The sequence below is a fragment of the Phaseolus vulgaris genome, chromosome 4 (genome assembly GCF_000499845.2).
Source record: "Phaseolus vulgaris cultivar G19833 chromosome 4, P. vulgaris v2.0, whole genome shotgun sequence".
Taxonomy (NCBI): Eukaryota; Viridiplantae; Streptophyta; class Magnoliopsida; order Fabales; family Fabaceae; genus Phaseolus; species Phaseolus vulgaris.
The window spans coordinates 9,785,045-9,929,223 of NC_023756.2; the positions used below are offsets into that span (position 1 = coordinate 9,785,045).

Here is a 144,179-nt window from a genome sequence, read left to right on the forward strand (position 1 = left end):
GCACTATGCAACAGTTAGTACTTATAAGGTTTACAGGTTTTAGCACTTGGGAATGCTTCTGTGGGTAATGCTTGCTCTGATAAAAAAAACTCTACGGAAGAAGCCCCTGCTCCACACTAATTCAGCAACAAAAAATGACAGATTAACCGTCTACCATTACAGTCCCTCTTACTAGCTCCAAAACCTTGTACCATCTCCACTTTTCATTACTGTTAAGACCATTCTCCAACAACCTTATGCTTATTTCCTAACACCCTGCTAACCCCTCCTCACAATCTGCTTCCAACTACACTACACACTACTACAACTTTACATCTAGAATTTAAATGTTAGCGATAAATTGCTGCCCCTATCTTCTACAACTTCAGCTAACATGAAGCCTACTTCCCAGATATTCTCAGCTCTATTTCTGCAGCAACTCCCTTGACAGAAACCACAACAAAATAGCCAGACCATTTCCAAGTACTCCGTGAGAGGATACATTCACTGTCAAGAATTAGCACACTCAAACCACTGCTAGAAGGCACTGGTTAGGGTTCAAAAGCCAGTCAAAGAAAGCATAGGAGTAACCAGCTACCTTGTGTTTTAACCACAACCATGACTGTAGTTGAGCATTCTGAAAAATCTCATCATCATCAGGGACCCCTTCCTTAAAAACTACCAAGTTCCTTTGATCCAGATACAACTAACAATTGCCACCCACAAGCCAAACCACACCTAGTTTTGTTTATTAGAGAGGTGAATTAAGTAGAAGTTCATCAGGTGATTCTGAATACCCTTGTTTTGGGCCCCAAAACACCAATTCAACGGTAGCATCTTGACTAGACACGTTGTGCGAATACACAATCAAGGAAGAGATGTTGAGAAGTTTCTTCAAATAGATCACATAACGGACACATAGTCGAATTCACAATCACTCCCCTTCTTATGAGATTAACTCTAGTTGGAACTCTGTCCAGAAGGATTCTCCAAGCGGTGGTAAGGATTCTCCAGAAGGATTAATCTCATTTTTTAAGTTTTTAAATTTTTTTAAGTTATTTTAAGTTTTTATTTATGAAACATGGTAACTGGAAGGATGTAATTGTTTCGAGGATGAAATACCAAAATGGGAAATTTAAAAGTGTGTTTTAAATACAATCGTTTATTTTTATTCACAGTCCTTCTGCCATCCTTTGTTCTGTTTCACTTTTTCTGTTTGGTTTTCCTTTTCTTCACTGCTTTCGTGATCAACAAAATCATGGCAAATTTAAAGGACACAGTCGCACCAAAAACCAAGGACAGGTTCAACACCATGAACTTTAGCAATGATATAAGTTTCATCATATTTTTAATGGTAACAATATTCTTTTGCAAATTGAGATGAACAAATAAGACTTTATATTTTTTATTTTAATAGGAAATGCTTTGTTAATTATTTATAAAGTAATTTTATTTTTCGTGTATTCAATTGTAAACGATGTGATGTAATGTAATAAGGAATTGTCAAGTAATAAGGAATTGTTAATTATCAGTGTGTGTCAATGAATACAAGAAAAAAAATAAACATTTGTTGATATGACAATTGAAGGCGTTGAAATAATAAGGAAGAAATTTCAGATCTTTGAGTTCCATTCCATAAGATTCATGACGACTCAATTTGAGATTCCAAGAATTATGATAAAATTTAAGTTGCTAGTTATTTTGATTTTACAAACATCTTTTTTTGTTTATTTTGTAGATTCGATCTCCAATTTTCATGATTATGAGGTGCATTTATTTAGATCTAGAATTTAAATCGTGTATATATTTATATCTTGATTCCAATATTTTTCGTACAAATTAAGTGATTGTTCATTTTTTCAAATTTACAGAAATTGTAAATTGTGATTGTGTTTTTGTAAAATTTGATAGATATATATTTAGGTATACAATTAATTATGTTCATGTCAATTTGATGATGGTTGAATCTGAAATTCTTTTATACTGTGAAAATTTTACCGTATGGATGGAAATCTTAAATTTGTATCTTTATGATTGAAATTTTATTTTTAATATTTGGATAATTTTGAATTGAATTGATTTATTTCTATATGAAGAATGACCTTGCTTATTTCCAATATTGAATATTTTTTTGTATAATATTATTTTATCTTAGTTATTATATCAAACCAGTTTTTTTATAAAAATAATTATAAAATACCATCATGATATCTCTCTTATCCTTTCATATTATTGTAGGGAGTAAACATATTGCTATATCACTTACTTGACTCAATAACAATTATTTTATGTATTCACAACATCAAATCAATTATTTTTTTAACATTTGTAGTTATTAAAATGGCTAAGTCAAACACTTAATATTTCTATCATTAAAAATAAAGAAAAGAATAAACAAGTAAACTTAAATACACATGTATATAAGGTTGTGGAAATAAAAATGAAATAAAAGAATAAATAAAGAATAACTGTATGATATTTTAGTCAAGATAATATAATTTGTGGAAGAGGTCGATACAGGAAAGAGATAGGCTATTTCTTCCTGAACTCCCTATTTTTCAAGAACATGTACTCCTATCAATGCCTTATTCTTATGAATCTTTTTTTGAATTCAACTCTATTGTTTTAAGATAAAGATATATTGACCATCCATTTTTTATATAACCAGATTACAATTTTAAATATTATTATTTTAATATTTTTTTATATTATTTAATTATAATTTTTTTTATTATATATATTTATATTTAAATTCATCACATAAATAGTTATATACATGTGAAGTTACAGGAAAAGAAGCGGTTCTCACACTATTTGGGAATCTTCTTGACTAAACACGTTATGAATAACAACTTATAAAGCTCAAACACTCCTTTTAAATAGCGTGTCAGTGTCAGATAGTCGTATCAGGTATCGACACTCGTATGACACTTGTAGGATACGTATTTGTGAAGTGTCCCATTCAAAAAGTATTTGTTGGATTTCTGACAATTCTAGTACGGTTGTAATACAATCTTAAAAAGAAAAATATATTAATTTTCTAAAAACTCAAACTTATTGTATAAATTTTTATTATAATTATAAAAGTAAAAAACAAATAATTTTGAATCTGTCATGAAAAACATCTTTCTTCTCTAAAAAAATAATCTAAAACATATTTGTGCACATAAATCTTTATTGTCAATTTATATAATTCATAATTATATAATATATAGATTTGTGTCCTTGTGTCCTACATTTTAGAGATTATACGTATTTTCGTATCCGTGTCCGTGTCGTATCAGTATTCGTTTAAGTGTTTGTGCTACATAGATTACAATAAACAAAATGGAAAAAAACCACCATTCCATACCTAACCTAAGCAACTTCAAACCACAACCACGAACTTCATCACCTCTTGTTAGAATTATCCTCTTCAAATCTTGAGCCAGCAACTTCAAGGGGAGAATGTTTCAAATAATATTCGAGGAGCACAATTTCAAATCTTATGAGACTACAGGTAGAAATTTGGTGGTGTAAGAAGCAAATGGCAAAAGATAGGGAAAAAACCTTGTGTAAAAAAAAAAAAAGACGTCGCCTGTATGAAAGTAAGGAGAAATCTTAAAACTTAACATTATGACAACATTTTTATGCCTGCTGATAGACAGTGAAGCAAGAATAATTTCTATTCGGAATTTAAATGTAAATTTGAGCATTATATTGAATAAAATAAATAAATAATATATAATGAAAATGTTTATAAATTTATTGTATTAAGATTTTAAATAGAAGGTGGTTTCATGTTTTAATGATGACTTATTAATATTAAATCTTTTTCATATTATCCTCTACAAATTTCTTGATGCCATGGAAAATTTTGTAATTCTCGTTTGAAAACATTTATATTAGAACTACAAAGCACCATGATTAGAGTTAAAATGATAGTGGATGATCTTAAATGTGTACCTTAGGGAGTTAAATATGTTTTCGTTATTGTTAAATTGATTTGTTTTAATCCAAATTTTAATCTCTTAAATTATTGTAATAAAAAAATTATTAAAATGTGTTATTATCAGTTTTATTTTTATATAAAAAAATTGATAATAATTTATTTTAATATTTTTTATTATAAATATTAAAAAATTTAAAATTTGAACTACCATAATTAAGTTATAATATATGAAAAAAAAACATATTGAATTCTGATATCAACCATCTATTTTTGTTTGTCATTTCCTTTCTTCATGATATAATATTTCTACCTTTTTTTCTTACTTAATTCTTCTCTTTTCGTCTTCATTCCTCTCTTTTTTATCATATATTTATATCTTATAAAAAAAATGGTCATATTATAAGCGTAACAAAAAGAAGGTATTCACATATTTCAATTTTTTTTTATCATGTTCGAAAATATACTTTTAGCGATAAATAGTGAAATTTCTTTTCAAAACAAGTCAAAGACCTTTAACTTCTTTATTTTAAAAATTAAAAAATTAAAATGAAAAAATATTTAAGCAATAGTGTTGGTGTATAAAATATCAAATATGAAACATGATGGAATTGAGATGTAAATTGTCTCTTAAAATCATGTTTAATTTAATTAATTTAAAAATGTAACAGTGGTATGTGTTGGTGTATATTTCCTAGTAAAAAATGTACATTAACGACGGTTAAAAAAAAATATTTAAAGAAGATTTTTAAACCGTCGTCATTACAGATGTTGTTATAAAGTAAGCATTTTTAACGACGATTGATCAATCGTCGTTATAAATATGTTTATAACGACGATTCATTTAACCAACGTTATAAGTGGATTCTAAATAAAAAAAATTAAAAAACTTTTAAATGGGAACCGTCGTTGTATGTGGGTTTTAAAAAAAAAAATTAGTAAACCTCAAACCTGCATAAAATATTCAATTCCAAAAAATTAAAACATTTGAAATCATTCACAAAGATAAAATAATATACATACAACAAATTAATACAATATATCTTTTATTAGTAATTGCTTGCACAAAGTACTACATTGTATAAGCTTATCCATTAACCCTTCTTATACAATATAATAATGAAAAACTTCTTTGGACTTTTAGATTGAGATTAAACTTTTTTTTTTTGATCAGCAAAGAATTAAATAAATTAAAATGGGATACTTTAGGGGTATCCCAACCCATTTACAGATAATGTATATAGATACATAGGATGGTATCTAACTATGTGACACATCTTCCCTACCTAACAAAAAATACCATCCACGGAACATGAATCTACTAATACCAGAAAGAAAAACAAGGATCATATTCTTAATTATTGAAGCATGTACTTCTTTTAGAGCAAAGACCCCACCACCAGCACTATCAGCCTTGTAGATCAACATCCTTGATTTGGCCTTTTAAAATTATCTAACACAACTTGTATGATAAAAGCCAACGTTGTCTTGATCTTGCAGTAGGCTGTTCCTGTAATAATTTAGCCAAAAACCAGAGAAACCAAAAAAGCAAATACAAGCAACCTACAGCTGCTTGATTCAGATTTTTCGTCACATGACCCATTAGTGGCCTTATGCCTTTAGCTCCAACTACTACACGTCCATCTAAAAGACATGTTGCTTCATGCCATGACCCATCTGTTCTTACAGTACCTCCAACGTCCTCCATTACCTTCATTGACATCCTGCACTCATTCTTTTATTAGCTCCTGCACATACCTTCCATTTGCACCCAATGCTTGTCCTTCTTCTAGAACCTACACAAAAGAAACTACAACCTTTCCCTGCCATCAGTAAATCAAATAAAGGACCTTACAAAAGATATCTTTACAACTAAACCCAAATCCATGTACTTGTTACGTTTCTCTACCTTCTTTTCACCTTTCTTCCCCCTTTCTTACTTTTGGCCCCCTCACCTATTCTCTTCCTTTCCTTAGTGATTACTATTTAGACATAGGCTAGGATTCAATACCCAATCTGAGAAGGCGTAGATAAAGGATTTCGTCCTATATTTCAGACAAAACCAGGCTTTGAGTTGTGCCATCTGAAAAATTTCTTCCGCATCAACTTTCCCTTGATTGAAAATAACTCTATTCCTGTGATCCCAAATACTCCACACAACTGCTGCCCAAACACCTTTCCAAACCATATTTTGTTTAGAGTTCATATGTACCAGATGAAAACTCTCAAAATGATACTTCAAATTGCAATGTTGCGCACCCAATACGCCAAACCACCTAAGGCAATAATTCCAAACCTGGTAAGCTATTTTACACTCCATAAACAGATGTTGGTTTGATTCTTCCTTATCAAGACATAAAACACAAATGTTATCATTAACTACAACCCCTCTCCTTGACAAATTTACTTTAGTCGGTAATCTTCCCAAAAGGGCCCTCCATGCCGTGATCAGTACTTCTGGCACCGCCTTGGCCAACCACAATAATTTAAAGACATCTTTATCATTACTTGTGTCATAATTCGACAAGCATTCATAAGCAGTTTTGACTGAAAAATCCTCTCCATTCCAAACCTTTTGGTCTTGTATCTCCCTGTTCAGACTTGTGTTTACCAGACTCCTTATTAACTGTTCTTCTTGTTGGTCCTCCCAAACAAACCTATTACGTCTCCAATTGAGCCTCCATCGCCATTCCGCACCTTCCCATATCCCTACCTCTCCCACCTTACGCCCCTTATCTAAGGATATTGAATATAGCCTAGGGAACGCAGTCTTGAGATTACTTCTTTCAGCCCAAACATCCTCCCAAAATCTGACTTTGTCCCCTGCTCCGATTCTCCATGTGATTGCTTTTTGAAACCATCCCTCTTCCTGACCCTCTCCACACACTTTTACGAGATCTCTCCACCACCAAGATTGGTATTTGCTTTGAACTTGTGTTTGTCCTAAATCGGGTCCATACTTTGACAAAATAATCTCTTTCCATTTCCCTCTTTCTTCACTTTCAATACGCCACTTCCACTTGGCTAGGAGCGCTATATTGAATTTACGAACCTCTTTAAAGCCTAAGCCTCCCTCCTCCTTTGGTTTGCATAGATTATCCCAACTAACCCACGGTATTGCTCTTTTGTCCTTACCCCACCCCCATAGGAATCTCCTTTGGATGTTGGTTATACTTTTGTAGACCGATTCTGGAGCTTTATAGAAGGACAGATAGAAAAGCGGTATTGATGTGAACACCGATTTTATCAAACATATTCTTCCTGCCATAGATAAGTGTCTTCCTTTCCATACATTTAGTTTACTTCTAATTTTTTCCACAACATGCTCCCAGAATTGACACTTCCTTGGATTGCCACCGACATACAACCCCAAATATTTAAAAGGTACCTTCATTAGTTCGCAATTCAGAATCTTTGCATAACATTCACTTGCTGTTCTCTCTACATTAAAGGCCGCAAGTTTTGACTTATGGAAGTTGATCTTCAATCCAGATGCGAGTTCAAAACACCTCAGGATAGCTTTAATTGTTACCACACTGGAATAACTATCCTCACACATAAAGAGAGTGTCATCTGCAAATTGCAACAGACAGGTCTCTACTTCGAGCCTGCCAACTTTCACACCTTTAAGCAGATTACTCTTTATTGCTTCTCTAACAAGCCCCGCAAGGCCCTCAGCTACTACAATGAAGAGAAATGGGGCTAGAGGGTCTCCCTGCCTTAGCCCTCTCGTTGGTTTAAATTCTTTTGTAGGACTTCCATTTACTAAAACAGATACTGATGCTGACTCCAAACAACCTCTAATCCAAACAATCCACTTATGATGGAATCCTAGCCTTTGTAACATATCATATAAGAACTCCCATCTGACCGAGTCATATGCCTTTTCATAATCTACCTTCAAGCACAATCCTCTTTTCTTATTCCTCATAATGTCTTCAACAATCTCATTGGCCATAAGAACACTATCAAGCATTCCTCTGCCCTTTAGGAACGCTGACTGACACTCATCTATAATCGAAGGCAGAACTTTCTTAATTCTGTTTGACAGAACCTTTGAGATTATCTTATAACATGACCCAACTAAAGATATAGGTCTGTACTGATCAAGCTTCATTGGGTCACGCACTTTTGGTATTAGAGCAATGAACGAAGCATTACACCCTTTTGGAATGGTTCCAGATTCGTGAAACTGGCTAACCGCTGCATAAATATCTTCTTTAAGAGTTTCCCAGTTTTTCTGTATGAAACTTAAATTAAACCCATCTGGCCCAGGGCTTTTCGAACCATCACACTGTCTTACTGCTTCCCTGATTTCTTCCTCCGAGAAGACAGAAATTAGACTTAGTTTATCCTCCTGGGATATGGTTTTAAACTCAACTGCTCCTAATCTTACCCCAAAATCCTTTGTGGCTGTGAATCTCTCTTCAAAAAGGTTTTTGGCCTGATCTCTAACCACCTCAGGCTCCTCACACCATTGGCCCCCAACTTCAACCCCTTTTACTTCATTCCTGATTCTTCTCCACTTAATAGAAGAATGGTAAAACTTTGAGTTTGAGTCACCATGCTTCAACCAATTTGACCTCGCCTTTTGGCGCAACAACGAATCTGTCTTATTTTCTATTTCCTTCAACTGACTCATAAGTTCCATACTCTTCATTTTTGTGCTCTCATCCTGCTCACTGTTATTGTCTTGGTTATCAAGAACCTCAATTTGCTTCAGGATATTGTTTTTAGCAACCTCTAAATTCCCAAACACCTCTCGATTCTAGACTTTTAGATCCTCCTTCAAAATTTTTAGTTTATCTTTGAAGTTTGTTATTCCATCTCGTCTCACGACGTAAGAGTTCCATTTATCTTTCACCAGTTCCTTAAAGTTGCTCTCCATGAGCCACGCATCAATAGACCTAAAGGGTTGTGGTCCCCAATCCTTTAACATCGATTTCACTATTACAGCACAGTGGTCCGAAACCTCCCTAGGTTGAATATATTGTTTACACATTGGCCATTTCTGAATCCACTCTTCTGATACCAGCACTCTATCTAATCTGCTCTTAGCTGACCCATTAGCTTTAAACCAAGTATATTTCATGCCAACAATTGGTATATCTAACAAGAGATTTCCTTCTATGAACTCATTAAAAAGACGGATTTCACTTGTTTGACTACCCCTTGTACTCTTTCCTTTCCTTTCGTTGGTCCTCCTAACAACATTAAAGTCACCTATGAAGCACCATGGGCATTTTTGATGTGTTGTTTTTATACTAGATAATTCACCCCACAAAGTTTTCTTATCTTGAAGATTACAGGCAGAATATACGTTAACCACCACGATATCCGTATCAGTTTGCATATGCTTCCCAAAAAACACAATAAAACCTTTCCCTATTAAATGACTTTGATAAAGGAATACCTCTTTATGCCACATGGTTAGAAGGCTCCCTGCCCCGTTTTCACCCTCATTATGTAGCCAACCCACATTGCTATCTCCCCACATAGAGAAGCATTGTGCATCTGACATTGTCTTTGTTTTTGTTTCTTGAATACAAATGAATCCCGCAGTTTCCTTCGAAATTAATTTCCTCATGTACCTCAACTTAGTGCCCCCTCTTAGCCCTCTTATATTCAAACTTAACATTATCATACAGAACCATTTTTATTACCCTCCTCATTCCTCTCCATTATCGCTACATCCCTCTCTTCCATTCTTTCTACTTCTTTAATTACCTCATCCTCGTCCCTAAAACACGTTGTTCCGATATGTTTACCCAATTCCCACAAATCAAACGATTCAGCATTGTCTATTACCTTCCAGAACCGGTTATTACAACCAATAATATCACCATCTGAAATTGATAGATTTGCAGATTTGAGTGCTAACCTGGCATTGCAGCAATTCCTTACTCGAAGCGAATTCGTTCTCGACTCTGACTCCCTCCGTGGGTGCTGCGCACTTGACTCCCCCTTTGTACAGACCCGTCTTCGCTGCTGCCTATGTGGTGGGGTGAAGAAATGGTCTCCCACCAATGCTCCTCCTTCGTCGGTTTTTCCCGTGATGGAGATGGTTCTCCCACTTCCTTGATCCTCATGCCCCGATTGATGACCATCAGCATTCCTTTCAGAAACAAACCCATTGGCATGCCTGATCGGATTGGGCATCACGTATTGGGCATCACGTATTGGGCTTCTCCACATTTTACTCCAACCCCCTTCATGTTGGCTTCTCCTAGCGTATTGGGCCCCTTCTCCTCTGGGCCCAACCCTTCTTCACTTTGATGGACAGTTTTACTACTTTCTTGAGCCCCATCCTTATTGGCCCAAAGTTGCACCCGTTTTACAGCCTCTAGTGCCTCAGCTAGGTTTGCTAGCACGTCTTGGGTTACATTAGCGCCTGACAGAGCATAACTAGCCGTTGCATTTGCTGACTGCAATCTCTGCGCTCCCCTTACCAAATCCGTGACAGGTCCTGACATCTCAGACTCAGAAAAAGGGACTTTGATTGGCCCTTGTTGGAACCGCGTGCCACTGCCATCTTCCACCGGTGACACATGTGGTTGTCGTCCGCCACTACCTGAACCTGTGCCTTCTTCTCCAATACCTTCCTCATGCACTTGAAACTCTTCACGAAAAACATTATCCTCTGAAACCACCGTTTCCTCCACAAACGATTCCAAAGAGGATACACATTCAGATGTTGTGTAAAAATTACTCCTCCATCTTCGTGAACCTCCATGCACTCTTGGATCCTCCTCTTGAATATTAATGCTATAAATCTCACCATTAATACACATACCCTTAGACAAGCTTGCTTTGCAACTCCTAGGCACGCGTACTTGAAGTCTTGCATATTCTATTACCTCCCAGCTCTCTGTAGCTTTATCAACTGAGATCAGCGAAGCTATTTCGCCAACTACTTTTGAGAAACAATCTTTATTCCATAGCGAGAATGGGAGGCCGTAACATCTTACCCAGGCAATTCTGTGATCTGCTAAATATAATTCTGACCATGGATCCAAAACATCAAAAACACTCTCAAACCATTCCTTGTTGAGCTGAATCAGATCTTCCAAATATTCTCCTTCAGTTGAGGTTAGGAGAACCAGGTTATCCCCCATATACCTCACTTTTATTGAGGTCATCCCTCCCTTAATAAATTCCTCACATACTTGGTTATAATCCATATCAATTGCCATTTGACCAATGATACTTTTCTCCATCCAGGGTAAAATAGTTTTTTGGGTTTCAATAACAGGGCCTTTCCATTGCGCTTGTGACGAACCTTTAACTGCTTCAGCATATGTTTGTAACCCTTTATTCCTCTTTTCCTTTCATACCTTCTTATACTTCTTCTCCCTGGAACCATTACCTTGCTGTTTTTCTTCCTCCTTCCTAGGACCAAAGTCTGTTCTTCGATACCTCGGAATATTAACGTTTAGCTTCATTTTCCCTAAGTAAATCTGATCCAGTTCTTTCTCCAGCCGGCTCACGTTTGCGACATCAAAGAACCTCACAAAACCAAATCTTCTTCCCCACCTATTCAACCTTCGAGAGATAAACACTTCCTTTACCCTTGCCCACCTTTGGAAAATCTTGATCATGTCATATTCACCATAGTCATAAGGGAAGTTGGAGAAGAAGAAGGTTGTGTGGTTATTAGATGGCCGTTGTGGATAGCGGGCTCTACCCTGATAGCCATTTGCCATTCGAAAAAGAAGAGAGAGAAGAGAGCTTTTGAGACACTTGTATGATAAAGGAGATTAAACTTTAATATATTTGATATTTAAGCTCACGTAAAAGTTCTTCATTCAACCTTAGACACCTGAATACTGTTAGCCATAACTTTTAGAATCTCACAATTTGCTATGATTTGGCATGCCAACAATTTGAATGATGTCATGAATAAGACATATCTTTGAAATCATGCTACACATGCACGAAACAATGTGATTTTGCATCATCAATAAAAAAGCAACTCAATGATTCAATTTCCCCCCTTCTTGCTTTTATTTAACTAATCATCATCATCTATAATGCCCAAATATGATACAAGCAAATATATACAAAAACCTTAGCACTCAACTGTGGACAGAGCAAACTTTTAAAAAGAACCTTCCTGAAATAAATCTAATTAAAGGAATGCCTATAATATAATATCCCTAAGTTTGTCCCTTACATATCCTGTACCAAGGATTGAGCCAAGGAAGTCAACATGTGAGCAAGGTTCGAACTAGAAGTTCCCTTTAATGCTGAAAAAAGTAATTTTATGTAAATATTAGCAAACACTTCTGGAAACATCAATAATGGATCTAGAGAGTTTGGTAATGAAATTAGAAGATTTAACCTCAATGTTGAAATAATATGACATGCAATTGTCCAAGGGCATCTATTTTTGACCGAGAATCAACATCAAACTTCTTTGTTATCACCCATTTAACAAGAGGTCTTCCTTACCTAGTTGGAATGATACATATCCAACCTCACCTTCTATTTTTCCCACTGCCACCACAACACACAGGATCATGCTCTAACAAATTCAAGATAAAAATTTGGAAATCAGAAAAATTACACTAATGCCACTAAAACAAAGAACAATCGATACGTAGTAACTAACTACTTAATAAGTTAGTTAGTTAGTTAGACAAATAATTTGGAAATCTCCAACTTCTTCAACAAACCAATGAGCAAACTTGGAGGATTGGAAGGCATGTGGACTCCATGTCACATCAGCTTTAGGATCAGGTCGCTATAAGAGCAAAAGCATAATTAATCAAACTCATAATAAAATTGTAGTGTAGAAGCAGAAAATAAAACAATTGTCCAAACAACTATATTTTGAGTCAAGCAAGTATTTCTCTTTCACAAATATTCACCAGTTGTGGTATATCTATTTTTATAACCCCAAGGACACGAGAGATAGTTGAATGAAAATGATAAGTCCAGTTAACGTGTTATTGACATTGCTAGAAAGAAATTCAGTAAGTTCCACAACAATTATCTCGATAATACTAGTAGAATTCTCCTTTATTTCCAGAATTTATACTAAATACATGGTTACCTCCAGTACCAGTAGGTGCAGGTTGTCCAGCCTATGCAAGTATCAGGCTAAGAAAAAAAATGTATTAAAAAAGAGTCAAGAATAATAGCACATTAAAGCACACTTCATTTATAAGTGAGAAAGTAACATATCAAGCAAAAGAACTATAGGCCACGTTTTATAAATAACATGTATGATTGTAAGTATTAGCTAAGTAAAAATCTAGGAAGAAATTAAACTTCTCATGTTAAACTGAGTTCTCAAGTTCTAGGCTTTCAGTCTTTAAGGAGAGAATTATGTGTGCAAGTAAGAAATAATGCAGCAAAATCCTACAATATCCTCATTCATATCGATACAACATCCAATAGGAAAAAAGAGGCAGGACCCTAAACAATGAAGGTAGAGAGTGTCATTATGTACCTTTCTGGATATACAAATTTTGAATGTTGACATTGGAGTTTGATACTTGGACATTAAAATTTTCAGCAGAATGTTGTTTTTGTTGGAGATGGATGAAGCTCATCTCAACCTTGCATTGGTGTGTTTGATGTAGTCTTTAGCTAGGTTGCTTTGGAGTTGCTATGTGTCTTAGATGATTCTGTTTTTTAGGCTTGTGTGTAGTCAAGGTTGCCTTTTGCTGCATGACCCATCCTAGATGCCAAATCAAGGTAGTAAGATCAAGCACATGATGTGGTTAAATGGTTTTAGAAAAGCTTTTTAAAGTTTTCTTAAAAGGTTTGATTCAGTACAAAAATAAATCTGTTTTATTGAGAAACAATCGGTTTATTTCTGCTCTGTCAAAAGGCTTTTCGAAATTCAGTTAGGGCACCAAAAGTAAAGCTTAGTCTGTTATTTCAGTTAAGCTGAGCTGGCAGTTTTGTTAACACTTAACCTGTTGTTTTTAGAATCAATCTGTTGTTTTTTAAACTGCTCTGAAACTGTTTTTTGAAAAGTGGTTAGAAACTATTTTCTATAAAATAAAATGCCCTTCTCACGTGAAGGAAGGCTGAACAATCACAGTTTTGACAGAGATACAACATTTCTTGTGTGAAAAAGAGAATTGAAAAGGTTTTGCAAAGGTTCTTCAAAAGAGAAATACATGTGAGCTTGTTATTAAAGAACCTTGTGCTGGTTGAAGGTGATGGTGTTGAACCAAGTGGTGTTCAATGTTTTGAAGAATCCAAATCTTTTGAAGGATGTTGAAGCCTCTGCTTTGCTTGTTGTTGCTGTTGTTGTGCTGGTTTAAGCTTTGTTCTGGGGTAGTTTAATGTTGTAATCCACCCTTAGATTGAATCTCAAGCAATTAGCATCTCAATCTTTATCAAAGTAAAATGTTTTTCAAACTAAGTTGAAACAACCGATTGTTTTGTCGAAACAACCGATTGTTTACACTTAGGTGTTTTGAGAAAGTTTGAAAACTGTTTTTGAATGGTTAAAACTGTTAAGTAACAAAACAATCGATTGATTCGAGGAAACAACCGATTGTTTGTTTTGTAACCATAACAGAAAAACTGTTTTCTTTGACTGAGCTTTAAATGCTTTAACTGAATACGCTCCAGTTATTAAATGCTTTGACCAATCTATTTTAAATGCAATTAAGAGTTTGTTAAGATTTGATAACAAACTATATCTTTGTATAATTTCAGAAAAACTGTTTTTTTAAGAAATAATAATCTTGAGACAAAGTTTTTCACTAAGAGTTTTTCAAAGAGTTCTGAGATTGCTTAAGTTTTTAGAGATTGATCAAGGTGCTGGAATAGGATTCTACTTGTATTGATTTAAGATATTCATCAGTAACAAGTGTAATCTTTGTAAACTGCTGAACAATTCGTTTGTGTGTTTTTCTGAGATTCGCTGTGTGTTCTTGAGATGTTCAAGATCAGAAATCTTAGTGTTGGCCAATGAGAGTGTGTTTCTTGAGGTTTTCAAGGTCATTCTCTTGGTTGTGGTGTAAGTGATCAAGTGGTGATTGCTTAGTGGATATCCTCAGAGATTCTGAGAAGACTGGATGTAGCTCTAGTTTGGAGTGAACCAGTATAAACAACTGTGTACAATCTCTCTATCTCTAACTCTTTAATTTCAGTTTGTTTGTTATTTGCTGGTATAAACAACCGATTGTTTCGAAGAAACAACCGATTGTTTTTTCTAGTACTACAGTTTTTGCTTGCTGTTTTGGCTAACTGAATTGCTGAATCAATTGGTTTCTGAAATAAATTCATTCTAGCTTTGAAAAGTTTGCGAAAACCCCTTTAAACAATTCACCCCCTCCTCTAGTTTAAAGCCATCTTTTCTAACAGATGGTACTGTCTTGGAGCAAATAGAACAACTGATTTATGTTCTTGCAACACAATTTCAGGTGTAATCTTTCCCTTATTCATTCTTGTAATAGGTATAAGTGTTAGTAACTCTAGATAGGGTTTCTTGGAGTGCAAGGTATGCTGGAATAGTGTTTTTCAGCCTTGGTTGTTGAAGTTCTTGAAGGGTTCAAGAACTGCTGTGTGTGCTGTAATTGATTGTATCTGTTTTAGTGGATTCCACCTTGGAGTAAGGTGAACTGGACGTAGCTCTTGATGAGTGACCCAGTATAAAAATTCTCTTGTGTTTCTCTTCTCATCCCTGCACTTAATTCTGAGTTTTCACATAATCTGTCAAGAAAGGAATCAGTTCTTTTGAAATCTAAATCTGTTAATTCTGAACCTGATTAAATCTGCCATTCTAGCTTGTTAATCAATCTTCTAAACACAAATCAAGTTGTTGTGTGAATCTGTAATATGGCAAAAGGGTGAACTGTTTTCTTTGACTGAACTGTGACATTTGTCCTTTACTCTAGATGCCTTATGTTAAGTAAAATTGATTAATTCTGTGCTACAAACTGCAACTTTATAAACTGTGAAAGTTCATCAATTTGTCTCTGTTATTTCTGCTGGTTGATCTAAACCTCGTTGATCATGTTCTGGTTGTGCTAAAGTCATTTGTAAAAACAATCTGTTTCATTTAAAATCAATTTGTTCTTTTCACCTTTGTTACACTGTAAATCAGTTTCTTTTGCGAAAATTTGATAAGCTCAATTCACCCCTCCTCTTTTGAACTTAGACAATGTTTAACTCTGACAGTTTTAAACAGAATATCCCAATCTAGTATCTTGTATCATCTCTTACAATTTTATTAGGGCAATCAAATTACAGATCAGTACCATGCTCTCTTCCTTGATTGGATGTTGCTGTATAAAAATCTTGAAATCTCTAAAAGTATTTTGTATTTTAACTAATAATTAGACATGAAACCAACATTCAAACTAGATAACATCAAATCAAAATTGGTTGCAATGACAAAATCTAAGTTTTGGTATCTTGAATAAAGCCATCATTCAGTTCAAGCTATTTAAGTTTATTAGACAAATGTCACTCTTCAGACAGCCAAGACATTTTATAACCACAGTCCAACCATCACTTTGAAATAATAAAGTCCTTTAGTGATTTCTAACAATTTTATGTCAATACAACAGTTATGGTTAATTAAAAATACAAAATTTCATCTATGATTCCCATCTCAAAATATAACATAATAAAGGACTTAGTTCTCAAACAAGAAATACCAACTTTATTTCATAACATTAACAACATCAAAAACAACAGATTCCCTACATAGAGAAAACATTTTAAAAAAAGATATCAAAATTAAAAAATACAAATAAAATCAAGTTGAATGCCCAATTCAAGAAATTAATCTTTTCGCTAAACATTTGAAATAAAAGCTTCTAAGAATAGCTGGACTACAAAAGATTACAAGTAAAATATGAATAAAAATGTTAACTAGTTACCTCTATAGAATGACTGCTAAGGGATGTTTTGGTTGCAAAATTTCGTTCCAATTTTGTACTTGCAAAACCAGGGGATACAAGAGGTCTAGTTGCTGAAGGAGTCTGTGAAAGGGAAGAAGATTTCTCATCATTGCTTAAAGATGCTAGAGTTACATGAGGCTCCACAGACTCATTGCTCCTACTAACTAGCCTTTTTTCATCATCTTCAACAAGTGAACTTATGTCAAAATCATCGTTATTCTTGTCTGGGTTCAACTTATGCTTATCTTGGAAAGCTTTATGTTGTTCCTTTCTCATCCATTCAAAAGAAGTTGGAAAAAAAGTAGTCATCCATTTAATAAATAATTCACTTGAACTTAACAATGATCCTAATAAATATTTCACTAAACATAACCTCGAAATACATAAATAATAAGAAAAAATACTGAAAACCATAGTATCTTCTAGAAAATAATAGTTTACCTCTTATTTTTCTTTCCTCTTCAGCCCTGTCCTCACTTATGTACTCCAAAGTGGTGGGGTGCGCTCGCGATGGGGTTAGTTGCGGTGTCGCAACATCGTCGATCTGCTGGCTCGCAGTGTCGTCGTTCTGCTGGCTCGCGGAGAAGAAGCTGGTGCGGCAGCGTGGTGGATGGCGGCGAGATCTGTCGCGACGGTGAATGAAGAGGGCGGCGCAAACTCGGTGACTGTGGGTGAGGAGGCGCGACTGTGGGTGAGGGGAATAGTGAGAGGGAAACTGCAGCGGGGGTGAGTGAAAAAAGAAAATCAAAGTGTGGAATGTGCGTGAGGAAAGATAGGGCGCGAGAACTTACAACCACACTAACATATAAGGACGGTTCCAAGGAGAACCGTCTTTGTAAGTTGACGCGCCTCACATATAAGGACGGTTCTAGGCAGAACCGTCTTTGTAAATACTCACGGGATACATATAAAGACGGTTCTAGAACCGTCGTGGTAAATGTCAAAAAAATGAAAAAAATAACAAAAATGTCACCGTCTCCTTTATAACGATTGTTCTTTACGAACCGTCTTTATAAGCAGTCATCAATTACGTATTTTGCACTAGTGATTTTACTTGCATTAAAAAATTTCCACTTTGAATTTTAAAAAAAAAACAATAGTTAGTCTTGGCAAAATTATCAGTTGTGAAACATATAATTATGATTAAACCTTTTAAAATAAAAAAATTCATGAAAAATTAATTTTATTGACAGTAAAATAAAGTATAAAGAATGATATATGAAATATTTTTTTAAAATATATAAATATTGGTTTAATTAATCTTAATTTTTAAACTCCAATTTGTTTCATATTTTTTTAAAAACTATATAAATAAAATTTGACTTATATTTAGGGTACTTATTGCAATTGATATTACCGACAAAAAGGTAGTTTACACAAGGAAGAGGGCATCGTAGCCTTTTCTATAATGAGGGATTATAAGTAGGTAACACCACAAAAACAGGTAATATGAAAATATAGAAGGACTTATGATTATTATTTAATGCATCTACTACTCTACTATTTGACCATTAAACCATGTTATGTGTTAGATATATCATATATAAAAATGGAGAATTCACTTCCATTTCTTAAACATTTATGTCTCCATTCAAATATATCATATAAAATAACTATCACAAAACTTTATGATTAGTTGCAAGTGGATGTTCAAATAAAACTTAGTCTATCAATAATATATAATGCTTTTACATTATACAAAAGTAAAATTTTGACATTAAAAAAAAGTCATTAAATTAACCAAATTTAAAAATAAAAAATTATCAATTATTATATTGACTAGTTAGATATTATTTTAGAAAAAAAAATTATTATTATCCAAAGTGATTTCTATTATTAATAAAAAATTATAAAATAATTTTTAAATTGGTATATAAAGATTTTAATTATTAATATTTTAAATTTTTTATTAGTCTTTAAGAGATTAATAGAGACTAGTTTAAAATATAAAATAATTAATAGTTAAAACTTTAGTAATTAATTTATAAACTACTTTATAAATTTTTATTAATAATAAAAAGTACTTAGATACCAATAATTTTTTAATTTATAAAATAATATATAATTTAGTGAATATACTAATTAGTTATTTTAATCTTCAAAACTAATTTTTATTTAATAAATTTTTTATAGTCAATGTTATCACTAAATTATGAGAAAAACTCATATTCGATTATTAACTGTTGTGAGTGAACATTTTTTTTAAATTTTACATAATTACATATTACAAATAAGATAACTATCTAATACAGTGAAATGTGAAAACTTTCTGGAAACCAAAAGTAATGTAAACAGTAAATATATAACAAGAGTTTCGATTTTATTTATTTATTATTATTATATCTGTCTAAGTATAATCTGAGTAGTATTAAACATTTGTGTTTTAATATTTGTACAAACATAAAGACATTTTACATTTTTGAGTCAATGGAAAGATAGCATAAATGATTATTATGGCATTGATTACTCTCCAACTCTTTTACATTTTAAAGTCGTTATAAAAATTATTTACATGAATTTAAGTAAAGAACAGAAGAAAAAAATTATTTGACAATCCACTCATATATGCTACTTTTTCTCTTACATTATAATTGAGGTTGAAGGAGGAGATATTGTAGCCAAAGAAACCATACTCGTATGCCTTGGAATTCAATGGAGGCATTAAGGTGAAGCTGAAACACTCTTTTACAGATTTCTTGTAACAACTACTTCAAAATGGCTCTAAAAGAATTGTAGAAATATTTGAAAACAAAAAAAAAAACAGATTAAAAATAAAGTGACAATTTTATAATAAAAGTACAAGCTATGTATAGATTTCAAACTGCTAGAAATGTGGGAGAAACCGTATTAATTATATATCTAACCATCTCTAGCTGCACTTAATGAATCCAACCTTTTGCATTTATGTTTTTGACGAATGCCACGGTTTTCAGAAGAACATAGAACCTTCAATTAAAGGCCACTAAAGTAGCCTCCTAAACTAGTAAGATCTTTCAAATCCTGTGAAAATGTTCATTATATAATCACTCTGAATCCTTTCAACTCCTCCATCCACATATCAAGATTAGCTAGTTCTCAATTTAGTTATACACCAACCTCACATTCAAAGGTTCATTTTCAATATGACAGCCTTGTCAAGTTTTGCTTCTTTGGCCATTCTTAGTTGTGTTATAGTAATTGGAAGCATTGTGTGTGGTGCTGAAGCAAGGGCAAGGGCATTCTTTGTGTTTGGAGATTCACTTGTTGATAGTGGAAACAACAATTACTTGGCTACCACTGCACGTGCTGATGCCCCTCCTTATGGCATTGATTACTCTCCAACTCATAGACCAACTGGTCGTTTCTCCAATGGCTACAACATTCCTGATCTTATCAGTTCAGTTTACATATCTCTCTCTTCTCACATTCATCTTTTTAAGTTTCAGTTTTATATATCTAAGTATGTGGTGTGTGTTGATCAGGTCAGAAAATCGGTGCTGAGTCTACATTGCCATACTTGAGTCCAGAATTAAGAGGAAATAAGCTTCTAGTTGGTGCCAATTTCGCTTCAGCTGGAATTGGAATCCTTAATGACACTGGACTTCAGTTTGTGAGTTCATTTCCTCCCGGTTAATTGCTTCCTATGCATTTCTAAATTGATGTTTAAGTTTAAAAAAGGTGATGGCATGAAACATTTTTCAGGTGAATGTAATCAGAATGTATAGACAGCTAGAGTATTTTAAAGAATACCAAAACCGAGTGAGTGCTATAATTGGAAGTTCACAAACAAAGAGCTTGGTGAATCAAGCACTTGTTCTCATCACTGTAGGAGGCAATGATTTTGTGAACAACTATTTCTTGGTCCCCAATTCAGCAAGGTCACGCCAATACCCACTGCCTCAATATGTGAACTATCTCATCTCTGAGTACCAAAAACTTTTGCAGGTAACAACAACCTATTCAATGAACAAAAGGGTTATGTTATCACATAATGTCTTTTCATCACTGCATATAGTTAGTGATAAATATATATTGCAGAAACTGTATGATTTGGGAGCTCGGAGAGTTCTAGTGACAGGCACGGGACCCTTGGGTTGTGTTCCTTCAGAATTGGCTCAACGTGGCACAAATGGACAATGTGCTGCTGAATTACAACGAGCTGCAGCATTGTTCAACCCACAACTGGAACAAATGTTACTTCAACTCAACAGGAAACTTGGGAAGGACGTTTTCATTGCTGCAAACACAGGAAAAACGCACAACGATTTCGTTTCTAACCCCCAACAATTTGGTAATACATCACTCACCTCAACTATTTCTCTAATTACTTGGCATGATTTGTTTAAAAAGTGAAGCAATAGAGTAAGATTTGTGGTGTTCATTTGTGTAGGATTTGTTACGGCAAAAGTAGCTTGCTGTGGACAAGGACCCTACAATGGTCTTGGATTGTGCACACCACTGTCGAACCTGTGCCCTAACAGAGGGCAGTATGCATTTTGGGATGCATTCCATCCATCAGAAAAGGCCAACAGACTTATTGTGGAGGAAATCATGTCAGGTTCTAAAGCCTACATGAACCCTATGAACCTTAGCACCATCCTCGCTTTGGATGCTATCACCACATGAAGATACACAGCAAATCCTAACACTTGTATTGGCCTTCCATGCTAGTTCATGACATCTCTCTTTCTATATTTATAGTATTGTAATTGTTATTCCTCTAAATAAGTGAGGAACAAAATTTAAGGAAGCAAAAACTTCTATTTCCCAAAGTAATAATGGAGGATATAATGCAAAGCCATATCTTACCCAGATTCTTTTCTTCTTTCACTGAGTCACAAACGGTTAGATGCAAATAGTAATGTGCCCTTAATACTTAAATTCTGTTAGGACAAGTATCTCGAAGAAAGGAGTTCTTGTAAAAACAAAGAAAACATCAAATATAAAGTTAATCAAGATTAACCGGTTGGAATATGTAAGTGATTGTAGAAATAATTCGCAGGGCATAGCGCACGTTATCTATTGTTCGTTTCAAATCAAGATAGGAAAAAAAAACTATAAAACTCAACATATAGTTTGATTCACTGTTAATCCTAAATGGGATTTTTTTAGATCAATATTATAACATTATAATTCTAATTAAGTTGGCACTATAATATGTACTTATTTATTTTTTTCCAGAGGGAGGAGTTGTAAAAATGAAAAGGTCTATTTATGAAGTTCTAGATTCTTTGGACATGAACTTTAGTAGTAATGTGTCTCAATACGAAATAGAGATTCACATGTATGTAGAAGATTTCCAATGCTCAATTATCAATAAAGATTCATCATTGTATTTTTTATTTTAAATTTCAAATTTTCTTTCCTAAGATAGGATTAATTTTTGGTCATTATATCTAGGTTTTAGAATTTAAATTAGGAAATTAGCTATACATAGTTTTTTTTTAAAAAAAAAAAAAAACTTTTGATACATTGAAGAATTAAGATTTTATGTAACACATCGAAAGTTCTTTGAAAGAAAAAAAGTTTTTTTTTTAATTTGAGTTTTATTTTGGATCATTCGATCAAATGACTTTTCATCAATTTTTATGGTAGAGCTTCTTCTAGTCAATTTTTTTTATCAATTCATAAGTTCTTCTTTTCCATTCTTTTCTTTGTTTCCTTTGATGTTTAGATGTTTTTGTTCTTTCTCCTTCTTATTTTGATTATATTCTTGTTTTAAGTGCTTGTTCCGCTTGTCTTATTGTTCAAAATTCATGTTCATATATTCTCTTCTTAGAAGTAACTTTTCACACTTGAATAATCTAATAAATTAAACTCTACTGGAAAACTTCTAAGAGTTATTGTTCTATCCTCTTTATTGTGTTCTTATTATTGTGTTAATGTTCTTGTTTCATTCATAGATACAAGTTTTTAAAGTTATATAATCCTTATGGATTGAATTAATGTGATGATTTTTTTTTGTTTGACCTTTAATTCATATAAAGTAAAATTAAATTCAAGTTTCTTCTACTAATCAAGACAAAATAAATAAATAAACATTCATCCTTTTGTAACTATTTTGTGTCCCTTTAAAAAGGTGTGTTGGGTGACTCATTTGAGTATACAAAAGTGTAAATCCCTTTGAGTTTTTCTTTGTTTTTTTGCTTCTAATTGGTGTAATACTCTTATCTGTTGATCACATTCTTTTATTTTTTGGGCTTATTTGTTGGGTCTCTGATCCCATTAATCAGTTCCACTAAAATTTGACGAGCAATTTCTCCCTGCACCATATCATTTTTTATATGCACCCAACATAACTTTTCAAACCCAACTTTGCCCTTGTCTCATTTGTTTTGAAAAAAGATGTAGAGGAGCTTGGTGTTTGTTTAGCTGTAGAGGAGCTAGTGTTGGTGCATTTGTTGCTGTGGTGGTGGAGGGAAGGTTTCAGTTTGCGGTGCACATTGTTCTGAGGTAAGAAACCAGATTGCACGTTCGTTTTCGTCACTTTTTAGCTGAGATGTTCCCGAATGACGATATCTGGAAGTCTGAATATATGCTTACGAATGCATGAATCCGAGAGGCAATGTCATGACCTCCGGATATAAAAATCTGGAAGGTAATTTTTATTTCCAATTTAAGGCTCCAAATGCACATGTTCGAAAGTGAGGTATGAGTTCTAGATATCCATATTCGAAAGTGGTTTTTGAGTTCCAGATATTCATATCTGGAAGTGTTTTTTGAGTCTGGATTACCATATCCAAAATGTTTTGATGAAGCTCTTATGGATATTAATATCCGGAAGGTAACTAATATGTGTTTTTTTTAGCATTGACAATGGATACAGTGGAATCATACATGAGAATTTTAAGGGAGATTGATGTGTGGGATGGATTAGATAATGTTGATCTGGAGTAGTCAATAACTTATAACGCGTTAGATAATGAACATAGGGCACATGAGTGTAGTGAGGCATTTACTACAAATGAGGTAAGGTAAATGTTAAACGTGCGAATGGTGTAGGGAATGCATTACTATAGTGGAAACCTAGCTTTTATTTAATTAAGGATACAATAGATATTTCACATAGTTCATTAAGGGCACACAAAACATTTCATATAGTGTTGTTGGGTGTAGGTCAAAAATGGTATGGTGCAGGGAGAATTTGCCAATTTGATGTTGCAAATAGCTTTCAACATCAATTACTAAACCAATATTGAACGATCATAATTTTAATTACACCATATTTAACATCAATTCTAGAACGTATGGAAGGTCCTCAAAACAAATGTTAAATGGTTATTTTGTAGTACCGTAAAGTTTTTCTTGCCAATCATTCACCCACTTTTATTAGTGATTTTATGTCTTAAAGATTGATACTTATAATCTAAAAGGTTGAATTCCAACCGCCTATCCAGGTGAATTAAATTTCTTTGAGTGCTCGTGTTCCTTATGCAAATAATTAGCATGGTAATTCTAGCTCTTTTTGGATACATTTGTGTATTCATATATGATCAAGACCTTATTTCTTTTAAGAGCCACCAGGCCAAACATTCATCCTGAAAAGTTGGTTACACTGGTCACCCATTTGAGATAAACTATATTTTTATGAGTTGTTTAGAACAAAAAAGCATGAAAAACTGATTGTGACTTTTGTAGAAAAAAAAGAAGGAAAAATACAATAAGGGAGGGTTAATTGTGTTTCTAAAATTCTTTTAAATTTAAGTATCATTTGATACTTGATAATCAAACGATGGCTTATGCAACAGGTGATCTGTCAATGAATTTTCAATAATTCCTTTTAAAGGTTTTAAAACTTGGCCTAGCATGCGCCTCACTACTAATAAGTCTCCTTCACATGGACTCTCACTATCTTCCTCACTTGGGGATATAGAATGGTTAGAAGACCTAGACCTTTGGGAGCTATAGTCACTCATGACAACCCCTTCTTTTACTATCATGTTTCTTTTTGAAGGACAGCTAGATGCAATGTGACCAAAACCTAAACATTTAAAAATCTTTCTACTTGAGGTTTTGGTAGGGGGACTTAGGTGTTGTAGTGGAGGGTTTAGAAACCCTAGGGTTGTAAGTGAACTCTTTTCCAAAATTCGAGGGAAAAGTTTTAGAAGAAGACTTATTTTTCCAAGATGATTGGTAGTAGCCATCATTATGAAATTTTTTTATATGGGTTTTCTTTGAAAGTTGTGATTCAACCTTGATGGCAAGGTGAACCAATTTTTCTAAAGATGAGTACTCATAAAGTTATACCACATCTTGGATTTCCCTTCTCAATCCACTTACAAATCTAGTCATTTTAGACTCCTCACTTTCATGCATGTCAATTTTAGTTAAGGTTGTTTCAAGTTCTTTAAAATAATCATCCACACTTTGTGTTCCTTGTTGAAGCTGTTGGAGCTTCAACAAGAGCTCTTTCTTATAGTGTGGAGAAACAAATCTAGCGCATATGCATAACTTTAAATCCTCACAAGAGACCACGGTTGGCCTCTTGTTAAGTCAAATGTCCATTACAATCTTATGCCACCACTGCATGACATAGTCTACAAATTCTAAGGAGGCTAACTTGACTTTTTGGTCTTCTTGGACCTCATGTACATTAAAAATTTGTTCAACTTTAGCCTCCAACTAAAACTAGGAATTTTTACACAAGGCAAAGACAATTTAGAAACATGTTGGGGTCGTTCTTCAAAGTTGTTCATTCTCCATTCTTCCTTTTCTTCTTGGTTGGCATATTGGTGATAGCTCCTTGAGTCACGTCTTTGTTTCCATCTTCTTCCTCTTGGGACTCTGTCATGGGTCGATTCAAGTCTTTGGAACCTCTCCTCCATTTGTCTCATTTCTTCATCCTTTTGTGCTATAAGGACCTTTTGGCCATCGCCAACTCACCCATAAGGAATGCTTTTTGGGGAGATTGGGGTTTAGAAGATTCTCTTGAAGAAGGATGAGCCATAGTTCACAAGTGAACAAACAATTAGTGAAATAGAAGTTAGTAAAAAAAAAAAACACTCTCAAATTTGCGCCACTTGTGGAGAGAACACTCAAAGCACTCAAATAATTTTTTTTCTCCACTTCACAAAGGTCTTTCTTGAGGTTGAGAACTTTCAAATGAAAAATGTCAAAGCCTTAAGCAATTGATATTAATGGAAACCACCACAAAACTTAAGGAAAAGAAAATAAAAGACAAACAAGAAAAGCTAAACCAATTTTGGGAAAGAGATTATGACAAAACTTGAAGGAAGACAATCAAGAAAAGGCACACAAAAAGGACACAAAGATACTTACTAAACTTTAATGAAACTTTTCTTTAAAAATTGTTAAAGCAAAAGTATAAATGTTCCACAATGGTTAAAATCAATTTGCTAATCAAGTTGAACCAAAATTTTTGAAAATGTTTTTGTTTAAGAATTGATACCACAAATTTGCGCTTCCACTGCTCTTTTTTTTACACTAGTTTTTTAATTATGGAAATGAAATGTCCATAGTTTTGATCATGCATATTTTCCAATAACTCCAATTTTAAAAAAAAAATTGGGATTCAAAATAATTGATCACATGAAATCTTTTGTTTGGAACTTAAATCTACTTTTACTAAAACAAGTTTCTAATTACTTCTTAAACTTTCAAAATTAAAAGCAAAGTAAATAGAACGAAAGTAAGGACTCCTAGAACACTAATGAACATATGACTCAAAGCAGAAGGTAAGAGCACAATAAGACACAAAATAACAATCCAAAAGCGAAACAAAGCTATGGAAAAATAAAATGGACGAATGAAATGAAAATAAAAGGCTAAAAATTTAATTGCAAGAATGTAAAGACAAGAATTTAAAGGTACATGAATGTAAAGATTGTAAAGATAAGAAATTAAAAATGAAAGAAAAGTAAAGTGTCAATCAACTCTAAACAAGATAAGCTAAAAAACCAAAGCTCTGATACCACATGATGGGAGTTGATTTTTAGGAGTTTTCATTTAAGTTGACACTTTACTTTAGGATTGAGATTTTAGAAATTTAAGAGTGAAGAAGGAAAATTCCCACTGAACACTAACTTAACCAAGTGGTTAAGTAGGTGTGAATGTGCATTTCACAAAGACAAAGATAAAAGACAATATATGGTGAAAATGAATGCAATACTTAATTAATCATAAGAAAATCGAGAGAAAAATCAAGGAAAATACAAATACAATTAACATGAAGGGAAAGGAAACATGAAGGCGAATGGAAGAAGGAAACTTATGGAAAAGGGAGTGGTGATCACACCACTAGGTGGGTGGTAACCACCAAGATAAGTGTTAGGCCGCTACTTGAGAGCTTCATTCTAATCAAGATAAGACCAAGGGAGAGGAGATAACACTTACTCAAGCTCACACAATATTTGTGCAGAGTAACTTTCCTATTCAATTCAACATGAGAAATACAAAGGGTGAGGCCTCCTATTTATAAGTGAAGGAGCATTAGAGAACAAGAAGTGAGGGTAGAAAGGGAAGAGTTAAAGTGGTGCGGCCTAGGTCATTGACTATGGTCAATGCCGCACCATAAGCCTAATGTTCTAGAAGCTAGGTTAAGCTTCCTTTCCTACAAGGCTTCATGAGCTAAAAAAGCTAGGCACACCCCCTCCCCCCCATTTGTGCTAAAAGACACCTACTCTACTAAAATTACAAATAGTGAAACCAATTAATGCTCAACACCCAAAGTCTATGCTCTGCTCTTGGTGATCCTCTGAGGTATTGTAGGTGTTGAGGTCATGGCTGGAGAATCTTGCCCTGACTCTAGGTCTTGGATCATGCTCCTATTCTTCCTCCTCAAAGGTTGGGCCTGGTCAGTAGGCGCCCTCTCTCTTAGGTCTTCATCATATACTTGTGTCAGAATGGTTGGCAGACTATGCAACTTTAAATCGTATCCCAAGATATCTTTGATGTAGATTTGACTTTGATATAAATTGTCTTGGTGACAAACAATGGAAACTTTCCCTACAACATATAATTAAGCCTCACGAATATTCTTTACTAGTGTTTTAATTCGTGCAATGCACGGGAAATTTAATGCCACGTTGTTACTTACTTGTTAAGTTTAAAAATGAATTATTTGTAAATTATACATTTGAAATATTTACTAAAAATGTATTAATTATTAATTTCTATAAATAAAGATAATTAGTTCAATTGAACTTGAATTAATTTATAGGAGGTGAGAATGTGTTTCTAAATTTAATTAACATGTGTAGTATGAATTACAAAGAAGTAAAAATAGAGTGCATATGAATTCAAAGCAAGTGTGAATATAAAAAAAATAAACATCAATCAGTTGTGAATAAATAACACTACAAGAAAAAGTGGTTTCAACAGGGGTTTATTTTTACAATATCAAAGGTTAAAACCTCCATTAAGTCATTTATCCAAGGTTGTAGGTTCTCCCGCTAAACCATCTATGGGGAATGTGTTGTCCAGGTTTTTTTAAACCCTAGGAATTTTTTTTCAAAACCATCGTTAAATACTATGGGTTTAAGAACCTTTATAAAATACCATGAGTTTCAAAACCTCCGTAAAATATCATGGGTTTGTTGGAAGTTTGTTGTGTATAATAGCAAAAATGTAAATAAAGAAAAACAAAGAGTTGTTGATTCAATTGGGAAAATTGGGATTGAGGTTATCCTTCTCACTCTTTTATATTTTGAAAAGCATAATAATATTCTATCATTGATTGATATTGATGCCCGTATAAAATTCATTGATATTGATTCCTCGCATATAAAATTATTTAGATAGTCTCCTAAATATTGTTTCCTCGCATATTTATAAAAACTCCTTATCGTTGCGAACACATGTTAGATAGAAATTAACATTTCAAATTTATTCCTAGCATTCAAATATGTTAAGCATTATCATTTAGGTCAAATGCTTAGAGTAATTTTCAGTCAAATCTCTAAGGATCAAAATAATGATAAAACAAGCTTTAAAAACAAAATGAAAATACCAATTATCAATCAATAAAAGAATATTATGTTTAAATATCACCTCAATACATAAGAGTTTGAACAGATTACTCCAAATCCTTAAGGGTAGAATTAGCCACTCATGTTTACAAGCATGGATAGCAAGAAAAGAAGATTCAGGATGTTTTTCCTTGATGGTTGCCTCCTCTAGGGTTTTCTATCTCCTTCTATTCTCCCAATGATGTCTAGGATTATGCCTCACACCTCATATTTAACCTTGTTGGACTTGGGCTAAGTGACTTCTCAACGAGGCGTGATTGGGCTCGTTTGGGTGAGCTAGACGAGAAAAAGCCCAACTTCTCTAGAGTGATCTCGCCTAGGCGTGATTGGGCTTGCTTGGGGGAGTTCCTTTGGAGTGATCTAGCTTAGGCATGTTTTTGGGCGAGTTTGAGTGTTCTAGTTTTCCCTTTTCATCTTTTCTATTATCCTTTAGCCCTTTCATCTCCATTTTCCCCCAACATCCCGAAATTAATACAAATTTGGGAATAAATCGTTCTTATTCATATTATAATTACAAAATATGTAAAAAGGTTTATATTCATAAATTAGGGGTTAAATTATAGTTATTTTATCACTAAATATCCACAAGTGTCTATCTTTTAATATGAAATATTTCTAAAATATGACACTTATCACTTGGAAGAAGTATAATGTAAGTATTTAGTTAAAGATATTGAGAGATGTCATGTGCCAACTTTACTGATTTCCTAAATCATGTGGGTAAATATATGAAGGGGTGAAAAACTAAAAAAGGTTTATGTTATATATTTTTTGGAATGAGTGTGCAAGGAGCTAAACCTTACATGTGAAGATCCCTAATGGGTTGGATTGTAGGAAAATTCAATAACTAGGTATTATGTGAAATATTTAATAAGTGATCTTAAATGTTTTGAACAAAATAAGTTAAGGTGTTGATTTTATAGATTGATGCTTTGGAAAGATAATTGGAAGATTCTAAGAACTTTTTGCATTTGGGGAGTTCAAGGTTTTGATCTTAAAGATTTCTTAAGCAAAAAGTTATCTTTTGGTGAGAAAAATTGTTCTTGCCGATTGACTTGCTCGCCTGTTGACTCTGGTTACAGGCTCTAGCTCCGTCTGTCTCTTCAGGAACCTATCGTCTCTCTTGTAGTTCTGGAACGTAGCTTCGTTGAAACAGAGGGGGCCCTACCTATTGATTGCACTCCGACAATCAAGTCAGTACAAGGCTTATAATAATTTAAGAAGTAGTAAGTTTCAGTCTTAGAAACAACGTCCCTTAACCTAGCGTCTCAAGCCCCTTTTATAGCTTACCTCTTGTAACAACTTTCTATCACGAGAATCTAATTTCAACTGAAAGCATACTCAATAGGAAAATATTTTGTTCAAGGGAACACTCTCACGATGCTGCAACAGAACAAAATCTTTTCTTCAGGGAGTGTATAAATAATAACAGAATAACCATCAGGGCACCAACTCATGTACCAACATCAAGGGTCCATTCTACTTACGTGGACACCCAACTCATGGTGCAACGTTATCTTTTGTCATACATGCAACCTAACAACTATGTGCCTAAAACACACATACTTGGGTTTAAAGAAACATTTACTTGACCTAGACACCACATGTACTAAACGTACCCCTAGGTTCAAAAATACCCTTTACTAGTAGCCTTAAATTAACGTATAAAAGGTTATTTCAATTACGCCAAGACGGGTTTACTAACCAAACTGGGCCCAACCACATGGCCCATTTTACTGGACCAACAACCGACTTGACCTGCCTATGCCATGTACCGAAATCCAACCATCGAGCACTGAGTCTTGAACGCTCTGTCCAGTACAGAAACTAACCTAAAATTGTGGATTGTTTATGCTTTATATATATTGGAATTTAATTATTATAAAGTTAGATTTGTATTTCTATGAATTTAGCGTAATGCATTTTTAGGTGATGATATTCATCTCTTTTGTGTTATTTTTGGCTTATTTGGAGTGTTGATTGGTCATAATCTACTTGAGTTAATATATACTGAATTTTGAGTGAAAATAAGTTTATTATAATGTTTAAGACTTGCTATATGAATTATAATTTATTTGTTTTGATGATAAATATGATATGTGGATTATAATGCTTTCTAGTATTTTACATATACACCATTTGAGTGTCGAGTTGATTGCTTAAGAGAAACTTAAGTGATGAAATAAAATGCATGTGTAGAGCATTATTATTTGAGCAAAAATATCACTAAAGCGATAAAGCTCTTTGCTCTAGTCATAACTTAAGGTTTGAGCAAGAGAGAAGTTGTATCAGTTTTATCTGTTCTAGAGGTCCTTTAGGCTACACATGACTGCTTGAGTGCGAGAAAGAGATTGCACCAACTCTCTCTCCTTAAGGGTTTGGTTGATCAACTGTTTCGATTACACTCAAGTAATAAGAAGTGGATACTGAAGTGTTAGTTGGACAATAATGTGAAGTCACTCAAGTGATAAGAGTCAACATATGTATGGAACGATTCAATTAATATATATATATATATATATATATATATATATATATATGGGTTTATAGCATTTATGGGCATGCAATGATTTGATTAAGGGAGAAAAGATAAAAATGAAGGCTGGTATGTATATGATTGATATTTTTTTTTATATCTGCTCAGCCTTGTGTTTTTATATTATGTTTCTATGTCACAACATTATTTAGTAAGAGAGAATAGATAATATTTCAAGTTGAAAGAATAGTCCGAGGTGGAGTTAAGATTGTTATTTTAGCTGCCTTTTGTTACTCATGGGAAATAAATCAAATTACATTTATACACTAAAAAAAATCATTAAATAGAAACCAATTTTAAAGATAAAAAATAATTAGTCAATATATTGTCTAAATTATATACTAGTTTTAGAGACTAAAAGAATTATTTGTATCTAAAATAATTTCTATTATTAATAAATAGTTTCTAAATTGGTATCTAATTACCTAATAAGGTTTTACTTATCAATTTAGATACCATATTGATAACCAAAACTTTACTAGTTAATTAAATACTAATTTAGAAACTATTTATTAATAATAGAAGTTACTATTATTTTTTACTCTCTAAAATAGCACTACAAGAAAATCATGAAATAGAAACCATTTTTTAGATACCAAACTAATTAGTTGCAATAGTAACTAAATTAGAGACCATTTTAAAAACTAAAAAAAATTGGTTTCTAAATTAGTTTCTATTATTGTTAAATAATTTCTAAATTGGTATCTATTTAGCAACTAAGGTTTTAACTACCAATTAATTAGTTTCTAAATTTGTTAGCAAAAACCTTGGTTGCTAATTAGATACCAATTTAGAAACTATTCAACAATCATAGAAACTAGTTTAGAAACCAAAATTTTTTTAGTTTCTAAAATGGTCTCTAATTTAGTTACTATTGGAACTAATTATTTTGCTCTCTAAAAAATGATTTCTATTTCATGATTTTCTTGTAGTGTAGTATCTAATTTAGTCAATTTAGTGACTAATTATTTTTTGTCTCAAACATTAGTTTCTATTTAATTATTTTGTTGTAGTGATGTAAATTTTATCAAATATTACACTGTTCAATATTTTTTTACTATATCGTATTTTTTTTTCTTTCAAAAATTAACCATTAGATTAAAAAATGATTTCATATAGATCATATATTAAAAAACTATATTAATATAAAACAAATTGATACATAGTTTATATAAACCAAAATCAACTATACTTTTCAAAATATAGTAAAATATGAATCATATTTAATTTTTATTTTATTATAATTGTTCAATTTTAGCAAAATTTCATAACGAAAATATATGAAATTACAATCTAAAGCATTACTCGATAAAATTTAATTTTTATATAAAGTTATTGATGGTGAAACATTTGATAAAGATTACATTAATATAATTTTATTTCTTCTCCAACACTTGTATAAATATAATTTTAAATTATAACTTTTCTAGAATTTAGAAGAAATATCATAAAACTAAATTTTTATATTAATTATTTGTTATATTTGTAGTATAATTTGGGAATGATAACATTTAAACTTAAGGGCCACTCAATTACTGATCAAGCTCCTTCTCTCTATGTCTCTACTTATGAGTAAAACCATTAATAATAATCATTTAATTTAATTTTTTTGGAAAAAAAATATTTATAAAAAAAATTAGTTAATTATATTTAAGTAAAACATATGTGAGTAACAAACTCTCCACAACATAAGCAGAGATAAAAGGTGGGAATGTTCTTTTACCATAGGTGTTGGGGCTTTGGATCTCAAGTATAAATTAATGTGTTAAGTGAATAATACTAGGGTCATAGATTCATCTATAGTTTGAAATAATGGAGAAGAATGATTTTTCAAAAGAGGGTGAAATGCCAATGAATCTCAATATTGAGGACAAAGCTCCACCAACCCCTAAGCAACCTTTTTTCATTGGTAATAAATCATATTTAGGGTTCTTCCCTTTTCAAATTTCACTCATTTTTTCTCTTTTCTCGTGAAAAAAATCTAGGTGTTGCTGGTGGAACTGCATCTGGAAAAACAACTGTGTGTAATATGATAAACACCCAACTTCGTGATCAACGTGTTGTCCTCATTAGTCAAGTACATAATTTTCTTCATTGTGAAAATGTTTTTCTGTGTCTTGTATTTTGTTCAATGAATAGTTTTCAATATTTTTCTTCTTCCCAATTTTAATGACAATGGTATTGATTTGTCTAAATAATATAAATAATAAAGTTTCGTGTGCTAAGAGTTAATTTTAGCTTATATATTTCATTTTCTTGTGTTATAGGACTCCTTTTATCACACATTGAGTGATCAGACACTGCAAAAGGTTAATGAGTATAATTTTGATCATCCTGGTGAGTTATTTTTATCAGCAATCGACAAAATATAAATAAATATGAAGTATTAAGGGATGTAATCTATATAGGTTATAATTTCTGCATAACAAAAAATAAAAATAAAATAAATATCTTCAAAGATATGATCAACATTTTCTCTTTTAATTAAATGAACTACATCTAGTTTTTAATTTTTTATTTTCTTATCTATGAACAAACTTCATCTATTACTATCTAGATGGATACATAAACACAAGTTTGTACATAGTTTTTTTTTATTAACAAAGAATTAAGATGAATTAAAAAGATACTTTAGAAGTATTCCAACCTGTATACAAAACCAATTTTTGGAAGTTTTACATGGATACATAAATACAAGTTTGTGCATAGTTATTCATTCATGTTAACCCAATTTTGTTTAGCACATGAATTTTAAAATTTGATGTGGAATTGATTTGAAGATATAAAGCAGTATGAGAATAATTGGCATTTCTTGAATTTTCAGATGCCTTTGATACGAAGCTTTTGCTTTCAACAATGGAGAAATTAAAATGTGGACAACCTGTTGATATACCAAATTATGATTTCAAAAACCATAAGAGAATTGAATCTGCACGTCAGGTATATTGTTAATAAGAACTTTGGAAATAAGAAATATAAAGAAATTTTAGGAGAGATTCATGATGGATGCACTCACTTAAAATTTCTTTTTCTTGGTCACTTAGGTTCATGCTGGAGATATCATAATTTTAGAAGGAATATTAGTCCTTCATGACCAAGGTGTCCGTAATAATTTGAACATGAAGATCTTTGTTGATGAAGGTTACTTATTTCTAATTCCTCTAATTAATCCATACATATACAATTATCATTTGACAACATCAAACATGCTCAGGATTGGAAAATCTATTTTGTATTGTTCCATCCTTTTTGAATTTTTTTTTATCAGCAATAAAACAATATATACAAGAGAATTACTTATGAGATGATCCAACCCTTTTACGTAGACAAAGATAACCTGATGAAAACCATCATAACCTAACTTCAAAACGCCTCCCACAAATGCTGAAAAACTATCATTGTCATAAAACAAACACCAACACCAATTAAAGAGAAAAAGACAAACTAAAGGATCAATACACCAGTAAAAAAAAAGATAAACAAGTAGCAGAATATTTAGTAGATATCCAAGACCAAACCTTCAATTGAGCCAAAGAGAAAATCTCGCAATAAATTAGAACTCCGCCTTTAAAAATAATCTTATTCCCGTGACTCTAAATCTCACTAACCATCGCAATCCAAATATTCTCCATCCCTAATAAGACCGACTCCGAAGCATTACACAACTAGAATTGCAAAAAGATAACATCACAAATTAACCTTTTTGGATTATAAAATGTAGAAATTAGAAAAGATGTAACATCACAAACTTTACACAAAAGATGTTTCAAAATATGTAAACATACAGATACAATTTAGTCAAATTTTGTTGAAGATCTCATATCAACAGGTGATAAGAACATTTCATAGTATATAAGTGGATTCAAATCTTACTTTAAAAGCTGTTTTATAAGGTTGAGTTTAACTTAAAACTTACTTATTGTATCAGAGTCATTTAGAGTTTATCTTAACAAGAATTTGTTGGGCTTATCAGGTAAGTCGCTCTGGAACCACCCATAACCTTGTAAACCAATTTTATAAAGTTGAATTAAACTTAAAGTTTAATTCTTAATAAATTTATTTATAACATGAAATTATTGTGTATGTATTTCAAATCTCTGCCATTTTCTTTCTATTTCATGATTTCTTGGATTTTTCAAAGGACTATTAATACAAATATATGATTGAAAATAATACTATTGTTTAAGCAATGCAGATTCTGATGTGCGTCTTTCACGAAGGATGAAACGTCTTGCTATTGATCATGGAAGGAATGTTGAGAATGTGCTAGAACAAGTTCGTAAACTTACTCCTTAGTCCTTCTTTTCGTCAATATTTGTTTGAATTCTCTCCATGGTGTCAAGTTTCTGTAACATTTTGAAGGAAAAAAGGAGTAATGACAATGTTTCTTAAAACGAAATAATCATATTTTGAACTATATGGTTAAGTGAAAATCTTGGGTTACATTCTTCATTTTAACTATGATATCAATCTTTTGAACATAGCTCAATTTGAATTAAGTTAATAATTGCAACCAAGTTCTTATGCTTTACATTTTATATGACATTCCACTTTCAATCATTTTAGAATATTAATCCCCTATAGAAAATCATTAAATGATATTAATTTTAAATATAAAAAATAATTAGTCAGTAATTAAATTAGATACTATTTTAGACACTAAATAGTTATTGATATCTAAAATAATTTATATAATAAATTTATAAACTAGTTTTTAAGTTGATATTTAATTAGTTACCAATATTTTAATTAACAACTTTAGAATTTAAGTAATTAATAGTTAAAACTTTGTAACTAGTTAAGTAGAACTAGTTTATAAATTTTATTAATAATAAAAATTATTCTAAATATCAATAAATTTTTTAGTTTCTACAATAATATCTAATTTAATTAATATAGTGACTAATTATTTTTTATTTTAAAATTTATTTTTATTTAATAATTTTTATTAGTGATATATAAAAATGCCTTTATTCCTTACCTTCTTTTAAGTAAACCAATCAAATATACCAAAGTAAAAATAAGGCTATATATGAGAGTGAACAAACTAAAATGAAGATATTTACACTTATTTCTTTTCCTATGAGACTAAGTGATTTTATACATCAAATGGTTGTATACAATATTGATTTCGTTGAATCTTTAGCTTTTTCTTTTAAGCATATAACTTACTTAAAGTTATTTGGAAATGATTTCTTTTATTAATTAAGAAAATTATGTTTCAGTATTCCAGATTTGTAAAGCCTAGTTTTGAAGATTTTGTACTGCCAACAAAAAAATATGCTGATATTATTATTCCAAGTGGTGGGGATAATGATGTTGCCATTGACTTAATAGTACAGAACATACGTATGAAGCTTGGCCAACATGATTTGTGCAAAATACATCCCAATATTTTTATTATATTTTCAACATTTCAGGTAAATTATTATACTCCTAACTCTCTCTATATATAATATTATAAGTGATTAATGGTATTATATATGTTGTCCTATGATAATTTTTAGTGATGTTCACACTTATTCTTTATATTTATAATATTATAACATTCTAAAAGTTATTTTTTTTTTATCTATAAATATCTATTAATATGGTGGAGCAAGTAAGAAAATAATAATCAAAATGGAGGGAGTAATTCAAATTTAAATTTGTAGTATTTTTATAGTTGCTAAATACTAATGTCACCTCTAGAATACCACTAACAATATCTTATATAAATTGTAATGTATATATTTTTTAAGATTACAATGATGAATCTAAATTATTACATCTATATTTTTTTTAATTAGATAAAGGGAATGCATACTCTTATCCGTGATGTTAAGGCATCAAAGCATGATTTTGCCTTCTACTCAGATCGTCTAATTAGATTGGTAACAACTATGTGCAAATTCCACTGCTATTATAAATGATTAAATGCATTTTTTTTTTGTTTTTAACTATAATGCAAAATTAAATTTTATTCTTAATCTAAATTTTAAACTTTTTGAATATTTGTAATAAGAAAACTATTAAAATAAATTTTTATTTGTGTTTTTGTACGTAACAAACGATTTTTTTTAGCATGAATTATAATATTATAACATTCACGTTAACAATAAGTTAACATGAAATATTTTAACATCCTAATCCACACTGAAAATCTGTTTGTCACATAAAAAATCTAACACTGAGAATAACTCATTTCAATAGTTTATTTATTATAAATATCTAAAAGATCTAAAATTTGAAAAAAAAACAATAAACAATTTTATATAAAAAATCTAAAATTTGAACTAAAAACAATAAACAGTTTTATATAAAATTATATAGAAAAAAATATATATTTAACCTATCTAACCTATCACAAATTTTAAGAATTATAGTATTGCTTGAAATTTGTAGGTTGTCGAGCATGGATTGGGTCACCTTCCTTTTTCTGAAAAGCAGGTGATAACACCAACAGGTAAAGTATTTGTAGAGAATATCAAACAACTCTTTGGAGTAAGAATAATCTCTTATTTATTTGTAAGCATTGAATGAGAATTATCCTATTTCAACTATATTTAAATAATATACGCATGCATGTTTAAAGATATTGATTCAATATTTTACGTATTGTAATCTTGAATCATTTTCTTTATTCACAAGCTATTTTAGTAAATCAACTATTCCACATCAAATATATACATACATATATATATATATATTATGTTAATTATTCTTATATTATATCACAGTAAGGGTCTACCTTTAGAATTACTTTGAAGATAACATTAATTTGATAGAGTGATGATTCTTTTATGAATTTATATTTGTGCACTCCCTCACATTCTGAAGTCATTAGAAAACCTTTTGTTCTTGGAAAAAAAAATTATTTTTCACGTATTAAAACTGTTTATATATTTTTTCAAGTCGTTTATTATAATATAATACTGGCTAATATCATCAACAAAAAAGGTTGAAGTGCTATAGTTTGTCCTATTGCTGCAGGATCTGTATATTCTGGTGTTGTTTTCTGTAGTAGGTTGTGTGGAGTTTCAGTAATTAGAAGGTACATAATTTTAAGTGTTTTTTTTATCACCATTTGAAATAAAAGATTTTGCATAAATAATTTAGTTAATTCTATGTACATATATATTGCCAAAAAATACTTCATGAATTTGAGTTTAGAAACTTGCTCTTATGAAGTAATTCTTGCACTAAAAAGCAAAAGGTCAAACCATAAAGGCCTATTTGTACCTTCAAAATTGATAATGTTAGTTGTATAAATGAAAATAACCATTTAGTACTTTTTTTTACTTTAAATATTAGACCATTGAAAATTCATTCAGTCTAACCTTCGAAAATATAAAACAATTCTATTCCTTAATTTTTGTAAATACTTTTGTCGTGTTACCTTATGATAAATTTTTATTCTACATTTTTTTTTAATTTAGGTGTTTAAATAATATTAAATTTATTTATTAACCATTTTTTTATTGAATTACTCTTTCCTACTACTTTAACATTAGTGGAGAAAGCATGGAAAATGCATTAAGAGCATGCTGTAAAGGAATCAAGATTGGTAAAATCCTTATTCATGGACATGGCACAAATGGTCGACAGGTTAGTGGAGGGGAAATAGTACATTTTTTTCACGTACATTTGTTTTAGCTTGGGGTGTTCTTTTATAATCTAACACAAATTTAAAATGTGACAAATATAAAACATCAAGAAAAAGAGTTAAATTGTATTTTATATCTTCATGAAAAATTTCACTGATCAAATGTTACATTCTATGTATTTATACTTGTTCTTTTTAAGAAACATAGGAAAATTTTAGTGAGATACTATAAAATTTGGATAATTTCATGAGATTCTATAAAATTTTAGATTGAGAAATTGCAATGTTTATATTGTAGGTTAGACTTCCTCCAAAGATAATAAAAAGACTGAATAATTTTCTGTTATTATTTTAATGAAGGTTCTCATACATATAGCAAAATAGAATAAACATTCCAAAAGGACATCTCTCAATAGAGAAATAAATCTATGAGAGATGCTAACAACTTGAGGAAATTTTATTTTGCCCTCTGTCCTAATTGAGATACTCAATCTTACTTCATTTTGTCTTTAATAGTACAGTCATAGTCATCAAAATATTTAGGTTTGGAGCTATGTCTTTTGAGCTTGCTCCTTGCTATGGGGTTGTTCATTTTATGCTTCATCATGATCTTCTGCTACCTCCTCTTGGACCATAATATTCCATTCCTCTTCAGTAAACACATTGTCCTCAAGGTGCAATGTTGGGTAGTCTTTAAGCAATGTATCAAGGTTCTCCCAAGTGGTGTCTTCAGGGTACAAACCTTGCCACTGAACTAATCCTTTTATTGCATCATAATCTATAGAAGTTCGCCAATCAAGTACAACAAGGGATTGCAACTTAGGTTGATTATTTAAAGTTGTCGATGGTAGTTCCAATTTAGGTGTCTCGTCTTGATTATGGAATAATTTAAGCTTTGAAACATTAAAAAGTGAATGAATTTGAACTCCTGGAGGCAATTCCAATTCAAATGTCACTTCCCAAATTTGTTAGATAATGCGAAAAAGACCATAAAGTTGGGCCAACTTTAAGAATTGAGAGTTTCCTGCAGTCACCTACCAGTATGGTCGCAACTTGACTAGCACTTGATCACCCACTTTGAAGAGGTAAGGTAGTCTTTTCTTATCAGCATAATACTTCATGGCAAATTGTGCTTTGAGCAATTTGGAACATATCTTATCAAGTAACTCCTGTTGCTTTGTAAAATCTACATTCACAACCTCATTGCTACTAGTTACTATTGGGGCAACGAAGGTGGTAGTTGATTATAAACGATCTCATAAGGGCTAACCCTAGTGGAGGAATGCTTTGTTGAGTTGTAGTGCCACTCTGCCCAATTTAAATATTTTTCATACAACTTCATTTCAGCATGCACCAAAGCTCTCAAATACTTCTCCAACATTTTGTTAATTGCCTCTGTTTGCCCATCGCATTGCAGATGATAAGCTAGGGACATTCTCAATTTTGTGCCACTCATTTGGAAAAGTTCATTCTAGAAATTACTCAAAAAGATAAGGTCCCTGTCAGAAATTATACTTTTAGGCATGCCATATAACTTGCACACCATGGAAGCAAATTATTCAACAACCTTAATAGTTGAAAAGTTTGTTGGAAACATGCCAAAATGAGCTTCCTTTGAAAATATTTCAACAACAACTAAAATCATAGAATAATTTTGGTAAGAAGGGAGCCCTGTGACAAAGTCAAGAGATATATCTTCCCAAACTACAGTGGAAGGAGAAATTGGTTGTAATAACCCATAGGGTAGTTGTGTAGGTGACTTGATTTGCTAAAATACGACATAACCATTAACAAATTCAGCCACGCCTTTTTTTCATTCCTTTCCAAAAGAAATGGTCACTCAATCGCCCATAACTTCTATGTATTTCAGCATGACCAACCATTGGTGTGGCATGAAATTCCTCCAAAAGGACTTGCTTAAAAGGGGATTGGAAATTAATGTAAATCTTGTCATGATAAAGGAGTATTCCTTTAACAAATTTTAAATAGATGTTCTTCGGAGCAATAAAGCACTTGTTGGTAAAACTGTTTGAGTCCTGGATCTGCATTATAAGTCTCTTGTATCTTCGAAACTTTGTGGCCCAGTTAACCCCATCATTTGTGATGAACTCCCATCTATATTGCCTAAGGCATCAACTACTCTGTTAGTTGCTCCTAATTTATACACAATTTCATAAGTGTACCCAAGCAATTTGGAAAAGTAGTACTGTTGTTCAGGCATTTGTACCACTTGCGTCATCAATTTCTGAAGACTATGTTGATCTATATGAATGATGAATTTTCTGCCCAAAAGGTAAGTACGCCATTTTCTGACAGTTGTGGTGATTGTATTCAACTTCTGACATATGTAGAAGTTGAAAGAAGCTTTGGGAAAAAAACTTACTGAAATAAAAAATTGGATGTTTATTCTACATCAAAATTGCTCCCATCCCTTGCCTCAATGCACTATTTCTATTATGAAATTCTCTTGGAAGTTAGGCAACATTAACACGGAAGTATTGGTCAAAGCATCCTTTAGCTGATGAAATGATCGTTGTGCTTCTTCAGACCAAGTAAATGAGTCTTCCTTTAGCAGGTTAGTGAGAGAAGCAACAATAAAAGCTTAGTGTTGAACAAACTTTCGATAAAAACCTGTCAACCCTAAACATCCGCACAATTGTTTAATGGTGGTAGGTGTTGGCCAAGCAATCATTGCACGATTTTTCTCAAGATTTGAGCCAACGCCACCCCTGGATATTATATGGCCCAAATAATCTATTGATTCCTAAGAAAACAAACACTTATTCCTCTTGAGAAAAAATTGATTAATCATAAGGCATTGAAAACAATATCCAAATGAGAGATATGGTCTTCTAATGACTTACTATACACTAATATGTCATCAAAGAAGACTATAACAAACTTACGCAAATAGGGTTGAAACAATATATTCATAATTGACTGAAATGAAGTAGTCTCATTACACAACTCAAGGGCGTCACCAAAAATTCATATTGACCTTCATGTGTGTAAAAAGAAGTTTTTCGAGTGTCACTTGTGTCCAATCTAAATATGGTGGTACCTGAAGCGTAAATCCAACTTCAAAAACCATTGTGTCCCATGGAGTTCGTCAATTAATTCTTATAATATGTTTATTATAAAGTATTTCTCTATTCAAAACTTTTTATAATATTTTGCATACTACTACAAAAAAAATTACAATATTTACTAGAATTGATCCAACAACGGAAATTTTGAATAATTTACTCGAAGGCTTAATTTTGAATTTAATATTATTAACTTGAAAAATAAATTTAATTGTTGTCATGGTATAAAAAAATTATAAACAACTAAACTGATACAATTGTTAACTGAAAAAAAATCATATTTATTGGTTTCGTGCGTTCGTCAATTAATTCTTCAATTGATGGAATGGAAAATTGATTTTTTATAGTAATCACATTGAGAGCTATATAATCAACATAAAACCGCCACGATCCATCTTTCTTTCGTACTAGCAGCACTGGAGATGAGAAAGCATTGTTACTTCGTTGAATAATTCCCTCAGCCATAATTTCTTTGATCTGAAGTTCCATCTCATGTTTCTAAAAATATGGATATTTGTAGGGTCTGAAATTCACTAGATTCGACCCTTCCAAGAGGGGAATGTGATGATCAGTCACACAAATAGGAGGAAGGCCCTGTGGTTCCTCAAATAATTGGGGGTATCTACTCAGTATTTCCTCAATTTATGGTCTAGACAAAGGTTTATGGAGCTCTTCTATGGAAGGAAGCAATTCTAACCTAAAATATTTTGTTATACCATCGGTAGCAATCATCCTATTGATTTGATGTATAATGGCTTCTTGAGGTATTGTCCAGTTTTGTCCCTTGAGTTCAACTAATTTCCCCTCTAAACATTGTCAATTGTTCATAGTAGGTTAACACCTACCCCAACATTGCCAACCATTGTATCCCTAGTACGATCTTGACCCCACTTAATGGCAATGTATACAAATCAACAGGAAATGTGTTAAGGCTCAATTGTAATGCTACCCGCTTGCAAATAGATGAACATGAGAGCTCATTTCCATTTTCTATTAGGACATGAAAATTTTGAGTTGGGGAAACTTGAAGGCCTAAGAGTTTGGTTATGCGATCTTGGATGAAATTGTGGATTCTCCCACTGTCCACTGGGATCGCAACTGAAGAACCATTGACAAGGCCCAAAACCTTGAGGGTCCGAGGAATTAATTGTTGAACATGGGCTTTGATGTCTCCAAATCCAAGTTGATTGCTTGAAGACTCTGCTGCTTGTTGTGTGTGTGTGTGTTTTGTGTGGTTTGAATTTGTTAATCCACTTATAGTTATGATCCAAGGTTGCTTGATTCAAGTTCTTTTGAAAAATAAAATGTTTTCTAAAGAAAGTGGAAAATTAACCTGTTGAAATTTCGATTCAAACGATTGTTTTACACTTAGAGTATTTTGAAAAGAATTTGGAAAAGCTTGAATTTGTTTGACTTTGTTGTTAAACCAATTCAATTGGTTGTTTCGTATTTTCAATCGATTATTTTTTCTGAAAACCTTAACAGAATTCTGTTAAGTGGCTTTAATTTGCTATAAATGATTTAAACAGATTTTGGCTGCTATACTAAATCCTTTAACCAACTGATTGGAGTTTAAATAAGTTCTTTTACGCTCCTGGTCACAATTCAACTAAGTGAGATTATTCAAATTAGTTTTCCAAGATATCAAAAAGCTTTGGATCATTCTTAAGAGTGGAATAGGACTATGCTGTATTGATTGTACTTTAATCTTTGAGTGTACTCCATTCCTTTCTTTCTTGACTATTGTAATTCGGTATGAATTGGTGTTGTGCAGTTTTAGAGGTTGTTCTGAAAACTGTGGTGTATTTTCCAAAGGTGGTGTGGATTCTTGAATGGTTTAAGATTGCCACTTTGGTGTGGTTTGTGTAGTCCATGTTTTTGATTTCATAATGAATACTCAGTGGTGAGCTGATGACTGGATGTAGCTCTTGGTTATGAGTGAACCAATATAAATTTCATGTGTGAATCATTCTATCCCTTCACTCTTTAAATCTGTTTTTGCTTGATTTTAAAACTGCTGATATAAACAACCGATTGTTTCGTAAAAACAACTGGTTGATTTTCTAAAATTACACTAAAAACAGTTTTGAAATTGGTTGAACTGATTTTTATTTCATTAATTTCTCATTGGCTATCAATTTACCTTCAATATTTGTGAAAATCTTTTATAAACAATTCACTCCCCCTCTTGTTTAAAGCCTACAATTCTAACATTAATTGGCCCATCAATCCATGCATACTTTGGGTCGAGTTTATATCCGACAGGTCGGTCGAACCGGGTTCATTAGGAATCGGGTCCTCTATATGAAGTAGGTTGTTCAAATCAATCCCATTCATTTTAGAGTCATTGGGTTCCAATATCAACAGCATAAACTCTCGCTTGTATTTGTGACCAAGCCGATAAAATTCATCACAATAGTAGCACAAGTTTTTTTCACGGCGGCTTTGAAGCATGGCAATGGACAATCATTTGATGGCAAGCAGATTAAGGTTCGATTTGCGTTTTTGAGAAGAAGAGTCCATAATTTTTGTTGGGACAAAAAGTATTAACAAACGTTGGGATTTTAGCAATGGAGGAAGAAAGACAAACAAAACGATTTGTGGTTGAAGCTTCTACAAACTTTTCTTCTTGTAATTTTGCTAAGCTTACGGCTTGGGATAACGATATCGTTTGAAAGGCCTGCACCTCTTTTCGAATTTCCGACTTAAAACTTGAAATAAAGCAACCAAAGAAAAAGGGAAGAGGCAGTCCCATGATGTGATTTGCTAACGATTCAACTGACTTTGGTATTCTTAAACGATTGAGGTTTGGTAGGGTTTGTACATGACTTCTTTTGGGTCTTCATAATATTACGGCGCGAAACGAACCCTAAGGCATGCAAGAAATTTTGCCAAATTGAGATTAGGTTGTTGTCATGCATCCACTGGAACCAAGCGAGGGTTGCTCTTTCCATGCAAAAAGAAGCCAATTGAAGCCTTTGGTCCTCTGGAGTTCGGTGGTAGTCAAAGAACTACTTGATTTTGAAAATCCATGCTAATGGTCCAGATCCATCAAAATAGGGCATATCCAGTTTCAGAGAGGTTTGAGTAAAAGATTAAAAGGTGGAATCGTTAGTTGCGATCTCTCGGGCTCCAATTTGAAGTGCCATTTGGGTTTCCAAATTGGTTATGCAAGTAATCATTGCTTCCTCGAAGGTTTTCTTGCTTTCTAATAATTGCATAATGGAATCTATTTTTTAATCACTTTTTGACACATGCATGGTGCCTCCTTGAGTTCGTCTCTCAACGAGAGCACCAAAATTCAATGCTTATATTGCAGGTTAGACTTCCTCCAAAGATAATAAAAGGATTTAATAATTCTCTACTATTAATTTTATTAAAGGTTCTCATACATATAGCAAAATAGAGTAAACATTCCAAAAGGACATGTCTAAAAAAAAAACAAACCTTTGAGAGACCCTAACAACTACAGAAAATATTATATTTTCCTCTTTTCTAATTGAGATTCTCAACCATTACTTTATTTTTCCTTTAACAATGCATGCATAGTCATCAAAATATTTAGGCTTGGTGTTATGTGTTTTGGACTTGCTCCTTGCTATTGGGTTGCTCATTTGTGCTTCATCATGATTTTCTACTACCTCCTCTTGGGCCATAACATCAATTGTCCTTTTATAGACACATTATAACATATAAAATTCTTATACATCTAATGATATTCATTTTTTTCTTAACACAATATGATGCAGTTAATGTATGAGAAGCTACCAAAAGACATTGCAAGTCGTCATGTGTTGTTACTCGATCCAGTTCTGGCAACAGGTTTTACACTATACACTTTTTACTTTTCTATAATTGGAAAGCACAGTTTAAAAATAACTCACTTACTTTGTGCACATGGTTTGGCATGTTCTTCAAATGTCACACTTAATTTAATTCATTCCTTTCTGATAAAAAACAATTATCAGAAAAATATTTGCCTAAGATATTTTACTAACACAATATTCCTAACTAAATGTTTTCACATTTCTTTCTTTTTAAAAATTATTATACATTATGTATATGAACTAAATAATACTTAATTGTTTTTCCTTTTAAAAATTGAGTAAAATTTTAATTAAAAACTATTTTAATCTTCTTAAATATAACACTTTCCATTTTTTTGTCTCTTCAATTTTTTTTTCTGTCCACCTTTATGGCATTTCCTTTTTCTATCTTCTTTAATTTTTCTTAGTTGCTCTCTCTATTTTATGATATTTCCTTTTTCTATTTCAATACTCTGTATTAGAAAAAGTTGTAATGGTATATTAAAAAAATGTATGATGTATATTTTGTGTATCATATCATTAAATAATAATATTATCAATTGTCCCATAATTAAGTGATGTTATTATATATTATCATATTATGCCATTAGGCCCTAAAAATACAAAAGTAATATAAAATTGAAACACAATATATAATAATTAAAACAATAATATGATATATTTTAAAGGAAAGATTTAAACATTAAATTAAATATTTAACTTCATACATTTAGTCCATGATTGTGGAAATTTCTACTAACTTATCATATTGTTGAAATCTACTAACTTAATAATTTTATCAATGAATGTTAAAACTAAGCAAGATACAATCTTATAGTCAACATAATATATCCATAAGAACGTATGCTCTTTATGAAGACTTGAGACAATCAACGTAAGAAATTGTATTAGATCAAGACACAATGGCCAATATGCCTTATCTATATAGGAAACAAATTTGTTTTTGAATTCATAAAATTGTCTAAAAGTTATCAGAAGTTTGGATGTGTTGATATTCTAAGTAGTTTGGATGTTGGAAGAAGGATTGTCGAAGATTAGGGAAACAAGATCAGTTAGCAACTATAGTTTAGAAGGTGAAGTCGCCTAATGATGATTTGGTGTTGATAGTTATCTCACGAGAACATTCATATGATAAGTGAGAGCTAAATTTTGCGTGTTCCTTTGATATGTCTCCTAAGATAGACTTGTTGTGCATGTTTGATGAGTTGACAATGGAAACAATTTGACAAAAAAATATTATGCTTCTTACAAGGTGATTAGTATAGGCTCTTTACGAATAAAGATTCATGATGTCATAGTTTGTACATTGACCAAAGTCATATATGATCTAGAGCTAAAAAAATAATCTTATATCATTAGTGTTTCGGATATGAAGGGATTTTGATGTGGTGTGAAGGGTAGAGTCATGCAAATCAAAGGAAGGAGTAGTGTTTTAGGAGTGCAAGGACCTAAGGAAGGGAATTTACATTTGCTTTGAGGATTATTTGTGGTCACCTTTAAAACTAAATATCTCCCAATGTTGTTTTATGTTTCAACTACTAGTGTAGTTTGACATATGCTATTTTAGAGTGCATCAATTGTATCATGACATATATTAGGTGGACCAAGTCAAAATTGAATCATGATATTTGTGTCACTAGGCTATTATATAGAAAGAGTTGTGCTTTGACTATTATCTATAGTATTTATCCTAGTGGTAAGCATTAGGTACAAAAATTAGTATTCAAGTTGAGGTTACAAGTTTGATTCCAAGTAGGCCAATTGTTGAGGGAAAAATGTTTACAGGTTGCATCAATTATCCTATGGTTGCAAAAAGTTTGATTATTGATTGAACAATTGTTGAGTAGGAGATTGTTGCAAGGTTCGTCAGTTGTCTTGTAACATAAGCCAGATGAGCCAAGTCACAATTGAATTGTAATACTTGGACAAATACACTATTAAGTAAAAAGGGTTGTATCCTAACTATCTATAATTTTTGGCCTAGTGGTAAGCACTTAATCTAACATATGTGTTTATGACACATGTCTAACAGAGGGATGCATATCTTGTCGAAATAGAGATTGTTTGGAAACTAAAAGTTGGAGACTTTACCATTTTTGTGACATTGTATATTTAAGAAGTAGTATAAACAAAGTTTTCCTACATGTTGCACAAGACGAAGGCACGTATGACTATGTAATTGTGAATTTCTAGCAGCCATTAAAAGTTCCATAAAAAATTTATCAAGGTTCATATAAGTATTCATAATAAGGATTAAATTAGAGGCCTTTAATAATTTTAAGTATTTGACGCTTCTAATGATTAAATGAATCCAAAAATGGTTAAACATCGAAGGACGAACACATAAATTTGGAATTCTACTACAAGGATTTCAATGACTTCCATAAAGATAAAGGCATTTTGAGATATTTAACTATTTTCATATTCCACACAAAAATGGAGTCACGAAAATGATGTACATAACCTTGTTAGGGAGGACAAAGTATATTGTCTCACTCAGATTTGAACAAATGCTATTAAGATGAATTTCTGAGCACAATGTATTTTCAGGTGAATTATTTTCCATCTACTACCGTAGAGCTCAAGACTCAAGTTGAGGTATGGTAAGGAAAGTCGGTGGATTACTCAATGTTTAATGTATTTGGATGGCCTTCTTACTATCATGTAGATGATGGTAAGTTTGAGCCCAAGTCTAGGAAAGGGGTGTTTGTTAGCTATGGAGTAGGAATGAAAGGTTTTAGAGCTTGGTAACGTTCTTAGGAAAGGGTATTATCAGTAAAGATGTTTTTTTTTTTTATGTATTCTATGTTATGAGGTGTAAATCCAATAAGGAATTGGTAGATGTGGCTATAATTTTGGAGGGAGTGCAAGAACATGTGGAGTTCTCTTTGAAGGAATCATTTGATCTACATGTGGTATCTAAAGACAAGTCACCTAACCGTCTAATGGCAATGCAAAATGAATTCGAGATAATAAAATATTTATTTCAAGATTTCAAAGACAAAGATGTTAGCCTAAGAGATATGAATTTGATGGTACCCTTGCCTATGCACTAGTTGTGATGAAGGAGGTTGAGTCATCTAAACCAACTACATTTCATGAGGCAATTGTTTATGTTGAGGATGACAATTGGATTTTGATCATGCATAAAGAGATGTAGTTGTTGCAAAAAACATGAGACTTGGGAGTTGGTAAGATAACATCAAGGTAAGAGCATTATTGGTTACATGTGGATCTTCGTGAAAAAGATCTTAAGAGTGATTAAAGGTCGTATGATGAATGAAGTACTTGCTTTTAGGCATGACATTAGAATATTTAGTGGAACAACTATGTTAGAATCTAATGGAAGAGTGTGTGGTAATTCTCCTATTGAGAATAATGTCTGATAGTAGTACATTTGTTGAAGCATTTACATTAGGAAAAAGTACTAACAATAAAGCATTTGATATCATGTCTACATCAACTTTTATCTTATTTGAAGCTCGTTTCATAGCTATGGGCTAAAATCAAAAGGAAGGTGTTGATTGTAATGCAATATTATATTTGGTTTCTAAGAACATGTCTATCAAGGTCTTGCTTACTTTAGCAAGTGAAGATATGGAGCTTGAATAGTTGGACGTGAAGATGACTTTCCTCTATGGCCACTCGGAGGAGAAATTATTTATATGTTAACCGGAAGGCTTTGAGGTACAAGGTAAAGAGGATTATGTATGAAAACTAATAAGATTGTTCTATGAATTCAAAAATCATAGGCAATAGTGTAAGAGGTTTAATTAGTTTGTTGTCTCTTAAGGGTAAAATAGAAGTCCCTATGATCCATGTGTCTATAATTGTGGGTTTTTCTACCTATGTTGCGAGTATATGATATGTTGATTGCATCTCAAATTGGGGTAGGGATTAGAAGGTTGAAGTTCATACTAGGTAGTGAATTTGAGATGCAGGATATGGTTGCAGCAGATGCTATTTTGAGAATGAAGATCAAGAGGGGCGAGTTCAAAAGAAGCTCTTTTTTTTTTGTCAAATAAATCACATCGAAAAGATGTTGAAAAGTTTTTGGATGAAACGATCAAAATTTGCAAGCACACATTTTACAAAGTCTTTATATATTTCAAAGATTAATACCGTTAAAATTGATGAGGAGAAGGAATACATGTCATGTGTTCCTTATGTTAGTGCAGTGGAGAGTTTTATGTATACGATTGTATACATTAGATCATACATTTCCCAAGTTGTTAGTTTGGTGAGTATGTGAGAAATTGGGAATGAGCATTGTCAAGTCATGATGTTGATCCTGATATACCTCAAAGGGAAATGAGGACATTAAAATTCTCTTTAAGGGTGATTCACAATGTAACTTTAGAAAGACTCTTTGACTTTGATTTTGTCGTTGACTTGGACACTAAATGGTCCATTACAGGCTATACTTTCATGATTTTGCCGAGTCTTTATTTAGCTGGAAAACTTGAAAAGAATCAAACCATTTTGAATACTTTAATTTGTTAGAATATGTGGCCTTAAACGAGAGGGGAAGTGAATTGTTTAAAGGGGGTTTTGAAAACTTTTTCAGCTAGAACAAAATCCTTTGTATGAAACTCAATCAGAAATTCAGGTAGCCAAGATATAAAGCACAAAATAGCAAAGCACCGGAAAAACAATCAGTTGTTTCTTCGAAACAATCGGTTGTTTCTACCAGCAAAGCAATAACAACTGAATTTAAATGAGTTTAAGGGAAGAAAGAGATAGACAAACAATTTATACTGGTTCACTCTTAAACCAAGAGCTACATCCAGTCCCCAGAAGCCACTGGGCAATCCATTAAGCAATCAATACAGATTACACACAAAACCACCAAAGAAATGACCTTGAACCCTTCAAGAAACACACTTCCTTTGGCACAACACACACCAAGAATGTTGATCTTGACAACCTCAAGAGCACACAACACTCCTTGGCTACAACACCAGGAATTACAAAGAATTCAGAACGAATTACACTTGTTTACAGAATAATCTGAAATCAATACAAATGTAATCCTATTCTACTCTCTCTTGAGAAAACCAAAGCTGAAAAGTGAATGTTCAAAACTTGAAAGCAATCTTTCACAACTGAAAAACTCAAATATGTTTTTCTTGTTTGTTATAAAACATAAACAAACTATTTATAGCTTTCAAAGATTGTTCAAACCATTTAATACAGGAGCGTATTCAGTTGAAAATCATTTAAAGCACACTCAACTAACAAAACAGAATTATGTTAGGATTTTCAAACAAACAATCGATTGTTTTGGTTTGACAGCAAGTCAACCAACCAAAGCAGTTTTCTACCTTTTCAAAAACACTTTGATCTTAAAAGATTTTAAAAACACTTTAGCTTTAGATTCAACAAAGAGTGGATTACACAAATAAAATACCCAAATCCTATCCTAAATACAGTAGCAACTCCAGCCTTGCATCAAACACTTGGATTTGAATTCTTCAAAGCCTTTGATCACTCTTGATCAACATAATCAACATGGTTCTTAAGGTTAAATTAAACCTTATGAAAAAAATGTAGAAAGTCAACAAGGACTTTTAGAAATCATCTAAGGAGAAGAAATTTGGTACAGATAAAATCATACAAAGCTCATAGTCTTCATAAAGGTTGTAGGACAAATCATTAATAGTTATATATTGAATTTTGTAATTCTTACCTAACAACTTGGAAAGATAAACCTAATGTTTTAGGGTCTAGATAATCTAAGGCATCAAATCTTTCATACTTTTGTAATTTGTGAGGATAATAAAATGTTGAGTCAAGAGATAGAATTCACATTTCTTAACTTCGTAGTGATGGTGTGGAGTTCTCAAATATATGTGGAAGCTTGAAGGAGAAAAGAAGAAGCATTTCTTACTTAAATAAGCTATAAGATAGCCTTTGAGCATAACAAAACTCCCATGTCTAGTTTAAATGCATTTTTTTCCTAAATAAATGGCAATGAGATATTTGGAAGAGCCAGAGCAAGGACCTCATGTCATTGTCCTTTTAATTGAATAAAAGCATTTTGACCTTCCAAGGTCTAATGAAAATTATCAACATTAGAAGTTCATTGTGAAGGTCTGTAGCGGAAGCATACATGTAATAGAGTATAGTGCACAAAAGTATGTGAAGGTCTATAATGATGAGGGGATGGGAACCATAGCTTGAATTTTGGAGGGTTTAACATCCTATACAAAATACAAATTGCCTTAAGTTTAAGGCCATGGAACCTCCAAAATAAAAACAAATAAATTTACAATTCACTTGCCACCTTATTCAATACTTTGTACTTATGTAGCATAAACACTGACACAGACACTGATACGACACGAATACGGACACAAAGATACGTATAATATCTAAAATGTAGGACACAGAGACACAGATCTATATATTATATAATTATGAATTATATAAATTGACAATAAAGATTTATGTGCACAAGTATATTTCAGGTTTTTTTGGTAGCAGAAAAATGTTTCTCATGGCTAGTTCAAAAGGATGTGTTCCTTATTTTTATAATCATAATAAAAATTTATACAATATATTTGAGTTTTTAGAAAATTAATGTATTTCTCCTTTTTAAAACTGTGTTAGAACCATGGTAGAATTGTTAGAACTGTGTTTGAATTGGACAGTACACCGATACGAGTCGTACGAATATCAATATCCGATACGTGTGTCCGACACGGACACACCATCTAAGAGGCGTGTCCGAGCCTCATAGCTCTGTACTCACTACATCAATGGTAACACATAAAAGCACGAATACAATAATATAATGGTGCAATGATGCAATGAAAAAAAATGTCTATATGATAGTAACAAAATAAAGAAATAAATTAGAATAAAAAATGTTTATTATATTTTGAATGGGCTTTACAATTTTATTTTTGGTGTTTTGTTCCGCACCCGATCAAAGTTTTTCCTGCACCTCCAGAAATAATCAAATGTCTTATCTAATTCGTCTTCATTCTGAAAAGTTTTTTCTAGAACATATACTTTGGAAAAGTATTCCGAAAAATATATTCCAAAACATTATTTTTTATCAGCAATGAATTAATAGAATAAAAATGAGACACTTTAGGGTGTCTCAACCCTTATGCATAAGAACGCTCCTAGTTTAAGCATACAACAGGCAAAGCATAGTTCAGTGCCCCACCACTAACTTAGAAGCTTAAACAAGAAAAGAAAAAGAACCTAGATCCAAAACCTGGTTCTGCAGAAAACCAGCAAAGTCCCAAACCTAAATGCAAGATGGCTGGAAAAAGAAGGTAACAACTTCCCTCCCTGCCCAAAACTCTACCTATACCTTTCATAGGCTAACGAGGGGGTGATATAAGGTCATGCTATCTATGAAAAAAGCAAAACCAAACCAGTAGAAAATTGAAAGAGGAGCTACTCCTACTAAGAACAGAGATCTATACCATGTTCAGCCTAAAACAAACCCATCACTTACTACACAAACGAGTGTCTATCCTCCCACAGAACGCCTCAACAAGGGATCACAGCTGCAACCTCTACTAAGAACCTCTGACATGGTTGCAGCACAACTCCACTGAAAACCATACAACCCTGCGCTCAAGAAAACAAAGTGTGCCAAAACCAGGCCAGCAACCCAGCAACCACTTTAACGTTTCCTCCCCTGCATCAACAAAGACAACTGCTATATAAGTTGGATCTTGACATCCCAACATCACACACTTACAGGCAGGTCTGCAGATATGAGAATCTCCACATGAGCTCCAGCTGGTTTAAACTTACTCAACCGTAACCAGAAACAATGTACATGCCTGACTCTTTCGCTTTTTCACTACACCAAACCCGTTTGGCTCAGCCAAGCAGGACATGAAGAGCACGAATTGAGTGAGTAACCTGCATAACCACTTGTTCTGCTTCCAATAATTAGCATCACTCAAACTTACTGACATCAATTACTCTAGCAACTTCCTCCTCCCTCCTCTATGCTTTAATTCCTTCTAGGCCCCCTTACTTGTAGCCTGAGGCTAACTCAAAATCCCTAAGGATAGCCTTTAGGGTTGCCACATTATTAAAGAAGTCCTCACATAAAAACAGTGTGTCATCTGCGAATTGGAGAATGCATATCTCAATCTCTTTTCTACCGAACTTAAGACCAAAGATGATATTAGCCTTTATAGCTTGCCTTACAATCCCGGCCAAACCTTCAGCTACTACTAGAAAGAGGAAAGGAGCTAATGGGTCTTCCTACCTCAACCCTCTTTTTGGTTTGAATTCCTTCGTCGAACTCCCATTTACAAGCACTGAGACATTGGCACTTTCCAAACAGCCTCGGATCCATATAATCCATTTACTGTGGAAGCCCAGCTTATGTAACATGTCATAGAGAAACTCCCATCTGATCGAGTCGTAGGCCTTTTAAAAATCCACCTTAGGGCACAAACCACTTTTCCCACCCCTTCTTAGATCCTCTACCACTTCATTAGCCATAAGCACACTGTCAAGAATCCCTCTATCCTTCAAGAATGCCATTGACACTCGTCAATAATCTTGGGCAGTACATTCTTTATCCTTCCAGCCAACACCTTGGAGATAATTTTGTATATGGCTCATACTAAGGAAATGGGTCTATACTGATCAAGGTGAACATGGTTCCTAACTTTAGGTACTAATGCTATGAATGACGCATTGCAACCCTTCGGTATACAGCCTGTTTAATGAAAAAGGCCCATCATTGCCACAAACTCATCCTTTAAGAACTCCCAGCTATTCTTTAGGAAGTTGAAATTGAACCCATCGGGTCCGGGACTTTTTAAACCTTCACATTGCCACACCGCATCCCTAATTTCTTTTTTAGTGAACCCATCTAGCAAACTCAAGTTATCATCCAGTGATAATGACTTGAACTCAACCGCATCCAACCTTACACCTAGATCTTTTGTCGCTTTAAATCTGCTATCAAACAACTTCTTCGCTTCTAGACGTAATGTACTAGGTTCCTCACACCACAAGCCCCCAACCTTAACACCCTTAACTTCCTTCCTATTTCTTCTCCATCTCAAGGAAGAGTGGAAGAATTTCGTGCAGGTGTCCCCATTCTTGAACCAGCTTACTCTGGCCTTTTGGCGAAAAAGAGATTCGAGCTTTTTATCAGTTTCCTTCAAGCAACTTACCAAATCAAGCCTTTTCAATCTCTCACTTTCCATTAAGACACCATTGCAATCTTGACGATCTAGATCTTCAATATCCTGCAAGATCCTCTTCTTAGTGGTTTCAACATTATATACGTTCTGGAAAATTTACTCAAAAAATTCTTTTCTATAAAATGTTTTCCAGAAATATATTTGTTGAATTTTGTAATGTATATTTAAAAAACTTCTGGAAAAGATAATTTGGAAGTTATTTAAAATAAGGATAAAATAATGTTTTAAAAATTGATGGATGCAGAAAGAATTTTGATAAGGTACGAGAAGAAACACCCTTTTCCTTTTTATTGAATAAAAAGTAAGAGAATATTATAATGAGATTGTTTTTTCTAATTTTTTTAAGTATTTATTAAAGAATATAATGAGTAATATCAAAAGTAGTTGTTATTTGCTGATTAAGAAAAAGTAGTTGTTATTTTTTAATGACAACTGAAAATAATTTATAGGAAAGAAATTTGAGAACACTTAATCAATTATATTTAAGAGTAATCGATTGTTTTGTTCTTTGTTTCTTTTAGAAACACAACACCAATACCTTAATGGATTAAATGGACATCTTGGGAATATTTTATTTATCAAATAATATATTAAGTGTGCATGTATGTTTTAAAATAACGATAAGATAATTAATTAGATATTTGATTTTTTATCAAAGATATTATTTGACTACTTAATTGCTTATGGATAATCAATTTTATTAAGTGATAATTGATAATATATCCTAATTTTTTTTTTATCAGCAAAGAATTAAATAAATTAAAGGGGATACTTCAGGGGTATCTCAATCCTTATACAATCACCCACTTTCAATCTACTAGCTAGAGAAGAAACCACTCAAAGCTGTAAAACCTGTCTATAAAGTATCCAAACCTAAACTTTTATAATGAGCTGAGACCTCAAAGTGGAAAACAGCCCCATAACTCCACACCAACTTGCTGAATCAGCTATGTCTACACCTAACCCAAATGAACCAGCCAAGACCATTCACAACTGCTCCAAAATATAAATTCCTGCGTAAAGATCCCCAAACAAAAACCAGCAACAGTACTCATGACAACAAAAACCATCACTACACAAAAGATTGTAATGCCACACTTAAGAGCCAAACCATGCAGTGCCATAAGCCAAACCGTGCACACCTCTCACTCTCCACAGACATCTCCATTTTAGAATCTGCTTGAGTGGATAGCCTGTAGACCCAAATGGTGCAAGGGGTGGAGGCATGTTGTCTCCGGTCACAGTTATTTCATGCCGGTGTGGCTACTACAATATCAGCTCCACGGTTAGTGTCTTTGGGTTGAGGACCCTTCGGTGCTCCTCCATACAAACATGCGCAAGAAGTTTCCAAACTTCACAGCCTCACCTTGTACTTGTGTTGCCAACTCTCTTGTTGGTGAAAGAACCAATGCAGTGGGACCCATTTTGGAGTTATTACCACAGCGCTTGAAGTGAATAAATGCAAGAATTAAATATCCCATGGTTTTTCCTGAACCTATTTTTGCAGTGGCAACTATATCTCTACTTTGAAGAGCAATGAGCCATGTTGAGTCTGCAGTGGCATCCACACAGAAACATGACAAACAGCCAGGCATTAGACCCTCCAGCACCAGTCCACCTCACTCCTGGCATGAACCACAATCCCTGCAGGTTGTAATAAATCCATTTCCGTAGCACATTTGCCAGAGAACCTATGCCAATGTATTGTTTCCCTGCATCCAACATTTCAACTACTCTGTCAAACCACACGAGCATCCAATGCTTCACATATTCATAATGTGGTCTTAAACACTCATTCCTTCGAATGTAAGCCTGCCCCAAAAACTGCATTCAGCCAGCTCTTCCCCTTCCCCTGATACCTTCACTGCAGAATAAATGTCTTCAACCTTACTCATTTGCAACTGGTGATGCACACCAGAGGGTTCATCACCCATTCAGCAAAAGAATAGTTGAAATGTTGTGCCTTATTTTTCAGCCATAACCACGATTTGAGTTGGACATTATGAAACACTTCTTCCGCATCAGCTACTCCTTGATTGAACACCACTAAGTTTCTATGCTCTCATAAGCACTGAACTATGATTGCCCACACTCCTTTCCAAACCTCATTTTGTATATTACTGCTCTGTATCAGGTGAAAACTCACAAAGTGGGCCATAATGTCATTATTTTGGACAAACAATAACCCAATCCATCTGAAGCACAAAGCCCATACATGTAGTGCAATATTACATTCCAAAAACAGATGCTGACATGATTCCTCCTTTGTCTGACACAACAGACACACTAGTGTGTTTAACACAACTCCTCTCCTGCCCAAAGACGCCCTAGTTGGCATTTTGCCCAACAAAACCCTCCATGTTGTGATTAACACGTTAGGGAACGCCTTAGCCTTCCATAAAAGCTAGAAGGCATCATAGTGTGGTCCTCTATCAAGTTTATCAAGGCACTCATAAGCATAACTCACATTATAACATCCAGATTCATCACATGTCCAAACCTGTATATACCTTTACATCCTTAATGATGATGGCTCTAGACAAGTGCATACCGAGCTCCTCTTCCATCGGGACTTCCCACTCAAATCTTGCACACCTCCACCTTAAACACCACCTCCAACTCGCGTCATCCCACATACCTACCTCCTCCACCTTCTGACCTTGGTTCAACGACACAGAATACAGTATAGGAAACAAAGTCTTTAAGTTAACATTTCCAATCCATACATCCTCCCAAAACCTTGCTTTATCACCACTTCCTACTTTCCACCCCACAGCTTCTTGAAACCACCCATCTCCATCGCCCTCCCCACAAACCTTCCCAAGGTCTTTCCACCACCAGGATTGTAGTCTCATAGGTGTATGGTTACCACCATGTTTCAGATCATACTTAGAGTCCAGGCATTCTTTCCATTTCCCTTTCTCACTCGAAATACAACGCCATCTCCACTTGGCTAGAAGTGCTACATTAAAATTTCGAATGTCTTTTATTCCTAGACCGCCTTCCTCCCTCGGTTTACATATGATTTTCCAGTTTACCCATGATATCGGTCTCTTCTCCTTGCCCCACCCCCATAGGAACCTCCTTTGGATACTGATGATACTTTTGCACACCGAGTTCGGTGCTTTGAAAAGAGACAGGTAGTAGAGCGGGAGAGCAGAGAACAGATTTTATTAAGCATATTCTTCCAGCCATAGACAAGAATCGCCCTTTCCATACACTAAGCCTCGATTTTAGCTTGTTCAGAACCGGCTCCCAAAACTTCATCTTCCTTGGATTTCCCCCCACTTCTAATCCCAGGTACGTAAACAGGGTTCCCATTTGTGCACAATTCAAAGTCTTTGCGTAGCACTCCAAATCTCTTTGGAGAACATTGATACCCGCTATCTTCGACTTGTGGAAATTGATCTTCAGGCCAAATGCCAGTTCAAAACCCCTAAGGATAGCCTTGAGAGTGACTACATTGGCAAAAGAATTCTCACAGAGAAACAAGGTGTCATCTGCAAACTGGAGAAGACTCAATTCAATCTCCTTTCTTCCGATCTTAAGGCCCCTGAATAATTCAGCCTTCACAGCTTGCCTTACTAGCCCTGCCATGCCTTCAGCAACCACTAGAAAGAGAAATGGAGCTAAAGGGTCACCCTGCGTTAGCCCCCTTGACGGTTTAAATTCTTCCGTGGGACTCCCATTTACGAGTACTGACACCGTGGCACTTTCCAAACACCCCTGAATCCACATAATCCACCTCTTATGAAACCCCAACTTTTGTAACATATCATAAAGGAACTCCCATCTTACTGAATCATACGCTTTTTCAAAGTCAACTTTTAAACATAGACCGCTCCTCCCACCCCTCTTTAGATCCTCCACCATTTCATTGGCCAGGAGTACACTATCAAGAATTCCTCTATTCTTTAAGAAAGCCGATTGGCTTTCATCAATAACAGTCGGTAGCACTTTCTTAATCCTTTCCGCCAGCACCTTTGCTATAATCTTATACACAGCACCCACCAGGGATATTGGCCTATACTGCTCAAGAGTGGACGGATCCCTTACTTTAGGAATCAAAGCTATGAATGAGGCGTTACAGCCCTTTGGTATCCAACCATTCTCATGAAAAAGACACACCGCTGCCACAATGTCTTCTTTAATGAAATCCCAACTCTCCTTAATGAAATTAAAATTGAACCCATCAGGACCTGGGCTCTTTGTGCCTTCGCACTGCCACACTGCATTCCTTATTTCTTCCTCAGTAAAACCAGCTATCAAACTCACATTGTCTTCCTCTGAGAGGGATTTAAACTCAACCCCATCTAATCGTACTCCAAAATCTTTTGTCGCTTTGAACCTCTGCTCAAAGATCTTCTTCGCTTCCAAACGGACTATACTAGGTTCCTCACACCATTGACCCCCTACCTCCACACCTATTACTTGATTTCTAAGACGTCTCCACCTCAAAGTCGAGTGGTAGAACTTAGTGCATGAATCCCCATACCTAAGCCAGTTTACTCTAGCTTTTTGGCACATAATAGAATCCAGCTTCTTATCAATATCCCTCAGACAACCAATCAACTCACACCTCTTGGCCCTATCACTTTCCGTAAGGTTACTGAGACAATCTTGGTTATCAAAATCCGCAATTGCCTGTAAAATCTCTCTCTTCTTAGAATGAATGTTACCAAAGACATCCATATTCCATGCTTTTAGATCTCCCTTCATCCGCTTCAACTTCTCTTTACACTTAACGAATTCACACCCCTGGACATTGTAAGAGGACCATTTTTCCTTCAGCATATCACTAAAACCTTTTTCCAACAACCAGGCATCGATTGTTCGAAAAGGCTTAGGCCCCCAATCTTTAGCCATAGATTTGACCACAATAGCACAATGGTCAGATACTTCCCTTCGTTGTACATACTGTTTGCACATAGGCCATTGATCCAACCACTCCTCCGTAACAAGCACCCTATCCAGTCTACTTTTCGCCGAGCCATTAGATTTGAACCATGTGAATTTTTTACCCACAATAGGTACATCAAGCAGCAAATTTGTATCAATGAACCTATTAAACCCGTCCATCTCACTTGTTTGGTCAACCCTAACCTTACTTCCTTTCTTTTCACCTCGGTTTCTAATGACATTAAAATCACCACACATACACCATACCATATCATGTGAAGACGCTTTAATATTAGACAACTCCTCCCATAGTATCCTCTTATCACTCAAATTACATGTAGCATAAACATTTACCACTACACATCTTATGTTGGTTTTTGAATAATTTCCAAACACAACAATGAACCCCTTCCCCATGATATGACTATCGTAACTGAAGGCCTCTTTATGCCACATTGACAGGATGCTACCACTTCCGTTATCACCTTCAAAATGTAACCACCCAATATTGTTATCCCCCCACAAGGAAAAGCAATTAGCATCAGAAAACTCCTTCGATTTAGTTTCTTGAATACAGACGAATTTTGCTCCTTCACTCCCTATGATACGTCTCAAATATCTTGTTTTGATATTCCCCTCCATACCTCTAATATTGAAATTCACAATAATCATTAATCACCTTTTTCGTCACCCTTCTTATCGCATTTCACCACATCTTCATCCCTTGCTTCCATTCTGACATATTCATTTATGACTTCATCTTCATCTCCTCGGCATGCTATCCCAAAACGCTTTCCAGAGTCCCACAGATTGGTAGGATCATCTGCAGCATGATAGGAACACCAGCGGGAGTTGCAAAAATTGATGTCCTTATCAGAAATTGAGTCCATAGATACACCATCCCCGCGAACCAAGGTTGCATTAGCCTTCCGAAGTCTCACACTAATCCTTGCTGACCGTCTCGGGTTGGATGACGAATCCCCTAACTCAGACAAAACTTTTTTCTTTCTCCTTCGTAAAGGTGAATTAGACATACTTCTCGCCTTTAGTCCCCCCTCTCCTAAAAGTTTTGTAGCGGATGCACGTAACCATGCCACTCCTATTAAGTAGTGTAACCCTCGCATATTTTTCGCAGTGTAACCCCTAATAAGTAGTTTTGTCGTTAGCGGCTTTGTCGTTTGCGAACATTGTTCATCTTCTTCCTTTGCCTCCCGTCCTTCTTTCGCCCCATTTGACCAGTAGTCCTCCCCCTCCCACAGCCGGTACTCCTCCAAACCATTATTGGCTATAAAATCTGTTTCTTCTACATAGGTTTCCGAAGGGGAAACGTTGTCGGATGATTCTGAGGGAACACTTTTAATCTTATAACTATCTTCACTACACAGTGGTGCCTCCTCCTCAATAAAAATATTGCATAACTGTTTATTGATTTGCACACATTTCGCTAATCTCGCACTATCAACTTTCAAAATGCGAACTTGGAGTCGTGCATATGCCAACATCTCCCATGATTCAGTCGCCTTGTTAATGTATATAAGCGAAGCCGATGGAGTCACAATTCCGAAGCAGTCCCTATTCCAATAAGGCAGAGGTAGACCATAACATCTTACCCACACAAGTTTGTGACTCGATCCACTAGATACAGTCCAAGGCATTATGCTAGCAAAAACATTCACCATTTAGTTTAACAATCTCCTCCATACTCTCCCCTTCTCTCGGAGTAAGCATTATAAGGTTGTCCCCCATGGCCCTCAATCTGAGCATACCCATTCCCCCTTTCACTATTTCCTCCCCCAGTCTGTCAAGATCCATAGCGTCTCTAAGCTTCCCAATAACACTTCTTTCCTTCCACAGAAAAACAGAGAAATGGGTTGTGATGCTCGGGCCCTTCCATTGTTCCGAGTGTTCTCCCATAACAGCTTCAGCGTAGGACCTTCGCCCCTTCTTCTCCACCCAAATCTCCTGACTACTCTGTTTTCCGCTAAGCTCAGCTACGATCTGATATCGCTTCCTATGTTCCGTTTGTTTCTCTGCGTTAGTAACCCTTGAGACCTTCGTGTCCAATCTGCGTGATTCGGAATGAGTTCTCTTATATTTTGGAATGTTAACATAGAGCTTCCTACTCCCTATGTACACCTGATCCAACTCTTTCTTCAACCGCCCTGCATTTCTAACGCCGAAGAAACTCACGAACCCAAACCTCCTTTGTTGAGTCTTCGTGAGATAAAAACCTCTTTCACTCTGGCCCATTTCTGGAAGATCTTCAGCATATCGATTTCTCCAAACCCGCTTGGGAAATTCGAGAAGAAGAAAGTTGTGTAATCTTGTGCAATATCGTTTCCTCCATGGTAGTTCAGGCGTCCTCTATCCGTACGTCCTCTCATATAATCCGTGCGTCCTCTCATACCAATTTTCTGCAGTTTTGTGTCCTCTCATTTTTTAAAATCCTTTACTAAAATCAAGACTTTAAAACAAACAAATATGTTTCTTATTCTAGGAAAAATACATGATTCATACCCTTTCATACATAAACCTATAATACAATTATTGAACCATTAATATATATTTTTTTTAAATTTATTTTTACTTAGCTTAGCATTTTATTTATTATTATTATATTTCTTTATCAAATCAAAAATATTCACAAGACCTCCAAATAAAATTGTTTAACCCCAAAATTTAAACATTCTCAAATTTTTAGGAACATACTATGTGGGTTTCAGATTTTATAGGTAATCTCCATACCTAAACTTAAGGATAAAGTTGCTTTGAGACCCTTTATAGTAAAAATAACATCTTCTTCACAACTCTTTATATATATTCAAGTTAAAAAAATTAAGTAAATATAATTAAAATATTAATTTATTAAGATGTTAATTGAATGTTTTAGTGTCTTAAACCTGAACACCCACCTCAATATGCAGTGTATCTATCCTAGTTGTGTTGTGTAGTGTTGCCTACTTCAATTTTCATGGAGTGTCTAATAGTGATAACTATCAGGAAACTCTGCAGTCAAAGCTATCTCTTTACTTCTGAAGAAAGGTGTACCAGAATCTAATATCATATTTCTAAACTTAGTAGCAGTAAGTCACTCTGGTTTTTTACTTCCTTGTCTTTACCCTTTTGTTCATGCATTTTCCTTGCATTGTTATTAACAAAATTGCATCATGCAGGCACCACAAGGAATAAATGCAGTCTGTGAGAGATTTCCACTGTTAAAACTTGTGACATCAGAGATTGATGATTCACTGAATGAGAATTCTCATGTGATCCCTGGCTTAGGGGAGTTTGATGATCGTTACTTTGCCACTGATGATTAGCACAACAAGCAAATCCAAGATCCTTTCAATTTCATAATGTAGCTATCACTTGATAGAATCTATATGCATGAACATCTAGAACTATGAATAAAACTAAGAAAATATAACTTGCTCATACATTTTAAAACATGAACACAAAATGTTATATTTTAGTACTAATTAATGAAATTGATAAACTTCTTTTGTATCAATGGCAAATTGTATTCAGAGTTGTATAAGGTCATGGAAGTAAGTTCTATAAAATGGTAAAATTATATAGCCCAACACTTCTAAGTTAATTAATATAAAGAGGCCACTAATACTACACTTTTCTATTCTTGATGGAATACTTATGTCTTATTTATAATTACTATTAGTTGTATAAAGAATGAATGAGATTAGCAGTATTTAAGAAAGAAAAACCTTAAATCCATTCTTATAAGGTATTAGAGTAAAAGTAGTGTCTTAGTCTCAGTATATGAAATGTCAGTGTAACATGCATTTTAACCATAGTTTGAGTCATTATCGTAAAAATGACATAGTGCATAATTTTGTAAAGGTATATAATTTTTTTAAAATCCTCACTAAAATTCAAACAATTTAAAAACAATGACAATTTTTTTTAGACCTGTCATCATTGCCTTTTTTTTTCTACATCAAAATATTGAAATTTGTGCGTGCTTATAATTTATATCTTTGTTTTCATTTCTTTTTGTCTCCTATCACTGGAATTTTGAAGCTTGTTACTATCTTCATCCATCAATTGTCGTGTCCTCCCTTCGTCACTATTTGCATTGCCTCTACTCATGTTTCATGTCATAATCCTTGATCTAGCCCCTGCCAAAACACTTGCAACCCTCGTTGTGTCTGTTGTATTACCTACTACCACTTTCGTTGTCACCACGCTTTGTTCATATGATTAGTTGCCTCTATTGTCTGTGTTTCATGATGACGATTTTACATCAGCATGCCATTATTAAAAGAAGTTACCACGATGGTTGGATCTAAAATTATCATTGTAACCTCTTTTAACAATAACAAGTCTAACCATCATTGAATGATATAACTTTTAATAAAACTCTCTTTTAATTGTTGTTAAAAATCACACTCTTATGGTGTGTTTGGATTAGGGAGGGGATGTGTGAGAATTAGAGGGAGTGGATTTTGAGTGATTTGAAATGAACATGTGAATAAAGTGATGTTGTTTGGATTAAGGTATGTAGAGTGAATTTGTGAGGAGAGTTTATTGAAGTTTGTGATTAATATGATGGTTGTGAAGGAATTTTTAATTTTTTTAAAAGGTTTAAAATGTAAGTTTACAAATTTACCCTTCTCTTTAGAAATATTTAAATAAAGGGTTAACATTAGTTTTATGGTTAGGGTTAGGGTTTGGGTCACTGTTAAAGGGTATGGATAGGGTTATGGGCTTGGTTAGGGTTAAGGTTACTTTTTAGGTAAGAGATATGGTTATGGTTAGAGCCAATGTTTAGGCTAGATATTAAGATTAGAGTTAGGGTTAGCTTTTGGAATTGAACTACATTTAGCTTAAGCATCAGGGTTTGGTGTTACACTCAACTTTCATATTTTAAATATAAATATAAATGAACAATATATTTATTAAAACCAATTCTATAACACAAATCAATTAAATACACAATCACATTGTTAAACACATATATTAACTTACACAAAATCAAAATTTCCAATTCATTGAACACCAATTTTGACATGCATACCACTGAAATAAAATAAAAAAATTCTACATCATCATTTTTTACATGCTTAACTCATAGATAATTTATCATGAAAACACAATTGGAAACAAAAGAGCACGAAGATAATCGATTAAGGTTCTGTGATAATCGATTATCTCTTTTTTTCAGCCATAATCGATTATGTCTTATGATGTTTACAATGGATAATCGATTATGCTTTATTTTTCAGCCATAATCGATTATGTGTGATGATGTTTCAAGGAATAATTGATTATGTAAAAAAAAACGTAGTATTGATTATCTTAAACAAGTAATCGAGTTTTCTCTGCAAAAAACACTATGACCATGCAACCATGCAAAGATCAAAGTTGGGCAAGCGAAAATGCACAACTGCCTACATGGCTTTCAACTACTTTCTCTACATGTGAGGGAGGGAGTGATTTCAGTGTCTCAGCACCTTTTCTTGCCTCTTTTTCCACGTAGATTAGTTGATCCAACCTCAATGCATTCTTACTTTTCTGTTTTGGCACACACTAGTACAAAAAATATCCCAACGACGACCAACGACATTTGACACAAAATCATCGTGAAAAAAAGGTGGTGACAATTTTCAAATTAAATGAACCTTATGCCATCAACGACGGTTTGTAAAAGAACCATTCTAAAAAAGTCAAAAAAGTATGAAACCACGACGATGACTAAGAACCGTCGTTAAAAATATTTTTGTAATTAATTGAATATTTTTAACGACAGGTATGACGTCAATCATCATTAGAAGATACCACAACGATTAGACTCATAAGCACTAAAGTATGTTAGAACAACATTACAAAGTATTTTGTAACCATGTATAACACTTTATGTTAGATGACTGATTAGAACGACATTAAATTGATTGTTGAACTTTTTGAAATACAATTTGTAGTTTAAGTTATGATGTTTTGTTGAGTTTTTTATATTTAAGTTATGATATTTTACAACACATGGATTTTTTTTTACATATTCAAAATCTGAAAATAACAATATATAACCATAATTTAAAAAAATTTAAAAAACGACAACAATTCAACAAAAATATTCAATATAAACTTAAATTAATGAGAAACAATGCATTAACCATCCTTAAAATCACTAGAAAAAAATAACCTTCTTTTAACGACAATTGACAATTTGAACTGTCGTTAAAAATAGCGTAAAGGGATTTTGTTCTTAATTTTGTTTTTTCACAACAACTTTGTATAATAACCATTGTTAACTCATCATTTATCGACGATAATAATGATCGACATTAAAATCGACTTACTTTTACCAGAATAAAATCATCTTTAAATATTATTTTTAAGTGTCATTAAAATTTATATATGCAATAGTCACAACGTTTCATTAAAAGCAAACACATGGCACAAGGTTAGTGTCAAATCTTCCCTATATTGTTCCTAACCCAACTTTAAAACAAGCTAATAACATTTAATATTTGATTTGTTTTAACCATAAATCTACCCTGGAATAGTTAGAAAAGAATTGTAATGAATCCGTAAAAAGAAATGTAAAAATTAAGAAAATTTCAGTTCACAATAAGAAATATTATTTAATTTTTTCTTAGAAAATAACATAAATTATTTATAATTTTATTTTCCATTCTATATTTTTATTAAAAAATTATTATGTATTTTTGAAACATAAATCTTAATATTATTATATACTAGATTTAATTTTTTTTATGTATACTTTGATTGTTAAAGTTATAAAAAAAAAGTATGTGTTATTTTTAACATTTATGATTATTAATTTATAATGGTGTATGTTTTAATATTAATTTGATAGTATATAATATAACTAAAAAAAATCATTAAATAACAACAAAATTTAGAAAAAAAATAATTAGTCATTATATTAACTAAATTATATACTATTTTAGAGACTTAAAAAATTAATGGTATCTAAAATGGTTTATATTATTAATAAAACCTTCTAAAATAGTTTCTAAATTGATATATCTAAATTAGGTACCACGGGTTTAGCTACTAATATTTTAGATTCTAAATTAGTTTCTAAAAGACTAATAGAGACTAGTTTAGAATATAAGTAATTAGTAGATAAAATCTTAGTAGGTAATGGTTAGATACCAATTTAGAGACTACTTTATAAATTTTTATTAATAATAAAAATTACTTTAGATACCAATATTTTTTTTAGTTTATAAAATAGTCTCTAATTCAATCAATATAGTAACTAATTACTTATTTTGGTATCTAAAATTAATTTTTATTTTACATTGTAGTGGAAGTTGATTATTGCATAATTATTTTAAACTTTTGACATTTTCTTATTCTGAAACTCAATTTAAAAGTAAAAGATATTGTCAATCCCTTATATTAAATTTATCTCGCTCCTTCAAATATAAAATTAATCTTTTTAGTTTTTAAATTTTGAAAGTTTATTTTAAACTGTCTGTAAATATTATTAAAATAATAATAAACTATTAATATAATATTTTCCAATAAAAATACAATATATAAATAAAATGAAATTATTAATTATATATATAAGTAAAATTGAGGAAAAAAAAGACTAAAACCAATAATTTTTAAATTAATTTAAATAAATGATAAATTTTAAATTTGTGGGACAGAAACGTAATAATATAAAATAATGTTATCTTTATTTAAATTGAAGAGCGAAAGCAAGAAGGTAAAAGAAGAATAAAAAAAATGAAAAGTTGAATTATTTAGATTAAAGAAAATAGACAGAAAGAGAAATGTTTCTCATAATATTTGTTGAGTCTTGAATAAGTAAAAATAGTTATAATAATGTTTTGAAGAGATTTGTGGTTGGGTGAGAGAGTAAGTGATTATAGGAAGTACTATAATGAATAACGCACCGCAGTCTCAGCTACAAAACTTAATTTTGTTTGACTCAATTAGTCATCAACTTCAAAGGCTGTCTTTAAATCTGTCACAAATATTTCATATTAGACCATTCTAACTTTCCACCAAACTATTAAAGTGGTTGTTATATAAAACCATACTTCATAATGCTAACCATATGGAAATTTATTGATTTTATATTCTAATTTAGTATTAAGTTTATTAATATACTTTTAAATTAATTATCTTCTCTTTTTATGGATATTGTCATGATTCGAACAGAGAGAAATATTTTTTTCAACATTTGTCATGAGATTAATTAAAATAATCTGTTACTAGTCTTCTTATCTTGCTTCTTTTTGAAATAAATATTACTTGACTAATATTAAATATAATCACTAGATAATCATTTATTTAATTATTTATGAAAATGACAAACTCTTATTATTATGAAAGCGTCATGTTAAAAAATCATTTCTCATCCTATAACATTTACAAAAGATGTATTTCTTTTTCTTTTCAAATATTAGTTAAGTGCTATTCAATATTTGAATGATATTGACTCTGTTCCTATTTTCTATTCATCTATTCCATAACCTTCTTATGATAATATAATAATATGAATATATAAATCATTAAGACAATTATATATATATATATATATATTTATTGATATATTATTAATATTACATTACAATAATAAATGACTTCAATGTTGGTAAAAAATGAGACAAATAAAAATAAGTTTACGCTAAAATTTGATTAGCGTACGCCTTAACAAGCTAAAAAGTTCACGGTTCAAGTGTGGAAGCTGTGGAATCTTAGATTTATGAAGGAGACACTATTAATATCAACCTAACAGATAATTAAATAAAATATGAAAAAACATTTAACATTGTAAAAGTAAACACTTTAAATAAATAAAATATTTTAATTAAAAAGGTTGCATTAGTCTTGCCAATGCTATAAACAAACTTTAACAAAGAAAGTCGGTCAGGCCAACGTTAAGTAGAAGAAGAAGAAATGGTTAGCAAACGTTCAGGTTGATGAATAAAAACATATTGTTTTCAGTTTTGAAGCACTTTCAATCAATTTGTAAATTTGAAACATGTCTATATAAATTATAATTCCTCACCCAAAGTCATTTCAAACCCAATGTCAATGGTAATTGTAATTCTAAATCTAAATCCAATAATTTTAATTGTAATTCCATATCCAACTCATACAATATGAGTTTTTAATTTCAAATTCAATTATAACAGAACCAATCAATTGGATTCCAAATAAAAATGTTGTTACAGTTTCAATATAGAGGTTCTAAAATTGAGTTTGAAATGAAATTCCAATTGCATTATGAGAATTATATAACCTTGATGACTTTAAATTTGAAATGAAAATTGAATTTTAGTAATGGAGGTGTTTGTGTAGTTTATAATTTCAATTCTAAAAAAACACATTTTAAAGAGGTGATAGTCAAGTAATAGTGAAGTAAAATGTACCGTATACATAGCATGAAAAATTCACAAAGTAAGATTGTTTAAGAAAAATAAGTTCAATTGGGAATCAAGAATGTTTGATTACTTAAAGTAGGACTAAAGACTATTTGAAACTAAAGATAAACCAATTACAGGATTAAGAAAAAAAGTGTCCCATTTCAAGTAATAATCAAAGTGAAGGGTCAATTAAAAAGTACTTGTGAAAGACAATGAAAATGATTAATTAGAATAAATACAACACTTACATGAAAACAAATATGAAATAATAAAAAACTTAAATTGTGAGTGAACTTCAAGTAAGGGACTAGTATTAAAGTCTTTAGCATAGTGGGGTGAACTTGAATCTTACTTATTGAAGTTTCGTTAAGTTTTCGTTCCATCATCATATAGCTAATTATTGTTGCATCAACTTGAATGTGTCTTTCAACTATGTAGTCCTTTGATTTGCTAGGTTAGCTCTTTCAATTGTTCCATTAGATCTTTGAGTTGCTGCATTATTTCATTTGTTGCATTAGTTGTTTCAAATGCTTCTAGATTTTATTGTCGAAGTCATTCATTCTAAGCTAACTAATCATGTGATCAATGGTAAAAACTAATAAGGAGGGTTGAGTGAGGGATGAAAATCCATGGCAGATGCTAGTAGCCAAGTCCGCAGTGCCAAAAAATCCACCTCTACTCATGCCTTCAACAACATATTTCCAACACTGAAGCTTTGTTGCTACATTTATCTAGTGGACATAAAAAATTGATCCTTCAGAACTATTTGATTAACTGACCCTCAACCACTCATGGTAAGTTTCCTAGACGATTATTTGGAGTAGTAAATGTTAGGAATTTATGTTAAAAATGTAAATGATGTAAAACAATTTAAAGCAATAACTTACATAGGTCTCACTGGAATGACAATTTACCCAACCACCACTCTTCTTCATGTGAGTGACCAGAAATAATTCATTAAGTTTAATGGGACGTCCATATTTGCGTTCCTGATAAAAGTTGTACAATTACAAACAATATATCTTGCACAATTGAATTAAATTGCATGTAACAAACTGAACATAAGTAATAACATTAGAATTATTTTTACTAGGCCCATGCAATGTCAAAGTGAGATTTGGGACCAATTGAGTGCAGTACTCTACCCCAAGCTGAATGATGGGAAAAAACGCACGTGGAAGCAACACACACAATCACGAATCAACTGCAAAAAAATAAACGACACAAGATTTAACGTGTTTCGGTCGCCAACTGCAACCTACATCCACACGGGCAACTATTAGGTTTTCATTCTATCCTGTTGCACACCAATTACAAGTACAATAATCTCTTTAAATAGAGATTATAAAAGGGACACAATGATTAAGCCCACTCACTAAACATGGTGCCTAGTAAGCCCAACCCAATTGGTCCTGACTTCATACCCAACAATCTCCCACTTGAATCACGGAACAATGTTCACCTGCGCTTCAACTGTGTACATGTACTTCTGTAATCTGTCGATAGAACTCAACGTTCCACCTCTAGTTGCCACCAGCCTTCTTAATCATTTTGAAGACTTCGTTAAAACTCCCCAGAGTTTCAATACGTCAGTCACTGACCCGTTCTTTGTTCCTACCTTACAGTAACTGCCGGATCCTGGAACAACGTGAGAACAAACACTCTCCATATTCAACAAGAAATTTTCTGGAGAAGTTTCAACTGCTGGAATACTGGTTCTCCTAACCCACTGTCGTCTAGGAACATCAGCTGAAGCACAACCCGTGCTCCCATTGCCACAAGTACCTCTGACTAGTCTACCTGAACCTTTCCGTGCTCGTTCATCCTGAATCTGACCTATGGCTTTGGGTTTCTCTCTTGTAAAGACAACCCTCTTCTGCCCACGAGATTCTGTGAACCGGACTTTGTTTATCTTCTGAACTGGGATAGTCACTCCCTCAGACACGGTAATCCGACCATACACAACGAACCTCTCTTTCTTCCGCAGGCCATGACAAGATTTCCCTTGACGACCTTCCACTGCCGATTTCTGAACTTCACTTCATGTCCCTGTTCGTCAAACTGCCTAACATAAATCAAACTTTTCCTCAAGCTTGGAACAACTTTGACATCCTTCAAAGTTCAGAAACCAACTGGTGTCTTCAACACTATGTCACCCATGCCCGTAACATCAAGAGTTCTGTTGTCCGCTAGTCTTACCTTTCCAAAATCTCCAGTAACTAGATTCTGCAATGCTTCAGAATCCATGACCCAAGAATCCACACTGCTATCCGCGCAACAGACTAAAAGGTCCTCGTCCACGAAGTCTTCTGCAATGTTGACTTATTTATCATTTGGGCATTGATTCCTGAAAGGTCCCACCTCCTTGCTATTCCAACATGTTACACTTGAGCAATTCCAAGTCTTTGACTGACTCCTTCTTTTGTTCTTTCTCCCACTATCTCTGATATTTTTCTTACCTCTGATGACATATAGCGATTCACTAGATAATTCCCCAGAACTCCTTCTTCGGACATCCTCGCCAAGAATGTGATCACAAATCTTCTCAAAAGTGAATCCATTTGATCCCGCTGAACTAGTAACTGTTGTAACTGTTCCGGACCAACTGTCAGACAAAGACAATAGTAGTAGTAAAGCTTGAACTTCATCATCGAACTTAATGCCCACTGACGTAAGTCTGGCTAAGATCATATTGATGTGCTCAGTAACTGAACTTGCAAATCCTCAATTTGCATTTTCCACCAACTGAAATTTGTACCATCGAATTTTCAATTCGGAACTTCCCTTCTTCTGCCATCTCAAGTGACTAGACGAGATACTCGGTACAACTAATTTCAGATCTTGGCAATCTTTCATTTTTTAAATCAAGAACACAAAAATTGCACCACCCAAAATCACTCACCAACAGGCCTAGTCGCAGTCCCCAATGCACTGGTGCTCCGCCGCACTGGGCCGTAGCTGCCAGGACGCGCACCACCACCGTCGCTGGTCACCGTTGTCGCACTGCACTTCGTGCTGTCTCAGACCAGCACACCTGCAGAACGCACATGCAACCCTAACTTTGGGATGTCGTTGCCGCCCCTGCAAAACCCTAGCTTTGGGACGTTGTTGCCGCTTCTGCGAAACCCTACCTTTGGGATGCTACTGCAGCCGCAATTTTCACGTCTCATCGATTAATTTCTGCTGATCGGATCTCTGGTGTGTAAACGAACCAAGGCTCTGATACCACTTGATGGGAAAAAACACACGCAGAAGCAACACACATAATCACGAATCAACTGCAGAAAAATAAACGACAAGATTTAACGTGGTTCGGTCGCCAACGACAACCTACATCCACACAGGCAACTATTAGGTTTTCATTCTATCCTGTTGCACACTAATTACAAGTACAACGATCTTTTTAAATAGAGATTATAAAAGGGACACAATGATTAAGCCCACTCACTAAACATGGTACCTAGTCAGCCCAATCCAATTGGTCCTGGCTTCATACCCAACAATGAAGACCTGTTCATTTTGTTTTGGGGTGATTTTTACTTGAACTTTTCGATATCCCAATAGTTCAAAAGTTCACCCACTACACCAGTTTTGACTTTAGACAACACTTCCAAGAGTGATAAGTTGGAAACGTCCAACACCAGCGAGACAAGCGATGCAACGGGGTTCTTGCTAGGATGAAGGTACAGATAACTGCTCACCGGATCGGCTTGAGACGATGAATCGAGGCGTTCTTCCGCCATTACAGCAAAGAAGAACCAAAGAAAGGTTTCAAGAAAAAAACAAGAACTGTAAAGCAAGAAAGAAGAAGAGAAAAGGGATTTAGTGTGCGTAGAAGAGATCTTCAGTTGAAGAGTTCTAATACCATAATACGATCAACCGACATCGTGGCAAGAACCCTAGGTAGCGTTTGTAAAGGTACGAGGAAAACAATCACCCAAAAAACCAATCGGCAGATAAGAAAACCCTAAACAGGATGAAAAGGGAATAGAACAGAGAAAAATGGATAAGAGCGTGTATCAACTGAATTCATAAAGTGTATATGTTGTGTGTTACAAACAGAAAAATAGAGGAGTATTTGTAGAGAAAAGTGTAACAGAAATAACAGGGAGCCTAAACCAGAAAAACAAAAAAGTAAGGCCCAATTTTGCTACCCAATGTAAATTATACATAGATTTTATCACATTACACAAACCCACAAAAAGAACTAACCATGCACAGAAAAATTAAGAACAAAATGGTATTTTACTTCATGTTTAGGTGTAGTTTTCCATCTATCTTCGTTTGGACCTTCAAAACACCATATCCCCCAAATCAACTCTTCAATATCCCTTACACATTTGCATATGTCTTCGCCAACTGTGTTTCCGTTGAAAGAAACACACATTAATATTTAGACTTTATATATTATTTTTCTTTCTAGATATAGGTTGGGACAACCTATTCATAATCGACATTTGTGCTTTTTCTAGCAACTTTTTTTGTTACCGTATATATAGGATTAGTAAACCAATATAAGAAAGGCTCAATCTGAATGAGATATATCCATCAACCATCATAAAAGTAAAAAAAAATACTCATTTCAAAAGATAATGGCATTTCTTAACTAGAAACCAAACATGTATGATTACATTTATTTTAAATACCCATTGAAAAAAAACAAAAACAAAAATTGTTATCATCACATCATATTTATTGTTTGAATAAGAAGTCTCCATTGATTAATAATATTCCTCACATGATACCTAAGACTACAACTACTTAGTTTTAGTTTCTCCATTTGAGTATCACAAGACAAAGTCTTCAGTAAAATTAATGATTAGAAAAAGTTATAGATTACCAAACAATAACGTGTAGGTAGCACCTTCCGTTTTCTGCTTGCACTTCAACGAATCAAACCTATCGCATTTATGTTTATGATCACAATGCCAACAATTTCGGAAGCAGAAGAAGAAACATCATTCAACTTTGATTAAAGAGCACCATAAATCAACCTCCAAAGCCAGTAAGATCTGTTCAATCAAAGGAGAAAGGTTTGTTATATAAAGCATGGAGTTCCTCATAATTCTCCATCCATAACCCAGAACTTCTTCATTCAGTTAACTCACTCCAACAGGATCCTTTCAATATGACATCCTATTCAAATTTTGCTCTTTTGGCCATTCTTAGTTGTGTTATAGTAATTGGAAGCATTGTGTGTGGTGCTGAAGCAAGGGCAAGGGCATTCTTTGTGTTTGGAGATTCACTTGTTGATAGTGGAAACAACAATTACTTGGCTACCACTGCACGTGCTGATGCCCCTCCTTATGGCATTGATTATGCTCCAACTCATAGACCAACTGGTCGTTTCTCCAATGGCTACAACATTCCTGATCTTATCAGTTCAGTTTACATATCTCTCTCTTCCCACATTCATCATTTTAAGTTTCATTTATATATATCTAAGTATGTGGTGTGTGTTGACCAGGTCAGAAAATTGGTGCTGAGTCTACATTGCCTTACTTGAGTCCAGAATTAACAGGAAATAAGCTCCTAGTTGGTGCCAATTTCGCTTCAGCTGGAATTGGAATCCTTAATGACACTGGAATTCAGTTTGTAAGTTCATTTCTTCCCACCTAATTGCTTCCCATGCACTTTTAAATTGGTGTTTTAAGTTTAAAAAAGTTGATGGCATGAAACATTTTGCAGGTGAACGTGATCAGAATGTATAGACAGCTAGAATATTTTCAGGAGTACCAGAACCGAGTGAGTGCTTTAATTGGAGCTTCACAGGCAAAGAGTTTAGTGAATGAATCACTAGTTCTGATTACAGCAGGTGGCAATGATTTTGTAAACAACTACTTCCTGGTGCCCAATTCAGCAAGGTCTCGCCAATATCCACTGCCTCAATATGTGAAGTATCTCATCTCTGAGTACCAAAAGCTTTTGCAGGTAACAACAACCTATTCAATGAACAAAAGGGTTATCACATAATGTCTTTTCATCACTGTTTCTCTCATATAGTCATGTATAAATGCTGCAGAGGCTATATGATCTTGGACCTCGGAGAATTCTCGTGACAGGCACAGGACCTTTGGGTTGTGTTCCTTCAGAATTGGCCCAACGTGGCAGAAATGGACAATGTGCTCCTGAACTACAACGAGCTGCAGAATTGTTTAACCCACAACTGGAACAAATGTTACTACAACTCAACAGAAAACTTGGAAAGGACGTTTTTATTGCTGCAAACACAGGAAAAATGCATAACAACTTCGTTTCTAACCCCCAACAGTTTGGTAATACATCACTCACCTCAACTATTTTTCTAATTACTTGGCATGATTTGTTTAAATAATGAAGCAATAGAGTAAGATTTGTGGTGTTAATTTGTGTAGGATTTGTTACGGCAAAAGTAGCTTGTTGTGGACAAGGACCTTACAATGGTCTTGGATTGTGCACACCACTCTCCAACCTGTGCTCTAACAGAGGAGAGTATGCATTTTGGGATGCATTCCATCCATCAGAAAAGGCCAACAGACTTATTGCGGAAGAAATCATGTCAGGTTCTAAAGCCTACATGAACCCTATGAACCTTAGCACCATCCTAGATTTGGATGCTATTACTACATGAAGACAAAACCAAGTCTATGCACTTTTGCTACTTTCATGATGCTTTTCGTTTATTACTATAAAATCGTGATTTAGTTTCATATTCCTCAATATCTAATTGGGGAGTTACAATTAGAGGAAGGAAGAAACTTCCCTTCTTCATAAAATTACAATGGAGAATTTGTCTAAATTGTTGGAACTAGTCAATATTGAAAAAAAAATGTTATTTTTACGCTTTGATTTTTTATATCTATATTTTTATAGCTATATTTTTTTTTTATAAATACTAAAAACTGAAAGGAAAAAACTCACTCCTAGCCTTTAATTTTTTTTTTCTTCGAAAAGAGGTGAAAAGATCTAATTCACATCAACAAATAATAATCACAATAGACGTATGTTTGAAAGAGCCAATTCACACCTTGACATTGATTGATAAAACAAGAACTAATATTTAGCAAGAAATAATAATGGTTTATAACGACAACAAAAAAATTTAACAACTTAAAATAAATAAAAAATCCTATTAATATATCGATAAAAAAAATTTAATCGACATTTGAAAAGTAATAATTTCAACAATGTCTTTGTATTAGTCAAGCCGATGACACCCTAATCAAAATCGAATGAGAAACAACCAAGATCAAAAACATAAATTTGAGAATATGAAGAATTTTAAATTCTTAATTTTGACGTGGAAATTGAATCTAAGCTATCCAATTACTCTAATGAAATTTTGGAATTGTAGGTTATATTATATCAAAAAAATTGCAAAAGTCTTTTCAATAATCAAGAAAGCATTAACCACTAGACCAAACAAATTCTTTGATCATATTATATTTTTATTATACTTATTATTATTAATATAATTTATACATATTAATATAATTAATAATAATAATAATAAAATAAATTATATTCATATTATTAATATTTATTAATATTATTAGTATTAATATTATATTCATATTATTAATATTAATATTGTTAATATTTTAATATTGTTAATATTATTAATAATAATAAGTATAATAAAAATCATAATAAAATTAAAGAATTTGTTTGGTGTAGTGGTTAAATTTTCTTTGATTACTGAAGGAACCTGAACCTATTGCTATCTCAGGATGAAGGGAGTTGGCTTTATTGCACATGGCAATGCTCTTTAAAAAGTTTAGAAGATCATAAGCTGGAGCTGGGAAGACTCAACGATGTGGATGAAAAAGGAAAAAAAAGAAAAATATTGCCTTGAAGGTTGATTCAGAGAAGACGAATACAAATTCAAATAATAAAAATTCGATACTTGTTAAAACAATTTCAAAGTTCTTGAGAAACAAGAATATAAATAAGGGTCGACAACTGAATAGGTTGAGTAAGAAGAGTGGTCAACCTTCAACATCATTTGTTATTACTATGGTACCTGAATGTCCTTGGTTAGAAAATAACTTTGTTGATAACATTAAGAACATGAAAGGTTTTAGAAAGAAGAAAGACTGTGTAGCTTGAGAGGATAATGCCTTCACTTTAACAAGTGTGTGAAGTAGTAGTGAGCAGAAAGCAAACCTTTGTTTGCTAGTTGACCAAAATTATAATGCTGAAAGGGTAATTGGTTCTAATTTTTCTAAGCATTCAAACTATGATTAACTTGTTGATGCATGAGGAAGCAAGAAATTAACTTTTTAAACAATAGAAAAAAGGTGAGAATAAGCGGTTAGAAAATAGAGGAAATAATTAGAAGAGGAAAATTCTAATTTCAAAATTGATTTAGAAAATTTGGAAATGAAATACAACAACTCCTCTTTCAACTTTGATACTCATTTGAAAGTTAAATTTTCTAAATATGAATCTTCCAAAAAAATTAGAGAAATAAGTAAAATTTGTTAAAAGAGAAGTAGCAAGACTAACAATTGGAAAATACAACCTGAATGTCATTCTTAATTCTTTAAGAGATGAGATGACAGATCTAGACTTGGATTTTTCATAATATTTTTCTCTGTTATGAAAAATGGACATATTGTTAACAAGTATTATTTCAATAATGTTGGAGTTCCTAAAGAAAAATTTGCTTAGTTTCCTAAAGGAAAAAGATGTGTGACTAAAATGAGAGGACATGCAGAAAATGTAAAAAATGACGGTCATTTTAGCATTAAAACATCGGTTCTCGGACTGTTGTGTTTCAGCATGTAGTCTATTCTCTTCAAGCAAAGACGACGATTATTTGACCGCCATGTTAAATTCACTCTAAAACGACGAATATGGTAAAAGTCATCGTTTTATACCTTCTCATAAGTTGTATATATAATACATGCAAGAGTTATAAAACGACAGTTATTGTAAAAGTCTTTGTTTTATACCTTCCTTAAACCTAGCACAAATTGTTAGAATTGTAGGTCTTAAACAAGAGGGGGGTTAATTGCTTTAAAAGATTTCTTAAACTTTGAAGGTATAGAGAAAGCCAATGAAGAATCAAAGAGAAAAGAATCAAGTTAGCGAAGAAACAAATTTTTTTTATTCTTTCCATAAATTTAACTGGTTATTTATGCGATTCAACTGGTTGTTTCTATTAGCAGTTAATAAAAACAACCCAAAACAGATTTAAATGAGATTAAGGATAGAAAGAATGACACAGCAAATTTATACTGGTTCACTCTTATACCAAGAGCTACATCTAGTCCCCAGAAACTGCTAGTTATTCCACTAAGCAATCAACAACCTTGATTACAAACCACACACCAAAGAGGTGATCTTGAACCCTTCAAGAACATACACCTCCTTTGACAAACAACACACTACAAATCACAGAACACCCTCTGGATCTACACACAACACGTTTACAGAATTACAGTATTCAAGAGAGAGAAAGGATTGATGACACCTGATACATATTGAATTCAAAAGTTACAAAGCAATCATATTCCGCTCTTAGACAAATCAATCGAAAGTTTGAAGTAGATCTTGGAGAAAACTTATTTGAAAGATTTTAATCTGATATCTAACAACCAGGAGCGTAAAACTAATTATTATAAACTCCAAAAGACTGTTAAAAACATTTAATGAACGAGGCAAATCAGTTTTGAATCAATTAAAATTGAGTTACAAAACAAATTTTGTTAAGGATTTAAAAAAAAAACAATCGGTTGAAATATCGAAACAATTGATTGAATTGGTTTGGCAACAAAGTCAACCAAGTTCAAGCTTTGTCAAAATCTGTTTCAAAAATACTAAGTGTAAAACAACTGATTGAAACGATAAAACAATTGGTTGTTTTTCCACTTCTTTGTAAAACACTTTTTTTCAAAAGGATTTGATTTAAACCAACTTTGGATCCTAACTTAGAGTGGATTTACACAAGGAGCAACAAGACCTTCAAGCAATCCACATAGATTTGGAGACATCAAAGCTCTTGTTCAACACAGATGGTGCCCTAAAACGGCGGTTATTATCATAATTGTTGTTTTACACCCTCCCGAGAGGTATAAAACGACAATTTTGGTTATGATCGCCGTTTTTTATAGGATTTTTTTTAGTTCATTCTGTTTAATGTCAATTCTTATCTAAATTGACCTATTCAATTAAACCCTGCTAGCAAAATACATAAATTCAGAGAAATAAATTATATATATTGATAAAAATGTATTACGAACACTAATAACATATTCATATCTATCTATCTATCTATCTATCTAATTCCTACACTATTGATTAGTTATCCCAAACTTATAGAAATTAAGAAAATATGTGGCACAAGTATATCTCACATATTCTATGGTGGGCAAAGGTAGTGGACTCTCATCCGTAAAGAACTGCATTACAAAATAAGGTTCACATTAATTAGTGTTAAGATACATATATGTTAAAGAATTATAATGAATAATTTAAATATTATTACTTGCTCCCAATCCCTTGTAATGTATGCTCTTATAATGGTAGTCCTTCATTACATAATTTAATAGCCACACTCGTAGCCTCCCGGTTGTCTATTACACTATAATTCAATAGAAATTAAAAGTTAATATTGATAAACTATGAAAAGAGAAAGGCAAAAATTACAAACTTTTAGTGTCAACCACTTCAAATTTTGATAATTTGAATTGGATCGACCTTTGAGGATGTTATATCCACGCCATGAACTGATTAATACAAAAAATCGCATTAGTAGATGTTTATGTAACATACACAGTTAAGTTTATAGCGTACAAGACAAGTCTTATCAACTATGGATAAGACAAGTAATTGCCAATGACCCCTATATCATCCATGAAAAGAGTTAGTAAATATTTAAAACATGAAATAGTAATAATTGATGACTTATAATTGAACTTACTCATTAATATAAGGGCAAAGATAAAAAAAAATTTCCCTCTTTTCTCAGAGTGTTACTGATGTCATTGATAGAAACTCCAGAAAAATACCTACAAGTTATTAGTTAAAGCATAATCAATAATAACACAAAGTAAATTGAAATATAGGTAAAGATACTTACATTATTATTTATCACTATCTATATTTTTTATTAATTTTTTAATCTTAGAGGCATTTTGCACTGGCTAAGACTCGAACCCAAGCCCCAAATAATGTTACAAGCAAACTACAGCAGCTAGGATTCGAACTCAAGTCTTTCCAGTGACCACTACACCAGACAAGTTCTTTGGTCATATTATCATTTTTATTATACTTATACATATTAATATAATTAATAATAATAATAATAATAAAATAAATTCTATTTATATTATTAATATTATTAATATTTATTAATATTATTAATATTTATTATATTTATTAATATTATTAATATTTATTATATTTATTAATGTTATAATTAATATTTATTAATATTATTATTAACGTTATTATTAATATTATTATTAACATTATTATTAATATTATTAATATTATTAATATTATTAGTATTATTATTAATATTATTAGTATTAATATTCATATTATTAATATTATATTCATATTATTAATATTAATTTTGATATAAATATACATTTTGATATTTATTGTGTGTGTATAGTAGTTTTATTTAACTTGAGTAATATTACTTTTATCCGGATATAGATAGATAGAGAGAAAAAGGAAGAAATTATATAATATTAATATAACTTTAATACTATAAATACATATATATTGATTAATATATTTCTTTATTTAATCATTAATTTTTTAAAACTCATGGTTAAATTTAAATTTACTTTCATATTATATATATATATATATATTAATATAAAATTATTTGATATCTTATTTTCAAATATAGGTTATTATAGGTAGTTGTGAAGTTTTTGTTAGATGGCTATATAGGTGTTTGTATCTTACACTTCTTTTCTGATTTGAGATTCTTGTATAAGGATTGAAATATCCTTAAAATGTTTTGTTTAATTTTTTTTTATTCTTTGTCGATAAAAAAAATCTTATTTTCAAATATTTACTTACATAGATTAAAATTGATATAATGTATAATTTTTAAAATATTTTAAATTATAAATTATTTAATCACTTTGTCATTATGATTTATATATTAGTAGAAAGGGTTATTTAGTAACAACTTTTTACATAGATTTATGGAATAATTAATATAGTTTAAACTATAATGATATGCTAACTAGTAATCTGTATTAGAGATTTAATTAATAGTTAATGTAAAAGTCATCATTTTATGTTAAAAGATAATATTGTTTGTTGACAATATTCTTTACTATAACACACAAGTAAAACCAACTACCTATAATGAACTTAATTAAGTCAATATGATCGTAAAATAATAATTAATATGATAGTTGATTTTAATGTAATAGGTAATATGATGACTATGAGTATGACATATATTAAATTTGATTCATACTAATAGATAATATAATAAATTATGTTTAGATTCAAGTAGATTATAGATAAATTAAATGTGATTCATATGTTAATATTGTTAGTATTATTATTATTGTTAGTATTATTAATATTGTTAGTATTATTAATATTGTTAGTATTGTTAGTATTATTAATATTATTAATATTGTTAGTATTATTAATATTGTTAGTATTATTAATATTGTTAGTATTGTTAGTATTATTAATATTGTTAGTATTGTTAGTATTGTTAGTATTATTAATATTATTAATATTGTTAGTATTATTAATAATAATAAGTATAATAAAAATCATAATAAAACTAAAGAATTTGCTTGGTGTAGTGGTTAAGTTTTACTTGGTTGTTGAAGGAATCTGGCTTCAAATCCCATTCACTGTTAATTTTTTATTTTATGGTGCTTATATTTACATACGGAAAAAATCCGTATGTAATTTACATACGGATTTTGATTCCCGCTCCATGGCGCCAAAAATTACATACGGATATAATCCGTATGTAATGTTGATTTTACATACGGATTTTGATCCGTATGTAATAATCTGTATGTAATTCGCGTTTTTCTTGTAGTGGGTGTCCAGCTACAAATTCTAACAAATTTGACATGTATATGTACAGTGACATGTCAGTGTCTCTTTCAAAAAATGTATAATCTCACGGAATGTCCATAGGGTCTTGACCAATCTCTTTAGCAGTTGCTGCTAAAGAAGCTATAAGATCGTCAATGAGAACCTCATGCTTCTTTTTTGGACTTGGTTTCTAATGAGATTTCTACAAGATAAAAAACATTTGTATTAAATTAGATGTAATATATAAATATAAATTAATATAATTAAATGAAATTATTATCGGAGGTTCTGGTATAATTCGAATGAGGTGTCTGGGTCAAGGCTATGAATGTCTGAAATGCATCGGCCACAGTTGTTACCTCATCTGAAGGTAGTGGAACATGAGCATCAACTACTAGTACTTCTTCTACCATTACCTTCACCACATTAGAGGAGAAAGGAACATTATGTAAGGTGGTTGCCTCTTGATAGACTTTTCCAAATGGACACCACCTGAGGAAAAATGTCGCCATCTACCAGTAGCTGGCATTAATTGGCATATCTGGCCAATGACATCCCCCTTGATGTTGTAGGAGCTGCACAACTCCCTTTTGTGCTATTGGAAGCGGGACTAACATGTCGCTCAAGCGACTCAGAACAATGTTGTTGCAATACAAACTCCTGTCACAACTCTAGTTGCACGCATACAATCTCCTTTCTCATCTCCTTCTTAATTCTTGACGTATCTTACTCGTTAGTTCAACTTTGGTCTCTAAAGCGGCGAAGGAGGATGAGTGTCGTGGTGTAGCTCCGAAATAATTTTTAATTCCAACCCCTTTTCTAGTTGCATGTACATGACCATGGTGCTCTGACTGTCCAATTGCTTCAACCAGGATATCTTTACCACCTTGAGGTACAAAATTACCTTGGGTGCTTTGCTAAACCAAGGAACCCTACAAGAGACCAAAATCATATAAGTTTTTAATATAATTAATGCTTTAAAATAAATGAAAAAGAGGATAAAAATAACTTACAATTTTTTATAAGACTATCCGTGATTGCTCAGAACTATATGCACCCGACTTTTAAATTTGGGTCATCTTCCATTTTTCGTGGCAGGAAGGTGGTGATGGAGGTTCACTGACCCCTGTATCAATCTCAGACACAGTCCCCTGTCTGGATTGCTCCTTTTCCGTCATCAATGATTGTTCAAGTTTTCGATACCCCGAACGAGACATTAGGTGCAGAGTAACATCATTTAATGTTGTGTCTTAAGCTTTCTTCTAACGATCCTATCATAAATGAAATAAACAAAGTGAATCAAATAATATTAAGTTATTAATGTTATGATCTATAAATAAATAGTTAAGTAACTTCACTTACCAACTACTTTTCAGATTCACGACTTTGAACAAAAAGACGTCATGTCTCTTCATCAATATTGTTGTACTTTAAATAAGGGTTTTGGCCTTTATAGCGGCCAAAAACATAATTTTTTGCCAGTGTTGACTTAAACTAACGAAATTTAATGCCGATATTAGATATAATCTTTGATCTCAGCGGTTCCACATTAGGGATCTGCAAAATAATATCATGAAATTAAAATTGATCAATTAATATTAAAAAGCAATATATGATAATAATAATTAAAATCGACCTCAGACACATCATCGCATGAATTAATTAATATGGAGAGCCTCTCACGAGCAACAACTCCAAGATAGGTGCTGAAAGTCTAAGCATCAGAACCAAAAGTCACTTCAGTGTTGACGTCAATGTTGACAAGTGTCTTCTCACCACTGGCACGTCTCAATGAGAGACGTTGTAGTCTAGTACGTCCTCTGCTAGCTCGTCCGAAAGGGGGATTAAAAGAAATTGGAGTCTGATCGTCAGCTATATCTGTGTTAAAAAATTAGGTAATAAACATTAGTTAAATTGCAACGAAAGAAAATCATATAAAACAAATACATAAAATTCTAAATTTATATTATAAAAAATATTTCTAAATTTGTTATCATAGTGGGTTGAATGTTAATATGTAAATTTTTTCATTGTGGTCTTTACGGGTTGCATGTACATCATCAACTACATCGTCATCTTTATTCATTATCATTGGTGTGAATGAACGAGGGTCACCATTTTCAATATCATCAATAGTCTCCCCTTGTTTTTTCCCGTGTAAAACGACATACCAATGTTCTAACGTAGGATCTTTGATGTAGAAAACCTGAGATGCTTGTTAAACCATTACAAATGGCTCATCTCTACAACCTATCTTTCGAAAGTCCACTAATGTGAATTGATTTTGTTGAGATTATGAGAGTCTCAGTTCATGAGCGGGGTGAATTGTACTAAGGAAAATTTTCAAAAATATACTCTTATAAGAAATCCTGACAGAAAAAGAATAGATCGATTAAAGGAAAAGGCGTTGTGAATTTATAGTCGTAAATGGGTCTTTTTGCACTAGTGTACCAAGTATAGGTTTTTACTTAATTGTTTTTTTCGGGAGTAAAGGTAAAATTAATTTAAAGATTAAGATAGTTGTTGCAAAATAAGGATTAAACAATCAAGGTAAACATATTCTTTGATGATAATAAATGTATAAATGTCTTTGAATGAGCATAAAGCATAAGTAAATGAACATTTGTGTTGATTGATGATGTTTTCAAATGTAAACAATATGTAATATTGTTTTATAATTGATTGTTTGAGCCTAGAATTTGTTGCGTTTCACTGTTTTAATTGATTGTCATAAATAATAATCGATTAATTGGTTACAATCCTTCTGAATATTTCTAGTTCTTATTGTTTTAATTGATTGCTAGAGATAATAATGAATTATCTAGGTCTGATTACACGTGTTTTAAAATGAAGAATAATTCAACCAATTACCATTAAATTTTATTCGATTAATTAATGCCATTGTCATTGTTACACTTGATGTAAACAACTATTTTCTCAAACATCAATTTGATTGATTGAGGTAAGTTCGTTTTAATGATTCAAATGATTATATTTTTTTACTATAAATACTTTTTTCAAAAGGATTAAACATACCTTCGTTATTTGCTTGGTTAAGATATATTTTTTGTTGCATCATTCATTCCTTCCTTCTTAAAACCCTCTATCAGTGGTTTCTCCTTCTCAGTCAAAAAGATCGAAGAATGTTGCTATCAAGAGAGGAAAAACTTTTGTAACTCCAAAACTTCTAGCCCTACTTGAAGGCTAGATAAAGTGAAAAGGAAATGAGAGTTCAAGAATTATTTATTGTATTCCTCTTGAAGTGATCTATTAGTAGAACATATCCTCCTTGACTATGTTTAGAAGTTAATTTACTTATTCTATCTTGTATATTGTTCTGCTTGTAATTGACGTATAAAGATAATAAATTTTAATTATTCTAAGGTTGAATAGGTAAAACTAAGAAGTATCAATTTTTTATCCAACACCTATGTAAATATGGTCCACTCATTCCAATATTTATACGGTATGAAATAATAAGTAATATAAAAATTTAAATAATTAATTTTAATTTTGGTCAGATTCCAAGATCAAATCACAAAGCAAACAGAACCATCCAATTCTAAAAGTTTCCAAATAAATCCTTTTTTTTTTAATTCTATTCGATTATTGAATTTTTGGATAATTTTTTAGTTATTTTAACCAGTTGAGTTCCAAACACCCATAATTATTATGTAGAAAATAAAAATAATGAAGGTAACAAAAGATACATAGATAAAATATTTAAATTTTTTAAGGATTAACAATTTGAAAGAAAAGCTAATTAAGAACTCAATGGAAAAACAAAAACATACTTAAGCCATGACTATTTAGTAGTACTTTCCTATAGTTTTGTTCCCCACTTATATGAAGGAATACAGTAATCACAATTACAAATTAATAAACTAAAACAAGTAGAAAGCGAGATGCCATGAACTAGCATCGAGGGCCAATAAAAGTGTAACGAATGATCATTACTGTGTATCTTCATGTGGTGATAGCATCCAAAGCGAGGATGGTGCTAAGGTTCATAGGGTTCATGTAGGCTTTAGAACCTGACATGATTTCCTCAACAATAAGTCTGTTGGCCTTTTCTGATGGATGGAATGCATCCCAAAATGCATACTGCCCTCTGTTAGGGCACAGGTTCGACAGTGGTGTGCACAATCCAAGACCATTGTAGGGTCCTTGTCCACAACAAGCTACTTTTGCCGTAATAAACCCTACACGAATGAACACCACAAATCTTACTCTATTGCTTCACTATTTAAACAAATCATGCCAAGTAATTAGAAAAATAGTTGAGGTGAGTGATGTATTACCAAATTGTTGGGGGTTAGAAACGAAATCGTTGTGCGTTTTTCCTGTGTTTGCAGCAATGAACACGTCCTTCCCAAGTTTCCTGTTGAGTTGAAGTAACATTTGTTCCAGTTGTGGGTTGAACAATGCTGCAGCTCGTTGTAATTCAGCAGCACATTGTCCATTTGTGCCACGTTGAGCCAATTCTGAAGGAACACACCCCAAGGGTCCCGTGCCTGTCACTAGAACTCTCCGAGCTCCCAAATCATACAATTTCTGCAATATATATATTTATCACTGACTATATACAGTGATGAAAAGACATTATATGATAACCCTTTTGTTGATTAAATAAGTTGTTGTTACCTGCAAAAGTTTTTGGTACTCAGAGATGAGATAGTTCACATATTGAGGCAGTGGGTATTGGCGTGACCTTGCTGAATTGGGGACCAAGAAATAGTTGTTCACAAAATCATTGCCTCCTACAGTGATGAGAACAAGTGCTTGATTCACCAAGCTCTTTGTTTGTGAACTTCCAATTATAGCACTCACTCGGTTTTGGTATTCTTTAAAATACTCTAGCTGTCTATACATTCTGATTACATTCACCTGAAAAATGTTTCATGCCATCACCTTTTTTAAACTTAAACATCAATTTAGAAATGCATAGGAAGCAATTAACTGGGAGGAAATGAACTCACAAACTGAAGTCCAGTGTCATTAAGGATTCCTATTCCAGCTGAAGCGAAATTGGCACCAACTAGGAGCTTATTTCCTCTTAATTCTGGACTCAAGTATGGCAATGTAGACTCAGCACCGATTTTCTGACCTGATCAACACACACCACATACTTACATATATATAAATGAAAGTTAAAAAGATGAATGTGGGAAGAGAGAGATGTGTAAACTGAACTGATAAGATCAGGAATGTTGTAGCCATTGGAGAAACGACCAGTTGGTCTATGAGTTGGAGAGTAATCAATGCCATAAGGAGGGGCATCAGCACGTGCAGTGGTAGCCAAGTAATTGTTGTTTCCACTATCAACAAGTGAATCTCCAAACACAAAGAATGCCCTTGCCCTTGCTTCGGCACCACACACAATGCTTCCAATTACTATAACACAACTAAGAATGGCCAAAAGAGCAAAATTTGAATAGGATGTCATATTGAAAGGATCCTGTTGGAGTGAGTTAACTGAATGAAGAAGAAGTTCTGGGTTATGGATGGAGAATTATGAGGAACTCCATGCTTTATATAACAAACCTTTCTCCTTTGATTGAACAGATCTTACTGGCTTTGGAGGTTGATTTATGGTGCTCTTTAATCAAAGTTGAATGATGTTTCTTCTTCTGCTTCCGAAATTGTTGGCATTGTGATCATAAACATAAATGCGATAGGTTTGATTCGTTGAAGTGCAAGCAGAAAACGGAAGGCTTTACACGTTATTGTTTTGTAATCAATAGCTTTTTCTAATCATTAATTTTACTGAAGACTTTATCTTCTGATATTCAGATGGAGATACTAAAACTAATTAGGAGTTGTAGTCTTAGATATTATGTGAGGAATATTATGGATCAATGGAGACTTCATATTCAAACAAATCTGAAGTGATGATAACTATTTGTTTTCTAAATGGTTATTTAAAATAAATGTAATCATACATGTTTTCTTTCTAATTAAGAAATGACATTACTTTTTGAAATGGGTATATTTTTACTTTTACGATTGTTGATGATTATGTCTCATTCAGATTTAGTCTTTCTTATTGGTTGATGTAACATTAGATTTTTGTGAATTATGTTTTTTCCATTTTGGCCCTCGCTCCCCACTGTCTTTTTCCATCTTTGCCACCCAACCTAAATCTCTAATCGACGCCAACCACCCTTTACCTCGATTCTGCTCTCCATATAAGAAAAAGCCATAATCCAACTTTATTTTTCATTTTCTTTCTTTTTTAATGTCGCCAATTATTTGTACTGATTATTCTGTGAAAAGAAAGGAAAGAGATTGAAGTTTGCAGCAGAGATCGACTGGACACTGAATCTGGAGGGTTAGCACTGTTTTGTTTCTCAAATCCTAAAGATACATACAGTTTTAATTTAATTTGTTCTTTGTTGAATTGTTGCAGGAGTTGCATGGCTTAGCAGGGTTTTGATTATTCGATGTTGTATAAAAATGAAATTGTTTTGAAAAAAAAAAAAGAGTGTGGTGATGGTTTTCATAAATTTGATTTTGGTGATTCAAATGGAAAGTGTTATGTTCCTGGTAATAGACATGATTTTGTTAAGATTGTTGAATTTTTGATTTTATAAGGGGGATAAAAATTAGTATAAGAAGTGGAAGACTAACTTTATTAGGTAGCATTTTTCTAGCTCAGCTATAAAACATTTATCGTCATCAGCTCGATTGAAAATCTTTATTGTCACCAGCTCGACTAGAAACATTTATTGTTACCAACTCAATTGAAAATCTGACTTTCTAACGCACATCTACATAAGACAAACCTTACCAGGTGACATTTACATAAAGTTGACATTATCAGGTGGCATTTACATAAGTTCGACCTTATGAAGAAGGTGCTTATCTAATTGTCAACATGACATTTGCTTAAAATTTAACACTATGCAACAAATGCAAGTTCATTTTTTAACTTACACAATCGTCAAACAATATACTTGTAAGGTAATTTAAATTAGGACATAACGATAAGGAAGAACAAAGTCTTAAACCGATTAGGCACAAGTTATGTCATAATGAAAATGAGCAATCTAATGTTTTCGTACATAATCCTAAATTGATTAGGCACGACTTACATCGTAAATCTCTTAATCTACTCGGCTTGAGGCTAGATGATCGTGTACTCTTAGTTAATCTTATCTCGTACTAAATATCTTTTGTTAAAAGAAAATGTAACTTATCTAAAGAGTCGATTATATAGTATATTAATCCTTAATAGAGATATTCAATTAAACTATCGAGAATCTTGGCAAAAAAGAGAATGAAAAATCTGCTTATGGTACCTAAAATCATTTAAGAAAAATACAAAATTTAAGAATTAGATAATATCAATTATGAGATTAAAAAAGTAACATATAATTAATTAAAGCTTATAAAATAAATATGAACAACGTTCTTGGACTTGAATTCTCTTATTTGAGTTCTTTGAACCATAACAATTTACTAATCATATCATATGGTAATAAAAAAAAAAGTTGCTAGAAAAGCACAAGTGCTTGATTTCGAATAGGTTGTAGCAACCCTATATCTAGAAAGAAAATAATAATATACGAAATCTAAACATTAAAGAAAATATTGATTTGATAACATCTTTTTCTATATAACTAATTGAATTGTCTTATTAATTTATATATTCATATTATTATATTATCATAAGAAGGTTATGAAATAGATGAATACAAAATAGGAACACAGTCAATATCATTCAAATATTGAATAGCACTCAACTAATATTTGAAAAAAAAAATACATCTTTTGTAAATGTTATAGGATGAGAAATTATTTTTTTAACACGACTCTTTCATAATAATAAGAGTTTGTGATTTTCATAAATAATTAAATAAATGATTATCTAGTGATTATATTCAATATTAGTCAAGTAATATTTATTTCAAAAAGAAGCAAGATAAGAAGACTAGTAACAGATTGTTTTAATTAATCTCATGACAAATGTTGAAAAAAATATTTCTCTCTGTTCGAATCATGACAATATCCATAAAAAGAGAAGATAATTAATTTAAAAGTATATTAATAAACTTAATACTAAATTAGAATATAAAATCAATAAATTTCCATATGGTTAGCATTATGAAGTATGGTTTTATATAACAACCACTTTAATAGTTTGGTGGAAAGTTAGAATGGTCTAATATGAAATATTTGTGACAGATTTAAAGACAGCCTTTGAAGTTGATGACTAATTGAGTCAAACAAAATTAAGTTTTGTAGCTGAGACTGCGGTGCGTTATTCATTATAGTACTTCCTATAATCACTTACTCTCTCACCCAACCACAAATCTCTTCAAAACATTATTATAACTATTTTTACTTATTCAAGACTCAACAAATATTATGAGAAACATTTCTCTTTCTGTCTATTTTCTTTAATCTAAATAATTCAACTTTTCATTTTTTTTATTCTTCTTTTACCTTCTTGCTTTCGCTCTTCAATTTAAATAAAGATAACATTATTTTATATTATTACGTTTCTGTCCCACAAATTTATAAAATTTATCATTTATTTAAATTAATTTAAAAATTATTGGTTTTAGTCTTTCTTTTCCTCAATTACATAAAATATTTTACTTATGTATAATAAATAATTACAAGCTATTTTATACATTGTGTTTTTAGTAGCAAATATTTTATAATTACTATTATTATTTTAATTTTTTTTATAAAAAAATATATTAAATGAGAGTTTTCGAAATACTTCAACCCTTCCACAACATAAAAATATACAAAAGAAAGTACCTAAAATATTTCATTTAAATCTACTTCTCAAAGTCTATACCCTTTTGACACATTTTCCTTCCAGATCCAACATAACATTCAAATAATCATCAACCTTACCAATACATAGAACAATGATCCTACACTAATGCTTCAACTGATATGCTCTGAAGTATTTCAAAAATACTTATGCAATAGAAACAAAACTTAGTTATGAAAACTTTCCAAAGTAGAGATTTTGGTTAGCTCTATTGTGACAACTGAAACAGACCATCGACACTCCAAATCTGTAATTTCTTTTTTATCAGTAAAAAATAAAATAAAATTAAGAGAATATTTCAGGATATCCCAAATCAGTAGATTCATGTTATGTTTTGTGCCATCTCCATGAAAGTTTTGACCTTTTGAAGGCCTCCATGTTTAATTTTTTACTTTGAAAACCTGTTTTCAACTATATCTAGGATATTTGTGGGCATTACTTTTATAACACAGGTGAGACCCGTTTATGATGCCAATCTGCATTGTAAAGGCTATGCATTCGCAACTATTCACGCCTATCTGGATGTTTACTGTAAGGCAACTATTCCACCAACTTGTATATTACTTAAATTTGTGAACATAAAATATATTTTTATTTTATTGCTATTTTATAAATAAGAATACAATTTCTTTAAATAGTGTCATAATAAACTTCTCAAATTCTACATGTTATCTAATAATAACTTGATTTTGTACTTAAATCTTCAAGATTAATTTTTGCATCACAAAGGTACTTCTCCAGCAAGGTATTCTTTAAGTTGAGTTTAAACATTCGATTATTCATCATCTCCACGTGTGCGAGCATTCGTCAATTTTTGTCCTTCAAGTAAAAAATCCGGTCTTTCATGAGAATCAAACAACTTCTCTCCAATAATGATTCCATATTGAGAATATTAGTCTTCAAGTCCGGTACATAATGAAAGTAAGGTACATATAGCTCTAATACCAATTTGTGAACAGAGAATATATTTTTATTTAAGTACCAGTTTTCAATTAATACAATCTCTCTAAATAGTCTCACAATAGACTTCTCAAATTCTACATGTTATCGAATCACAATTGTATTATAAATTACATTTAAAATCTTAGTATAAATGATATTTAAAACCATAATTAAAGGTAATAATTATTAACCCATTCAAATTTCAAAACAAAATTAATGACAACTTTGAGTTTAATGCTTAACATATACCATCATTTTGAGTACACGTTATCATTATCATACCTCTTGTAATGTAACCCTACTTCTGAACCTATTCATCATTTTTAGTTTTTGTGCCTTAGTCTTATTGCAAGGATATGATCAATTCTGAATGCAACCTCAAAATTGTTTTTGTATGCTTAGTATACATTTCATTAAAATTGATTGTTTATGCTTAGCACATTTCATTTTGGTACATACACAAGTGAAAGTAAAAAAAAAAAATTAGCCTTGTCAAGATTTGATCCATATCCACGCCTAAACTTTTAATTGTTGAGTTCTGAATCTTTTCTACCCATTTATTACACTATACAAAAATCAAATAACAATCAAATTTAGAGACAAAAATAATTAGATCATATTTTAGAGACTAAAAAATTATTGGTATCTAAAGTGGTTCCTATTATTAATAAAAATTTATAAAATAGTTTCTAAATTGGTATATAACCATTAGCTACCAAGATTTTAGCTAATTTAGAATATAAAGTAGTTAGTAACTAAAATATTGGTAGCTAATAGTTAGATATCAGTTTAGAAACTATTTTATAGATTTTTATTAATAAGAGAAACTACTTTAGATACCAATATTTTTTTTAATTTATAAAATGGTCTCTAATTTAGTCAAGTAATAACTAATTATTTTGGTCTTTAAAATTAGTTTCTATTTAATGATTTTCTTGTAGTGTTATGACGTCCCTTAACATAACATCATTCCTATGATCCCATATTCCTCTCATTAATGCCATCCACATAGTTTTTCATATTACATTTCCATTTGCTCTTAGACATGGTAACATGAACTGATGAAAATGATATAGAATTCTATTTGGAGAAGCTACTTTTAGAAGCTATTTTAAGACTTGTCCACCTATGACAATATAGTGTTGGGTACTTTCCTTATGCTCCTTTACATAGTACACAAAGCTTACTAGGGATAGGAATTCCCATCACTTTTAAGGCCTAGTCTTACAATTGTAATCATTCATTATATAATGTAATAGTCACACTCACAACTTCCTGGTTGTCTATTACACTATAAAAAGCTTACTAGGGATAGGAATTCCCCTCACTTTTATAGCTTCCTGATAAATGGTGTTCTTCTAATTGTTTATCAAACATTGCAAGGGTACCTGATATTTTTGGATCCCTGGTGACTACAATTTACCAATTCTAGAATGGTAGTGATTGGATTATTCCATCGACTTTACAACAGGTGAATCATTTTTTTAAGATATCATGATTGGGCAGGAATAAGATACTTCTAATTGGACTCTAGAAGACTCTGGTCATTTCACTCTTTTATTAAGAGTGATGATAGTCCTTTGGTTAATTTAATTAAAATTATTGTGATTACCTTCTCTATTTGAATCATATGGTGTATGAGAAATTATGCTAGATTTCAAGTTAAGACTGATCTTTCCAGGGCCATTTCCACCATTAAGGATTTCATTTTCCTAGTGGGTAATTCATCTAGAAGCTCTATGAGGAATGATATGTTCGACTTCAATATGCTTAAGTTCTTTGATATTAATACTTGTAGTGGTAAAGTTCTTCATCCTCATCCCGTTAGATGGGATCATCAAGTTGAGTTAAAATTAATATTGATGATGCTGCTAGGATTTCTCATGGTCTTGCTGATTGTGGTGGTATTTTTTGTGAGAGTATGGGAGGGGGGAATTTATTGGTGGTTTCTCTGCTTTCCTTGATATTCAAACTTCTTTGGTTGTTGAGTTTTATATAGTTATACATATCATTGAAGAAACTAAAACGATGGGTTTTAGTAATTTATGGCTTGAATGTGATCCTACCTTGATTTGTACTGCATTTAGTGGTAGGACTAACGTTCCTTGAGTTCTTTATAATAGGTGAAAAACTTGCCTTGATTACTGTGGAAAAATCAAGTTTCAGATTTCTTACATTTTCGTGAAGGTAATGCATGTGCTGACCAACTTGCTAATTTGGGGTTTATTCATAGAGAACATTTTCATTGGTATAATAGGCTTCCATATAGTCTTTTCTTAGAATTCTTTCTTAATAGGTATAGATTACCTAAGTATCGGCTTTTTTAGGTTTTTTATATATGAGTTTTGGTCTAGCACCCCCATATTTGCTTCTATTTCTTTTATTTATTTATTTTCGTTTTTTTTAGTAATATTGTTTTCATGTGGTGGCAGATGATTGTTGATATTTGAGGTGTCATCATATATGAAATGTCAAGTTTGAGAGTGATGCCTAACATAAAAGTTTTTTAAAAACAAAAAAAAAAACATATTTTTGAGCTCTTGAACTAATCATGTCACATAAGGCACTAAGGGTATTCAGAAAGGATGGACACCCAAATATTTTAAAATAACTAAGATTTTGGAATGGGCATGTAAAATCTCAAAGAGGATTTCATTTTAATAAGATAACAACATGTGTGACAACAAATAACCAACGAATTGTAGGCAAATTTGATTAAAAAAAGAGATTTGGAGAAACATTCATAATGTATTATAATGTATTAGTGAAAATATTATTGGGTATGAAGTCAGGACCAATTGGGTTGGGCTGACTAGACACATGTTTAGTGAGTGGGCTTAATTATTATGTCCCTTTATTATCTCTATTTATCTCTATTTAAAGAGATCATTGTACTTGTAATTGGTGTGCAACAGGATATAATGTAAACCTAATAGTTGCCCCGGGTGGATGTAGGTTGCAGTTGGCGACCGAACCACGTTAAATCTTGTGTCGTTTATTTTTCTGCAGTTGATTCGTGATTATGTGTGTTGTTTCCGCGTGCGTTTTTCCCATCAAGTGATATCAAGAGCCTTGGTTCGTTTACACACTAGAGATTCGATCAGCAGAAATTAATCGACGAGATGTGAAAATTGCGGTTGCAGTAGCGTCCCAGAGTTAAGGTTTCGCAGAGGCGGCAACAACATCCCAAAGCTAGGGTTTTGCAGGGGTTGCAGCAGCGTCCTAAGGCTTAGGGTTTCCCAGATCTGCTTCACAACAGCGGTGACCAGCGACGGTGGTGGTGCGGAGCGCCAGGGCAGTGGGGACTGCGACCAGGTCTGTTGGTGAGTGATTTTGGGTGGTGCAATTTTTGTGTTCTTGATTTAAAAAAAAAAAGATTGCCAAGATCTGAAATCAGTTGTACCGAGTATCTCGTCTAGTCATTTGAGATGACAGAAGAAGGGAGGTTCCGAATTGAAAAATTCGTTGGTATAGATTTCAGTTGGTGGAAAATGCAAATTGAGGATTTGCTAGTTCAAAAAGATTTGGACGTGGCTTTGGATGACAAGCCAGAAAAGATGTCTAATGCAGAGTGGGCAGGTTTGGATCGGAAAGCTATGTCCGTCATCCGACTCTCTTTGAGTAAGAATGTTGCGTTCAACATTTTGAAGGAGAAGACAACGAAAGGTATCATGGAAGCATTGTCTAACATGTACGAGAAGCCATCTGCTGCAAACAAGGTGTTTCTGATTAGAGAATTGGTAAACACAATGATGAAGGAAGACAATTCAGTTACTGAGCACATCAATAAAACGAATTCGATCTTAGCCAGACTTATGTCAGTGGGCATTAAGTTCGATGATGAAGTTCAAGCTTTACTACTATTATCGTCTTTGCCTGACAGTTGGTCCGGAACGGTTACAGCAGTTACCAGTTCAGCGGGATCCGATGGATTCACTTTTGAGAAGATTCATGATCTCATTCTTGGCGAGGATGTCTGAAGAAGGAGTTCTGGGGAATTATCTAGTGAATCGCTATATGTCATGAGAGGTAAAAGAAATATCAGAGATAGTGGGAGCAAGAACAAAGGAAGGAGTCAGTCAAAGACTTGGGATTGCTCAAGTGTAACATGTTGGAACTGCAAGGAGGTGGGGCATTTCAGGAATCAATGCCCAAATGATAAACAAGTCAGCATTGTAGAAGATTCCGCGGACAAGGACCTCTTAGTCTGTTGCGCGAAGAGCAGTGTGGATTCCTGGGTCATGGATTTTGAAGCATTGCAGAATCTAGTTATTGGAGACTTTGGAAAGGTAAGACTAGCGGACAATAGAACTCTTGATGTTACGCGGGCATGGGTGACATAGTGTTGAAGACACCAGTTGGTTTTTGGACTTTGAAGGATGTCAGAGTTGTTCCAAGCTTGAGGAAAAGTTTGATTTCTATTAGGCAGTTGGACGAACAGGGACATGAAGTGAAGTTCGGAAATCAGTAGTGGAAGGTCATCAAGGGAAATCTTGTCATGGCCTGCGAAAGAAAGAGAGGTTCGTTGTATATAGTCAGATTATCGTGTCTGAGGGAGTGACCATCCCAGTTCAGAAGATAAACAAAGTTCGGTTCCCAGAATCTCGTGGGCAGAAGAGGGTTGTCTTTACAAGAGAGAAACCCAAAGCCACAGGTTAGATTTAGGATGAGCGAGCATGGAAAGGTTCAGGTAGACCAGTCAGAGGTACTTGTGGCAGTGGGAGCACGGGTCGTGCTTCAGCTAAGGTTCCTAGATGACAGTGGGTTAGGAGAACCAGTATTCCAGCGGTTGAAACTTCTCCAGAAAAATTCTTGTTGAATATGGAGAGTGTTTGTTCTCAGGTTGTTCCAGGATCTGGCAGTTCCTGTAAGTAGGAGTCAATAGGAACAGAGAACGGGTCAGTGACTAACGTGTTGAAACTCAGGTTGTTCCAGGATCTGAAGTTCCTGTAAGTGGGAGTCGGTAGGAACAGAGAATAAGTCAATGACTGGCGTGTTGAAACGCAGGGGAGTTTTAACGAAGTCTTCAAAATGATTAAGAAGGCTAGTGGCAACTAGAGGTGGAACAGTGAGTTCCATCGACAAATTACAGAAGTACATGTACACAGTTGAAGCGCAGGTGAACATTGTTCCGTGGCTTCAAGTGGGAGATTGTTGGGTATGAAGCCAGGACCAATTGGGTTGGGCTGACTAGACACATGTTTAGTGAGTGGGCTTAATTATTATGTCCCTTTATTATCTCTATTTATCTCTATTTAAAGAGATCATTGTACTTGTAATTGGTGTGCAACAGGATATAATGTAAACCTAATAGTTGCCCCGGGTGGATGTAGGTTGCAGTTGGCGATCGAACCACGTTAAATCTTGTGTCGTTTATTTTTCTACAGTTGATTCGTGATTATGTGTGTTGTTTCCGCGTGCGTTTTTCCCATCAAATATCATATATTAGAAGAATGATGAGAGAAAACTATTTGTTATTATTGAAGAAGAGCAACAAATTATTAATATTGATTATAAGTTAATCCGTGTTCAGTATATATGTTAAATCTTACTCACCAAGAATCACATCAATTTCTCGATTTGAGTGACTGATATATAGTCGCATAAGGAAAAATAATTTTTATCAAAACTCTGAGATCTCTATATTAATAATTCATCACCCATAAAAAAATAAATAGATAGGAGAGAACTTATTCTTTTTTCTTATTAATCTCTATATCACCAATGGTATACATACACGTGTTGAATAAGTGATAATAAAAATAGAAATATAAAAATAAAAAATAGAAACTAAACTATTGATATTCGTTAAATGAATATTTATGCATCATATTGTCGAAATTTTGTGACTGATTCATAAAAATCTAAATAATATTAATTTTTAAGTTTCTTGGAATTTTCTTGTGATGATCATTTGACTAAAACAATGATTCTAAGTATATTAATCACTTTTTCCTTTCATGAATAAAAAAAGTGTTGTACATGCCTTTAAATAACGTTCTTTCATTTCATTTCCACTAAAATAATTTTTCGCCCACTTCAAGCATGAAAGCAACACTAAATTGACAATTTAATTAGAGAGATAAAACAGAAGAAACAACCGACAACGATGTAGAAGCTCCACCATCGCATTATTGACAAAGTTTTTTTAATTTGACGTGGACATGCCAAGATAATGTCCAGGTTCAAACTCAATTAAATTTTTCAATTTTTCAATCTCTCAATTATTTTTTTAGTTTCAAAATTAATGTTTAAAACAAAGGACGTTTGTGTGAAAAAAGAACTGAAATATTTTTATTCAATTGTAAAATATTTTCATATTTATTTTGAAAACAAGGAAAAAATTATAAATTTAGTTTTTGTTTTATAAAAGCACAATTTTACTATCTTCCCTAATTTTACTATAAAAGAGTATATATTGTGACAAATTATTAGTCAACTGGACTAAGATTCACTAGTCCTAATAGACAAAAACTGACCTATTTATTTTTAATTTATATTTATATAAATGAGATCTGAATTAATTGCTGCTTTATGTGATTAGCTACTTAAATCGTAAGCTATATTGGTTTTATTTTATAAGTGCTAATGAGAAAATCAAAGATCCCTCCATTAGAAGTGTACATGTTTAACCTTTGTATGTTCACTTTAGAAAATTAAATGCTTTAAGAAATAAATATAAAAACGTTTCCTTTCAAAGTTAATGATAAGATTGAGTTTTTATTTTTTTTACATTTTAATTCATCAAAATTGAAAATATGACCATTAATAAAACTATACAACGAGAAGAATATGCTCATGTCACAAGTACAATTATAAAGGTCAACTATAAAATACATACATGTTATATCATCACCCAATCATATGCATCATATCGTCATCATCATGTACATATTATATTATGATAATGTATATAAATAAATCATGTATATAAATACAAATGAACCCATATTTAGTCACATAACATATCATGAGTAAATATGAGATGTCTCCTAGAAGATTATAATCACGATAAACAAGTTATATAGGTTAACACCTAACACATATTACTACTAGAAAATCATCAAATAAAAATCAATTTTAGAAACAAAAAATAATTAGATACTATATTGACTAAATAATTAGATATTATTTTAGACATTAAAAAAATTATTGGTATTTAAATTAATTTTTATTATTATTAAGTAGTTTCTAAATTAGTAACTAATTAGCTACCAACTTTAGAATCTAAGTAATTAGTTTTTATTATTGATAAATAGTTTCTAAATTGGTAACTAATTAGCTATCAATGTTTTAACTTATTAATTATTTAGATTATAAAGTTGGTAGCTAATTAGATATCAAATTAGAAACTATTTATAAATAATAAAAAATAATTTAGATACCAATAATTTTAGTCTCTACAATAGTATTTAATTTAGTCAATACAATAACTAATTACTTTTTGTCTCTAAAATTGGTTTTTATTTAATGATTTTCTTGTAGTGTACTGGAATTGGCCAAGGTCCTTGTTTTCATGGTGGTAATAGAATTTACTATCGAGATCCAGATGTACATCTACTTACCAAGTATGATGTAATTCTCCTTTAGTTTCTCATCTCATGAACTCCTACCTACATGAATAGACAATAGTGGAGTCAAGGCACCTCTCTTATAAGTGAGTGTTATGTTTATCATCACCACCCAAGACTTAATACCACCCTAGATATCTCTACGCTCCTACATTAAGTGAGTGGCATGCTTATCATCACCACCCAAGACTTGATACCTTCCCAAGTATCTTTACGCTACCCATGAAGGGTTATGCACCACCCATTCAGGGGTCAAATTTTATATACATATATACCAACACATAGGGATCCACCACCAACAAAAGGTAGATATCATGTATACAACATGTCATGCATGTAAACATCAAGTATATTTCTTTCTAGAGCATATATAATTCAATTTTACCTCATATAAATCATATTTTTAATAGAAGATATATAAACTCATTAAACAACATCTCCATTTTAGCATATCATCAATTGAGCAACCTCGTTGTTGTAGGGTGCATCAATTATTACATTGTTGAGACCTTGGGTGATCTTCTTAGACAGTCTGAAAGCCTCTAGACGACCTCTTATCCAATTAGATGGTCTATTAATTATATAGACAATCTAATGACCATAATATCATATGTGTCGTTTATTTTTTTATATATTTTTTTATCATAACAAAATCTAACAGAAAAGCTAAATCTAGTTCATATAATATGCATTGCATTTGTTAAGACCTTATACCATCTAAGACCCAATAGATGGTTTGTTAAAACATTAGATGGTCTATGACCCACTAGACAGTCTGATAACTAGAATATCATATGAGAAGTTTATGTTTTAATGATAAGAAAAACAACCTTAATGGGTTATTTGTATTTTAAAGGTTCTAACAATGTTTTATACAACTGAAGTACACAACACAGTCTCTGAGAGTCTATAACATGTGTTCATGATAAGCAGTCTGATAGAGCTTGTTAATTGCATAACATAGTTCAAAGTGAATGTCTTATTTGTAATTTGAATTATATACTTTATCTGTAATTTAAATGATCAATAGTGATTTAAGTGGAAACTGCAATACATAGTAGACCCTATGAATGTGTACATTTTTGTTCATGCTAGATGGTCTGATGAACATGTTGAACGAGTAACATGTTTTTTTATTATAACAGTTAACTGAAATCTTCTTAATCATATACCTATTAAAAATCCATTCAACCAAAGAAATATTATATCCAAAATGAAAAGATTTCAATCTATTGAATGACTCTATTTTGACCTTGATTTTCGTATATCTATAAACAAATTTGTTCAAATTAAATCTTAAATATTTCTAAACAGAAACAATTTGAAAATTTGAAAAATCTCAAGTATTCTATTTTTAGTATCACGTATTATCTGGAATGAAAATCTTTTCTGATTATGTTTTGATTTGTTTTTACTCACCCATTGACGTGAGTTGATTTTAGAGTTGCCCATTTTATGGTGACACTTTGTTTATGATTTTGAATTTTAGCAATTATGGTGTGAGACTCAAAGAAGATCCTCACAGGACACGAACTTAACCAAGTGGTTTAGTAAGTGTGAAGGTTCACTTCTAGAGGACAAAAGGAAAAACACAATATATGGTGATTATGATGATGATTGCGGAATTGAAAGAGCATAAAATGAAGCAAGAAATAGAAGATGATTGAGTTGGAACAAGATAAAAACAAGAACACAAATAGGAATTAATTGCGTAATGAAAAGGAATGAAAAGATGAAAGAATGAAAGCTTATGAAAGGTGGATCACGCCACTTGGAAGGGTGGGAACTTCCAAGAGGAGTGGTGAAGGTTGCCACTTGAAGAGCGCTACACTCAGAAGATAAGACCAAGGAAGAGAGCACTCAAGACTCACTCAACACTCTGATAGAGTTTCTTTTCTATTCAAAATTCAATGTGTCATTACATGAGGCAAGACACCCTATTTATAGGAATGGGTTCCTTGGTTGGCAAGATGGGGGGAGGGGTAGAAAAGACCATGAGAGGGGCGGCCTAGGGTTTGACCTAGGTCCATACCGCCCCTTAGTCCTAACTTCTAGAAGCTAGGGCTATATTCCTTCCCTAAAGGACTAGACATAAGATAAAATGATAAATGCACTCCTATTATGCTAAAAGGACCCTACTCTAATGAAATTCAAAATAAAGAAACTAGCTGATGCTTAGCTCCCATGGCTTGGGCTCTACTCCTTGTGATCCTCTGAGGAATAATGGGCTCTGAAGCATTAGCTAGTGGTGGGTCCTGACCTAGCCCTAGATCCTGTGTCATGCTCCGGGTCATCCTTCTAGAGGGTTGGGCTTGGTCAGTGGGTGCTCCATCTCATAGGTCCTCATCACCCATATTACAAATACATTTGAATTAGTTTCTTAAATAGATTAGAAGAAGAAAAATTGAAAGATTGTAAATCCAAACTTTCTGTTTTGAGCATTTAGCACAAAGATGAAGAGATTGCAATATCCAAACTTAATCAATTCAATTATAAAAAAAAGTATATTTGAAAAGCTAGAAAAAGGGATTGAAGGTGACAAATGAAAGCAAGGCAAGACTAGCAACAAAAGTTATGGTAGTGATCTTGTTGAGAATACAATAGTTGTAGTGAACGTCTAATCGAGCAATTATAACATCTAGTCTTTTGGGTTAAGTGAAAACTATTATTATTCTTCACATTGTGAACTTATACCCTTGGGAGATTTGTTTGTGCTCTCTTTCATGCATCGTATAGACTATCTATAAGAACTTTGTCTAATGGTGTTCTAAAGAAGAAGCCTTGGAAGAAAAATAACCTCAAAGGACCCAAACAAATATGGGTAGCTAAAGATAATATAATCCCTCTTGTAGATGCTCTCATCTTATGCAAGAAGACCCATGTCATGGATGGTGGGTGCTCTATTTTACGTTTTCAAATATGAAACTTTCCAAACTTATTTAATAAATAATGTTATTTCAAAATTTGTTTTATATTAACTAATACCAATAAATAAGATTTGAAGACATTCACACGGGATTACAATTGTTCTAGAAATGTAAAGGTAAAGTATAGACACTCCTTAATAAAAGATCGCATGACGTGAAGAAGACAAGGCGACCATCTGCACGTGCAAGCTCCAATGGTCATCTAGTGTTTTCGTAAGCACTGTATTGATAAGCTTTCCTCGTGCTTTGGAAGTGTCTTCCTTAATATAGCTTCAGAGATCGTCCAACAAGATCGTCTAGTCACATTCTAGTAATGAGAGATCATCTGGCGCATTTCTTCATAGTTGGAGTGTCTAGTTGGTCCAATTTTCCACTTTGATTGTTCTCTTTATAATATATGAGCACTCAGAGATTTTCCAAGAATGGATTGTGGTAAAGAATACTCCTTGAATAAGGTCAGTCATGAGTAGCTACAAGGTGAAAGAATTTGCAAGTTAATCATGGAGTGGCTTATGAATGAATAGTTGGGTAAATCCAAAAGTGGCTTGGTGAAAGAATACTTTAGGTTCACTTTGCAGCGCTGGTCTGCCTAGTAAAAATTGATTGGTTAGTCAAGAACTAGACAAAGTAAGTTGCAGCAAATAAAACAACATAAAATATTATGTAAACTCTCTCTCCCACTCTTCTCCTTGTGTGTTTTGCATGTTATCTTCTTAGAACCAACTTAAGAAGGAGGAGCCACAAAATTAAGTTTGCAAAATATTTGATCAGATCGTCTTATCTAAATTAAACTTTTCGTATGATTACACAATATCAGACAATATTCGTGACAAATAGTGAAAAGTTTCAAAAATACATTTCAACTTTCCCTTCTTGTGTTCTTCCTATTTTTCACACTTCAACATAATTTTTGAAATTATGACAGGCCAATATAATTGAATGTCATTCTTGAAAGCATAGATGAGCAGTATGTCATCCTTTAACAATCGAGCTTTATTTCTCCCTCTTAGAGCCAAAATCCAGGCTATAACAATGGTTAGAAGTCTCTCATCCATCTTCATATCACAAGTTTTTAAGTGCTTGAAGGTGGTCGTTTCTCAAATAATCCAAATAAACAAAGATTTTATTGAAGTTCTCAAGCTTAGAAGAAACAAATTCACCTTCCAATTTAAACTCAACAATATTATCCCAAATATATTCTTCTATAATATTTTGTGTACCCTTCACCTATGAAATTAGTACTCCCCATACACAAGAGATTCTATAATAAAAACTCTTATCAAGTTAGGATAGTATTTGCCTTACATTTCAACAAAGATTTTGAGACCTTGATTTCTCTGTAATTCATGAAAAAAGAATCCTTCACTCCTAAAGAAATCAAGAGTATGATTTTGTGGGCGATTTGTCTATCACTCTAAAACCTTCTAAACTCTTATTCAGCTTCTTCTTCGTGTATTCATCCTTCAATAGATGCAGGAAGCCTTGAAGAAGCAGAAACTTTTCCTTTCACGATGCCAGATCTCTTAGCCCTCTTAGCTTGTGAGGGAGAGGCCATGTTTAGGGAGTTTTGTGTGAAAATAGTACGGAGAGTGCAAAGAGATGAAAATTCTTGCACAAAGGATTTGATTCAATAAAATAGTAGTTAATAGATCTAAACCTTCTCAAAACTATTTTTAGACTCAAATATGATCATTTGATGTATTGAAAATGGAGTTGAATCAACCAATCTAACTTAAGAGTAGAAAATAGTCGTTTTTGATAAGTGTAACAACTTCAAACGGTAACTTTAATTGATTAAAATAGAGTGATAACCAATTAAATTATTCATCTGTTTTAAAAAAATATACAATAAAAGACCTAAATAATCGATTTTCCTTCGTCGTAATAGATTAAAACATAGAATTAAAAATTTACACATAGATAATCGAATAAATCATGAGGTAATTGATTAAAAAAGTGACAAAACGACAAATTCCATAAACAAATAATACAGATTATTTGGTATTGGAAACATTATCAAAAAACATATAATAGTAAAATTATTTTGCATATGAATTTATTAACTACACTTAAAAACTTTTAATCATTTGAAAACACATTCAGAAACTAAACACCAATTTTAAGGAACTAAGAAAACATACAACTAAACAAGAACATTTTCACCTTGATATTTTGCAAGAGCATTCTTAATCCTTTTGCATTCTCTTGCTCCACCCCCGCAAAAACAAATAAATCATCATCTAAACTAGGTCCCCAACATAAATTTGGGTCGTCTAGTGTTAGTGGCATATCTCCTACATTTGGAATCCAAGCATATCTTCTCTTGGGTACTTTCGACTTTTCTGAAAAAGCATTTGTTTACTGTATGTTCCCTTTTCATATAACATAAATAAGTAATCATGGTTTTTTACATTTTTTAAAGCTTTTCTTTTTCTGGTTGGGACAAAATTGAGACCAGTTTTATTATTCACATCTATTTGAGAACCTAGAATAACATTTAGGTTGCAATTTCACACTCAAGAACTTTACTTTTTCATCTAAATTTTTGCAAGATTCGCACATAGTTTTTATTTCAAATGAGCCTCACAATCACAAGAGGAATTGTAAATAATTTCCAAACCTTCCAAAATAGTTTTTAAGGTTGGTGATTTCCTATTTAAATTCTTTAACCCTATTATCCAGCCACTTATTTTCTTCATTCATTCTATTATTTTAAAAAAAAAAGAGCCTTTTTTATTCCTCATGCATTTCATCGAATGCATCAAGAAGTTGAGCACTATTACATGTTAAGAAAAATTTGAGCCACTTACACTTTTTTTTTCCCGAAAGTTGATCATCATGAAAACATATATTTACTTCTTTCATACTGTTGTTGGGTGAACTTGAAGAAGATGCATTGCAAGCAATGTATGTTTTCTTCTTCTTAAAACTTTTCTTATTTTTCCATCATTAACAAGGTTAGTATCTAATAAAGGAGATTCAAGTTACCAAAAGGCTTATCATTTTTCTTGTTCATCTTATTTTGTTGTTGATTCTTGTTTATACTTTTGTTCCTCAAGAAAGTTGAAAACTTATTTACCAACAAACATAAATTCTTATTACTAAATATGCATCTTACTTTCTTGAATCAACTTTTATGGTGTGTTTGGAATAGGGAATGCACTGGTTACACGAACAGATGTGAAAGTGGATCCCTTGTTTGCATCAACAAATGTACGAGGGAGGAGAGATGCAGAAAGAGAAAGATAACTAATTTTTTGTGCTTTGCATTGAAGAGAAACATCAATGAAAGAAGAGAAAGCAAAATAAGCACTTACAAACTTATGTGTTTACCCTCAATATATAATAAAAATAATTTAAATCACTTAATTTTATTACTTTTATTCCAACTAAACTGTGCATATCCAAAAAATATTTAATATATTCATAATAAAAAAATATTAAATATATTTTTAAGGAAATAAAAATACCTATATACCTAAAAATATAAATATATTTATATATTTATAATAAAAAAGTATTATTAATATTAAAAATATAAGTATTAAAATAATAATAATATTTCATATTAATTTATAAAATAATAATTATAAGATTGTTCACCGTGCATAATCGCTTATGCATAAAAAAACACATAGAACTTAATCGATCATGTCGTAAAAAATAGTTGATAATCGATTAAGTATACAACATAATCGATTAGCCTCTATTTTAGGAGGATAATGAATTATGTGGTGTGTGTTAAAATAGACATAATCGATTATGCTATTCAGATATTCAACATAATCGATTAAGTTTTTTTTAAGGGAAGACATAATCGGTTAGACTCCTAAAAACAGTGGATAATCAATTATATTATTTTTTTAAGGAAAAGCATAATTGGTTATGTTTTTTTTTTCAAATTTTCCAATTTTTGTTTTTTATGATTTTTCCTTTGATTTTTTAGGTGCTTTTTTGTGTTTTTTTTATTCTAATTTAATATTCTGTTTGTATTTATTTTTAGAAATATTACAAATATTTTTTCTTATTAATCATAATTAATAAAATACATTATTTGAAATTATAGGCTATTATTTTAGTAATTTTATTTATATTATTCCAAATTCAATTATTGATTTATTAATAAGAATAGAAAATCCATTTAAATATTTAAATTCTAAAAGCATAAATAATAGAATTCAATTATATATTATAATGATTTAGATTTTGATTTACTAATGAAAATAAAAACTCCATTTAAATATTTAAATTCTAAAAATATAAATAATAGAATTCAATTGATATATTATATACATCCCAAATTTATCTATCTACAAATTCCAAAATATTAGCATTCTAACTTTCTGAAAGGGATAGTTTTCTCAATGAAAAGTGAAGGCTTGTTAATTACAACACCTTCGGCAAAAGTTTGATTTTCCAAAGCCATACTAAAAAAATTGGGATTTTTGTTTTGATTAACTTTCAAAATCCAGCTTTGAGGCCAATTATTAGAAAATAATAAATGCATTAGCTAAACCAAAAGAGGAGTGAATTGGTTTTAAAAAAATTTCAAAATATGTATTAAGTACTTTTAAAACAAATTCAATTTGAAAAACAAAATGAAATTAATTTAGAAATCATAATTGATAAAATATTGGTTAACAACAATGTAAAGAAGATAAGGAAAGAGAAACATTGCACCAAAAATTTATATTGGTTCAGATCACAAATGTTGAGACCCTAGACGATTTGTCTAGATGGTCTAATAAGTCTGGAGACAATTTGATGAACTGTAGACGGTGTATGAGTCATGTCTTTATGTTTTGATGATAACAAAAACTACTTGATTACTTACTTGTATATTGAAAGATCTAAAAAATGTTTCTACAACTGTAGTGTTCATTAGACAGACATTCTCTAGAGATGGGTTAGAAATCTATTAGACGATCATATATCTACTGAAAATGTGTTAAATCAAAGAGTTTTTATGCTAAAAAATGTGAAGGTTTGAATCAATGCAAATCCATCTTGTATATCTTTTAAAATCCATCTTTTCTCAAACAGATTTTTTCGAATAAGTGTTGCAAATATTTTCTTGATATATTGTGAATATCACCAAATCTTCTTTAAACAAAAATAATTTGAATAAATTATAGTATCACTTGTTACCTGGAATGAAATGGATTTTTTATTATGTTTTGATTTGTTTATACTTAGCCATATTGCAAATACCTTGGAATTAGTTTCTTAAACAAATCTGAAGCGAAAATAAATAAGAAGATTGCAAATCCAAACTTTCTATTTTAAATGTCTAGCACAAAAAAGATGAATATATGAAGATTATCAAAATCCAATCTTAACAAAATCTTGTAGTAGAGAATAAAATCAAAATATTTATAAAGATATTGAAGGGAAGAACGAAAATCATGTGAGTCAAGCAACAAAAAGATATATTGCGATCTAGTTTAAAATATTGAGACTTGCATTGAGTGTCTAATCAAGTCATAAGAACTTCTATTTTTCGGTTGAGTGTAAAACCATTGTAATTCTTTACTTTGTAAAGTTATACTCATGTGAGATTTCTCTATGTTATCTTTGAGAGTGTTAATTATTTTTCTTTTGAGTGTTCTTAATCTCAAGGGGAGGTTAAGAAGGTGTAACTTGGATAGGTGCAAATACTTGTTGTAACATGGAGAGGTAACAAGTCTTGCTTTGAAGCAGTTGGTTAGTGGAAGCTCTTAAGCAATTGCTTAAACGGACTGAATGTAGCCAAAGGTTAGGTAAACCAAGATAAAATCTTGTGTTGATCTCTCGGTTACTCCTGTTGTCACTTATGATTTAAGTCATATGAGAATGTTTCTTCTAGATGATCTATTAGACGATACGCTAGAAGGTCTAATCGATAGCCTACTATTTCATCTACTACAAAAAGAGTAGTAAGGCTCCATTCACCCCCCCTCCTTCTGGAGTCAACTGTACCTACAAAAAATAATCCTACTTCTAGTCTCAATTATTTAACCTTAAATATTTGGATTTGACTATCTTTAAAATTTTGTATAAACACTCACAATAGCAATTACAAACACAAGGCAACTAAACACCATATGATCAACTCTTAAACACTACAGTATGCGGCCTTTGTCAGACCAAGGAGGAATCGTGCCAGCACCTCTTCTTGGAGTGTGAACATGCGCTACGTGTCTGGGCTTTGTGCTTTAGATGGGTAGGTATTTTGTCTGTCCAACATAATAGTCTTATGATCAATTTTGAGAGCTTTCATTTGATTCAACACACCAATAAACAAAATCTGGTTTGGAAAGGAATGTGGGCAGTTGTAGTCCGGTGTATGTGGGAGCATAGAAACTCAATTGTGTTTAACCAAGGAGTTGTAGATGCAGAAGAAGTACTCCAAAACGCTCAGCTTAAAACATGGTTATGGATGAAACATAAGGCACACAATTTTAACTACTCCTTTGCATAATGGATTTTGAACCCACTGCCCTGCATCAATAGTGTCAAGTAAGTGATGGTAGATGAAGGTATTTTGTAGGTGTTATACGCAAGAGAAAGAAGGAAACAGAGGTGAACTGCACTCTGTAAGTAGAGGCGAATACAAAGATGACGCAATTCTCAGTTAGGCTCAATGACCTTGAGGAGGATGGGGGAGTCAGTGGACTGTCGGGGGAGCTTAGCCCGGTTGGAGAGAGGTTTGAAAAGGCTAAGGTGTTTCCCCAATCCAGAAGTATGGTCCTGGTCCAATTGCAGAAGTTGTTACTGGGCGCATATTTGATCTGATGCGATGTTGAACTGGAGGAAGGTATATGGTGTTTAACAGGGGAAAGCTTTGCAAGAAGGGGCCATGATCGGCAGTAGGTATCCACTGATGAGTGCAAATTCAAGTCCAGCAAGGTTTTTTTGGCTTAGATAAGCCCTGCTAGGATGCCTAAGCTGTCTGGGGCAATTTTGCTATGGGCTATGATGTTTGTAGCCATTGTGTGGTCTGGAAGGTGGATTGGGTGGCTGGCAGTTAGTGCTTGTATGTACACTACGCCAGCAATACACATTTTTTCACGGTTAAGAGGAGGGTGTGAGCCAGACCTTGAAGGGTACTAAAGCTAAAGGAATGTCACTGAGAAGAAGGAGGCTTGGTAAGGTGTTCTGTTATGCTGGTGAACATGTTTAAAAGTTGTCGTAACTTATACTGGTGAAGAGTTCTGTTCATGAGGAACAAATCAAATCTGAAGCTGCAGGCCACAACCCTCTTAGCAGTTTGATGGTGGCGCTAGGATGCATGTGGATACTAGTCTCATGAACCTTATGCAGGTGCAGGTCTTATGAATCTTATGCAAGTGCAGGTTTAGGGGGGTCTCAGAGACATGATATAGTTCAGATGGAAAACTCTTTGGGCTGATTTAAAATACTATGGTTCTAGGGGAATGATCTATTGCAATTCTGAAACACAAATGATGTGTTTATCATGCCTACAAGAGATTGCATATGATGGTTGTTTTGGAGGTAGGATTGGTATAATGTGAAGTATAGGAGAGGTGGTTGTGAAGTATGGATGTTGTTATCAATCTTGTTCTTAAATTTTGGGTTGGTGTGCTGCTGCCATAATATCAATATGTCATGCATCTGGATTTTTGAAAACTGCTTATGGTCAATCGCTCTCCTTCCATTCAGTGCAGAGGCAGCCAGAAATCTGTTGGTTGTGGTAACTTGTTTAGCTAAGTAGCACTGTGTTGGAAAGCGCACTTTTGATCTTAGTAGCTTTTTAGGTTATGTTCATGCTTTGTTCAATAGGTTTTGGGTGCTCTGAACGTGCTAGCTGGTACTTAAGAACCACAATTTATCTTAGTTAGGAGCACCTATCTTATGTATACGGGTTGGGACACCCCTGAAGTGTCCCATTTTAATTTGATTCATTCTTTGCTGATAAAAAAAATCAACTCTTAAACGCACTCAAAAGGATATGAGCAACCATTGGAACACTGTATAGTTACAACGCTTTCTATTTTAGTCGATCATGACACATGTGAATCGATTAATTTAACTTTTATTTAATATAATAAAACCAAGTTACCCAAGTATGTAATATTTTAATTAGTTAAATATGCTCTATTTTAATCTATTAATTGAATTGATAATCAATTATACTATTTTGAACCCTCTCAAAAATAGTTTAATTGATTAATTAAAAACTTAATCAATTAAGAAAGCCATTAAACCTTTTTCCTCGTATTTTTTACTTTATAAAAATGGTTTTCTTTTAATGAATGGTAGTACCTTGTGTCAAAGACTCTCAACAACTTACAATGAAAGTTAAAACTCTAAAAACATCTTAATCTTCAAGCATCATCATCAAAACATATTCAATGGAGGCTTGAGTCTACTCTTCAAGTTCAACAATATCATCCCATATTAGTTACCCCAGTTTTCTTACATTTCATTCATGTATATCACAAAATTCATACAAAATCTAACTCAAAACATATTTTTTTCCTTCACCATACAAAATTTGCATCATGTACTTCAAATTTTACATCTCGTTGTTTGCATCATCAATCACATAATAAGTCACACACTCACATTTTAAATTCAGCATTCAAAACCCTATATTTCAACATAAAATAAATACTAATAAACTTCGATTAACTATTCACCACACTATAATAATAAAAAAGTATAGAAGGTTGATAAAATATAAAATATAAACAATTTTACCATTTACAAATCAAGAAATAAAGCAATCACCAAATTTTTGTTCCAAAAGAAGCTAATAAATAAAACAAGAAAAGCTAAAATTCTAGAAGTTAAACTCAAGTGGAATTAATATGAAAAACAAAAAGTGAAAGCCAAAAATGATAAGCAAAAACTAAAGCTACAAAATAAAGACTAGCACAATCAAAAGGAACCTATGAAATGCTCTAACATGAATTAAAAAATAAAAGTCTAGAGTGGATTGGCACTGATTTTTCTAGAATTTGTATTAATTTTTTCCACAACGTTTGATGGTGAAAATTTTATGTTACACTCTCAACTCAACAAGTAATCAAAAACCAAAAATTTGAGGTTAATTGGATATGTATACACTGAGAAAAAAATCACACAAGTTGAGCAAACCACAAACTTAAGGTCACCAGAAAAAAAGTTTAGGTCCATCACTTGCAGAGTTGGTTCTAAAATTTATTGTAATTTTTTTACCACAAATTTGAAGCTCAAATTTTTTTTCTAATATGTATTGTAGTCCCAAATTTAAAAAAAAAATCAAGGTAACGTACCAAGGAATATGTGGTAAGATTTTCAAAGTGAAACAACATAGGAAATAGGTGCAATAAAATGGAAACTAATAGCAAATAGTCACTAAAGCCTTTTTGGTTAAATAGAGAAAACGTCCTAGCTTTTGTGATTTATAACTTTTTTTTGTATTTGATATTAGGAATTTCCTTTTTTTACTACATATTATAAACATACTACGGCTCTCATAGTAAAAAATATATAATATTTGGATGTAGGATGTGTTCAATTATTTTTCAAAACTAGGTGAAATTACTACAAATCTGGAAACTACACGGAAACCTAAAGAAGTCAATGAATGAAGAAGAAAAACAACAACACAAGCAATGGAATTGAAACAAGAAACTTAATAATGGACTAATAACAAGTATAGAGATTGAAATATGTGAAAAGCAAAATGCACCAAAGCTTATACTCACAATTAACACAAAGGATTTTTCACAAACACTATGTGTGCACTAGAAACATTTAACAAACACATTGCATACAGCTGAACACTTTGAGTAATGTGGAAAATTGAAGCAAGAATTGAACGTGACAAGTTACATGCAAGGATTAGAAACAAAAAGACAACACCTAAATACACATGGAATTTGAATTAAACACTGATGAGCATATATTTATTCACACTCAATAGCCTTAATCATAGATTATTGGACTATAATAATAAATAAATCCATTGTTTTAATTAATATTCTTATAATTGGGTTTATTTGGGCCTTATATATTATTATTGTTTATTTTGTGTTTTTAGGGTAAATGATCTGAAGCATCTACCTTGTGAATGGGCCAAATATGCAAAAGTCCAAGTTGCTTCTTTGAATCAAAACAGAAAACAAATTCTGAGGAGAAGAAAGAGAAAATAAAAGCTACAAGATTCCAGAAACAGAATTGGAAGCAAATCTTCTGCAAAATAAAAAGAATTATGGAAAGTGGAAACTGTTTACAAAATCTAAACTGCAATATTTTCCCAAGATCCTTGGAGCAGAAAAGCCTTATAAAAGGACACAAGCATCAAGTAGAAAGGGAGAGAGCTTCATAGGGTTTCTTAGTTTCTTTTCTTATTTGTAATTCTTTTGCCTCCGCATGGAAAGCTAAACCTTTTGGTTGATTCCTTTGTGATTCCCCATTGAGTTCTGAGGTTTTGATCAATAAAAATTTCTATTTTTAATTCTCTATAGCAGTTGTTTTTATTGTCTAATCTCCTGGAAAACTAGTTTTTGTGAGAGGTTGTACTTGAACGCATGATTGAGAGTCTTCCTTATCTTAAACTTTGGTTTCTTAGTTAGTTCGTATTGTTCTAATTAATTTCTTGGGCGCATGATTCAAGAGAGAGGAGATAAGCATTCCCATGGAGTATACGCATGGAACAAAGTGGGTATTGATTAAACCGGTAGACGCATGCTTTACTGGTGAGCTTCAGTTGAATTAGGTTTGGCGCATGTTCAATCTAGTTTAGCTCTGCTGAGGATTGAGAAAAGAATAATCTTTAGAGAGCCTGTGAAGAATTCATTGGTGGAAGAACTTGGGAGTCAATCTGCATTCTTTACTGATTCAAATCATCATTTATATTTTCTTGCTAAACGATCACAACCCCTCTGTTTCTTCACCATTATTGCTAATTTTCATTGTTTGCAGATAGGTTTTGAATTCTATTCACTGAAATTACTATTGGATTCGTTGGGAGACGACTTGGGGTCATCTGACCACAACTATATTATCATCTCTCTAGTGTTAGACAAGTCTACGCTAGAATCATATTAATTTGACAGCAAAACGACAGCTATCAAATTTGGCGCCGTTGCCGGGGACAAAAAGAATTAAAGGACAACAAATCAAAAATAATAATAACACATGCGGTTTTGGTAGGTTTTCATGCGAAACATCTTTGAAGAAAAATGAATCAATTTGAACCATACAAAACATAAGCTTAATCGTTTAAAATGTATATAAGAGAGATTAACGGTGAAACAACAAATAAAACACAATTTGAATTGATTAAATGGATGAAAACAACAAGATAAAACAAAACAGAGTGGAACCAAATAGGTTATGCAGCAAAAAGCACTACAAGGTGTTTGATGAAGACTTGAATGAAAATAAACAGTGGAAAAATGATTTCAATCGGTGGAAAAGGGTTATAAACGATAGAAAATGATTATAAATGGTGGAACACAAAGAACAGTGGAAGAAAACTCAAGAACAAGCAAGAAATCGTGAAGAACAAAGTTGGACATTTTTTGTGTGTAGAATTTGACTAAGCTGGATGAAGCATGGTCATTGGATCTTTGTGTGCTCTGATCCACCTAATGTAATCCAAGGTATGAATTGGATGGAAGAAGATGAAGAGACAGCGGAAGAATGAAAAGTTGCACCGAAGAATGAGGAATGAAAAGAGTTTCAGAGGTGATTTAGGTGCTTGAAGGTAAGGAGAGGTTTGGCCAACTCCATACAGTTACACTAGGTCTCTAGGAATCAAATAGAGATTTAGAAGAGAATGAATATGAATTTCAAAGTACTCATTCAATTAATGTTCAAATCTGAATACAAATGTAAGTAATGCACTTATTTATACGCTCAGGTAGCTTAAGGTTTAAACCTTAGTTACTCTAGCTAACCTATGGTAATCTTTTGGAAGCTCTTAGTGTAGCATGTGTCACATTTACTCTTCTCTTATGAGCTTTAGAAATCCTTGCTTATATATCAAGTGAGGATTTCTAAAGTGGGCATGATGTATTTCAACCTACTATACTTTTTACAATTTTTATACAAAACTAGAAGTCTTAATTGAGCACATGAGAAGTCTTTTGACTATTCTTTTCTTTCTCTATTCTTCTAATCATGGCACAAGTCAAAGGTCCTATGTATGTTGTGTTGGATGGTCCTCCATCAAGAAGGTTGATAAAATATAAAATATAAACATCTTTAGCATTTACAAACATTTAAAAATATTTATTTAAAGTCTAGAAAAACATTGTGTTCGCTCAATGATAAGTGTCATAATTCATTAATATTTCATACAAAAAGATAGACACTTATGGACTTGAAATGATAAAATAATTATAATTCAACCTCTAATTTAGTAATTTTAACCTTTTTACATATATTTGGATTATGAGATGAATAAGAATGATTTATTCCCAATTTTGTGTTATTTTTCAGGAATTTATGGAGAGATGAAGCATATAAATATATTATGAATAAAGATGTCACTTAACTCAAGCCCAATTAGGTTAAGTAGAAGACATGAGGCATAACCCTAAACATTATTGGGATGAACCAAAGGAAGGAACCCTAAAGGAGACATCCGTCAAGGAGAAACGTTATGGATCTTCTTTTCTTCTTGTCCATGCTTGTAATAGTCATCATGAGCGACTAATTCTTTTCTTTTGAAATTTGGAGTAATTTGTTCAAACTCTTATTTATTGGTGATATTTATCTATAATATTTCAGTTCTTGATTGATGATTGATATTATCATTTTATTTTCAAAACTTGAATTATTCATGATTTTGATCCTTAGATTTAAGAGACTCTCTTAATAATTTTGTACGCGAGGAATCAATATGAATGATTTTTATATGTGCATCAATATCAATCAAGATTGAATATTATAATATTTTGTAAAAATACAGACGAGTGAGAATGATGAACCTCAATTCCAATTTTCTCAATTGACTCATACAAATCTTTTACTTTGTTTTATTTAATTTCTTGCAAATTCACCATACAAACAACCTTTTCTAACAAACTTTTATATATTGTCTTATATTTATATTTAGTGAATATTATACTTGAGAATTCAACTTTTCCTTGTGGTTTCGATATTCGTCTTTAGGAACAAATATTTTTGACAGAGTACACTTACCGTAAAATAGGTATCACTCAACCCCATTTTTCTTGCTCAGTAAATTAAGCATGTGTCTAATTTGTCCAACCACCATTTTTCTCGCTTATCCATTAAGGATTGTTTGTCTAGGAAACAAAACTATTGAACTTATCAAATTTTTCGCAATGACCAAACTTTTCAAATTTTTAATTAAATGAATTTGTTGGACAAATGAAATGAACATATCGACATAAAATAAGTTCTGCATAATTTCAAGGTTGTGGCCAAAACTTACAAATTTTAACTAGTTTCAATCATTTAACTTTATGTTCCAAAATCACCTATCTCATGTTCAAACTTAGTCTATCATTTACTTATACTCCACAATCAAGCAATGCACAATTAATCATTCTACATTTCCAACCCAATTTCAATAGAGCTCCCATTTCCTTGAGTTAGCTTAACATTCATCTCTAACTTACTTATAAAATGAAAAAAAAAAATTATAGCTTAACTTACTTGAAAATTTAATTATTCTAATAAAACTCCAAAATTTTTGATTCATATAAAAAACTCTAACCTGTTTATAGGAATCTTTAATCATCAAAAGATATCACTATGATCCTAGACTAAGAACTCGAAAATGATGAATGATTATATCAGAAATCTTGAGGGAAGATAAAAAAAAATTATAGACTAGTGAATTTTATAAATAAAGTTTGAATAATTAACATTTCTATTTATAGACTTTTAACTTATACAATAAAATATTCAAAATTTATCACATTTTAACCACTTCTCCTTAGTTCATAAAATAATTAAATAATTTGAAATAAGTTAAAAATCTATATTTTTAAAATTTGGACATTTGATTGGTTATTATTAATAATAAAATCATTATAGATAACTATATAATACATAAAATAATACTACAAATATAATAACATATTTAATAATACTAAATACAAAAAATAACATATATATATTATGTGCGCATATATGTATGTTTTTAATAAATTTCAATAGTAAATATCAATATTTGTTAATAATAATACGTAAAATAAAAAACTAACTAATATTTTAAGTTGATATTTTTTTTAAAATAATATGTTATTGAATATATTTTTATGAATTTTCTTTAATTCAATTTTTAACTATTTTTCTAGATTGGGTTCCTCTCAAATTGATTTTATAGTATATTTGGATTATCATTTGATTGTTTTTCAACCAATAATTGAAACGAACTATTATAATTTGAAACAAAATAGGGCAGTTCATTTAACTTTTTCTGGAACTTAAAAGTAACTTTAAACCACGAGCGTGAACAAAATAACAATCACAAAGACTAAATTAAACTTTTCAAAAATATTGCAAAAATTAAAAGTGGAATTTGTGAAAATTATATTATAAAAATCAAATGAATAATTAAAATTGTAATGCCATCCACCTTAATGTTTCACATAGAAATTAAATTAATAAAATAAACATTTCAGTTTTTTATTTAATTTAAGTATCCAACCCAGCTTCATAAGTATTATTATTATATTATTATTATTATTAATAGTTCCTTGGTTTCTCTAAAGATTAAAATGAAACCTTTCCCTCTCTAAGATTCCTTTCTCTCTCTAAATCCCATCTAATCCAAATGCCTACCACACTTCACCACAGTTTAAAGCTCCTCGCCACCCACTGCACCACCACCACCGCCACTCACAGCCCCACCGCCAGCCCTGTCTTCCGCCGCCGCCGCCGCAAGACTCTTCGCATGCTCCTCCTCCACGACCCTCCGGAATCCGCCGACAACCACGTCAGAGTCCGCTCCAGGCTGAAAGATTTGCTACTCTCCTCGCCGCCACTGCCACCGCCGATCACTAAACGCCAAGACCGCGGCAGCTTGCTCCCCTCTGCCTCCGCCGCCATCGGTTTCCGATCCCGGACTGGCTCTAGACTCCTCCGTGGTAACGCTGCCGCGGGATCGGTGTCGTTCCGGCGCCGACTGTTGAGAAGAGCGTGGCGGCCGGTGCTGCTGTCTATCCCTGAGTAGTCCGTCACTGTTACAGTTGTGAAATTATTTTTTTTACTATTAGTTATTATCTAATGGTTTTACATATTAATAATTATTACTGTTACTGTTACTAGGGGTAAAATTAATATTAATTTATTTTCACATTTTCGTAATTTTTTTTTATCTATTGTGTGTATGTATAATTATTTTTAATTAATGTTGCCATCATTACGCCGGTGTCATGGTTGTCGTGTTCGGCTGTGAAATAGAAGTGAACGGTGCTGGGTTGTCGTATTTAGAAATTAAAATTATTTTTTTATGATTACGAAATATTTATTTTATGCCTTGGTATATTATTTATGAGTTTGTTTGTGTTGACTCTTATATTTAGTGTTTTTTAATAAAAATAGGTAGATTTTAATTTTTTATACGTTTGTTTAATTTATTTATTAAGCAGTTTATTTTAATAAACAACTGGTTATTTTAATAAATAAATTTATTTGTTTCATAAAGCAGTGAATTAATTGCAGAGAGGAACACTTCGTAGTAGTAAAATAAAGTTAGTTAAAAAAACACAAAAAATAAAAGTTAGAAAATTCTGCTGAGTGATGTCTATGTTTAGTATGTCACTAAAAAATAGAAAATATAAAGTTTTGTTAACTAGATATTATTTGTTATAAAAAAAAACCAGTGGAAACACAAGTGTAAATAGTGATTAAGTTTAATTTTTTTAATTTATTAATTTAATTTGATATATTTTACTATTTTTCTTATTATATAATAACGTATATAAATATTTTAAAAGAAAATATAGACATAAAGTAATTTATAATACAAAAATGAAATTAAATAATTTTTTTGTTTTTTTTCTAAAAGTTAAATTGGTTTTTACGACATTAAAAAAGTGAATATGTGATGATATGGTCACTCATAAATTTAACAATTTCGAGAACATTCATATAGTAAGAAACTAATATCACACACGGAGGTAAACTTAGTAGTGAGAATAGCATATAATTGTGTTGAGCATTGTGAGCAATATGTCAACGATCATAATTGTGTTGTTGCTGGTGAGTAGTCATAAGCAATAAGTGGTGGTGCAGATAACCCTTTAAGGGGAACTAGATCACTCCTCTCACATGTTCTCCTACACATGTGAGATAATGAGGAGGTGAAGTGAAAAATTTGGAGCAGATTTAGAAATGGTGGATGACGCAATAATAGAGGGAAGACGAAAAGTGTTTTATTTTATGTTGATTTTAAATGTTAGGTTAAGGGTGGTCAATGTAATTACAGGATTTGTACGACTGAGATTATGATTCTGCACCTGGTCACTATGTCGATCAATATCACAAAGACCATTACGCTTAAGCAGAATTTGTGAGGCCAATTTACAATTAAGAGTTAGGTAATGCACTTCTAAACATGACCCAACTCCCTAACCTGACACAATAAGAAAGGGTCCATGAAAACCATATAAATAAGCATAAAATTCAGGAACCATGTGCGTCATTATACAGTGCTCAGAATACTGAGTGTTGAGTAATAAATTTAGACTTGAGCATCAGAGTCTCTTTTGCAGGTATCATCCGAGTCTAGACTTTGTGGAGATCGAGAGGCGGAGTGAGAAGATGAGAGGAGAGGAAAGAGCTTGCTTGGAGAGGAATAGAAGGAGTGTTGACTGACTGAGGAGGTAGAGGAGCTCCAATAGTTCTCTTGGTTCCAATCCAATTCGAGAACAGTATCGAAACTATGTCATATAGTGCGATAAAGGGGATGGTGGTGCTATAAGTTCATCAAGGTGAAGTCGATATCATTTGTGCTATATCATTATTATCTTTTAACGCTCTTAACAAAAATTTACAGAAGAGATCATATTAGTTAATTTTAAGCAAAAATAAAAATACAATGAAGTTGAGACCTTTAAAAATGATATATAAATAAGGATGAAGAAAAAATTTCGAAAATAGAGAAGAGAAGCATAAAGAAACAAGAAATATGACAAATGAGATTTTCAAGAGAGATACTCAAAGCTATGGAAGAAGAGATAAAAGGACATAAATTTGTAGATTCCTTAGATTATAGAATATTCATTGATTCTCTTCGAATATTTTATAATCCAAAGGAATTCGAAACAACTTGGTCGAGATTTGTACAAGTGGAATGTCTTTTAAAGAGCTTCTGGTTAAGGAAAAATTCAACACCTTGTGATTTTGTTTAAACGCTTAAATACAACAAAGCATAAAAATTAATCAAGCGTCGACTGACAGACAAATGTTTTGTTCAAATAGAAAATTATGTAAGATGCAAGTGTTTCATCTGATAGACGATACAATAGTTTGTAGTCTTTCTTTACATCTAATAAAATTGTACTAGATCAAAAAATACACACACAAATTAAGTTAACCTCCTATTACTTGAACATTTGTACGCTTATTCTATTATTGCAGGAATTGTTTGTTGCTTTCGTCTCACCAAAGAGATCTATTCAAATTCAAGAATAAATCAAGATTAAGATCTCTTGAAGCACTAGTTGAAGTTGTTTTCTTTAGCAACTTCCTAACACGTAAAACATTTCAATTTCAGCTCAATTGTCTGCCTTGTACGATGTCCACTTTTACCATGAATTGGTGCAAATAACTATGCTACCTAGGGAGATGAGCACTGCCAATGATCAAGGATGTTGTGTAAAATAGAAGAGCATTTAATGGAATGTCCATATTCAAGCTTGTCAAACACAAAAAGACATACATGAATGTTTAAGCCTATCAACAGCTAGAAACAACCTCTCAATGGATATATACTTCTAGTGTTTCTAGTGTCTATATAAAGTCTTTCATCAAGAAGAAGAAAGAGAGCAAAGGTTGCATTGTGCTAAAACATTATTAAAGTTTCTTGTGCCTCAGTAAAGCTTCAGAAAGGGATCCTCGCCGAGAGCAAATATTTTGCCAAACCTTTGTGATGTAATCCAAGCTTGAGGTTAGATGAAAACATGGAGTGGCACCAAAATTGGTTAGAGAAGTGAACCGAAAATGAGTGGAGAATGTGAGTTTCAGTTAGAAATGGAGGTGCAATGAAGAGGAAACAGGTGTGGCCAACTTTCCTAGGGTTTTACTAGGCCAATTAGGCTCTCTAGCAAGGGAGATTTGGGAGAGAATGAGGTTTTAAATTTGAATACTTCATTCAATTATGACAAATCTTAATAAATGTGTGCTTTGTATAAGGTATTTATAGATGTTGAGAGTAATGGTAACTTGCTTCTTAAGCTATCATAACCCTAGTTAAGTAGACTTAATTATGGTGAGGTGTGGTGACTAAAGTAAGGTTGTGTATATCCTCTTGAGATGCTTTAGAGACACTTGTTTGTGTGACAAGTGAAGGTTTCTAAAGTGTCTCTAATTCATCTACAAAATACCCTTGAAATGAAAACAAAATACAATTCCTATACATGATTATTCTACTATTTTGTATAAACAGTTCTTCTATCTTTATTCTTGTGTTGGGTAGCTTGGATGGTCTTCCATCACTTTGGATCCATAATAAATCGAAGAAGATTATTGTAAGTGTTGATATAGCCAATTGAAGAGAGTGTTTAACCTTGTATCCATTGAAATATACAATCCTTCCTTAGAGACCTAAATCAATGATTTGTAATAGGAGAGAACTTCAAAAACTTGTATCCATCGTAAGACGAAAACACTCCCTAGTGTGCTCACCCAATTATTTGATGATCATATAGACACTTAACCTTCCTACATTAGTCAAGAGTGGTTGTTTGACAAACAATACTCAAAGAAGTAGCCAAGAGTGGCTTGCTAAAGAATACTCGTTTAGTTACAAGTGACTTGGTAAAGAATACTCGTGTAACTAGGAGTAGTTTAGTAAAGAATACTCGTTTAGCCAGTAGTATCTTGGTAAAGAATACTTGGTTTGTTGAAACCCTGAACAATTTACCTAGATGGTCGAATAAACGCCTAGATGGTCTCTTGACTAATTAGACGGTCTATGAACCATATAGACGATCTGATGACCAAAATATCATGTGTGGCGTTTATGTTCTTATAAAAACTAATAGAAAAGCTAAATTTAATCCATATAACATCTCTTATATTTTTTAGACCCTACACAGTCTAGCACCTTATAGACGGTTTGTTGAGACACTAAATGATCTATGACCACTAGATGATTTGATGACTAGAAGATCATATGTTGAACGGGTAACAAGTTTTTTATTATAACAATTAAACGAAATCTTATGAATCATATATCTACTAAAACATATTCAATCAAAGAGATATTATATCAAAAAACAAAAAGATTTCAATATGTGGAATGAGTCTCTTTGACCCTAATTTTCATATATCTCAACAATCTATCTTTTCCTAAACAGATTTGTCCAAATTAGGTCTTGCAAATATCTGTTGAATATATTGTAAATATCTCTAAATATTTTCTAAACAGAAATAATTTGAAAATTTGAAAATCTCAAGTACTCTAATTTTTAGTATCATGTGTTAACTGGAACGAAAATATTATTTGATTATGTCTTGATTTGTTTTTACTAACCCATGTTGCAAATACTTTAGAATTAATTTTTGAAACAAATTCGAAGAAAAAACAAATAGAAAGATTGTAAATCCAAGCATTATGTTTTGAGCATCTACCATAAAAAAGATAAAGATATTGTAAAATCCAAATTTAATTAATTCAAGTATCGAAGAACATATTTGAAAAGCTATATAAGGAAATTGAAGATGAAGAATGAAAGAAAGACAAACCAAGTAACAAAAGTTATACTAGTGATCTTGTTGATAATACAGGAGTTGTAGTGAGAGTCTTGTCAAGCCATTAGAGCGTCTAGTCTTTTGGGTTGAGTATGAAACCATTGTATAATTCTTGACATTGTGTAGTTATACCCTTGTGATTTTTGTTTGTGCTCTCTTTGAGACTGTTCTTTATTTTCTTTAGAGTTCTTAATCTCAAGGGGAGGTTAAGAAAGTGTAACCCAGATAGGTATAAATACTTGTTGTAACCTAGAGAGTTGCGAATAATCATTGTAACCTGGAGAGGTGAGAATACTCGTTATAACTTTGATAGGTGAGAACACTTGTTATAACCAAGATGGTTAGTGGAAGCTCTTAAGCAGTTATTTAGGTGAAGTAGGATATATTCTTATGTGTTGATCTCTTGTTACTTTTGCTAATGCTCATACTTTGGTTCTTATTGTTAGACAGTCCTACAAAAAATGTTTTTACTAAAAAATCTATTAGACGATCTGGTAGGCGGTCTACTAGAAAATTTAATCTTTTGGCCACTACGAAAAGACTTTGAGGCTACATTCAACCTCCCTTCTGGAGCCGACTGAACCTACAATTGGTCAGAGCTAACCTCTAGGGTTTGTTCTTAACAGGACAAGAGGAAACAATCCTTGTAGACTATATGGACTTTGAAGGTCAAGCTATTAATAGTCCATCCTTTTTCAATAGAGAGAAATTTGAATTATGGAAACTTAAGAAGATTTCTTTTCTTGAGTATTGCAATGTTCATCTGCTAGAGAAAATTGAGACTGACATTCCTTCATTACTTAATGCCACTGGAAATTTGTTGCCAAGAGATACATGGTCTGCAGATCAAAGTTATAAATATTAGTTGAATACCAAAGCTAGTTATATTCTTATATGTGCTTTATTTGAAGAAGAAATTGCTAAAGTTCATGGCATGGAAAGTTCAAAGGAGATGTGGGAGACTCCAGCCTTTATCATATGAAGGATCCAAAGAGGTAAAGAGAAACAAACTTACGTTTCTTAGAAACCAGTATGAGATGTTCACCATGGAAGATAATGAGAACGTCCAATCCATGATTACTAGGTTGCAAACTATTATTAATAGTTTGAGATCCCTTGGAACTAAGTATGAGATTAACGATAAAAAAATTTAGGACCTTTTTCCCTTAAATGGAGAGCCCAAGAAACTACTTTGAGAGCATTTAAGGATCTAGAAGCCATGCCCATGCAAGAGCTGGTAGGTATTATTCATATTCGTGAACAGGAATTGTAAGGTGATATCAAGGTAGTTAAAGTGAAAGATCTTGCCTTTAAGACTTCACACAAAGAGAAGAAGACATCATCTGATAAAGTCTATGAATATGTAGACAATACATTAGATAGTTCAAACACAGACGATGATGAGTTGTTCTTTCTCACCAAAAACTTTGAAAAGATGTTAAAGAAACACGAGAGAAGATACAAGCATAGAGACCATAAGGAGAATGTGGTCTTTTATAAGTGCAAAAGGTTTGGACAATACAAGTCAAAATGTCCAAATATTGAGAAAGGAAAGGAAAAGGAAGAAGATAGAGAAAATGAGAAGGAATTTCAGAAGAAGAAGAAAAAGAATCTCATGTCCACTTGGGAAGATTCAAACTTTTTTAGCTCAAATTCTTACCAACAAGCCCAAATTGATCTCATGGAAAGTATCGTTTGCAACTTTGCATCAAAAGAGTCTAATGAAGAGATATTTTGATGGACTTCTCCTTGGCTCCAAGCTTGATTCTTCAATTGGAATGAAGTGTGAATGTTTTTGGAAGATAGCAAAATGAAATTGGATCAGTAGCAATTGAAACTGTTAGCATATGAAGGGGAATTGGTGCTAACCTTCTAGCTTTTCTCTAAGCTTAGTCACTAAGAGAGTAGAAGCAAGAGTTAAGAGACTTGGAAAGAGGAATGCAAAAACCAAACTGACAGTAATTCTTTACTCAATGAAAGTCTAAAAAATATGTGAGAGGAGAGCTCTATTTATAGGGAGAGATGAGAGGAAGCAGCGTGTGATGCAAGCTACTCAAACCCTATTGCCCACGGAAGCTTCTACAAAACCTAACTTGCATGGAAAGTTAGGGTTTCATAGAAGAGACATGTCACTCTCTCTTAGGTTTATGGTTTATGAGCTATCTCCTCTTTTGTAGCTAAAATGAAAATTATTCTACTTAACTCATAATACAAAGCAGGAAAAACCTACACTACTATATACAAGTATTTAAAAAGCTTAAGATGAAGATTTTAAAAAGAAAATGATTTCTTCTTCCTCTTCTATATTCCTCTTAGCCCGAGTTGTTGGTGGCTTGGATGAACCTCCATCATCCCTCCCAATTAGAAAAATATTTAAGGTTGCAACCTTATTTTCTTATTTTTCCTTATGTTTCACTAAGTTCATGAATCCACCTGTAAAATACAACAAACTTTAAAAGTAACATATGTGTTTAACAAAAATATATAAATGTCTGGTATTATTTTCAATGGATTGGATCAATTTTTTTCTTTCAATAGTGAATTTCTTTGATTGAAAGAAATATTTACCTTTTTCATGAGAAGAATGTAAAAGTATGCACAGAGGTCTGGAAGACTCTACCTTACAATGATCTTCTCCTTTTTTTTCTTTCTAATCTCTCCGGCTCTATTTTTTCTTTTCAATTTATTTCATCCCTCTTATCTACTGAGGTGAGAGTACATAAAAGAATTTATTTATTTTTAAATAAATTTATCTTGTTGGTGTGACCTTCATGTATTATTTTATGGTCATACTGTCAAGTATCCCAAGTATTATGTGACCTATTTCCATAGGAAAAAAACGACACACAATATTTTTTTCATATTTACCTAGGGAAATTGGCACACTTACTTGTTCTTTTATTATTATTTCTCCATTCATACTAATCCAATAAAGCTTATATTGAGATATAGCGTAGTAGTCAAGGCTAACTTTTCTACCATCCTAGAACTACAACATTTACAATAGGACCCATTATCCATAATTAAAGAACAAGTTTTTCCCAAAACTTAACAGTGGGTATGAAACAAATGTTCCTGTTGTGATTGTTCTAATTCTTGGTGAGGGTTTTGAAGTAGTCTTTTTACCAACAATAATTCACCTTTACACGAATGAATTTCTTCTTCAGACACTATAACTTCTTTTTCACTGGGTGAAGAAGTTGAACTATCTTTGCTCCTAGTGTCTCATTCTTTTAAAACCACATTTCTTTTTTGAAGACATTCAGAACAGTAATGTCCCCTTTCAAGACACTAGAAACACTAGACATTCTTAGTCTTGTTTCCTTTAAAAGAATCTTTATGATTATATTTTTCTTTTTCTTTAATATTATCTCTAACCCTTTCCTTTTGACATGGTCTATCCTCTTTATATTTGAAGGATTGTCCCTCCCTCTTAAGATTTTTTCTAGGATTAATAAGAACTAGGGTAGTCTTTCTTGGCAAAGGATTTTCTCTCAAGTTTTTCTTCTACCCTAATGCATAGTTGAACTAAATCATTAGAATTCAAAAAGTTCAACCCTATCCCATATTTCTAGGTTCATATCACTATGGAATCTAGCATTTGTTATTCTAGGCTCTTCCTTGATACTTTCCCTCATCATTAGTAACTACATTTTCTTACTATATTCTTCTACTGACAAATCTTTTTGTTGGAGATTATGAAGTCTATACATCAACTCTCTATCATAGTATGAAGGCACATGTCTTTTTCTCATGGAAAACCTAAGTTCATTTCAATATTTTATTTGAAGGTTGTTATGAAACCTAAGGTCATTAACTAAGGTTGTCAACTAGTACATGGTTGATCCCTGAAAACTCAAGGTGGCTATGGACACTCTTATTTCATGGTCTATCTAGTGACACTAAAAAAATTGCTCTACCTTCATCTCCCAATTTAGATATTCTTCTACTTCTTCTTTTTCATAAAAAGGATTGGTTTCCCTATGATTATTAAAATTATTTCTTGACCTATATTCTCTAGGAGACTCTTGATAATAGTCTAAGTTGTGGTGACTATTATACTCGTATTCCCTCTGAGAGGTTTGGTGAGTATGAATCCTTCTTATACTTGAACCCTTTCCCTGCCCACTCTAGATCTCTCTTTATCTTGGGTTTGTAAAAATTAAGAGAACTTATCTTTTAACTCAGAGATTTCTCTTTTAGTATTTTGAATTTTCTTTCTAGTTCATTTTCTTCTTCTCTCCTCAAACCCCCATGAACACTTGAACTATGAGAACAATTACTCATTGTTGAAATGAAAATTCAATAGCTTTTCACAAATTCTTTTATATTTTTCAACAAGAGTAAATAAAATTTTCACAAATATTTTTATTTTTGTGGGAATTAATCAAAGGTTCAAAGGTAAGACTTGCTCTAAGTTTACTCCTAGGAAAGAGCGTTTACTCAAATAGTCTTTACAAATGTTCCTTTAACTAATCCCCAAAACAATTTTGAAACCTACTAATGGTTGTATGAAAGTGCAAAGAAAACCTATAGACCAAAAGAATGTCTACTATTTAACTAAGAAAGAAGACTCTCCTATTACCACAGAGACTTACAAAAGTAATAATAAATAATCAACATAAACAAGTAAAAGAACAAAGCAAAGTAATGCAAGTGGAAAGAAAGGTAGACGACCCTATGTAGAAGTGCAATTGACACTTCGAGCCAATTGACACACTTTCACTTTAAAACATATTACTATTACAATGTTCAATAGAATTGTCTTTGAGGCATTTTCTCAAACATAGAGAAGAATTAAAAGAAAGGCAAAGAAAGCTATAAAACTTCAAAAGTTTTGTGGCATGCAAGCCAATACAATTTTAATTTTGGAACTTTGTGAATGCTTTGGTGCTTCGGTTCTCTTCAATGGTTAAACTCCATCTTTGATTCTTTTTTCCCTTGATAATATTCTAATATGCCAAATTGAGTTTCAATAAGTGTTGTTGAAAATTGGCTCTAACTTCTTTCAAATTTTGATGCACCATGCACACTTTAGAGTTCCAAGAAACAAAATCAATAACAACTAATTTGGATAGCTAAACTCAAATTTAGAATATACAGTGACAAGACTGAAATGGATTCCAATGACAAACAAAAATTAAAGCTCAAGAAAAATAGGCAACACTTAAAAAGAACCTATCACTAGAATTGATTACAAAACAAAAATAAGACTAGATCAAAATTGACAGTGGTACGTCTAGGAATTATGAAAATTTTTCTAGATTGAATTTTGTGCTCAAATTTTAACCATGACTTTCTAACAAAATAGGTAATGTTCGTATAAAACTTCAGCTCAAAATAGGCATGTAATTAATTATAGTAAATCCAAACTTGAGAGCTAATATAGTTTCTCACTTAGACTTTTCATCACACAACGTCTTGACTTTTTATGATTTATCACTTTTTTCTATTTCATTTTTTTACGTGTTTTTTTTAACACAAGATCAAGAAGATGTTGAATCACATTGACTAGTCAATGCTTATTGTGTTATCTTTAGAACTATAAATGAAATACAAAAACTGTTTGAGAATTCCAGGAATCACTTGAGTGTAAACAACTAGCTGGGTTGGGTATGAAACTAAATTGGGAAAATGTATTAACTGATGCATGACTTAGAGCCTTATGTGATACAAATTGTATGTGTGTTGTGCTTAAGTATACAAAAATTATTCCAAAAGCATAAGCAAATAATGTCTCTTTAATTCCAAACTAACTTTGGCAAAACTCAAACTAACCCTTGTTGTTCAAAACCTGCACATGCAAGAGATTTGCGTGAGGACAAGCCAAAAGCTAAGTTGGGAGGAGTTGATAGGGTCAAAATGTAGTAAATTTCATAGTGTATTGGCCATGCAATTTTCATATAAAATGTATAAGAATGAGTGGAAAAACATGTCAATTCCCTCCAAAGCTAGTTGCACTCAGAGAAGAAGTAGAGAAGAAGAAATCTGCAAAAATCTTGCAAAAAAGGGCAGAAAATAACAAACATGGGACATAGCAAAAAGGTTCACTATGCCCAATGAATGAAGAAACTCAAAGGATTGAGTGCAAATAACATGCTTTAAGAAAACACTCAAAATGTTGAGTGCTTCTATCATACACTGAGCGGATTAAGGCCAGTACAATTGAGGAGATCCATAGCTCAAAGGGATGAGCGAATCCAGATGGGCTGAGCACAGTGAATCCGTCACTTAACAGCGCCGCAAAACTTGGTGTGGGGATTTATTAAATCCTTTCTTTTACTCGACAAATGGACCAAGTAAATTTTAGTACAGTTGAGGGTTTTCGTATCCACAGGGAATTAATGTTTGTTACAATAAATATATCTTCCAATATGAAGTCATGCAAAAACAAAGGTTCATTGCATATATTTTTATACATAACTAACTATAATAATATTTAGATCGAGAGGCCTCGAGAGAAATCAAGAGGAAAGCCATTGAAAGGAAAAGTGAAGAAGAAGCCCAAATTCACTCAAGAAAGGTTTGAAGCTATCATGCACCAAACTTAGAAAGAAAGGGATTTCGCTTGAAGCCAAACCCAAGACAAAATTACTTCATGGCTGAGAAAGGCAAAGCGTTGCACTTAGTTTGGAGCAAACCCCTGGCATATCTTGAATGTGAGAATTCCAAGAAGTCCAAACACTGGGCTTGAAACCTAAAGATTACTTCATCTTGAAGAAATTCAATCCACTAAGCGGATTAGCCTATACTTAGTGAACACCAAATTTTATGAATCCCTTAGAGCTTCATTCTAAAGTTCTATAAATAGGGACTTCGGAGCGTCATTTCAAATCATTGAGAGGGAGAGCCATTAATAGTAAGAGAGACACTAAGAGACATAGATAGAGATCAAGAAGAAGTCTCATGGATGAAGCCTAGGTCCACAATTACCCTTCGCTAGCCGCCTAGCCTTACGTATGAAGGATTACCTTAATTATACAAAAATTGGCTTACTCATACAACTGGGGCCCAATCGCATGGTCCATTATACTAGCCCAATAGCCGAGTCGACCTGAATGTGTCATGCACCGAGATCCGACCACCAAGTGCTGAGTTCTGAGCGCTCTGGTCCAGTACAAATTCCATCAATGAAGTTTTAATTCCATCTATTGAGAAACATGTGCTTTATTAAATTTGATTTTCTAAACCCATAGGTATTTATATTTGATCTTATTATGTATGTATATACATATGCATTTTTTATATTGTTATCAAGTCATATGAAATAGTTTTTATATGTTAATTTGTATAAAACAACTTTAACTTTTTACAGATACTTATATTTTTACTGGAAATATTCTCGTAAAAAAATTGTTCATGCAAACTTTTAGTATCCATTTCTTTCTTCAAAATTGACATTCAAAAAATATTTTTTAACAATTAAAATTTTAATATTTGGAAAATTACATTTTGAAAAGTTGAAAAAAAAATATCAAAATCTTGTACTATCTAAAAGTATTCAAATTTTAATAATAATTTTCAAATGTTTTAAAATTTTAACATTTGAAAAAAGTGTAACACCCCAGAAAATACATCTAACTATTAAAATACAAGTTCTACTGATTTTTATACAGACTTGGATTTTTCAAAATATTTCTATTACAAGATTTTGATTTATATAAATACAAATATTAACAATATAAAGTTCAAAACTACATCTGAAAGTCCTATGGAACCTCCGACACTTCTATAATCATTTGCTCATGTACATAGTACAATCGTCGTAGTTCATAGCGCAACAAGAAAAATAAGGGTAAGCTAGTGAAAATAAAGTTTTATAATATACACAATTAAATCAAAAGAGAATAAAAAATATTATATACAAAAAGTATTTATATATATATATATATATGAGATTCCCTATTATAATTTTTTTATGTATACAAATTTGTTCCTATTTTATCTTTATTAATATTTTATTTTATTTTATTTATTTTAAATATTTCAGTAATTTTTTTTAAGTATTTACTATAACTAATTATTTTTATAATTAATTGAAAAGTACTTTTTTTTAATTTTATTTTTAATACTAATATACTGTAATTTATCAATTTTAAATTTTAATTGTGGAGTGGTTTTTCATATGTGGAACGAAACAATTTATTAAACGTGGAGTAGTTATTAGACATGGAACTATTCTTACTACGTGAAACATATTTATTTATATATATTTTTGTTTCTCTTAAAAATTATAGTTTTTATCTTTTTTTATCATTTGATTTAGTTGTTATTCTTTCTTATTATTTAATTTTTAATTTCTTTTTTAAAAAATATATAAATATAATAACAATAAAAATAAAAACTTGCAGACACGCGTTAATGTTCCCGCTATATATAATATTAATGAATTTGAAAGATATAAATTAGCATTGCTATTGGTAAAACTCCTTCGAATGCTTATTTTTACGGATTTAAGCTACTATAAACTCTCGATATCAAATTACTAAAATTCTAGAATATCAATGACATAATTTCAATTTTTTTTTTTAATTTAGAGACTTAATTAATATTTTCTAAACACTTAAAAGAGCTTCTAATATTTTAATCCTAGAAACAAACTTGGTGATTTGAAAATATGAACACAATGATATGTTCTACTCACGCCTGTTTTCACTACATTTCTGCAACAAAGTTAGCATCATTGCATGCCAGCATCATGATTTAGGAAGTGCATGAACATGTAAAAGAAAAAATTTAGCCATTTAAGAGTCATAGCCTAATTCGAAATTAGAATTGAAAATGTTTTGAATCATGTTTCGCCCATGCTCCACATCATCATTTTTGAAATCATGTTATTATAAGTGTATTTTTTTTAAATATCTTGGTTCACATAAAGAAGGAACTAGAACAAATTGAGAGAGGACCAACTTAAAAATAAAAAAAATTATAATAGTTTTATTTTACAATAATTATAATTTTACTTTTTTAATTCTAACTGGACTTGATTTTTCATAAATCATTAAACATTATTTTCTTAATTTTCTATTAAATAAATTATATTAATGATTTTTAGAAAATAAAAATGATGCCTTTAGTGGAAGAGAGATTTTGTTTTAAGAAAGTGTTTCAATAAATAACCTCTGTAGCAAATTTTATACAAAATATTCATAATTACATATTTTAAAATGTTTATCAATGTATCTAAATGTTATAATAAAATATATATATATATATATATATATATATGTGTGTGTGTGTGTGTGTGTGTTTTTAAAGAAAATAATTTTTGTTATAAATATTTCTCTTGAAAAAAAAAATATATATTAACTATTAGTTACATATGTTAGTGATAAACTTTATGAATTTATAATAAAATTTGGCATAAAAATAGTGATAAGAAAATTTAATAGTTAATTGTATGTCTTAAGACAAGTATTTAACATCTTTTTAGTAAATAGTACGTATTTATAATTCTCAAATCTATTAGTCAATTTAATATATAAAAATATTTATGTGTAAATGCACTCATTTATTAATAACTATCTTCACAATAAAGAAAATAATATATATATATATATATAAGATTAAAAATATCACCATATTTATAATAAAAATTAATAAATAAAAGACTAAATATATTTTCGTGTATTTTCATGCTAAATAATTTTCGTTCCTATAAATAAATATAAAATATATTAAGAAAAAATAAATAACATTAAAAAATATTATTTTGATAATTAGAAATTAAAAAATAAAATTTTCAACTATAATTTTAATATTAATATAAATATATATTAATTTAAATTTATATATAACACATTTTAAAATTAAAAATATGGACTGGTCAATCCCAGCAACATTCATCCCTCTCTCGTGCACACATGATTTTGCTTTCGTCCTCTTTGTTTGGTTTAATTTCTCACCGAGATAAACAAGCACACAATAAAAAATTTGATGTATTTAATCAATTTCCTTTAATAATATAAACGAGTTAAATGAAATAAAGTGTAAATATTTTATTAGTAAAATTAAAATGCTTATAAATAAAAAAATAGTTATTTAAATTTCAATTTATAAAAATCATCATATATTTAAAATATTTTTCTTTTTAGATTTTTGAGATATTTGTTTATCCTTTCATAAATTTAAGTTATCTTTAGAGATTTTTGGTGTAGAGTAGAACATTTATTTTCATAAATTTAAGTTATCTTTAGAGATTTTGGTGTAAAGTAGAACATTTATGTTCGTTTATAGAAGTCGTTTTTTAATAAGTTTATTTTCGTCATTTTCTTGTAAAGTTCAAGAATGATAAATAAACTTGTCTCTATGGTATATTTCAAACTCATCTTGATTTTGATAGAGAATATCTATACTGAGTAGAGACAAGTACTCGGTATTTTAAATTGGTATAGGTAATACACAATATATTAAATCAAGTATGGGGATGACAATATATATGTACATATTCGAAGGGATGACCAATTAACCCGTTTGCATAGGTATTGTCTAAACTTGTCTCAATTTTTACAGGTATCCCTACTTTGTCTAGATATGCGAATGAATATTGGTAGTACTCATTTTTTTAAAATTGGGTATGGGAACGGGGATGGCTATGTATATCCACATCGTCCTCGTACTCGTCCTCATCTTCATACGTGTCCCCGTTTTAAATTGCTAAAATACTTTTAGTTTATTAGGTAACCTTAAAAAAAATTTACCAATTTTTCTTTAGTCTTTAGTTTTGAACTTATTTTTAGAGTACACATTTGATCTTTTTTACTTTTTTTTATAATTATTGGACATTTATCCAATTGCTATTAGACATTTGATATTTATCTAATTATAATTTTTTTCTTGATAAATGACATTGCAAAACAAAAAAAAAATTGTATATCATTTTGACATTGAATCCTTTATAATATCATGCTTCCTTTTGTTGTGATTTTTATTCTTTTGTAAAAATATATTTAATTAATATTTGGAATGGGAAGGGGCTAGGTATGAGTATACCCATTATGAGTATACCCGTTATTCATTGGGGATGAGACAAAAATTTCTTATCTTTTGGATATAAGGGCGAGAATGAGGATGAATTTTTACTTTGGAGATGGGGATGGAAAAGTAAAAACTTGCACTCGTCTCACCCCATTGCCATCTCTACATATTCGTCCATGTGCCCATACTGTCGATGTTTTAAATTACTAAAACACCCTTAGTTTATTACGTAATATGACAAATCTCTCTCTCAAATTAATCAACTTGTCCAATACTTTCCATGGGTATTATTTACGGACTCTCACTATCCAACATCCATGGGAATACACACATTGACTCACATTCATAGGTAATATTTATGCACACATTATTCATAAGTTGACATCCATAGGTAAATTTCCAATAACCATAAATCTGTGGGTGTTAGAATTTGCATAATTACCCACGGATGCATCAGTGGGTAATATGCTCATGCATATAAATCTGTGGATAAATCCGTAGATAAATCATGCATGCATATACCTCCAAATCAAATTTCATAGGTAAATTCATGATAAATCTTGGAGGCATCAATTATTTTTATTCTTTTACACATGTAGAACAAAACATTCAAACATAATCCAAATCCAACATATCCAAATTAATTCCAGACAATCTATCAATAATTTTATTGCACCTATAATTTTCATTACAACAATCAAACATATCCAATACAATTCCAATCATAAAACAAAACCCAAATTAAATTTCAAATTCAAACATAACACAATTCAAAAGTGAAGTCATGTTGAAATATAATCCATAATCCAAAAAAACTTGAAACATAATCCAATATCCAAAACTTAAAGTTAAATTATCAAACTGTAACCAAGTAAAGTAGAAAAATATTCCAAATAAATTTCAAATTTTTAAAAGTTCCTAATAATATGCATAATCAATATCTTGATGTCCAAATTGTTCATGCTCATTTTGTTGTTGGTTGGGTGATTGTGGATGCTCATTTTCTTGTTGCTTAGGTGGTTGTTGTTGCTCTGGCACTTGTTCAGATTGTTGTTGTTGAATTGCGCTTTGTGCATAAAGTGGAAGGAAAGGAATGACAACACTAACCGATGATTTAATTGTCAACTGAGTCTCTCATTTTCTTCTCTATAATTCTATAGCTTTTCTTTTAGCTGCAAAATATCAATATCTTGTGAATCATGAGAGGAAGTTCAAGCTTCATGATACATGTTCTGGAAAACAACCTTGACACTTGCTCTGGAAAACTGTGTATGGAACTCCAGTTTGTCGAAGTACTATTTATCTAATTGGTATTATTTTTTATCTCTATTTGATCTCGGATTATGAAAGAAGTTACCCTAACCTGTGACTCATTCCATACTCATTATGCAACTACTCATTCCATATTATTCCAATTTGAAGGTGTGACATTTCTATTCATCACCAATAAAAAGAATGTGATCGACATAAGGTCAATTCATCCCCAAAGATTATATCTAGATCCTTCAAATACAGACGTCTCAAACTCACTTAGAATTTGAGTCCATCGGTGATAACAACCACCTACCGTGTATATATATAAAAATACTACACTAAAAAAATATTGGTGTAAAACTATTAGCTGAAAAGACTGCTTTAAAACTGGCAACCAAACACTTACACTGATAAAATTTATTTTCTTAAAATAAACATGTATTCAATATTAACTTCACATAATATAGAAATAACCATCCCAAAACATATAAAAAAAGTATACTCTACTTTTAGCATTAAGATAGAAAATCATATCGATTTAGTCATGAGTGTGCATCCTCACCACTTTATCAAGATTCTTTTCATTCTTAATACTTTCATCTATATTCATAAAAATCACTTTGATTCAACCATAAACAAAACTTAAAAAAACAATCTTACTAAACATCCTATTAGAAAATTTTAACTAAGTCTTGAAGCTAGATTTAAATAAAATCTACACGCAAGAGAAACACAATAAACACACTACCCTCAGGTCATCCTTGTTGAAGATGGTTGTTGCCCCTTCAAAGACATGTGTTTGATGAAGCCATTTGTGTACCTTTCATGTATATTTACATTTGCTTTAAGAATGTCTTAGGTAGAGTTTAGAGGTTGTTTAAAAGTAGGCTTTTTCCTGAGTAACTCACCTCTTAACCACTGACCATGTGATAAGAGCAAGCACAAAATTTCTTAAACTGGTTTTAGCATGTTTTGCAAAAAACACCTTTACTGCATAAAAATAAATTTGTTCTTTTCTAAATAAACAGATTCTTTTTTAAACTGATGTCTTGGCTAAGTCTTGTGAAAATTAGATTTTGTGCATCAAGTATTTTGACTAAGTCTTCTACCTTTCAAAACGTCTGTGTTTTAATAGTTAAGCTTTTTCTATTATCGTTTTGAAAAATAAATTTGTTCATCTGTAAATGAATAGATTCTTTTTTAGTCTGGTGCAATGCTTATCTTAAACGGTTTTTAGTTTTGTCCCTGCACCAGAATGGTTGACTAAGTCTCCTTCACATAACAAATTCTCTAACTGCTTTTGAAAATAAATCTGTTCATTTTATTTTCAATCTGTTCTTTTAGTAACAGCTTTAACTATTTGTTGAAAATCGGTTATAAGTTGTTTTTCTATAAAAAGGAAACTTGTTCCTGTGTTTAAACATCGATCATACAATTGAGAAAACAAGTTTTGCATCAGAGAATTAAGGATTTACAAAGAATTAGCATTTGTTCTTACAAGATTTCCAAAATCAAAAGTGTGTTTGTTCTTGTTTGGTTCCAAAGCTTGGTGAGAGGAGCTGCTACTGTTCAAGCGATATGTTCTACTGATTTAAGGCAGATTTCTGCATTCTCGATCAGGTGTATTCGTTTCCCATTTCATTTATTGTAAAAGTGTGATTGTAAACTCTTCTTGATAGGGTTTCTTGAAGAGTGTGTGTGCTGAAATAGTGTTTTTCAGCAAGTATACCAAAGTTCTTGTAGGGTTCAAGAACAGTGGTGTTTGTGGTTGTTTGAATTGTGATTTAGTGAATTTCACCTTGGTTTAGGTGAAGACTGGATGTAGCTCATTGGAGTGAACCAGTATAATTGCTTCATGTTCATTCTCCCTTAATCTCTGCACTCGAATTACTGCATATCTATTAAACTGTCAAGAAATAAATCTATTCAATAAAAAATAAACATGTTCTTTCTGGGCTTGTTCATACAGTTCTTATTTTCTGGAAAATCAGCTTGGTTCTGTGAAGAAGATATATGATCTATATATGATCTGGGCTTGTTCATACAGTTCTTATTTTCTGGAAAATCAGCTTGGTTCTGTGAAGAAGATATATGATCTATATATGATCTGTTAAATACAACTAGAACAAGTTGATTGTGATAGGTTACTCAATTGATTGTCAAGCTAATAACTGAACCTTTATCACTTGCCTATAAAATTGAAGGTCACTGTGTTGTGTGTTTCATAATATACTCCTAAAATCTGTGTGTACCTGGAAAATCAATCTGCATAATCTCGTGATTATCTTGGCTGATATAAACGTTTTCAAACATAAACAGTGCCAAAATAAATCTGTTCATTTCCAAATAAATCGATTTATTTTCTGTGTACTATGATAAATACTGATTCTGCGAGAAACTTTTAAAAGGTCAATTCACCCCCCTCTTGAACTTTGGCACTATTAAACCCAACAATCCTAAGATGAACCACTCTGATACCATTAAATGTAACACCCCAAAAAATACATCTAATTATTACAATACAAGTTCTACCGGTTTCTATACAGACTTGGAGTTTTTCAAAATATTTCTATTATAAGATCATGACATACAGAAATAAAAATATTAACAATATAAGGTTCAAACTACATCCTAAAGCCCTTCAGACCTTGCAACACATGTATGATCATCTGCTCATGTAAATCATCGCAGTTCAAACACATTTAATTTATAACACATTGGGTAAGCTAATGAAAAGAAATTTCATAACACATTTAATTCATGCAAAAAAACCAATCAAACTAATCATTTATAAACATTTCTTTAAATGTTGTCATATAAAATTTCAATACCAATTTCATCATTCATATAAACCACACATGGATCTATTTTCAATCACAATCATTGGATTTCCTTTCAATCCCATCATCTTCGGGAATACTCATTAAGTATGCCTCTACCGAAGACTAACACCTGATCCAAAGATTACTAGCAAATCCAAGAGAAAGGATCATGATAAGTTCAAACATTCAATACTGAATGTCTATAGTGGGACCCAATGTGTATGAACTCCCTCTCAGCTTCTTACCACCTGATATCTTAGTCTATATGACTTAGATTATCAGTGAAGCTAGAGGATCTCTGTTAAACATAGGTTTTTCATACTTAATGTCATCAAACAACAACTCATACATTATCCCAATTGTATGACATCAATTTCATACAATTTTCATCATTCATATATAATACATATCATTCAATCACATAGCATTTTAAAATTCATAACATTCAAGAACCTTTCCAACATCAAAAACAATATTTAACTTCCAAACCATCAAAATCTAATATTTCTACAAGTTTAACTAATATATAAACAAATAACACAATATATAAACAAACCACATCCCTATAAGAGAAATTGAATATTGGGACCACATCCCCAACACATTCAAATCTTCTAACCTAGGGTACTATTGAAAGTTAAAGTTAGTTTCTCTTACCTGAAATTTCACTAATGGAAATTCTACCTCAAATAGGAGAATCACTCCAAAATTTTGGAACATATAGCAAGTTATTTAAATATTACCAAATTTTAGTATGAGCTTAATCAAGTTGAGAGAAACACTTTTCTCAACTGACCCCACTAAAATTGATGATAAATCATAGAGAAAAACAGAGAATAAGAGATCTTTAGAGTAAAAATGAACTTACTCAGTTTGAAAATCTGATTGGGTAAAAATGTATCTTGACTCCTTAGCTACAATATGACATGATCATATTTTGAAATAAATGAAGTATGGAAGAGAGAATGAAGAAAGAAGGAAAAGATAGTAAAATAGAGTAAAATAGAGAGAAAAAGTGAGTTAGGAAAAAAAAAAATCAACGTGAGGGGCGCTGTTTCCTCTTTACGGGGATTACATCAACTCATGTCCACTTTTTTAAAAATTAAATTAAATATATTTTTGTAATTTATTATATTATCTAATTAATTTAACTTTTATTCTATCACATCAATGATAAAACCTATGAGAAATCTTTAACGTGTTTCCAATCACTTTTCTTCTATCTAAAAACTTAATTTTTTTAATTCTGTAATTTTTTTCATCCATTTGATGATGTGACTTTGGGATTTTTCCGAGTGAAGTATTTTGATTATGAGTGGAAGGGAAAGTCTTAAAAAAGCACATGGAAAACATTATTTCGCTCTAATATTTGTTATTCCCACAAATGTTTAACATACATCAATTTTATATTTTCCATGAAAAGAACCACATTATTATCCAAGATTCATTGTCACCAATTTTTATTCCCGTTAGAAGGTGCCAAAATATCCATAATTATTTGAGTTTCCAACAAAATATATTTATAGTAAATTTATAATTACAATTAAAAAAACTATAACATATATTTCATGAGTAATTAAACTCTTTCTTTTACCAATTACAATGGTAAAATTAGAAGAAAAAAACTGAAAGTAAAAATTGAAATTGTATTTATTATTATTATTATTATCATTACATGATTTCTACATTTATCTAGTGTTAAATATTTTCCCATAAAAAAATAAATTTAATGTATTGTGAGTTTAATAAGTTTAGTTATTTGATGTATACAAAAACAAAAACAAAAAAGTTATTGAATAACATGGTTGGTTCTTTGAATTACAATAGAAAAAAAGATATTAAAAGTTTATCCCAATTAATTTTTCGAGATATTGGAGTTCAATTAGTGGAAACTTTTATGAGAATTCATGGATTAAAATTTGTGAAAAAATTCTTATAACCTTTATGAGAAACCGTCTATACTTTATATGATTAATATGTTTTTTAGTCATCTTTAGTCTCATCTTTTACCATTTTTAACAATTTTATAAAAATAGATACTTTTTATAGCTAATTCAATTGTCTTCAAATATAATTGTCTAATTTTTTCCTTTATAGTAACATAAATATGCATTTTTTTAATTTTTAAATCATTTTTTAAAGTTTGTGTTATTTAAATTTAAAAATGTGAATATACATATTTTCTACTAGTTAATGTATTGAAAATATAAAAACTTTGCACTATATAGTTAGTTATATACAGTCGTGTGACAAAATTATACGCATAAATTCATTAAAAACGTATTTACCATCACTTTTATTATTTAACAGTAATTTATTTATTTATATATATATATATATATATATATATATATATATATATATACAAGATTCACCTATTAAACTAATTTATTGGACCATGATTTTTCTTGATGAACCCATGAGATTGAAGCCCAAATTTCTTCCTGCACCTCCATAGTTTCTTCCTACACCTCTATAATTATTAAAATTTCAAAAATACTTTTCTGAATTATATTATGAAATTTATAATTCAGAAGTAATTTTCAAGATTAAAAATTATTTATGAATTATAGAATTCAAAATATAAATTTGATTTTCAAATTATAAAATTCAGAAGTCATTTTTAAATATAGAAAATGGTTTCTAATTTCTAGAATTCAAAAATTAACTTTATATTCAGAATTCTACCATTCAAACATCATTATAACTTTTAAATTCTAAAATATGAAATACAAAATTGAATTTCAAATTCTATAATTCCATATACAAAGTTAGTTTCGTAATTCTATATTCGAAAATCCTTTTCTAAATTCAGAAATAACTTTCAAATAATAAAATTCAAAAGTCAAATTTTTATTCTAATTTCTATAATTCGAAAGTTATTATATCTTTCGGATTCTAAAATTCAAAATATAATTGAGAAAAAGTTATTTTCGAACTGTGGAATTTGAAAATTAACTTTATGTTTTAAATACTGTGAATAACTTTTAAATTGTAAAATCTAGAAGCTAACTTCCTATTGAGAATTATATAATTCAAAAATTATTTATGAATTCAGAAAAATAACTTTTAATTTTTAATTTTATTAAAAATAAATTTAACTTTTCATCAAAAGCATTGACGTGCATGAGAAAACAATGGAGGCTGAGGAAGAAATTTCCATAAAATGAACCTCATGACGTTTCTCTCCTTTCTCCATCATTGTCACTCTCAGAGTGCAACCCTAAACTGTTCTTCTACCCTCAACTTCTTTGTTTTTTTCTTATTATCCAAACATCAATCTTCATATCTTGTCGTAATTTATTGCTTTTCCAAATCATTCCTTCTATTCTGCTCGACCCTTTTTCTCGTTTTTTTCTTAGTGCTTTACAATTGTTTAAGTGAGTCCAATGACTTTTTTTCATCAATTATTTTTGTTTTAAAGTGACTCAAGGTCTAAATTTTAATGATACCAAGAAATAAGTATAATTACAAATTTAAGTGAAAATGGTGTCATAATTTTTATATCATTTTGTTCATGATTTTTTATGTCAATTTTTTAATATTTTCTTCAAAAACAAGAATGTTGGAAATCCCACATCGACTAGAGATTAGAGTCTTTCATAATATATAAGTGAGTGTAAACCTCACCCCATTTAGCCAGTTTTATGAGGTTCAGTTAAGCCTAAAGTCCTATGGATTATAAGATAAATTTCTATACTGTTTTAATTTGTTTGATTTTTATTCATATTTAAGAATTTGTTATACTGAATTTGGATTTTTTTACTGAATTTTTGTTGTTGTTGTTCTAAGGTGCTTTCAAAATATACTAATTTTATATTTTTAAATTGTTATATTACGAAGAGGAAAAGGTTACACGTATTTTTTTAATGGATGAGACATAAATTTAATTGGGGAAACAAGACTAGGGATTTGGAAAGATGTCATATTCATTTCAAACAGTAACAATGAAAGTGAAACATAAAAATAATTTTTTTTTATCCTTTTTAAGTTTTAAGTGTAAAAATTAGAAACTATAATATTTCTAACCTAATAAAATAAATGTATTTTCATTTCTATATCATAATAAATTAGTTAAAATTAAAAAAAATAAAAAATAATTAATATGATGTTAAACTTTAAAAATAAATAAATTGAAAAATAAAGACTTCTTAAAATTTTCTACCGTAAAAGAAGGGATAGAGTAAGAAGCATTATCTATAGCCATGGGAAATACAAGAGTTGTCTATTATGTCCATGTTTTTTTTATTATTTCGTCATATATATATACATATATATATATATATATATATATATATGTGTGTTTTTGTGTGTGTATGTATATTATTTTTATTTATGTGATTTTATTTATTATATAAAAAAAAGATAATTAAACATTTATTTATGGTTTATTATATTAAAATTATGTTATAATAAAATAACTTAATTACAAATATTATAAAAATGGTTTATAGAATATGAACATTTACTCTCTCTCTTACTTTCCTTTATTTAGGTAGAGTTTGAATCTCTCACTTTTTAATTTTGGTAGAGTTTCTTCTCAATTTTTTGTTTCCTTTTAATAAGTTTTAATTTCATTTTCTATGAGTACTCCTTATTATATTTGTTATTATAATTTAAAAATTGTTATAATATATGTGGATTTTGGAGTACATAATTTAAAAAGTGTTTAACCAAAAATCTCAAGGAAAAGAGAAGTTATTAAATTGATAACTCTTATTTTTTTTCAAACATAAACTTGAGAAATAGAATTTATTAAACTGATATTTCTATTTGCATGAATAACTGTTATTTCTTCAAGAATAAAATTAGAAAATAATTATGTAGACTAAAGAAAAGAATCTCTTTGTATATTGTTATAAATTAATATCAAGGAAGGCGATAATTTAACTTAGTGACAAATAAAATAATTTCGTTAAAAAATCATATAAAATGAATCTTATCAAATGGGATGTTAGTGGGATTCCGGATAATGATAATAACTCTAGTATTGTTGCATCGTGGGGGATGAAATTGTAACTCAGAGTTGGTTGTTGCTAAAAGGAATTTTTTTTTAATTGGGAGCAAGAGATATTAATGGAATGATAGAAAACAAAGAAAATTTTAAAAATAAAATCCCTATGCACTAAAATACAATGCATGTAAGGAAGAAGGTGATGGGAAAAACGCACGCGGAAGTAATGTACACAATCACGAATCAACTGTAGAAAAATAAACAACACATGATTTAACATGGTTCGGTCGCCAACTGCAACCTACATCCACACGGGCAACTATTAGGTTTTCATTTTATCCTGTTGCACACCAATTACAAGTACAATGATCTCTTTAAATAGAGATAATAAAGGGACACAATGATTAAGCCCACTCACTAAAACATGGTGTCTACTTAGCCCAACCCAATTGGTCCTGGCTTCATACACAACAATCTCCCACTTGAAGTCACAGAACAATGTTCACCTGCACTTCAACTGTGTACATGGTGTCTTGTCAGCTCAACCCAATTGGTCTTGACTTCATACCCAACAATCTCCCACTTGAAGTCACGAAACAATGTTCACATGCGCTTCAACTGTGTACATGTACTTCTGTAATCTGTCGACAGAACTCAATGTTCCACCTCTAGTTGCCACCAGCCTTCTTAATCATCTTGAAGACTTCATTAAAACTCCCTTGAGTTTCAACACGTTAGTCACTGACCCATTCTCTGTTCCTACCGACTCCCACTTACAAGAACTACCGGATCCTGGAACAACCTGAGAACAAACACTCTCCATATTCAACAAGAAATTTTCTGGAGAAGTTTCAACCGTTGGAATACTGGTTCTCCTAACCCACTGTCGTCTAGGAACCTCAGCTGAAGCACAACCCGTGCTCCCACTGCCACAAGTACCTCTGACTGGTCTACCTGAACCTTTCCATGCTCGTTCATCCTGAATCCCGTGGCTCTGGGTTTCTCTCTTGTAAAGATAACCCTCTTCTTCCCACGAGATTCTGTGAATCAGACTTTGTTTATCTTCTGAACTGGGATGGTCACTCCCTCAGACACGGTAATCCGACTATATACAACAAACCTCTCTTTCTTCCGCAGGCTATGACAAGATTTCCCTTGACGACCTTCCACTACTGATTTTCGAACTTCACTTCATGTCCTTGTTCGTCCAACTGCCTAACAGAAATCAAACTTTTCGTCAAGCTTGGAACAACTCTGACATCCTTCAAAGTCCATAAACCAACTGATGTCTTCAACACTCTGTCACCCATGCCCGTAACATCAAGAGTTCTGTTGTCTGTTAGTCTTACCTTTTACGAAGTCTCCAATAACTAGATTCTACAATGCTTCAGAATACGTGACCCAGGAATCCACACTGCTATCCGCGCAACAGACTAAAAAATCCTCGTCCGCGAAATCTTCTGCAATGTTGACTTATTTATCATTTGGGCATAAGTTCCTGAAATGCCTCACCTCTTTGCAGTTCCAACATGTTACACTTGAGCAATCCCGAGTCTTTGACTGACTCCTTCTTTTGTTCTTGCTCCCACTATCTCTGATATTTTTCTTACCTCTAATGACATATAGCGATTCACTAGATAATTCCCCAGAACTCCTTCTTCGGATATCCTCGCCAAGAATGAGATCACGAATTTTCTCAAAAGTGAATCCATCGGATCCCGCTGAACTGGTAACTACTGTAACCATTCCGGACCAACTTTCAGACAAAGATAATAG

The 144,179-nt window shown here is 31.9% G+C and overlaps 6 protein-coding genes across 6 annotated transcripts; 3 read left to right on the top strand and 3 right to left on the bottom strand.

Moving 5' to 3' along the window:
* Nucleotides 1-8,675: 8,675 nt before the first annotated feature.
* On the bottom strand, nt 8,676-9,428 carry LOC137838269 (uncharacterized). Its single transcript, XM_068647519.1, has one exon. The coding sequence runs from the start codon at nt 9,426-9,428 to the stop codon at nt 8,676-8,678; it is 753 nt and encodes a 250-aa protein (XP_068503620.1).
* A 1,807-nt stretch (nt 9,429-11,235) lies between these two features.
* LOC137838270 (uncharacterized) lies at nt 11,236-11,610 on the bottom strand. The gene has a single exon (XM_068647520.1). The coding sequence runs from the start codon at nt 11,608-11,610 to the stop codon at nt 11,236-11,238; it is 375 nt and encodes a 124-aa protein (XP_068503621.1).
* Nucleotides 11,611-19,823: 8,213 nt separating this feature from the next.
* Nucleotides 19,824-21,573, top strand: LOC137837220 (GDSL esterase/lipase At5g33370-like). The gene is made up of 5 exons (XM_068646155.1): nt 19,824-20,157; nt 20,244-20,371; nt 20,464-20,706; nt 20,800-21,052; nt 21,152-21,573. Exons 1-5 carry the CDS (start codon nt 19,905-19,907, stop codon nt 21,385-21,387), a joined length of 1,113 nt encoding a protein of 370 aa, XP_068502256.1. The 5' UTR covers nt 19,824-19,904; the 3' UTR covers nt 21,388-21,573.
* An 11,508-nt stretch (nt 21,574-33,081) lies between these two features.
* On the top strand, nt 33,082-63,304 carry LOC137836424 (uridine kinase-like protein 5). The gene is made up of 14 exons (XM_068645143.1): nt 33,082-33,193; nt 33,270-33,361; nt 33,552-33,621; nt 34,109-34,224; nt 34,329-34,425; nt 35,480-35,559; nt 36,510-36,704; nt 37,074-37,157; nt 37,669-37,729; nt 38,257-38,317; nt 38,778-38,871; nt 45,705-45,777; nt 62,879-62,961; nt 63,052-63,304. Exons 1-14 carry the CDS (start codon nt 33,097-33,099, stop codon nt 63,196-63,198), a joined length of 1,350 nt encoding a protein of 449 aa, XP_068501244.1. The 5' UTR covers nt 33,082-33,096; the 3' UTR covers nt 63,199-63,304.
* Nucleotides 63,305-74,132: 10,828 nt separating this feature from the next.
* Nucleotides 74,133-76,078, top strand: LOC137837221 (GDSL esterase/lipase At5g33370-like). The gene is made up of 5 exons (XM_068646156.1): nt 74,133-74,633; nt 74,720-74,847; nt 74,941-75,183; nt 75,275-75,527; nt 75,627-76,078. Exons 1-5 carry the CDS (start codon nt 74,381-74,383, stop codon nt 75,860-75,862), a joined length of 1,113 nt encoding a protein of 370 aa, XP_068502257.1. The 5' UTR covers nt 74,133-74,380; the 3' UTR covers nt 75,863-76,078.
* A 9,891-nt stretch (nt 76,079-85,969) lies between these two features.
* On the bottom strand, nt 85,970-87,789 carry LOC137837222 (GDSL esterase/lipase At5g33370-like). Its single transcript, XM_068646157.1, has 5 exons — nt 87,466-87,789; nt 87,252-87,379; nt 86,917-87,159; nt 86,574-86,826; nt 85,970-86,474 (listed from the first exon to the last, which is right to left on the bottom strand). Exons 1-5 carry the CDS (start codon nt 87,716-87,718, stop codon nt 86,239-86,241), a joined length of 1,113 nt encoding a protein of 370 aa, XP_068502258.1. The 5' UTR covers nt 87,719-87,789; the 3' UTR covers nt 85,970-86,238.
* Nucleotides 87,790-144,179: the final 56,390 nt, after the last annotated feature.

Bases quoted from the DNA above. Each gene is read 5' to 3' on its own strand.
- LOC137838269 (XM_068647519.1), bottom strand. From the start codon at position 9,428: ATGTCAGATGCACAATGCTTCTCTATGTGGGGAGATAGCAATGTGGGT.
- LOC137838270 (XM_068647520.1), bottom strand. From the start codon at position 11,610: ATGGCAAATGGCTATCAGGGTAGAGCCCGCTATCCACAACGGCCATCT.
- LOC137837220 (XM_068646155.1), top strand. From the start codon at position 19,905: ATGACAGCCTTGTCAAGTTTTGCTTCTTTGGCCATTCTTAGTTGTGTT. The intron at 20,372-20,463 runs GTGAGTTCATTT...AACATTTTTCAG, and splicing joins ATGACACTGGACTTCAGTTT to GTGAATGTAATCAGAATGTA. The intron at 21,053-21,151 runs GTAATACATCAC...TCATTTGTGTAG, and splicing joins TTCTAACCCCCAACAATTTG to GATTTGTTACGGCAAAAGTA.
- LOC137836424 (XM_068645143.1), top strand. From the start codon at position 33,097: ATGGAGAAGAATGATTTTTCAAAAGAGGGTGAAATGCCAATGAATCTC. The intron at 38,318-38,777 runs GTACATAATTTT...CTTTAACATTAG, and splicing joins GGAGTTTCAGTAATTAGAAG to TGGAGAAAGCATGGAAAATG. The intron at 38,872-45,704 runs GTTAGTGGAGGG...AATATGATGCAG, and splicing joins ATGGCACAAATGGTCGACAG to TTAATGTATGAGAAGCTACC.
- LOC137837221 (XM_068646156.1), top strand. From the start codon at position 74,381: ATGACATCCTATTCAAATTTTGCTCTTTTGGCCATTCTTAGTTGTGTT. The intron at 75,184-75,274 runs GTAACAACAACC...TAAATGCTGCAG, and splicing joins AGTACCAAAAGCTTTTGCAG to AGGCTATATGATCTTGGACC. The intron at 75,528-75,626 runs GTAATACATCAC...TAATTTGTGTAG, and splicing joins TTCTAACCCCCAACAGTTTG to GATTTGTTACGGCAAAAGTA.
- LOC137837222 (XM_068646157.1), bottom strand. From the start codon at position 87,718: ATGACATCCTATTCAAATTTTGCTCTTTTGGCCATTCTTAGTTGTGTT. The intron at 87,380-87,465 runs GTTCAGTTTACA...TGTGTTGATCAG, and splicing joins CAACATTCCTGATCTTATCA to GTCAGAAAATCGGTGCTGAG. The intron at 86,827-86,916 runs GTAACAACAACT...TATATATTGCAG, and splicing joins AGTACCAAAAACTTTTGCAG to AAATTGTATGATTTGGGAGC.